The sequence below is a fragment of the Mastigoproctus giganteus genome, chromosome 4 (assembly GCF_048544385.1).
Source record: "Mastigoproctus giganteus isolate SK-2022 chromosome 4, ASM4854438v1, whole genome shotgun sequence".
NCBI classification, from domain to species: Eukaryota; Metazoa; Arthropoda; class Arachnida; order Uropygi; family Thelyphonidae; genus Mastigoproctus; species Mastigoproctus giganteus.
The window spans coordinates 193,816,733-193,960,911 of NC_143578.1; the positions used below are offsets into that span (position 1 = coordinate 193,816,733).

Genomic DNA, 144,179 nt, shown 5'->3' on the forward strand with positions numbered 1-144,179 from the left:
GTTCCTGTGAAGAAACGAGAGGTGGAAACTCATCGGTGTTTATCGACAAATTAGTGGCGCCTGTATTTTCTTCCACGTTGGGGGAATATGGGGAGGGGGTTCAAATCCCGTCTCGGGCTTGGATGAGAGTAGTGCAAAAACCGTGGGATGTGCATTATGGCCACAGAAACCGATGCGCAAAAAATAACAAAAAAAAAAAAGAAAAAAAGTGGAATATGGAGCGGAAAAGAATCGCTTGCTCCAAGTGCTGTTTGTCCTAGGTTTCCCTTGGTAATCAGTGTACCGTTAAAAAAAAAAAAATTGCAAAATTGCATTCAGTATTATATATATATGTGTGTGTATTTTTTTAACATTTTCTGTTAAATATGAGTAAGACAAGTGTGTAGAGCTAAATTGAATACTTGACTTTTGTTTAGTAGCTCCGCGTTTAAAAGGCTACGTGTAAACGTTATGATCTGTTGCAATAATTTCAGTTTCTTCGTCAAAAGTGCAACTGTGACACACTTATGGCAGTGACAAAATCACAGGTCGTGATTTAATGACCAATCGCTATAATTCACATTTCTTATTTTAGCCAGTGCCAGAGTAGTAGTGGTTAGTGTTAGCTTGTTGTGCTGTAAAGTGAATTAGAAATATGTTATCTTTATGCCGGATTAACAGTGCACTTTCCTTATGTAAACATTTTAAATTTTGCACTGGAATTCTCCACATGTGTCGGTTTCATGCGGTGAAGGAGAATGCTTTGATAGGACTTGGACTATATGCAAATCGGAAATCTATAACAGTTCTAGTGAATAAATTTAAAATACTCCATCGTGCGCGATGTGTTAGTGACAATGGAAACTATAGGAATAATGACGATTCCAGGAAATCATTTTTTATAAAAAGTTGGAAAAAGATGGGGCTGTGTACATTACTGGGGTTAGCAGTGGGGGTTGGAGTTTCTGGTATGGTCGGATTTGATGACAAAAGTAAATTCATTTTATCAGAATTATCATATTTAACTAGCTTCAGTCTCCCTCATATCAAAGCTGCCCAAGTATTTGATCCTGGTAGGGGAAGTGTATCCCCGCCTTCAGCAAGTAAAATTCATAATTTCATCGCCGATGTCGTAGAAAAAACTTCTCCAGCAGTTGTGTATATAGAAATCAAAGCAAGGTGAAAGTAATATATTGGTAATTTGTAGTGGTTCTTGGTATGTGTTAAAAATTAGATGTTTTCAGGGAAGTTTTACAAAATTTAATGTCTAGTCCAGCCAAAATAATTCTGATAAATGTTGAGACCATTAGGTGTTCCCCAAGAGATGTTTCTTGTATCTATATATATTATTATTTATTCTTTTTTTATTTTTCTTTAAATTCTGGATGTTTTGTAAATTTTACTTACTTTCTTTTCTTTCAGTAGTTTAACCTTGTAGTATAGGACAACATATAAATTCATCATACAATACTGAGATACACAAATATCACTTTTCTAGGTGCAGAACAACAACCACAACAACAATGGCAACCTATCAAGTCTGATTAATCATGTTGGTGAATAAATGGTCATCTTATAGAGATGACCATTAATAAATGGTCATCTCTATAAGTAAGGACCAGGGTATGTCTGCCAGGGGCAAAGGTTGATGAGTTGTAGAGCGGGTATCATCTTTTAAGGGTACAAAAGGTGATATAGTTGTACACGTTGGCACTAATGATATTAAGAGTAAGAGACCGGCGGAATTACTTAACAAGTATAGGTCACTGTTGAAAAAAAGCCGTGATTTAGGGTTGAATTTGAAAGTGTCTGCAATTCTGCCCAGACACGATAGGAGGGATTATATGATGAGAGCCCTGTTGATCAATTCGGCCCTGGAACGATTGTGCAAGACTCAAGGGGTAGAATTTTTTTCAGCCTGGTCTGTACTTGTTAACAGGAGAGACTGCTTCTACAGGGATGGGATACACTTAAATAGAAAGGGTGCAAGAATGTTTGCTGATGCTATCGAGGCAGTGTTAGGTGGGTCGGAAAACTGCTAGATTGGGGGGATACAAGGACTAATAGATTAACAGTAGCCACTGGCAGAGGTGAAAGTGATTCTTGCACTGCTTCTATTGGAATGAGCTGCAGCCTGGAAAATAAGATGCAGGATATTTCAGAGACTGCTGGGAATCATTGGGGTACAAATAAACACATAGGTTGTGTTAGGGTAGCTAAGAAAAAGAACAGGTGCATGTATACTTGCGTGTACACCAATGCTAGAAGTTTGGTAAATAAATTTGATGAATTTGAGGTATTGCTCAAAACATCAAAGGCAGATATTGTGGGGATTTCAGAGACGTGGTGTCACACAGATATAAGGAATGCAGAACTGGAATTTGGGGAGTACAATGTCTACAGAAAGGATAGACAGGATAGGAAGGAAGGAGGGATTATGCTATTAGTTAAGAAATACATAAAATCCAAGGAAGAGAAACCAGTTGACATTGCTGGACAGTGCAGTGTCGAGTCAGTTTGGTGTGACATAAGCATTGGGAGATCAAAATTGAGAGTAGGAGTGTGCTATAGGCCTAATGACTCTGATGAGTATAATAAGAAACTGTACAGGGAAATAGAGTGGGCCAGTAAATTAGAGAGTCTTATAATGGGGGATTTTAATTTCCCAGATATTGGCTGGAATTTGGGGCTGGTCACTCACACACTAGCAAGGCTTTTGTGGATTTATTGGTTCTACATCAGCATGTTCGGGAGGCAACTAGAGGGAGTAATACTCTTGATTTTATTATCAGTAGTGATTCTTCATGCATTAAGAATCTGCAGGTAAATGAACCACTAGGTGGCAGTGATCACAGTGTGCTGAAGTGGGATTTACTCAAAGAGGTAACTACCATTAGGGGTAAAGGGAAGGGTTATTGCTTTCGTAAAGGCGACTACGATGGACTGAGACAGTATTTAAATTCTATACAGTGGGACCAACTGATGATGTTACTAACAGCAAATTCAAAATGGGAAGCATTCAAAGAACTTATCTTGGAAGCTACTAGGCTTTAAATACCAACTAAGAAATATTGTTCAAGGTTTAGGCCTAAATGGATGTCAGATTAACTAATGAGACATATGGCAGAGAAGAAAAATGCATGGGATACATACAAATTAACACGTGACACAGAAGCCTATGATAGATACAAGTTGATCTGTAACCAAGTTACAAAGTTGGTTAGGCAGGCGAAGGCAGATTACGAGAAATCTTTGGCAAGGGATGCAAAGAAAAACAGCAAAGAGTTCTTTACTTATGTAAACTCTAGAAGGAAGGGGATGAATCAGATTGGTCCACTTGATATCGATGGGTCAACTGTTGATGATCCTGCGCAGGTAGCTAATAAACTGAATGAATATTTTGCATCGACATTCACACATGAGGAGTTATTCAGCGAGGGGAATGCCAGAGGTGTATCCAACTCTGGCAGTAAGCTAGAGAATCTTGTAATAACTGAGAGTAAAGTGGAGGAGAAATTGTTGAAGATAAATACAAGAAAGGCACCTGGGGTGGATGGGATCTATCCAGTTATATTAAAGGAGGCAGCAAAGGAAGTAAGCAAACCCTTAGCCATAATTATGAGAGCTTCCTTGGACTCAGGGGAAGTACCCATGGACTGGAGATGTGCAAATGTGACCCCAATTTATAAAGGATGATCAAAGGGCGACACAAGTAATTATAGACCTGTTAGTTTAACTTCTGTTCCTGGAAAATTAATGGAGGCACTGGTTAAAGAAGCACTGCAGGATCATCTAGACAAGACTTCAGTTATAGCTCAGACACAGCATGGTTTTGTTAAGGGGAAGTCTTGCCTGACCAATTTGATTGGATACTATGATGCAGTCACAAAAGAACTGGATGCAGGGAATAACTTTGATATTATATACTTGGATCTTAGAAAGGCTTTTGATACTGTTGCACATGGAAGACTGCTGCACAAATTGGAGCAGTGTGGCATTGGAGGCAAATTGCTGCTATGGATAAAGGGGTGGTTGAGGGGGAGAAGACAGAGAGTGGTAATCAATGGACACTGCTCATCGTGGACTAATGTTATTAGTGGAGGCCCTCAGGGTTCAGTATTGGGTCCATTATTGTTTTCTGTATTTATAAATGATATTGATGATGGTATATCAAGCTTAATGTCGAAGTTTGCAGACGATACGAAGGTTGGCAGGGTTGTCAAGGACACTACTGACACTATGCTACTGCAACAGGATCTGGAAAGGTTGAGCAGATGGGCTGAGAGGTGGCAAATGAAGTTTAACATTGACAAATGTAAAGTTCTACATATGGGAAACAGCAACCCCAGAGCAACGTATCAACTCTGTGGTACTACACTGAGAGTGGTAGAGAATGAAAGGGACCTGGGGATGGTTGTGCAGGCAGATATGAAGTTTTCTGGGCAGTGCAGACGGGCTGCAAGAGTAGCTCATGGTGTATTGTCAATGATATATAGGATTTTTTCTAGCAGGGATAAGGAGATGATGATTCCCTTGTATAAGGCAATGGTCAGACCACACCTAGAGTACTGTATACAGGTCTGGAGGCCTCATTTCAAGAAGGATGTAGAGATGCTGGAACGAGTACAGAGAAGGGCAACAAGATTAGTGAATGGAACCAAGGGGTGCTCTTACGAAGAAAGGCTTAAATTTTGCAAATTACAGTGTCTGGAGACTAGGCACCAGCGAGGTGATCTGATAGAGGTGTATAAAGCCTTGAATGGTTTGAGCATGCTCAATACTGATGGGATTCTTCCTCTTTCTCAGAATAATCAATCACCTGAGAGGGCATAAATTCAAATTGAGGAAAGACAGATGTAGGATAGAAGTGCGGAAATTTGCCTTTAGCCAGTGGGTGGTTGGTTGGTGGAACAGACTTCCATCCCTTGTTGTGGAAGTTGATAGCCTAAATAAGTTTAAGGCTCAGCTGGACAGGTATTTCAAATGAACAGAGGGGTGAAGTGGAAGTGGTTATTTTTTATTTATTTATTTATTTATTTTTTTTTTTTTTTGGCTGATGCTGCATTAGCTTGCTTTCTTGCATTAAATGCCTCTACTAATGCTAATGCTAAGTTCCATCATTGACCCTAGGGGCTCACATCTGGCTTGGCACACCCAGGGTCCTGAGCTGGATATCATCATTCTTCTCTTTCTTGATGATTCCTTTCTACTTCTCTCTCTCTCAGGGTAACTCGGGAATTTTTTTTGGCTGGTGCAGCATAAGGCTTCCTTTAACCATATGGCTAATAATAATAAGTATATAACCATATTGTATAATGTACTAAAGGTTATATTATACATTACGGTAGTAATAACTAATGTATTTAAAAAAAAAAAAAAAGTACAATATTAAAAACTGGAATAGATTTTGTTTTATGGAACTTATAATAAAATTCTTATTCCTGTGTCAATTCCTTGATAACAGGTAAATGCACAGAAATTCAAGTCCATGTTAACAAGGAATTCAAGTCCATGTATCTTCTACCTTCAGCTTATGCATGGTACTAAGTACTATAGTTTATGAAACCCCAAATGCTAAGTATCTTTATAGTGTTTGGAGTTTCATAAAAATGTAGTAGTAGTAGTGACATGTGATGCAAGAAAGCAAATGTATGAGCTTATGCAGCATCAGCCAAAAAAAAAAAAAAAAAAATCACACCATTCCCTCCAAATGCCTGTCCAGTTCCTCCTTAAATTTATTCAACCTATCAACTTCCACAACGACAGATGGAAGTTTGTTCCAGCAATTAACCACCCGCTGGCTAAAGGCAAATTTCCGCACATCTATTCTATATCTGTCCTTTCTTAATTTGAATTTATGCCCCCTTAGGTTCGTAATCTGAACAAGTGGAAGGATCCCATCAGAATTCAGCGTGCTGAACCCATTCAAGGCCTTATACACCTCAATCAGATCACCGTGCAGGTGCCTAGTCTCCAGCCACTGCAATTTGCAGAACTTAAGCCTCTCTTGATAAGAGGATCCCTTCATTCCCCTCACCAATCTTGTCGCCCTTCTCTGTACACGCTCAAGTAAATCTACATCCTTCCTAAAATGAGGCCTCCAGACTTGTACGCAGTACTCAAGGCGTGGCCTGACCATTGCCTTATACAGAGGGATAATCACCTCCTTTTCCCTGCTAGCAAAATTCCTATATATCATTGACAAAACCCCATGACCTGCCCTGGCAGCCTGTCTGCATTGCTCAGAAAACTTCATATTTGACTGCACAATTACTCCCAGGTCTTTCATTTTCTACCACCTTAAGTGTAGTACCACACAGTTGGTACGTTTCTCTGGGGTTACATCTGGGCAAAGTACATATGCAGTACTTTGCATTTGTCAAGGTTAAACTTCAGTTGCCACTTCTTAGCTCATCTGCCCAAATTATCTAGATCCTGTTGCAGTAGCACACTGCCATTACTGTCATTAACAACCCTGCCAACCTTTGTATCATCTGCAAACTTCGACACTAAGCCTGATATACCTTCATCAATATCATTGATAAATATACAAAACAACAGTGGACCCAACACCGAACCCTGTGAGACTCCACTAATAACATTAGTCCAAGAAGAGCAGCACCCATTGATTACCACCCTCTGTCTTCTCGCACTTAACCATCCTTTTATCCATTGTAGCAACTTACCCTTAATACCATTCTGCTCCAATTTGTACAATAGTCTTCCATGCGCAACAGTGTCAAAAGCTTTCCTGAAATCCAAATATATGATATCAAAATTATTTTTTGCATCCAGTTCCTTTGTAACCACATCATAATATCCTATCAAATTTATCAGACGAGACTTTCCCTTAACAAACCCATGCTGTGTCTGAATTATTGCTGCAGTCTTGTCTAGATGATCCTGCAATGCATCTTAACCAGCAACTCCATTATTTTACCCGGTACAGAAGTTAAACTAACTGGTCTGTAATTACTCGTGTCACCCTTCGATCCCCCTTTGTGAATTGGGGATACATTTGCACATCTCCAGTGGGAACCTCCCCTGAGTCCAAGGATGCTCTCATAATTATGGCTAAGGGTTTGCTTAGTTGCTTTGCTGCCTCCTTTAATATAACTGGATAGATCCCATCCACCCCAGGTGCTTTTCTTACGTTTAACTTCAACAGTTTCTCTTCCACTTTGCTCTCAGTTATTACAAAATCATTAAGTATCCTGCTACAATTTGATAACCTTCTGCCATTTTCAAACCTTAATAATTCCTCATATGTGAATGTAGATGCAAAATACTCGTTCAGTTTGTTTGCTATCTGAGCAGGATCATCAACAGTCAAACCATCGATGTCAAGTGGACCAATCAGATTCATCCCAATGTACCACAAACAGTTTAAAAAAAAAAGAAGTGCAATGTAGCATGTGAACATCTCTTGAACGAAGATTTGCATAAAATAAAATGATTTTCGGTGTATGTAATTTTTACCAAATAAATTAATACTATAGAGTGGTGTAATATAATTTAACTAGATCTGAATTTGTTCTGTTAAGAGTAAGGTGCAGTTTTGCACCGTACTCTTAACAGTTGCAGACTGTTGTGGTTTTTTACACCTTATGCTTTTGTTAATATGTTTTGGCACATTAGGAATATATTAAACTATAAAAATGATACTGAATAACTTTCATGGAATATTTTTAATTTTTGTTTTCCAAAAGCATTATGTAAAAACAAAAAGATTATAAAACATTCTAATATTTATGAATTTTATTATTGTTATTAAATTCATAAATTTTATAATAATATGGTGCTTATGCTGCACAAGCCAAAAAAAAAAAAAATTCCCACGAGCGAGAGAGAGAGAGAGAGAGAGAGAGAGAGAGAGAGAGAGAGAGAGAGAGAGAGAGAGAGAGAGAGAGAGAGAGAGAGAGAGAGAGAGAGAGAAATAGAAGGGAATCACCAAGAAAGCGGAGAATGATGTGATGATATCCAGCTTGGGGGACCCTGGGTTTGCTAAGCCCATACTCGCCAGATGTGACCCCCCTGGGGTTATTGAAACTTAAAAGATTAAATATTACAGCATTATAGTTAGTTTAAAATGAAAAGAAAGCAGAAATAGGTTTAATAAGGGAAAAAAAAATTAAATTGAAAAATTAATTATACAAAAAAAGAATGTTTCAGCAGGTTATGAATTTGTAAGATACTATCACAGAGATGTTAAAAAGTTACTGAAATGCTCTTGACTGTGACTAAAGTAAAGCCAGCACAAGTGGGAAATTTAAACGTTGGGCTGTCTGAAGGGCTGCACTGTTATAGTTGAATTAATATATCATTAAATATATAATGATATCATTATATCATTACATAATGAGACTGTTGCAATAAAATAAATATAATGAAATATTTCATACCTTAAAACTTATTCCCTTCAAAATAATTCTCTTGGGCATGCAATGTTATCCATATGTTTGTTCCAAGCACAGAAATATTTCTGGCAGTCATCTTCTGTAAGCCCTTTTTAGCACTTCAGTTGTATTTTTTTTTTTTTTTTTTTTTTTTTTCAGTGGACTGAAAATGGGTTCCCTTAAGTAAACTTTTCAGTTTAGAGAAGAGAAAAAAGTCAACAGGGGCTAGTTCTATTCTTGTAGGTAAATACACAGATTGTTCATTTACCTACAAGAATACCGGACAATCCTAACCATACAGCCAACATGCTTCATCTTTTTCTCACAAACAACCCTTATAAGTACACGGTCTAGGTGTGTTAAGGCACCTCAGATCACAACTTGGTGATTGTCTCTTCTCCAATGGAGCCTTTATCTCATGGTTATTCCCAACCTCGTATTGTTTTGCATTACAAGAATGCAAAATGGAATGACCTGTAAGACTTCTTTTCTTCTTTTCCTTGGTCGGATTACTGCTTCAAAACTTCTGATGTCACTGTTTGCTCAGATCGTGTCAGTGAAATTATTCTTGCAGGAATGGAATCCATTATCCTGCACTCCACTTTAAAATCTCTTCCTTTATCTAAACCTGGGTTTTCCAATAAATGTGCTAAGGCTGTTCAAGAGAAGAACGTTGCATATTTTAATTGGCTTGATTCTAATTCTTCAGTTTCATTTTCTGCCTACATTAAAGCTCGCAACAATTGTAAAGCTGTTATTAATCAGCCCAAACTAGAGTTTGAAGAGGCTAAGAGTAGAAAACTTGCTTCTTGCTCTAATGGATGCCGAGCATTCTGGTCTCTTGCCAAAGATATTGGCCGCAACTTTGCCTATCTGTTTGTTATTTGGTTTTTAGAAGCATTAGCAACTAAGGCCATATTGCTCCGGGGATATGTGGTGGTCATTCCCTGACCTTTCCGCATTCTCCGTATTTGGTGGGCATGGGCTCTAACCCCGGTCTAATCAAGAAGTGTGTGCTACATACTGCTGCTCCTGCCCACCTGGCTACGAAGGCGCCTATTTGTTTTCTGCTCCCACCTCTGTCCAAACCAGATGGTTCTATTGTTACTTCAGCCAAGGATAAAGCTGACCTGCTAGCATCCCATTTTTCTTCCAACTCGTGTATAATGATCTTGGGAAAACACCTCCCACCATTCTCAACACGCTCCATTCAATGCCTCCTTTGGTCTTCCGTCAAAAGGATGTAAGAAGAATTTCGACGAATCTTGATGCTAAGAAAGCTCCAGGTCCCGAGGGTATTTCTCCACTTGTTCTCAAAATCTCTGCTCCCGAACTTATTCCTGTCTTTTCCGCCTTTTTTCACTTTCTTATTCCAAAGGTGGTTTTCCTTCTGCTGGAAATTTGCTCATATCCAGCCAGTTCCTAAAAAGGGTGACAAATCCTGCATCTAAACAAGCTTCCATCTTATGGTTTGCCAACTGTTTTTTGTAATTGGTTATCCAATCTTTTCTCTGATCGCTCACTGAGGGTGATGGTAGATGTCCCTCTGTCTTCTGACTTCTTCACTAATGCCAGTGTCCCCCAAGGTTCAGTTCTTTCCCCCACTCTTTTCCTCTTGTATATTATTGACCTTCTTCCATTGACTGGAAATCCTATCCATAGTTTTGCCGATGATAGCACATTGCATTCTACTTTCCATTTTGAGAAACCTTGCTCTGCTCAATCAGCTTCAACTTCTCGAAAATCTGCTACCAATTCCTTAAATGCCGATCTCCAGGTAATTCTCCAGTGGGGCAAAGACAACTTAATTGATTTCAATCCTTCTAAAACTCAGTCTTGTCTTATATCTAGCAAAATGGATTCTTCTGCTCCTATACTTATCTTTGCTGACACTCTGATTTCTAGGAAAAATTATATCTCTTTTGGGGATTACCCTGACTTCTAATCTCTCTTGGCACAAGTACATTACGAATATTGCTTCCTCTGCATCTAAAAAACTTGGTTTTCTCTTTTGCTTTCGGCGTTACTTTTCTTCCAAACATCTGTTCACTCTTTACACATCACAAATCCGCCCTACCATGGAATATTGTTCCCGTATCTGGGGTGGTGCACCCAAAACCTCTCTCAGGCTTCTTGATTCCATTCAGAAGAGGTTAGGTTAATTAATGATTCATCTCTAACAAAGTCTCTCCATTCGCTGTCTCATAGACGTACTGTTTCTGCTACATGCCTCTTCCACAGATATTTCCATGGGCATTGTTCTTCTGAATTGGCTTCTATAATTCTCGCTCTCTCTTTCAAATCAATCCGAACACGTGCCGCCACCAGCCAACATCCATTTGCTGTCCAACTTCACACTCACAGAACCAACTTTTCATCTTTCTTGTTTATTCATCCAACTGCCATTTTCTGGAACAACCTTCCTTCATACGGATTTCCTGAAAATTACAGTCTACAGAAGTTCAAGTCCAGTGTCAACAAATATCTTCTTTCATCTTCTCAACCTCCAACCCAAGCACAGTACTAAGTAATATAGGTTCTACTACCTCCCGTGCTTGGGGTTTACATAAAAAAAAAAAAAGAAACTGGTAAATAGAATGCATTGTGTGCTGGAGCATTGTCTTGATGGAGCATCCAACCATCCTTCCACAGTTCATGTCTTTTCCTTCAAATTTTTTCAAACAGCCTTGATAGAACTTCAGCGTAATATGTTTGATTGACAGTCTTATTTAGTGGAATGCATTCAGCCATAATATTTCCTTTAATATCAAAGAAAACAAAAAGCATGGTTTTCATTTTTGATTTTGACATTCTTGCTTTTTTGGTCTGGGGATTGTTTTTTCTTCCATTGCTGACTGTTCCAGTATGACCCAGAAACTAAAAGTTTCTGGGTCGTACTGGAACAGTCAGCAATGGAAGACATTGGTCGTTCATCATCTTCCACATTCTCTCTCTTCCTTTTAAAATTTTTTTATGCCATTCAAACATGGAAGCTCTTGACGTGGTATCTTCATAAACTTGATATAATAACTCAACTCTCAGTTGGTGTTTTCTTTAGTTTTGTTTAAAATTTGCAAATGATTCATTGTTTGATTCCTTTTTCTGTCATTTTTCCAGCAAACTACAAAAACTATATTTCTGCAGAACATATAACTTACCCAGATTGGGAGAACAGATAATGGAAGACACTTTTCAGTTTAGAGAAGAGAAAAAAGTCAATAGGGGCTAGTTCTATTCTTGTAGGTGAATGCACAGATTGTTCATTTACCTACAAGAATACCAGACAATCCTAACCATACTGCCAACACATTTGATCTTTTTCTCACAAACAACCCTTCTAAGTACATGGTCGAAGTGAGAGGTCCTTTTGGCACCTCAGATCACAACTTGCCAGGCTTATAATTCCTTGGTATTCTAGACACAAAAACTAATCTTTTGGGAATGTATAAAACAATTAAAAACAAACTACCTGAAAAAAAAAAAAACAGAACTTCAATACGATTCCAGCTTAATGACGTTTGGTGATGTTATGGCTAACATCACCAAACTTCATACATCACCAGTGGTAAGATTATATGTAGCAGTTTACAGACCATCATTACACCTCAGAAAACAAAGATTACTATTAAACTATGCAGCTAATCAAAATACCACCATAGGAAGTTTACTGAGCCTGCCCTGTCATAAAGACAGCTTTCAAATTTGTTAAAAAGGATATAATAAAGTTAGTCTATAAAGTATGTGGATACTACTTACAACTGATGTAAATTTTTCCTTTAAAAACAGATGCCTTAAAGCCTTTTTACTATTGTTTAAAAAAGCTATAATTTAGGTAGTGGCATAGTATTTAGGGTTAGGTGCCACCTGTGGTTTCCCACATCTCCACCTTATGTACTCTGTGATGGAATGCAGAACTACTGCATAAGCCAGAAAAAAGTGTACTGTCTGGTTTATGCAGAATTGTGTTATGTTCTGTCGTTGTGGCTCTGGCTACTTGGCTGCAGGGCCCCTAGTGGAACCCTATGTTGCCCACCACCACCACTGGGAGGTGAGCCAGGCTGCCTTCATACTCTGGCTGATCTCTGCCTGGGTCACCTGAGCTTTCTGGACGGAGACTAAACAAAAAAAAAAGGGAAGAGAGTGGGGAAGATAGTAGAAGTGGTGGAGTCAAAGTAGACAAAAGGAGGAGGATGAGGAAAGAAGGCATCCTCCAGCAGAAAGAAGAGGTGGGAAGGGAGAAGTAGGAATCACCACTGGTCTGGGAGCCCACCGAAGGCCAGGGAAAGGAAGACAGCTTACAGACCAAGGGAGGTCTGCAAAGTTGGGAAGGTGCAACGGGAAGTGTCTGAGTTTGATTTATATCAGTTCAGTGCCATCATTCCAACGTGGAAGATGTCCAGTTAGGTGTTCATTCAGTTCTGATAGTGGCCGGTGATGAGGGAAGAGCAGGTACGAGGAGAGATCATAGCAGTTACAGGAACATCTGGTGTGGATGTCTATGTTGTGGGATCAGACATGGAGAGATGACACCAACGCCTTTTGACGACTGCTGAGGCATACCTGCTGAAAGCTAAAAACGCTTCTGTCGATTTTAACAGGTTGCTTTCTGGGCTGAGTGTGAGTAAATTTATATTCAGTAACAGTTGATTACTGTTACAGTAGCAGTAACAGTAGGTCCAGGTAGATGTTACACGAGTGCATTATGTGGTACCAGTCCTACAGTTCTCCACAAACATAATGGGCATTGTTTACAAGCCCAAAGTCACACTTTTTGAATGACCCATGTCCTGTCAGAAGAAAGGTGGTGTGTAAATTAGCGAAGAACCAGCCAAGTCTTTGTTTGTTGAGGTAGGAGACACTAGGTAGAAATAGCTTGGTAGTACTGCCTTTGGGGGAATCATCCCAATGGATTTGCTAGAGAGAAACAAGTTTCCTGCCAAGTATACCGGAGTTCTTGTTTTGGATCTGCATCGACAATAGTTTTTATCCCCAGGAATTCAGTTTTTGTTCTTTCTGATGGCATGTGAAGGCTGCTTGGAGGTCAAGGGGGATACAACCTGTTAATACTTGTAGTGCTGCTGTTGAGGTCGTTCTACAAGCCTGAGTCATTTTTAATAACATCAACCGTTGTATCTGCAGAATAACGTTCCTAGTGTTGATGATGGACAAACGATAGAACCATACGGCAGTGTCGTATTTTACGAACAGTACAAAAACAGTTGAATAAAGAATGTGGAATGCAGGTCCCTATAATTTAAGTAATAATTTCTGGAGTTTTTTTATATATGATCACATATTGTTATAAAGTAGTAGTAGAGGCATGTGATGCAAGATAACGTAGCATCAGTCAAAAAAAAAAAAAAAAAAAAGACCCATTTCACATCCTTTCCCCCTAAACATTTGTCCAGTTCCTCCTTGAATTTATTTAAACTATCAACTTCCACAACGACAGATGGAAGTTTGTTCCAGCAATCAACTACCCACTGGCTAAAGGCAAATTTCTGCATATCTATTCAATAACTGACTTTCCTCAATTTGAATTTATGCAAGAGGAAGAATCCCATCACAATTGAGTCTGCTCAACCCATTCAAGGCCTTATACACCTCAATCAGATCACCTTACATGTGCCTAGTCTCCAGACGTTGCAATTTGCAGAACTTAAGCCTTTCTTGGTAAGACCACCCCTTCGCTCCCCTCACCAACTTGTTGCCCTTCTCGGTACTTGCTCAAGCAACCTTACAACCTTCCTAAAATGAAGCCTCCACACATGTATGCAGTACTCAAGTCGTGGCACAACCATTGTCTTATACAAAGGGATAATCACCTCCTTTTCTCTACTAGCAAAATTAATGTATCATTGACAATACCCCATGACCTGCTTTGGCAGCCTGTCTGCACTGTTCAGAAAATTTCATATCTGACTGCCCAATTACTCCCGGGTTTTTTTCATTTTCTACCACCCTAAGTGTAGTACCACACGGTATGTTTCTCTGGGATTACTTCTACCCATATGCAGGAAACCCCCATATAACACGGTATCTCTACAATACGGTTTCACTCTAACATGGTTGATAAATTGCAGCAAACCTCACATAACCAGCTATTTTTGAGCTTTTGTGGGGGTGGTGACCCTACTATTATGTTGGATGTAATTTTTCAACATTTCCATTCTTTTTTGTGATTCCCTTCCTGCTGTTGACTCGCTAGTCGGTATGCAAAAATGACTTTGAAGCTTGCAGCTCATGACTTTTAAGATTTTTGTAAGGTTATTTTGGTTTTTATTTGATCGTTTATAAATTTTTCCAGGTATGTATTACTAAACTTTGTTCTTAAGAACTGTATTGGAATAATTTCTTTGTTGTGAATTAAATTCCAGTCCTAAATTATGCCTAAGGAAAGTAAAAAAGCACCATTCAATAGAAACTTTATTTCTCTATAATCAAAAATACAAATTTTGGATAGTCTTAAAGGGGAAAGGTATCATGCGTTGCAAAAAGTTTAAATTTAAATGAAGCAACAATCCAGACCATAAAAAAAATGAACAGAAAATTAGAACTGCTGTTGATGAAGGATCTTTAATTTCCCCATATATGATGCTCGTTCCCAAGTGCCAATAATTGAGAAAATGGAAAAAGCACTCGGTAGTATTTGTATTGATGATAGCAGTAAAAAACGGATCCCATTAGATGGCAATGTAATTAAACAAAAGACTAAAAATTTATAACCATTTGAAAGAAAATGGAAATCTTCTATTAACCTGGTGTTTGTTGCCAGTAAAGGGTTGAGCGATTTAAAAACGGCTTCTCATTACATAACATAAGAATTCAAGGGGAAAGTGCATCAACTGATAATGAAGCTGCCAAGACTGGGAAATTTCAAAAATAATTTTTTGATAAATTGCATAAATTGATAAATTCTTGAAGAGCACGGATACACGCCACATCAAGTTTTCAATGCCGATGACACAGAAAGATGGTGTATTTTTGTTAGCTTTTGGAACATAACACCCCCCCCCTTTTGTACTGTCACAACTGCTGCTATAAAGCCCCCACTGCACCAAACCAAACAGGCATAGCAAATACAGAGACCCAATTAAGAAATAAAACATAGAGTTTAGGGGAACTGCAGTTACTCTAAACTCCTTATTCTTAATTGCATGTCTGTATTTGCCTGTTAGGTTTGGTGCAGTGGGGGTTTAGCAGAATGAACAGGCTAAACCAAAATGCAGATATGCAACATAATATCTTCTTACTAAAATTGAAAAGAAAACAACTTGAATAACAAATTATAACATTAACAAAAAAAAAAAAAAATAAATAACTGAAAAGACAGAAAATGAAATTAACAAACTATATAAGAATAGGTGTAACCTAATCAAAACATGAGAAATGTAATAAAGCACAAAAGAACATAAGGAAACACAAATAAACATACTGTTCATATCGCAGTTCACTAAAATGAAATTAAATGTAGTGTGATCAAATAAGTATTTGCAAAAATTAAATACTGTTATATCACGTTAAATGAATTTTTGCAAACTTTAACAAGTAATATTGAAGAGTTGCCAACCACTACCTTTATGCCAGCAAAAATTAAAAACTAAAAATACAGGATAGATGAGCCACTCACCCAGGCAAACACATAGGCGTAGTTTCCTTCATAAAGACTGGCCCAGATGCTACCAGAGATGAGTAAGGAAGGATTTCAAGTAGTGAGGGGTTTCCTTGTTTGTTTCTGGTGGCAGTTTTATCATTCTTTATGTGCTTCTGTGTTTGCCCCTGGGTGCATGTAGGCCTTTGCTCATCTATTTTCTATTTTTTATTTTATTTATTTTTATTTGGTAGTTTAAATTTTGTTGGCATGAAGGGGCAGCTGACACCTCTTCAGCATTAACTTGTTCAGTTGCAGTTTTCAAAAAATCCTTTACCGTGGTATGATAATGTTTAATTGTGTAAATTATTATTTCAGCATACCACATTTAATCTCATTTTAGTGAACTCTGACATGCATAGTACACAGTCCGTTTGTATTTGCTGGGGTTTCCCACATTTCACATTTTTCAATCTTTGATGTGGTTTCTTCTCTTCTAATATGGTTTGTTAATTAATTGTTTTTTTTTTTTTTTTTTTATGTTTTGAGTTTATTTAAGTTGTATTTTTAAACTTAAAAACTTTATAAGGATGTACTTAATTTATTGTCTTGCTTTGTAATTTTAGTTAGTAGCTGATATGTTGCATATTGGCATTTTAGTTTGGCCTGTCAATTGGCTTCGGTCAGCATGGAAATTTACAACTTGTATTTTCAGTTGTTTGAATTGCTTTTATTTTTAATGGGCTGTGATAGAAATGTGAGTGTTTTGGGAATTTCAACAGGGTTGATGCCTCCCTGAAGAAGTGGTCACTGTGGGGCCCCCAATTTCCTTGTGTTTTTCTTCTTAAGTTAGTGTTTGTATTTGCCCATTGGGTTTGGTGTTGTGGGGATTTCCTTGCTTGTTTTGAGCAGCAGTTGCACCATTCTTTATGTTGGAGACTGCCTCTGTGCTTGCCTGGGGAGTGTAGGCCTCTGCTTATCTTTTCTGTATTTTTATTTTTAATATTGTTTATTTTTATTTGGTAGTTTGATTTTTAATTTTTGTCAGAAAGAAGGTGGCAGTTGACACCTCTTTATCATTAATTGTTGCAGTTTTAAATAGTTCCTTTAACATGGTATAACAGTGTATAATTGTGTAAATCACTGTAATAAATTGTCATGTCATACTTGGCATTTAACAATTCCTGATAGCAGTGCTGAGCATGAAAAGATATACATCGAGGTGGGAAAAGCAAAATGCGAGTTCAGATTCTTTCTTTCTTGTGAAGCTTTACAAGTGCACTTAACAGCTATAACTCAACATTTACAAAAAAGGGCATTCTAGAACAATAGCTTTCTTGAAATAGCCATAATCAGTTGATGTGTAACAGTCTAAACAGAAACCCACAAAAAAAAAAAAAAAAAATCCTAGATGAGGTAATATTTAAAAGCTTACTGTACTGGCAAACAATCATGTGGTTGTATTTTAATACAAAATGTGTATGTGAAATTTAATTTCTAGTTCAGTATTCACTTTAAAAATCCACCTTTCTTCTTAAAAATATGCTTTCTTCCTGTTTTTTTGCAAAAAGGTTTTCTGATGTTTTTACCAAAAAAGTCAGAATTTGGTAGCTGTGTGAGTATGTAATTTATAGTTTATTGATATTTTTCAGTACAGTTATACAGGAACCATTAAACATTCTATCTCTACTAAAGTCTTATTTCATCTTCTTGTTTTTTTTTTGTTTTTTTTTATAAATGCTACAATATAAATGTTCTGAACTTCATTTTATGTTCTGGCTGAAAGACATTTGGCAGATGTAGGTCTATGTATAATGCTAAAAAGGTAGGCCATGTTGCTTTGGAATGCATATTTAAATAAATGAAGTTTGGCATATTTATTATTGATTGCCAAAAAAAGCATTTTTTCATTATTGAAAAAGGTTCTCAAAATCAATAGCTCTCAATCAATTCTGAGAATAGTGAATCTAAAGTCATGCTGAATTCTACAGCCTCTACACGTCCTTATCTTCTGTTATCTTGCTGTTATTGACAAGAAATGTTTTAAAGTTCACCTTTGACGAGAGGAATTGTTGCTGATTTTGTTATGATTGTTCTTATTACAGCAGTTTTTTCTAAAAGAAAACTGTAATATACTTAATAAAGTTATATAAAACAGCTTATATAAAATACAAATATTTATATATAAAATACAAATATTTCTTGAATATTTGTATAATGATTTTTTTCATGTAATCTGTGATTTTTGTGTACCTTTTCTAGAAGAGTTTGTTTTTTATATAATATTTGTTTTTATATTGTAGAATGTTTTGTGATATGGGAAATAGTAACAGTAATAATAATAGAGGCATGTGATGCAAGAAAGCAAGTGTATGAGCATATGTAGCATCAGCCAAAAAAAAAAATTCACACAACCATTCCATCTAAAAGTTTGTCCAGTTCATCCTTGAATTTGTTTATGCTATCAACTTCCACAACAACAGATGAAAGTTTGTTCCAGCAATTAATCACCTGCTGGCTAAAGGTAAATTTCCACACATCTATTCTACAGCTGTCTTTCAATTTGAATTTATGCTCCCTTAGGTTCGTAATCTCAGCAAATGGAAGAATAACTATCAGAATTCAGCGTGCTCAACCCATTCAAGGCCTTATACACCTCAATCAGATCACCTCGCAGGTGCCTAGTCTCCAGCTGCTGCAATTTACAGAACTTAAGCCTCTCTTGGTAAGAGGACCCCTTCGTTCCCCTCACTAATCTTGTTGCCCTTCTCTGTACATGCTCAAGCAAATCTACATCCATACTAAAATGAGGCCTCCAGACCGGAACGCAGTACTCAAGGCGTGGCCTGACCATTGCCTTATACAATGGGATAATCACCTCCTTTTCCCTGCTAGCAAAATTCCTGTATATCATTGACAAAACCCCATTACCTGCTCTGGCAGCCTGTCTGCATTGCTCAGAAAACTTCATATCTGACTGCACAATTACTCCCAGGTGTTTTTCATTTTCTACCACCCTTAGTGTAGTACCACACAGTTGGTATGTTCCTCTGGGGTTACTTCTATCCATATGCAGTACTTTGCATTTGTCAATGTTAAACTTCAGTTGCCACTTCTCAGCCCATCTACCCAAATTTTCTAGATCCTGTTGCAGTAGCACACTGCCATTACTGTCATTAACAACCCTGGCGACCTTTTTATCATCTGCAAACTTCGACACTAAGCCTGATATACCTTCATCAATATCATTGACAAATATACAAAACAACAGTGGGCCCAACACTGAACCCTGTGGGACACCACTAGTAACATTAGTCCACGAAGAGCAGCATCCATTGATTATCACTCTCTGTCTTCTCCCAGTTAACCACCCTTTTATACATTGTAACAACTTTCTCTTAATTCCATTCTGCTCTAATTTGTACAGTAGTCTTCCATGCACAACAGTGTCAAAAGCTTTCCTGAAATCCGAGTATATGATATCAAAATAATTTTTTGCATCCAGTTCTTTTGTAACCACATCATAGTATCCAATCAAATTTGTCAGACAAGATTTTCCCTTAACAAACCTATGCTGTGTCTGAATTATTGCTGCTATCTTGTCTAGATGATCCTGCAATGCATCTTTAACCAGTGACTCCATTATTTTACCTGGAACAGAATTTAAATTAACTGGTCTGTAATGATTTGTGTCACCCTTCTATCTGATTCATTGTAAAGCAGGCAGTGTGTGGATGAGTGTTATCATGCTGCAGGCACTTGCTTGAGGACAGGAAACCACATTTATTTTGAATTGCTGGCTTTAAAAAGTTTTAAGCACATCACAGCATGCCTCCAGGTAATGTTCCAAAATCATTCCTTTATGATCCCAGAATAAAGCAAGCAACACTTTCTTAGCTGATGCTTAGGTATGCCTTTTTTTTTCAGTGAAGGCAACTTTGTGTGACACTACTGCAAATTTGCATGTTTGATGTGTAACATACACCCAGGATATATCTCTGGTTGCTATGTATTCTAAGAATGAGTCTCTTGTTTGCCATCCATGAAGCACCAAATACACATTGTCATTCCTTCGATTTGTTAAATGCTGAGAAATCCATTGAGTACACACTATTCAAAAGTGTAACTCCTCGCTAATGATAGCATGCACCAAACCAGCACTGATCTTGCATTCTGTGGCAATCTCCTCACGTGTTCTTCTTCCCCTGCCACTATGACTTCTGCTGTTGTAACATGATGTACTTGCCCTGGTCTAAGGCTCTGGTATCAATCGTTCCATGCATTTCTGAAAGCATTTTCTCTCTAAAGAGCATTTCAGTGGCAGATTGTATTTTTGTTTTAATAACAGTTTTCTTGATTTGTATATCAGGGTAGCTCTTTGCCATACAATAAGTAGGGAGAGGCCCAGAAAGGAAAGCCACCTTTTCAGAGTAATTGGCATTACTCTGACACTTGTTTTGAACTTCCAGTCATCCTTTTATCCTTCATGAACTTGAGGATCTTATTCTGCAGTTGCCAACCCCTTTCTGTTTATTGGGAGACTTCAGTGGATACCATCCATTGTGGGGTCTACTAATGCAGACAGACAAGGACAGCTCATTGAAATGCTTATTGACAGAAATTCTAACCATATTAAATACTGGCTCACCAACTTGCATCCATCTTCTAACAGGAACAACCTCTGCAATAGATCTTTCTATTTGCTCTCGGATCCTCTTTTATAGTATTGAGTGGACAGCTCTGGACAATCCACTCAACAGTCACCACTACCTGTTATATGCTGTGAAAGCCTTGTGGATTAACTCAAGGCTTGAAGCACTCTGTAAGGCTTTTGGGGGGGAAAGTTTTATCAGCTTGGCCCACACTTGTAGGTAGAAGGAATCTGTTTTGTAGTGATGGGATACATTTAAACAAAGGTGGTGCAACGGTTTTTGCCAGTATCATTGAGGATACCTTAAAGGTTCAGGGAAGCTGCTAGTTTCAGGGGACAAGGGTAATATAGATATGCGTTTATATGATAATTTTGGTCAAAGTAATGCTTGCACTTACCTGAAGAGTTCTTGTTTGTTACCACAACAGATCATATTAGAAAGATGGTCTGAGAGCAGAAACGTTTCAAATGAGTGGGTAGCTAATGCCATGGAAGCAAGCTTAAATAACTTCAAGGGGTGTGTCAGGATAGTTAACTATACAAACACTAAGTATAAATTGTTTATACAGTAATGTCAGAAGTATCGTCAATAAAATGAATAAATTCGAACTGCTGTTTAGGCAAAGTAATGCTGACATAATAGGGCTTACAGAAACATGGTGCCACTCGGAAATTGGGATGATGATGAGTTTCAGTATGATATGTACAATGTATATAGGAAGGATAGGGCAGATAGAAGGGGTGATGGGGTCATGCTTCTTATCAAAAGCAGCCTGAGCATGACAAAAGCTGTCCTGGATTCAGATATTTTGCATGCTAGTATAGAATCTGTATGGTGTGAGATAGTTGGGAACAAAGAGAGTAGGATTAATCTACAGGCCTGGTGATTGTGAAGATTATGATGAGATCCTGTACATGCAAATGGAATGGACAAGTAAGAGTGAATGTCTTATTATGGGCGATTTTAATTTTCCTCTAAGTGATTGGAGTAAATGGGAAGGAAACTCGACATGGGGGACAAAATTTTTAAATCAACTAGATGACTGTTATTTGTATCAACATGTCAATGAAAATACTAATACTAGGGAAAAGAATATACTAGACCTTATCATCACCAATGAACCAGATGACATGATAGGGCTGGCAGTACAGGAACCAGTAGCAGGAAATGATCACAGAGTTCTATGGTGGATGATGAAGAGAGAGGTAGCAGTAGTTAAAGGCAAAGGAATGGGTTATAATTTCAGGAAAGGAAATTAAGACAGCTTAAGTTACATGGCCTCTATTAACTGGCTCACTGAGATATCCAGTATTAACTGGATATCTCACAGTGAGCAAATACAATTGAATTATCACAGAAGCCTTGAATGTGTATATACCATTAAAAATTTAGTAATTTTTAGTGGTATATACACATTAGAGTAATTTAGTTGTAAAGCAAATGAGATATACTTAACAAGTGATGTTCACTCAAGTAATTAAGTACTTTAGACAAAATGATAGTTTTTTTAATCCATTTTTCTGTTTCTTCCACCGATGTAAAATGTCTTCTGTACACCTACATCAAATGCTGTTATGATGTACCTTTACTCTCTAAATTGCATACTTCTGGTTTCAGACAAAAGCTTGCTTAAAATTGACAAACATTTGGAGTGAATGGAAGGGGCAAATGGTAAGGGGTTTTTTTTTTTGGCTGATGCTATATAAGCTTGTTTTCTTGCATCATATGCCTCTACTAATGCTAATATCATATGAAAAATTTAGTCAAACTGCATTATTTGCTGACCATTTAAACAGTTGTGGAAAGCAAATTTTTTTTCCATTTCCAGCCTACAATTATTTTTCATTAATTTGAATCTGTTTCTGTTTGTGACACCTTAGAAATAAAATATAATTATGTTTCTATCATTGTTTGCTCCGACCCTTTAAATACCTGATATTAATGGCTGCTAGTTACTATGTCTTACTAATCGAATATTAATAATACAAGAGCCTCTCATTGAGATGAGTAACTTAAAAAGAATCTCTTGCTGTTTTTAATATTAGACCTTAAATGCATCAATTACTCTTCCCCCCCCCCCCCCCAGCTACCAGTTTCCAGTGGTGGCATGTAATCAGGTTGAAGGTTTATGCATCCACCAGTTTTTTTTTTTTTTTTTTAACCAAATTAAGCTAGCATATAATTATTAATTAGTGTGCTCTACTATCATCTGCTACAATTAATTACCGTGTACTCTACTATAATCTGTAGAAGTAAATAGCAATTCTGTAGAAGTAAATAGCAATATTATTTACTTCTACAGAAGTAAACATGTTGGCGTAGCACATACAATGATGTGATTTTGCAGTCTTGCATTGTTGGTGTAGCTGGTTGCAGTTAGTCTTGCAACTAAGCTTGGAGACTGTTCAGTATTTCCGTGCACACACACAAACATTTTAGCTGGGCTGCAAGAATGTTTGTAACTCAGTAGCTTAGTGAATGCTTTGTTAGACAGGTCTCATATTTTTGTGGCTTTGCATGGATGAGAAGACAAGTACAGAATTATGTAATTATAGCAGCTTCATGAATGTAGTTAGTTTAAAATTTAAAAAGTTTTAACCTTTATATAAGAATATCTCTTTGCACCCACAAATAGTTTTATTTGCCCTCTTTGAAAATAGTTTTTTTTATTTAAAGAAAATGCTGATATAAACACAGTTATAATATAAGTTAATAATAATACTAATACACTGAGGGGCTGAGACATATGGTTGCAAAAAAGAATGAAACAGTCATTGTGAAACTGATTGTTTCAACAGTTATTAATGAAAATATTTTTAAATAATGAAACTGTTTTGAAAACCAAGTGTGAGGGGAGAGGGAAGTTGAGCACTTTACACATTAAATGATGTAAACAGCAAAATTGTGCACATGATCCAAATCAGAAAAAATATGTTAATGGTTTAATCAAGGTGCCCATCTAGGAACATCTTAATGACTTGTTTTTCAGTGGTTTCTGCTAGTAAAATGGTTCCCTCAAGATATTGAAAGTTGCCATAGGAGGAAGCAACTTTATTTGAGAATGACAAAAATCATAAGGGCTCTGCAATATTGCCAATGCTGAACATAAATCTTTGTGGACTAAGGTTCCAAATGTTATTATTATTAATATTATATAGTATCTGTGTCATTCGATAAAAATATTAAGTGCGTATTATTATTATTAAATATGGTAATATTATTCTAGACATCCTTTGACCAACCGAATTATGCCAATATCCAATGGGTCAGGTTTCCTAGTTGCTTCAGATGGTTTGATATTAACTAATGCCCATGTGGTAGCCCAGAAAGCCCAAGTAACAGTCAAGCTCTTTGATGGTCGAGAGTTTGAAGGAATTGTAGAAGATATAGATCAAGAAACTGATCTTGCTACAGTTCGAATTAATGCTGTAAGTCACTTATTTATTTATTATTATTTTTTTTTAAATTACTTGATATAGAGCTTTAATAGAAATATGGAATAGTTATATAGTTCTGCAACATTTAAAAACTCAAATAGTATAAATACGTTGGCCAGTTCAGCACAGGAAAATAAAAGAATTATATGTGAAGTTTTGCTTGTTAAAAAAGAAAAAAGGAAAAATTGCAAATTAAGTAATATGTTTCATTATCAAATAACATATATTAGTGGTTGAAAACATTTATGCTATATCCAAGAAGTGTTTACCAAAAGTTCACAATATGACATTCGTGTGATGAGCAGCAGCTGGAATAAGGGCCTAACATCTTCCCTGGGACCAACAGAATATATACCAAAAATTTGGCAGCCATCTGAAATTTCCTTCTCAATTAACAATAAATTTTCAATATTTTTTTGTTTCTTTTTTTTTGTTTTTACTTTTTCTGTATTGTTTTGCATATGCAGAGTGGAGAAATCAGTATTAAAAAAATTTTGCTCAAGTCTTGAAAATACCTGCTATATCTTATATTCTATAAAATATGCTATGTAGGCCTAAAATGGGATAAATAAAAAACATCTACTGTACTTTTTTAATATATCTTATACTTAAAAGCATGTTATATTATAAAATCTTTACAAAACAGTTTTTAAAACAATAAGAATTGATAAATTTTTAGTTATTGAAAAAATATTAAATCACATTGATCAGCAAAATACATAAAATCACTTGATTCACATTTTACATTTCTTTTTCACCTATCCCACATCTGGGGCATCTCTTGTCACAGTCAACCAATAGTTGCAGAGTTCCATTTGCCTTGGTATGCTTCTCCATCGCCGAAATGTCCTGATGAAACCTCTCACCATGCTCATAACTTAATGCACCACAGTTGTCTTGGGAAAAATCCAAATGGGAATGAAGAAAGTGTATTTTTAATGGCATGTTGCAGCCTAATTTATGGTATGACAACAGAAGGTTTAACACAAGTTGTTTATAGTTATCGGCTTTGTCATTTCCCAGAAAGTTTGTTGCTACAAGTTTGAAAGCATCCCAGGCTGCTTTCTCGTCACCATGGAGGATCTGGTCAAAGTATTCATCCTTGAGAAGGTCCCTTATCTCTTGGGCCAATGAACTTGCCTTCCTTTATTTCAGCCTCACTAAGTCTTGGAAATTTTTCCTTGATGTATTTGAAAGCTAGTCAGTCTTGATCCATGGCTTTAACAAATTGTTTCATAAGTCCCAATTTTATGTGGGAGGGGAGAATTTTGTTTGACTCAACTAATGGGCTGTAATGGACATTTTTTATCTGTGGATGGAGTGATTGCCTTGAAGGCCAGTCTTTTCTTGTATAATGAGAAGACCATGTTCTACTGTCTCATTCACAAATAAAACAGCAAAACTTTATATTTCCCTGCTGCATTCTTGTTAGGAATGCAGCAGGGAAATAACTTTTAAGTCATTGCAAATCTGCCATTGGTACTCCTTATAGTTGATGGATTCAATAAGAAGTGTCATGTTATCGTATGATTCTTTCATATGAACTGCATGGCCTATTCAGATTGGTGGTAGTATTTGCCATTATATAGTAGCACTGCTTTAAACCCAATTTAGAATAATCTGGGAAGAGTGTCCAGTCTTGAGGATTGTGGTCAATATTAAGTGAGTCCATTAAACCATTGATGTCAGTGCAGGCAAGAAGGTTATTTTTCACATTAAAAAATGGGTTAAATTCTTTTAGCGGCACCAGTATACAGACACTTCAACATTATCTTGAAGGAGAATCCACTGTTGCAATCTTGAGCCTAAAAGTTCTGCCTTAATTTTTGTTAAATCAAGATCTCTGATAAGATCGTTTAATTCATTTTGTTAAGTTTCGTGTGGCTCTGTAGAGGTGAAATTGAAAATAAAATCAAGATCTGTTGATGTGGGGGGGGGAGTTCACGTGATTTATCTCTGCCATCACCTGACTCTTCATCACATTCTAAAACATTCAGCTAGTGGCTCATGAATGGGAAGTCCTTCTCCATGAGGTACTGGTTGAATAGCAGATGGTACATTCAGGTAGCTTAAGGTCCACTGTTTCTTCTAGAAAATCCCCTGCCGAAGAGCAAACCCATACAAAAATAACAGTCCATTATACGATCTGAAAGTTCTCTCCATATCATAGGCACAGCAAAAGGCATTGAGTGGTCTTTGTAATTTAACTAGCTGCAGAGATCAGAAGCTCAAATATTGCAGCAAATATGAGGTGCTATATATCAGGTGATATGGAAGCTTTTGTCTTGATCCCCAACCTTGCAGCCAAAATAACAGTTGTATACTTTTTTAATTAGAGTAATGGGACACTTCTGTGATGCAAATGTCACTTCACTACAAACCTAACAAAAAATATCTGCACTATTTACATGCTTACGCAGCATGCTAAATTTTTAAGTTTTTGCTCAGTCAAAAACAACAAGTGTAACACGGGCAGATACCTATCTCAGACTGACTGGCACATCTAGATAGGAAATAGTGTGACAGCATCAATGGCTGCAGTGTTTCCACCCAAACTGTACCTCAAGTCCAAATTTCCCTAAAATTCAAGCAAAAACATGCTGAAAGTGACATGTATAGCATCATAAAAACTGAAACTAATAATCCATTTTAACTGTCATATTGGTATTTACAACATTAATATTAGTTGAAATTGACTAATTTTATTATCAAAACATTTTAGCTGTTGACCAGTGCAATTCTGAACTTGAAAATTACATTTGAACTAGAAGGGAGCTAGAAGAATTACATTCGAAATATACATTCATTTATACTTATAAATAACCTGAGATGCAGATAAAAATAAAAAAATTAACTGATTCTTTTTTGTCTTATTTTAATAAGATTCAGGAAGGCTCACCAAATTGTTTTAATAAAAAAATCCAGATATGAAATTTCATGAATGAAATCCATTCACTAAGTTACATGTGAACAGACTTGCTTAAGATCATAGGTGCTCTACACATTTGCAAACATGCTTAAAATTTTTCACTGAGTGACACTTAATGAGCATAAAGTGTAGGATTGTTTATTTGCCATTTTTCTCCAACAAGTTTTCTACTAATTGAAATATAAATTTTAGATTAAATTTAAAATATATAAATATATCTGTGTAAAGAAATAAATATACAGTCGGACCTCTCTTTAACAAACTTCCATATAGCGAAATTTTCTATGTAGCGAACTTTTTTGATTTCCCCTTGGTCATTATGTTGAAAATAGTTTCCTTTTCTAATTTCGAGAGACCTGGGTATGCATTGTTCACACCTCTGGCCTTTAGGCAATAGAGCTGATGCTGTAGAAAGCACGAATTAAGAGCTAAAAGGATTAAGCATTAATCCCTTTAGTTTTTAATAGCTAAAATTTCACGAATTAAAGCCTTTAATTTCACGAATTAAAGCTAAAACATTTTACAATTTAATGGTGCCTGTAAAACCCTGCAGGAGGAAACTAGCCAACCAGGGTGCGGGATAGAAAAACATAGAAGTTTGGGAAAGGCCTTTGCCCAGCAGTGGGTCAGCAATGGCTAAAAAGAAGTAAAACCTATACAACTTATACAGTAATATGCCGAGAAGTCCCACTGGTCAGCTGTGCATAGCTGAAAGATTAAGGCATATTCCCGACACGGGCATTGGCTCTGGTCAACCTATTTTCTACTGTAAGCATTCTATTAAGAGAATTAGGAGAGAGTGATTTTCCTTTATCTCAAAATTCATCTGTTGTTTTGAAGAAATGAGTCATCCACACTTTCACTAAATTTCACCTGTCTCTGTTTACATGGTAGCTACAGTGGTCCGTAATTTCAGCTTAGTGTTAATTGCTGTGCAAGTAACCTTACAGTGTCTAAGAGGAAATCCTTGAGTGTAGTGTGAAAAAGTGGAAATGCTTAATAGTGTAGATCGTGACGTTAAAAAAAAAAAAAAGAAAGAAATCGCTTTAAAATTTGATGTCCCTGCCAGTAGTGTGTCAACCATTCTGAAAAATCCTGTTTCGATTCTCAAACTGTTTCAGGAAATGGGACCCAGTAGGGAGCGTGCGAAATTATGCCTTTGGGAAGATGTGGATGAAGTTGATTTGAGACCAAAACATGTCGATATCAGGGCTATTAATAAAAGAAAAGGTTATGGAGTACACATCTTTTCTCGGGCACAAAACATTCCAAGCCAGTTCTGGTTGGCTGCACAAATTTAAAGAGCGTCATGGCTTACTCGAAAAAGTTATTTCTGATGAAAGTGGAGAGTTGCAATCAAAGAAGACTATACCCATTGGAAAGAAACAGCTTTGAAAAAAATTACGGAGGACTACGAGTCCAAAAACATATTCAACGTTGATGAAACATGTCTATTTTTTAAATGTTTGCCAAACAAGACACTGACTTTTAAAGGTGATAAATGTTTAGGTGGTAAAAATAATGAGAGAATTACACTCTTGGTTGCAAATATGGCTGGTAATGAAAAACTTAAGCTTTTGGTAATAGGCAAAAGTAAACAACCACAATGTTTCAAAGGAGTGAAGTCATTAAAGTTGGACTACAACTAAAACCTTGAATGACAAGTGAAATTTTTGAGCAGTGGTATTTAAATTTCGATAGAAAGATTACAAAAGAAAACAGAAAAAAAAAAGAGTTGATTGTCGACAACTGCCCTGCCCACTTTCACTCGGTAATTTCGAAACTTACAAGTGTGAAGTTTGTTTTCTTCCTTCTGAATAATTCGTCTTAACTGCAGCCAATGGACCAAGGCATTATCAAGAATTTGAAAATGCACACTGAAAAAAATTGTGGATTATGTTATAAATTTGTGGATGTGTATATCAGAGTTGGCGAAAGTGTGGAGTCAAGATGTGACGGAAATGATTAAGAATTGTTTTGCAAAAGTAGGTTTTGCTAAAATGCTAATTAACAGAGATGAGAGGGATGAACTACTAGAAGACATTGAGCAATCTTGGGAAGAGTTCTAAGTGAGGTTTGATCGGTGGAGAAATTGTTCTTGATGAATTTTTAGGAGTTGATAATGATGTCATAGTAGCTGAATATCCGAGTGACTCCAACATTTTGGAGTGTATTTAAAGAACTAGTGATAATGTTGTCGATGAGTTGGATGAAAATGAAGGCAATATTAAACCTTCCAAACAAATGTTTGCAGCATTTGAAACTTTGCGTCCGAGGCATTCAGTGGGAAGAAAATGTAACAGAAAATATATTTGAGTGTTTAAAGTTTAAACAAATGCGAATATTTTTATGAACGGTGTACAGTAGAATCCAGTGTACAACAAAAAAAATAACCAAATATTTTATGACATAATTCTTAAAAGTGTACAAATAATTGTGGGCATCATGTAAATAGTCATTTCTTAATATGTACGTATTAATAAATTATTTTAAAATATTAGAAAATTTATTCATTCCCACTTCTTTCCCATCTGTTACTATATTTCTGAATTTACAGTACTTTTTTCTTTTTTTATAACGAATAAAAGGTCATATTTCTTTATAACGAAATTTCTGTATAACAAATTTTTTCAAGGGAATGATCAATTTCGTTATATAGAGGTCCGACTGTATTATTGTATTTAAAATATAAATTTTAACTAAATATAATAGTGAGCTAGACTGAGCATTACTTATTAAACCAGAATAATTACAGTGCAGTTGTAACATTTAAAAAAATTTCGTTATCTTTGTAGTAAAAAAGGCCCATATACTGTTTCAACAGTGACACTTTGGTAAAAAGGTTTGGGGAAATGGGTTTCTGATATGGTAGCAGTGGACCACACCTTAGATCCACAAGCTATGAGATGGACACATTGTCAATCATCAAGTTTCTGATGGATTTAGTACTCCATAGAGAAATTGAAAAAGCATTGAGAGTAACATTATGTTGCTATCCTTTAAAATATCAGCCGCACACAGCTCGACTGTAAAAAGCACACTGATTATACACTCTTGGCGTCTCTGAAATCACGGATAATCTGGATTGGTTGTTAAAGCACATTTTGGTCTCTCAAGCAGCATCACAGTTGCTTTGTTTAGATTCACAAATAGCACCATCTTCATTAAGAAAATGTAACAGTGCATTATGTATGAACTTTGGGGATATCATTTACCATTTACCAATAGAATATAGTGGCTTCAGCTTCCATCAATGAATTAGGAAATTTTTTAAAAAACTTTCTTACTCAGGGATATAGTTGGCAGTGGTGTGGCTTTTCATCTTCCCCATCCCCACTTTCCATGAGTTGTTTCACATTATTAATCTTGCAAAACAGGTAAACTGGTCTATGTACACACTTGTTTGCAAACATGTTGTTGTCGTTATGTGTAATAGGATATTTTTCAGAGATTGAATTCTGGATTCCTCATTCATGTGTTTCATAAGGTTCTTTGTTATTCTTGTGGGATATTTCTTATTTTGGGAGGGAATTTTTGTAATTTTCATCTAATATTGTAAATCTTATTTGTGTGTTGTGAAACTGATTTTCTTAGTAAGTTTTTATGATGTAATTTTATAGTATGTCATAATACTAGAAAATCCAGCATGGTGTGCAGGCAAATTTGTTTATAGAGTATGTAACTGAATTGTTCCCTGGATCTGTTGGGAAATGATCATTAATTTGGCCAGTGAGTAGATATTGGAAAAGTCTTTTGCTGTTAGACCTTTTGGGAAACTGTTAAGTTACATATAACCAGCAATCACATATACAGTAGCAGGTTTAGTTCAAATTGTTAGACAATCAGAATATCAGAAATCAAAATGCTGAACACCTACATAGTCAGAATGCTATGCAGTTCAAAATGGCAACTACCACAAAATACAAACATTATTAAAATTCTGAAATGTTCAGAACACCAAATTGTTAAAACAATGACTGTTCATAATGCAATCTGGTCAAAACCGGTTTGACTGTGTTAGCATTTTGAAACCTTTGAGTTTAGACACTTCTAGATGTGTTGGTGTTGGTGTGAGGTGTCAGCATTTTGAATTTTTGTGATCTGTCCCATTCAGGATTTTAGATATGTTGGTGTTCTAGCAACGTTGGAATTATGATTTTAAGCAATTTGATTGTATCTCTAAAATGGTAGCTATAAAACTTGAAATAAATGACACAAACACAGTGGTTAATTCCAATATATGCAGTTTATTGCAAATCAAGGGCAAACTGGACCACCAAGATACCAGAACATTTCCCTCTAAGCAGCAAGACCTTTAGAATATATACTCTCTCAAATTTTAAACTTTATTTTTTTATTATTCTTAAATTTATGAAATAATCCTGGTAACAATCCAGGTCTTTGAGACTGTCACAGACATTCTCTCAGGAATCAAATTTAGATATGACAAGCTGGGCTTGTTACCTGGGAGTGTAAAGTGCTGATGGAACTGATATTCAGGTGACAATCGAGTCAAGTGGACTGAATTTTGGTGAAGTCCAGTTCTGTGACGACTACATCCTCACTTTCACAATGGTGGGACTATAATTAACGCTGGATATTAGTCCCATGTACAGATTCTGAAATACAGCACCTAGTGTACTGGAGGTGACCAACGTAAGCAAGGGTCAAAGTGTGGCATCCACACTACACAAAGAAATGCTGCTCCTGTGTTACCAGACGATACTAGGTTATAGATGATGCTCAACCGGTACAATACTACCCCTTTGCTTATTGGAGGCTTGAAGTAGTAGAACACATGTTTAATTTCCAGACCAAATCTCTGGCTATCCCTCTATCTCTTCCATCATGCAGAATGATTAATATCTTTTGAGGTTATGATGGACATCATGCCGAGATCCAATCTTCCTTATGTTTCAAGGGTACAGTTCTAAAACAGTGATTGCAGACTGGCCATTAGATAGTCCAGCGGACCAAACCTGTTGGTAACTCTTAGGAGGCTTACAAATCAGCTAGTGTATAATCTCACTGTCTCTACTCTGCCAGATAGTGACTGGAGGGAGTCCGAGTAGTGTTTGTGCTATATGCAAATATTTCATTAATTCATACAACTTGACCTCACCGCCTTTTCTTACTATTGACTATATCATAAATTGTCAAATTAATAGAACAAACATATCTGCGAAAAGAACTAAGCCTACCAAACTTTCTTGGTGATTCCCTTCTACTCTCTCTCTCAGGGTAATTCAGAATTTTTTTTTTTTTTTTTTTTTTTTTTTTGGCTGGTGCAGGCTTCCTTGCACCATATAGCTAATAATAATAATAATAATAACAACACACTTCCTCATTCATTTCACAAATACACATGGTCTCAGTTGCAATTTCAGTGATGTCCATTTCCACTTTTAGTTTGCCAAGCCCCACATACTTTTTCTAACAGAATCCCAATTATCGATTGATTCAACCACTACTCATCTCAGTTGTCCAAATTATTCGCTGTACGATTCCTTTCGCATCAAAGGTGGTACTTGTGCATATGTCTGCTCTGATATTCTCTATCAGTAATTTGGAATCTCCTCTTTTCGATATTCTCTGAATTAAAATCTCTCTACCCTAGTCTGTCAAATTCATCTCTTGCCTCTATCATTCTCCCAACTGCACTAATCACTTGAAACTATTTGACTTCCTCTCTATGAAACTTGACTTTCTCCAGTCCAGCTTTTCATAACACTGAGATAATTTTCTTTGTTGATGTTAATGTTCACAACTCTAGCTGGTTTTCCATTTTATAATCATATATACCAAGCTGATTGAGATGCTGAGGATTTGCAATTACTAATGATCTTGCAGAGATTGTTCATTTACCTACCAGAATACCAGACAATCCTAACCACACAGTCAACACTCTTGATCTTTTTCTCACAAAAACCCTTTTGAGTACACAGTCCAGATGAGTGTCCTCTGGGCATCTCTGAACACAACTTGGTAGTTGTCTCTTCTCTGCTTAACCCTTTCTCTTGTTGCCATTCTCAACCTCGTGTTCTTTGGCATTACAAGAATGCAAAATGGGATGATCTGTGAGATTTCTATTCTTTTCCTTAGTTGGATTATTGTTTTAAGTCTGGTGACATCAATGTTTGCTCAGATTTTGTCAGTGATATTATTCTTGTAGGAATGAAATCCTTGATTCTAAACTCCATCTTAAAATCTCATCTTTTGTCTAAACTTTGGTTTTCTAAGAGATGTGCTAAGGCTTTTCAAGATAAGAATGTTCCATATCGCGATTGGATTGTATCCAAACCTCCAGGTTCATTTTATACCTGCACCAAAGCTTGCAACAATTGTAAAGCAGCTATTAATTGGTCCAAACTAGATTTTGAACAGGCTAAGAGTAGAAAACTTGCTTCTTCTTCAATTGATAGTCGAGCATTCTGGTCTCTTGGCAAAGCTATTGGCTGCATCTTTTGCCTATCTCTATTTCCGCCTCTGTCAAAACCAGATGGCTCCATTAGATAAAGCTGACATGCTAGCATCCTACTTTTATTCCAACTCATGTATTGATAATCTTTGTTAACCACTCCCTACCATTCCCAGCACACTCCATTCAGTGCCTCCTGTGTCTTCTGTCCAAAGAATTTTGAACAGTCTTGATGCCAAGGAAGCACAGGCCATGATGGTATTTCTCCACTTGTTCTCAAAACCTGTGTTCCTGAGCTTACTCCTGCCTTGTCACCTTTTCAAACTTTCTTATTCCACTGGTGTTTTCCCTTTGTGCATATCCAGCCATTTCCTAAAAAGGGTGACAACTCCCTCCTATCCAATTATTGTCCCATTGCACTTACTCTATTCTTTCTAAATTAATGGAGAAATCCATTAACCATCGACTCTTAAACTATCTAAAAACCTTCGATCTGATCAATGATCACCAGTGTGGATTCTGTCAGTGTAGATTCACTGGTTTCGGTTGATTTCAGTCCTTTTAAAACTCAGTTCTGTCTTATATCTCAACAAAAAGGATTCTTCTGCTCCTATAGTTATCTTCAATGACACTCTGATTTCTAGACAAGGACGCATATCTCTAACAGGGATTACCCTGGCTTGTAGTAGTAGTAGTGGCATGTGATGCAAGAAAGCAAGTGTATGAGCTTATGCAGCATCAGCCAAAAAAAAAAAAAAAATCACGCCATTGCCTCCAAATACCTGTCCATATTCCTTCAACTTCCATAAAATGTAAGTTGAAGGAATATTTCCTGAAAGCTACATTCTACAGAAATTCAAGTCTACAGCAGCAACAAGTATCTTCTTTCATCTTTTCAGCCTTCAATCCATGCATGGTACTAAGTATTATAGGTTCTAATACCTCTCATGCTTGGGGTTTCATAAAATAAATAAATATATATATATATATATATAGAGGGAAAAAAAATACTGCCCCTATAATTGGTTTTTAATTTTGGTTATTGACTTCATTCTTGTGGTAATCTGTCATTAAAGAGATGGTAGATGATATGAGTATTAATAGTGGCATATGATGCAAGGAAGCACACTTATATGACATCCATCATAAAAATAACTATCCCCATAATTTGTCCATCCCCTGTATTAATTTGTCTAATCCTTGAATTTATTCAAATACCCACCACCACAATCAATAACTTTTGGCTGAAAAAAAAAAAATTTTGTGCAGCTATCCTGCAACCATCCTTTTTAAATTTGTCCCCTTATATGTGTTGTCTGAGAAAGTAAGAATGCTGTTGGCATTTAGTTTATTCAGTCCATTTAAATCCTTAAACAGATCAATTAGGTCTCCTAATTGATCTGGAAACTAGGCATCCTGCAGTTTACAGAACTAAAGTCTTTCTTTGTAAGAGTACTTACTCTTTTGTGCCTCTTACTAATCTTTTGCTCTTCTGAATCCATTCCAAAAAAAAAAAAAATAGCCTACTGCTAGTAGAAAATTGATTCTTGCATTTAATATGGAATGACTATTACAGATTTCAAAACTATGACTTATCTCATATACTGTTCAGATGAGGAATCCTTATTCATAAATCACTTTAAAAAAATTTTTTTAGTAAAATCTTCTAAATAATAAGTCCATAAATTCTTCCATCAGGTAGCTTCCTGCTCGCACTACACTTCCATATTATATTTTTTAATACAAAATTATATTATTAAATATTGTACAGTTTACTGCAGCTAACATAATACATTCATTTCACTGTGTAACAGTGTGGCCTTATACTTTGTAGATATTGTAATCCAGATTCTAAATATTGTAGACATGTGGAGGACAACTTAAAAAAAGTTGAACTGTCTAGTACGTAATAATAATAAATACAAGCTAAAAAAAAATTCTTTATAAATAACTCATTTAAGTACTGTCTTAAATTTTCATCTGAATTTTTTGTTTTAGAAAAACTTGCCAGTTCTGACTTTGGGAGAATCAAATTCTGTACGTCCAGGTGAATTTGTTGTTGCTGTTGGTAATCCTCTAACATTGAGCCATACTATTACAGCCGGTGTGATTAGCTCTGTACATAGAGCCAGCCAGGAGTTAGGACTTCGTAGAAAAATGGAATATATCCAAACTGATGCTGCCATCAATGTAGGGAATTCTGGTGGACCTCTAGTTAACTTGGTATGTACTTTGTAGTCCATTCACATAAAGGTTGTAATAATGTATTATATAAACAGTATTACAATAATTACATTAATATAACTAAGTTACTGAAATTATCAAGTTATTCTTATGGGGGGAGGTGGGAAGATAGGAGCGGAAAAGAACTTACATTTGACCATTAATTACATTATAATTGTAAAAATCAGGAGGATTGGAATGAGGTACTCTTGATTCTTACCAAAATTACAGAAAAGGAATTGTTGTGAATAACTTAAAGCCGTTTACAGTAAGGAAAGCATAGTGAATAATCTGAGAAAATATCAGAAACTTTTTTGATGTTTTATTAGGTTATTTTGGTTATTACAAAATTTTTTTGTGTATTAATATTAAATATGCACAATGCCAATGATTGAGCACCATTATCAACATCTAGGTCCAGGGAAATGACATGTGGATTGCCATGATTTGCCAGAGTCAGCCAATGGCATCCTATAGTTTTAGTGGTGGATGTGTAGTGAAAAAAGCAAACTATCATTTTCATGGTAGATAGGAACAAGAATTTTTCTTGACAAATGTGATGAACACACATATTCTTGATTTGCTACTCAATACTAACACAATGTAACAACAGTACAGCAAAAATTCAATTAGTTTAGAAAATTTCAGTAAAACTTATTAAACTGCAATTAGACTAACAGGGAGAAGAGATAATCTGAATTATAGAATCTAATTTTAAGTATATAAATATTTCCTGGTCATAGTTCATAAAACAGAGCAGTCCTTGAGGCTGTCACAGACATTCTCTCAGGTATGACAAGCTGGGCTTGCTACCTGGGAGTCTAAAATGCTGATGGAACTGATATTCGAGTTTCACTCATGTCAGGTGGACCCAATTTCCGTGACAGCCAAATTCTCCGCTTGCATCTTCGTAATGGTGGAGCTGTTAGTAACCCTGCGTATATCCCCCCATGTGCAAGTCCTGAAGTACGGTACCCAGTATACTGGAGGTGACCAGCCAGGTGTGAACCAACGTAAGCAAGGGTCGAGGTGTGGCATCCACACCATATAGAGAAATGCCACAACTGTGTTACCAGACAATACTAGGGGGTAGATGACGCTCTTGCAACATGCTCCATCTATCTCTTATATAATGCAGTAGGATTGATCTTTTGAGGTTTTATGATGGACATTATGGCAAGATCCAATCAAAATTTCAAGCGCACAGCTCTAAAATGGTGTTTGCAGGCCAGCTACTAAATAGTCGACTGGACCGAACCTATTGGTAATTCTCTAGAAAGTTTCGAAATCAACTAGTGTATAATCTTGCTACCTCTACTCTGTCGGATAGTGACTGGAGGGAGTCCGAGTAGCAGGTATGTGAGAGGCATTGTTGAAAGCTACGTCAAGGAGCTGGGTATGTTCTTGCTGAGTCTATGCCATATCCAAAAATTTCATTACTTCATATGTCCTCCCCAACTTTTCTTACTACTGAATACATTATGAACTATCAAACTAATAGAACAAACTTATCTGCAAAAAGAACTAAACCTCCCAAACACTTCCTTGTTCATTTCGCATATATATATATATGTGGTCTCAGTTCCAGTCTCAATGATGTCCATTTCTACTTAGTCTGCCAAACCCGATGTACTTTTAACTTTATATCAGTTTTTCATATATGCATGGAGACTTGGAGAAAAAAAAAAAAAAGGTAATACAAATTTATTTTGTAGTGAGTATTTCATACCTTATTATTCATGGGCTATTATCACTACTTATTTAATTTCAAATTTGAATTATTTGTAATTGATTTTAGTTTACTGCCTTAATATTATTGAAAAATACTTCTAGGATGGCGAGGTTATAGGCATTAATACAATGAAAGTGACAGAAGGGATATCATTTGCGATACCATCAGATTTTGCAAAGGATTTCCTAAAAAGAACTGCAACACTTCATAAAGCAGGTGAGTAAATGCTTATTCAGAATTTATTTTTAGCTAACAAGCAAGTTAATTATGAGGGCTGATTTTTTAAAAAAAAAAAAAAAAAAAGATTGAGACTCATTTTACTACACAATGTTGTAGAATGATTATTAACAAAAACTATATGTACGTTTAAACCTATCAGATATCTTCAACATAATCTGCTGCACTAGATCAACTGTATTTAGATGATATAAGTGATTAAAAGATGGAACCAGCACAGAACATGACCCCATCCCAGGATATCTGTCAACGTCAGTAACTGATGTGATTCTTGGTACAGGATCTGCTATTATCCTTGAAGACAGGCAAATTACAATCAGAAAATGAATGAGGCCTTGGGTATAAATTTATGGGAGCACAAAGCAGTTTGAAAGAACGTATAGGAATGACAAATGTTTATTCATGTTGGGTCTCTTGACTCCTTACTCCTAAACAAAGATAAATTAGATTTGACAAAACACCAATCAGCTTTAGAAAAATGAATTTTTAAGCAGAATAATGAATCATGAATTTTGATTCAGAATAATGAATTTTTAAGCAGAAGAATGGAGAATCCTGGAATTGCCACTGCAACACTGAATCAAAACAGCAAAGTTTGCAGCACAAGCATATCAAATTTCCACCTCTAAAGAAGACATGGTTCATGAAATCTGCAGGCAAGCATATAATCATCACCTTTTCAATGTGAAAGAAATTATTTACATTCATACTATGGAAAAATGCTGTACTTGGTCTCTAAACAATATTATAGTGGAATTCTAAAGAAAGTGGAACAGAAAAGACCATATTTGAAAATGTCCTGATGGCTGCTGCAGCACAGCCTCACACATTCTCAATTTTTGAGGAAACACTACATGAGTTAAACATGAGCCAACAAAAAATATTTTTTGCCATACCTCAGCAATGAAAATATGTGATTCTGGAGGAAATAAATGTGCCGATTCCAAACATCACCATAAAAAGTCTATCACATCTACATCAAAAGATATACCAACATTTAATGTTAAAATAAAGGGATATATATGCATAATTCAAGTTTGTAATACAAGTGTAAAAAAATATACGTTTCCTATAACTCATTTAACTTTGGAAAATATATCATAAATCATAGTGAAATAGTTATATTTCAATAATATATAATCAGCACACCTGTAATTGTCCTTAAAAACAGAACAATTTACTACTAAGGGATTTTCTCTTGTATTCCTGCTTACTCTCTCTCTCACAGGGAGCCAGCAGTAATCTCCCATCGTTACAGGATCCCAACAACCTTGGTACCACTTTTTCATTGTGAAAATATCTTGATGAAACTGCTCCCCTTGTTCATCACTCACATCTCCCAGATCTTGGGGGAAAATTCAAGATGGGAATGAAGAAAATGAATTTTCAACAACATTCGACAGCCCATGTTTTTGTAGCACTTGAGTAAATCAGACACCAAGATTTCATAGTTTTCTTCTTTCCTATTACCCAAAAAACCATGTACTACCACCTTAAATGATCACCAAGCTGCCAATTCAACCTTCTTTAACTGGGTTTCAAACACATCGTCTTACAGGAGTTTCCTAATTTGGGATCCTACGGAAGTGCCTTCCTTAAGTTTGGCATATGTTAAATTAGGAAACACACTTCTCAGGTATGGCAATCTGTTACATTCTTTATCTAGTCCCTTCATGAAATTTTCATCAATCCAAATTTGATGTGTTGGGGTGGAAGAAGAGCCTTATTTGATTGCACTAAAGAATACATTTTACATTACATTTTCCTGGTATGAACTCATCCCAATGTTGCACAACATAATGCTCTTCTGTTACATGGCTGTCCCACAAACAAAAAATAACATTTTGTGAAATCCCCTGCAAACCAATAACCTTAAGATCACAGCATAATTATGTTCCAACCGTAATCCTGGTATTTTATAGCATGTAGAATCTTAGACATCCTTTCATGACTTTAAGTCCAATTGAATGAAACAGAAACTTTGTTTCAAGGATAGATGTACAATCCTGAGAACATATCACGATCAGTTAATATTTGGTAAACCTTGGCACAGCCTACAAAAATCCTCACAGAAACGCTAAGTGTGCTCTCTTCAAATTTTAAATTGTTGCATTGGAATTTGAACCTAAGAACTATAGGTAGAAGTCTGATTATATTTATCACAAGAAAACCGAGGCCAGAATCAATTGCTAAAATTAAGAGAATTAGCTTATATCTGTTAAAATAAATCAGTGTGTCATACATTACTGGCTAGATTATGCGAAATTGGCATATTTTGGTAAAACATAACTCCCTCTATATTTAATTTAATAACTGTGATGTAATGTGAAACTGTCATGGTGATTTTCGAAATCTATGGTTAAAAACAGCATTTAAGTTCTTGGAGGTAAAAATTGCATTGGCTAGTGTTATCATCCTATTGCTCTGACTAGCTGTCTGTCTAAAATCCTGGAGAGAATGGATAATTTGTTTAATATTGTATTTAGACTCAAATGACCTTCTCTCCAACATTCAGTTCACCTTCTGAAGGAACTGGTCCTCTCTGGACCATCTTATTAGACTGGAAAACATCCAGGATGCTTTACTCAAATGTGAACATCTTGTGCCTGTATTCTTTGATATGAAGAAAGTGCAGATGACACAGCTTGGAGATTTGGCATCTTAAAAGATTTGCATAGCCTCACTCTTGGAGGGCATCTCCTCATTTTTATTAAAAACTTTTTAGCTAATCGGTCTTTCCAATTCATAATAACTGCAATGTAATACACCAACCGTTTGTGACTGAAAAATTTTTTTAAGATAAAATAAGACAGGATAAAATTTTGTTGTAAAAATAAAATACACTGACAACTGTAGAGTTAAAAGCAATAAAATGATAGATAAAATTAAAATATATGAAATATTACAAATTAAAAGTGATAAAACAACCGTAGCTTTCAAAGGCAACTGCCTCCTTTATTAACAGTAAAACTTGACTGCCACGGCATATCCTTAAATAACATCAGCAGGATCGCAGCTCACAGCATGGGCATTATCCTCCACACATGCATGGAGACCAGAAATGGCTTGGGAGTGTGACAGGCAGAACCATTCATCCCCTCCAAGAATTACGGTTTCAAAGAGGGAATGAATATGGACTCCTCTATCTCTGTTCATGGTAATATGTTCCTAGGAACAAATTTTCAAGCTCTCGAGCCATTTCTGGTTCCAGTCTGGGCAGACTGGGTCAAAAATTCTTACTGGAGAAAACAAATAGAATGTATCGGAGGTCAGAGTGTAATATTGAAAATCACCCCTGCATCCGGCCCACCAGGGTTTCCCTGGTAAGGTCTTATGGCCAGTCTGCCCCCTGGTTCCAATACCTAGGCAAATGATCAATGATGACAGCATTGCCTGGAGAAATTTGGTGGTTCTCTTCCCAGAAGTGTTCAGTGATGTGAATAATGCTATCAATAGAGATAGGACAATATGTATTCATCCCCTCTTTGATGCCGTAATTCTTGGACAAGATGAATGGGTTCTGGTCTCCATGTGTGGAGGATAATGCCCATGCTCCTACAGTAACATGCTTAGCTGTTTTCCTGCTGATGTTATTTAAAGATGTGCTGTGACAGTCATGTTATACTGTTGATAAAGGAGACTTAGCCCTTGAAAGCTACTGTTTTTATCACTTTTAATTTGTAATATTTCGTATATTTTAATTTTATCTATTATTTCATATATTTTACTTTTACAACGAAATTTTATCATGTCTTATTATTATATTAATTATTATTTTAATAAAGTTTCAGTCATAGACGGGTGGTGTTATTCCATTGCAGTTATTATGTGTCAGAACTTTCCCAATCCCACAGGCCTATTTGAAGAATCGGTCTTTCCAAGTTCGTGTAGGATCGTCACTGTCTTGTCCCTTTTGCCAAGAGGAGGGAGTACTGCAAGGATCAATATTAAGTATCACTCTTTTCTCCATCAAAGTGTAAATTCTATCACAGAACAACTTCCTCCATCTGTAAACAGTGCCCTCTGTGTTGATGACTTTGGAATATTTTCTCAGTCCTGCAACATGAGGGTTATTGAAAGACAACTACAAGCCATTTATCACCTTAATTCTTGGACACTTGCTAATGGATTCAGGTTCTCGCTGCAGAAGACCATTTGTGTACACTTTTGTCATAAGCATTGTCTTCAGCCTGAACCTAAATTAAGGTTTGGACAAAATGCTAGTCCAGTAGTGTCAGAGACAAAATTCTTGGAACTTGTATTTGATAAAAAGTTGACCCTTTCTGGAATATATCTGTGAGCTCCGTACAAAGTGTACAAGAGGACTAAATATTCTTAATTTTCGCTCATCTATGTGTTGGGGGGAGACGGATATACCTTACTACGCATCTACCATGCCCTTGTACAGTCCAAACTAGACTACAGGTCCGAGGTCAGCCAGAGACAGTGTACAGTGTACTTCGATGGCTGGATCCTATCTATCATCAAGCTATCCATATCATTACTTTTTTTTTATATGAAAACTCCAAACACGAGAGTTATTAGAACCTATAGTACTTAGTACCATGCTTGGGTTTGAGGTTGAGAAGACGAAAGAAGATATTTGTTGACTTTAGACTTGAACTTCGGTGGACTGTAATTTTCAGGAAATACGTACAAAGGAAGGTTGTTCCAGAAAACAGCAGTTGAATGAATAAACGAGGAAGATGAAAAGTTGGTTCTGTGAGTTTGAAGTTGGACAGTAAATGGATGTTGGCTGATCGCGGCACGTGTTCGGACTGTTTTGAAAGAGAGAGTGGGAATTATAGAAGCCAATTCAGAAGAACAGTGCCCATGGAAGTATCTGTAGAAAAGGCATGCAGCAGAAACAGTACGTCTATGAGACAGCAAGTGGACAGACTCTGTTAGAGATAAATCATTAATTAACCTAACTGCTCTCTTCTGAATGGAATCAAGAAGCCTGAGAGAGGTTTTGGTGGCACCACCCCAGATGTGGGAACAATATTCCATGGCAGGGCGGATTTGCAATTTGTACAGAATGACCAGCTGTTTGGAAGAAAAGTAATGCCGAGAGCAAAAGAGAAAACCAAGTTTTTTAGATGCAGAAGAAGAAGAAGCAATATTTGTAATGTGCTTGTGCCAACAGAGATTAGAAGTCAGGGTAATCACCAAAAGTGATATATCATTTTGCCTAGAAATCCGAGTGTCACCAAAGATAAGCATAGGAGCAGAAGAATCCTTTTTGTGAGATATAAGCCAAGACAGAGTTTTAGAAGGATTGAAATCAACTAAGTTGTCTTTGCCCACTGGAGGATTACCTGGAGATTGGCATTTAACAAACTGGTAGGAGATATTTGAGAAGTTGAAGCTGATTGACCAGAGCAAGGTTTCTCAAAATGGAAAGTAGAATGCAATGTGCTATCATCGGCAAAACTATGGATAGGATTTCCAGTCAATAGAAGAAGGTCATTAATATACAAGAGGAAAAGAGTAGGAGAAAGAACTGAACCTTGGGGGACACCAGCATTAGGGGAGAAGTTAGAAGACAGAGAGCCATCTATCATCACCCTCAGTGAACGATCAGAGAAAAGACTGGATAACCAATTACAAAAAACAGTTGGCAAACCATAAGATGGAAGCTTGTTTAGGAGACCTTTATGCCAAACACGATCGAAAGCCTTTGAGATGTCAGGAGCAACTGCTTGTGTTTCACCAAACTTTTCCATTGAATTTGTCCATAAATGGGTAACATAAGCCAGAATATCACCAGTGGATCGACACTGACTGAATACATACTGGCGATTGTTGATCAGGTGGAAAGTTTCTAGGTAGTTTAAGAGTTGGCAGTTAATTGATTTCTCCATTACTTTAGAAAGAGTAGAAGTAATTGCAATGGGATGATAATTGGATGGGAGGGATTTGTCACCCTTTTTAGGAACTGGCTGGATATGAGCAAATTTCCAAGCAGAAGGAAAAACACCTTTGGAATAAGAAAGTGAAAAAAGGCGGAAAAGAACAGGAGTAAGTTCAGGAGCACATGTTTTGAGGACAAGTGGGGAACAACCATCAGGACCTGGAGCTTTCTTATCATCAGCTTGGGGGGAGACAAAGACCAATAGATTGACAGTAGCCACTGGCAGAGGTGAAAGAGATTCTTGCACTGCTTCTATTAGAATGAGCAGAAGCCTGAAAAACAAGATGCATGGTATTTCAGAGACTGCTGGGAGCCATTGTGGTACAAGTAAACACATGGGTTGTGTTAGGGTAGCTAAGAATAGAAACAGGTGCAGGTATACTTGCGTGTACACCAATGCTAGGAGTTTAGTAAATAAATTTGATGAATTTGAGGTATTGCTCAAAACATCGAAGGCAGATATTGTTGGGATATCAGAGACGTGGTGTCACACAGATATAAGGGATGCGGAACTGCAATTTGGGGAGTACAACGTCTACAGAAAGGATAGACAGGATAGGAAGGGGGGAGGTGTTATGCTATTAGTTAAGAAACACATAAAAACCAAGGAAGTGAAGCCAGTCGACATCGCTGGACAGTGCAGTGTTGAGTCAGTTTGGTGTGACATAAGCATTGGGAGATCAAAATTGAGAGTAGGAGTGTGCTATAGGCCTAATGACTCTGATGAGTATAATAAGGAACTGTACAGGGAAATAGAGTGGGCCAGTAAATCAGAGTGTCTTATAATGGGAGATTTTAATTTCCCAGATATTGACTGGAATTTGGGGGCTGGATACTCACACACTAGCAGGGCTTTTGTGGATTTATTGGATGATTGTTTTCTACATCAGCATGTTCGGGAGGCAACTAGAGGGAGTAATACTCTTGATTTGATTATCAGCAGTGATTCTTCATGCATTAAGAATCTGCAGATAAACGAACCACTAGGTGGCAGTGATCACAGTGTGCTGAAGTGGGATTTACTCAAAGAGGTAACTACCATTAGGGGTAAAGGGAAGGGTTATTGCTTCCGTAAAGGCGACTACGATGGACTGAGACAGTATTTAAATTCTATACAGTGGGACCAACTGATGATGTTACCAACAGCAAATTCAAAATGGGAAGCATTCAAAGAACTTATCTTGGAAGCTACTAGGCTTTACATACCAACTAAGAAATATTGTTCAAGGTTTAGGCCAAAATGGATGTCAGATGAACTAATGAGGCATATGGCAGAGAAGAAAAATGCATGGGATACTTACAAATTAACACATGACACAGAAGCCTATGATAGATACAAGTTGATATGCAACCAAGTTACAAAGGAGGTTAGGCAGGCAAAGGCAGATTACGAGAAATCCTTGGCAAGGGATGCAAAGAAAAACAGCAAAGAGTTCTTTACTTATGTAAACTCTAGAAGGAAAGGGATGAATCAGATTGGTCCACTTGATATTGATGGGTCAAGTGTTGATGATCCTGCTCAGGTGGCTAACAAACTAAATGAATATTTTGCATCGACATTCACACATGAGGAGTTATTCAGCGAGGGGAATGCCAGAGGTGTATTCAACTCTAGCAGTAAGTTACAGAATCTTGAAATAACTGGGAGTAAAGTGGAGGAGAAACTGTTGAAGATAAACACAAGAAAGGCACCCGGGGTGGATGGGATCTATCCAGTTATATTAAAGGAGGCAGCAAAGGAAGTAAGCAAACCCTTAGCCATAATTATGAGAGCTTCCTTGGACTCAGGGGAGGTACCCATAGACTGGAAATGTGCAAATGTGACCCCAATTCACAAAGGAGGATCAAAGGCTGACACAAGTAATTATAGACCTGTGAGCTTGACTTCTGTTCCAGGAAAATTAATGGAGGCACTGGTTAAAGACGCACTGCAGGATCATTTAGACAAGACTTCAGTTATAGCTCAGACACAGCATGGTTTTGTTAAGGGGAAGTCTTGCCTGACCAACTTGATTGGATACTATGATGCAGTCACAAAAGAACTGGATGCAGGGAATAACTTTGATATTATATACTTGGATCTTAGAAAGGCTTTTGATACTGTTGCACATGGAAGACTGCTACACAAATTGGAGCAGTGTGACATTGGAGGCAAATTGCTGCTATGGATAAAGGGGTGGTTGAGGGGGAGAAGACAGAGAGTGGTAATCAATGGACACTGCTCATCGTGGACTGATGTTATTAGTGGAGTCCCTCAGGGCTCAGTGTTGGGTCCATTATTGTTTTCTGTATTTATAAATGATATTGATGATGGTATATCGGGATTAATGTCCAAGTTTGCAGACGATACAAAGGTTGGCAGGGTTGTCAAGGACACTACTGACACTATGCTTCTGCAACAGGATCTGGAAAGGTTGAGCAGATGGGCTGAGAGGTGGCAAATGAAGTTTAACATTGACAAATGTAAAGTACTACACATGGGAAACAGCAACCCCAGAGCAACGTATCAACTCTATGGTACAACACTGACAGTGGTAGAGAATGAAAGGGACTTGGGGGTGGTTGTGCAGGCAGATATGAAGTTCCCTGAGCAGTGCAGACGGGCTGCAAGAGTAGCTCATGGAGTATTGTCAATGATATACAGGAATTTTTCCAGCAGGGATAAGGAGGTGATTATTCCATTGTATAAGGCGATGGTCAGGCCACACCTAGAGTACTGTATACAGGTCTGGAGGCCTCATTTCAAGAAGGATGTAGAGCTGCTGGAACGAGTACAGAGAAGGGCAACAAGATTAGTGAATGGAACAAAGGGGTGCTCTTACGAAGAAAGGCTTAAGTTTTGCAAATTACAGTGTCTGGAGACTAGGCACCAGCGAGGTGATCTGATAGAGGTGTATAAAGCCTTGAATGGTTTAAGCATGCTCAATGCTGATGGGATTCTTCCTCTAGCTCAGAATAATCACCTGAGAGGGCATAAATTCAAATTGAGGAAAGACAGATGTAGGATAGACGTGCGGAAATTTGCCTTTAGCCAGCGAGTGGTTGGTTGGTGGAACAGACTTCCATCCCTTGTGGTGGAGGTTGATAGCCTAAATAAGTTTAAGGCTCAGCTGGACAGGTATTTTGAACGAACAGAGGGGTGAAGTGGAAGTGGTTTTTTTTTTTTTTTTTTTGGCTGATGCTGCATAAGCTTGCTTTCTTGCATCAAATGCCTCTACTAATGCTAATGCTAATCAAGATTTGTCAAAATCCTTCTGACATCCTTTTGACGGAAGACCACAGGAGGCATTGAATTTAGTGTGTTGGAAATGGTGGGAGGTATTTAACCAAGATCATTAATATAGGAGTTGGAAGAAAAATGGAATGCTAGCAGGTCAGCTTTATCCTTGGCTGAAGTGAAAACAGAACCAACTGGTTTTAACAGGTGGGAGCAGAGATGGGCAAAAGTTGTGGCCAATAGCTTTTGCAAGAGACCAGAATGCTCGGCTACCATTAGGGCAAGAAGCAAGTTTTCTACTCTTAGCCTGTTCAAAATCTAGTTTAGACTGATTAATAAGTGCTTTACAATTGTTGCGAGCTTTGATGTAGGCAGAAAATGAAACTGAAGATTTGGAAACAAGCCAATTATGATATGCAACGTTCTTCTCTTAGCACATTTATTGGAAAACCAAGGTTTAGATAAGGACGAGATTTTAAAGTGGAGTGTGGGATAAAGGATTCCATTCCTACAAGAATAATTTCACTGACACGATCTGAGCAAACATTGACATCAGAAGTTTTGAAACAGTAATCTGAGCAAGGAAAAGAAATCTCACAGGTCATCCCATTTTGCATTCTTGTAATGCCAAACAACATGAGGTTGGGAATAGTCATGAGATAAAGGCTCCATTGGAGAAGAGACGATCACCAAGTTATGATCTGAGGTGCCTAAATGACCACTCACTTTGACCGTGTACTTAGAAAGGTTGTTTGTGAGAAAAAGATCAAGTGTGTTGGCTGTATGGTTAGGATTGTCCGGTATTCTTGTAGATAAATGAACAATCTGTGCAAGGTCATTAGTAATTGCAAAAGCCTCAGCATCTCAACCAGCTGCGTTGGTGTGGCTAGAAAACGGAAGCCAGCTATAGTTGTGAACATTAAACTCACCAAGGAAAATTACCTCACTGTTAGGAAAGTTGGAGTGGAGAAAGTCAAGTTGCAGAGAGGAAGTCAAAGAGCTCCAAGTGATTAGTGGAGTTGCGAGAATGGTAGAGACAACAGATGAATTTGACACAATGAGGTAGAGAGATTTTAAGCCAGAGAAGATCAAAGAGAAGGTTCCAAATTACCAAGTCTCTGACAGGGAATATCGGAACGGACATATGCACGAGTACCGCCTTTGAGGCGGAAGAAATCATACAGTGAATAATTTGGGCAACTGAGATGAGCAGTGGTTGAATCAACTGATAACTGAGATTCTGTCAGAAAAAGTACATGAGGTTTGGCAGACTGAAAGTGAAAATGGACATCGTTGAGATTAGAATCGAGACCACGTATATTTGTGAAATGAACTAGGAGGTGCTTGAGAGGTGTAGATCCTTTCGCAGATAAGCTTACTCTATTAGTTTGACAATTTATGGTGTATTCAATAATAAGAAAAAGTGGGCGGGGACATGCTGTATGAAGTAATGAAATTTTTGGCTATGGCATACACATGGTAAGAATATACCCAGATCCTTGACATAACGTGGCCTTGACAATGCTCCCTGCATACACACTACTCGGACTCCCTCCAGTCACTATCTGACAGAGTAGAGGTAGCAAGATTATACACTAGCTGATCCAGAAGCATCCTAAAGAGTTGCCAATAGGTTTAGTCCGGTGTACTAACTAGCGGCTGGCCTGCGAATATTGTTTTAGAGCTGTACCTTCGAAATGTAAGGAAGTTTGGATCTTACCATGATGTTCATCATAACCTCAAAAGTCATCAGTCATACTGCATGATAGAAGAGATGGGGAAGGGTTGACCGGAACTTAGCTCTGGAGACTAAACATGGGTTCCACCACTTCAAGCCTCCAATAAGCAAAGTGGTTTTATTTCACCGGTTGATGAGAGTCATCTACCACCTAGTGTTGTCTGGTAACACAGAGGGTTGGCATTCCTCCATGTGGTGTGGATGCCACACCTCGACCCCTGCTTAAGTTGGTTCACACCTGGGTGGTTACCCACAGTGTGCATGTGCATGGAGGTTATACCCAGGGTTACTAACAGTCCCACATTGTGAAGGTGCAAGCAGAGGATTTGGCTGTCACAGACCGTCCGGACTTTGCTGAAATTGAGTCCACTTAACTTGAATGTCACCCGAATATTAGTTCCATCAGTGTTTTAGACTCCCAGGTAGCAAGTACAGCTTGTCCGGCCTATCTGAGAGAATGTCTGTGACAACCTCAAGAACCGAAGCATTTCAAACATCTCCTGTCCAGAGCCAATACGTAGAAGCAATTGAATCCCCGTGATACGTGGAAGCAATTGAATCACCGTTACCAGTTTGATGTAAGTAGTTGTCACTAAAGTACACACTTTAAAACTGAAATCTCCGCCAGACCATCCTATGTGAACATCGGTTTTTGAGCCACTTTAGGGAAATTTGTACAGTGCCCATCAGACTGCCAATTATCCTTTCGGTATTTGTGTTCAAGATCTACTCAGAGAGTTTAATATCATGGTAGACAAGGCTGCCCAAACACCAAGGGAAATCCTTCCACGTGTATATTCCATCAATCATGCGACTTTTCCCTTAAGAACTGGATAAAGTCTGATACTCCATCTGTCTACCTGCAGCTCTGTTCAGCACCCAGAGCTGAACACTCAGACTTTCTGCCAGTTTACACAGACAGCTTGACGTCAGAATCGATCTGCTGCTGTTTTCAGACACCACTATATCCAAGCAGATTCTCCCTGAATGCAGCATATTTACTGTAGAGCTGCACTCTATAGAGTTAGCCTTGGATCACATTAGTGCTTGCCAGTACCAATGGTTCATTTTATATTCCAGTTCTTTGAACGTCTTACAAACTTTATCATCGGTGGGATATTTTTTTGTTAGTTGTTGTTGGCGCATCAGCTTCTGTGGCCATAATGCACCTCCCACAAGTTTTTACACTACTCTGATCCAAGCCTTAGGCGGGATTCGAACCCGCAACCTTTGGGTTGCCAGGCAGGTACTTTACCCACCCAGCTAGCCCGGTCGGCTTGCTGGGATATAATCTTCATCCAGTTTTGTCTCAATTACATCAGAAGATTGACTCTTTCTGAATGTGAATATGATATTTGATTCTGGATTTTCAGCCACATAGGGATTAGGGAAAATGATTTGACTGACACTGCAGCCCACTAAATATTGCTGTCCATCAGTTGCCTATACATAAAATAATACACAGAAGGTACACTCACAATGGCAGGATTCATGGAATAGACAGACTACAAATTACATTAGATAAAGCCTGTAATTGAACCGTGGCAGTCTATCTAGTCTGCGCAGGAATTCTAGCAAGCAAGTTGTTCTTATTCGACTCCACCTAGGACACAGTCATTTTACACATTCCTTCCTGCTGAGGGCAGATGATCCTCCTATGTGTGTCTTGTGACACTGTGTTAACTATAAAACATGTTTTAATTGACTACTAATTTTATCTGGGCATAAAATGTGTTACCACTTTTACCCATCTGACTGAGCCTTATACACTCAGTCAGATTTTATTGGACAGTGAATGTGTCAGAGGGTTTTAAATTTTTGCAAGTTGAAAGTTGATATTTACCAATATATAGTGTTGAGCATTTATTTTTAGCTGCTGTATTGTATTGTATTGCCTTTTACTGCATTTTTATGTACACTGGTGTGCAAAACTTAAGGACCAAGAATATTTCTAAAGATTACAACCACAAAATCAAATGAAACAGCCTGTGGCGATTTTCATAACTGTGGCCGTTCAGTAAAAAGCTGGTGCACATGCAAAAATCTGAATCGTGATGAGAGGGCTCACATAAACAGATAAAAGCAGCAGTTCAGCAGTTATGTGCAAATTACCGAATGGTGAGCATGATTGTTACATATGTTCGATTGGTTTTATACAGTGCTACAGACAACGAAATGGCCAGTAGACTACATCTGGATGACTTTACCCAGGGTTGAATAATTGGAAAGCTCGAGGAAGGTCGAAGTGCGAGGAGTGTGGCTGCAGAGTTCGGTATTGCCCATAGCATTGTCTCGCGTTAGTGGTTGGCCTTCAGAACAATAGGTACAGCTGTTTGAAGAACCAGTGGTGGTCGTCCACGAAAAACAACACCCAATGATGACTGCTATATACTCCTACAGACCAAGAGGAACCGACACCAGACAGCGGGATCCATTGGAAACCAGCTGCACAGGACACAGGATATTGCAGTTTACTGTGGCCAGGTGACTCCACAAAGGTGGATTGTTTGCCCGACGGCCAGTACGCTGTGTCCCTTTAACACCTGCCCATCGGAGGCATCGTTTACAGTGGTGCATCGAACACAAGAACTGGACAGCAGTGCAATGGGGTAAGGTGCTCTTTACTGATGAGAGTAGATTCAGTCTCAGCAGTGATTCTGGACATCAGCTAACCTGGCGAGAGGTTGGCACACGGTATCACCCTGCAAACATCAGTGAAAGGGATCAATATGGCGGTCGAAGTGTTCTCGTCTGGGGAGGCGTTATCTTGGATGGACGCACACAATTCCAGATACTGGAAGGCGGTATTATAACCGGTGCATGCTACTGTACTGAGGTAATCCTTCCCGAGGTGCCATTGGCCCCAAGTTCATGTTTATGGATGATAACGCCACACCCCATCGCACTGCAGCTGTTGATATGCTTTTGGAAAGTGAGGACATTGTTCGTGTGGATTGGCCTGCCCATTTCCACAGATCTAAATCCCATCGAACACATATGGGACACTCTGGGGATATGCCTAGCGGCATGTCCACACCCACCAGAAAGTGTTCACCAGCTGAAGATGGCGCTGACAGAGGAATGGATGATGCTACCGCAAGAACTTAAGAACAACATTGTTCTAAGTATGGACTGGTGGTACAAAGCCTGTATTGACATTAGGGGTGGCCATATCTCCTACTGAGGACCACCTCTTCCCTTTGTTCCATCTTTAGCAGTGATGCATCTGTATCATGGCAGCCAGTGCTATGTTGCCATTTTTGAATAAAGTCCCTCTGTACTGTTTTGTTTCTGTTGTTATGTCGGTGTTATTTCCTTCATCATTTCTGTGCCTCACGAGGTTCCTTTGGTATGCTTTTCCCATATCCAGGCCACTCGTATGAGAAGCTACAGGTGAAAACCTGACTGGTCCTTAAGTTTTGCACACCAGTGTATTTATCTTTTTTTGACATAACCTTTATGGAAGGTTACATATTCTTTTATTCATTTGTATTTTTGTGGTGTGGTTGTGGTTCACTATAGCCTTATGCACCAGTAAAATCCAAAACCTGAGAAACCTGTGTAAACTTGCTATTGCTCAGGTGTGAGTAGTCTGGAACTCAGCATGCACAAAAATGTGTCATATGCAAATGGTCATGCAGTATACCATGTATGGTTCCTACTGATATTCTCGATGTCTCTGCCGTTGCCTTACTATTATATGACAATCTTCTGTCACAATTACAATAGCAGTGTATATGGTTTCTGTGGTAACAGCAGTGGTTTGAGCTGCAGGACTGCTCATTTTTGTCATTGAATTACATCAATCTTTAAAAATTCTAAATCACCTGCAAGCTGTGGTGTGTGGAAGCATAGATTCACCAGAAACCTCTTAACATTTCATATGCTTCAGCTGTTTTCTTGAGATAGAAACAAAATTTAAGAGCAGTATACTGTTCCTCACATGTTGCATCCATTGTTACGCAGGCAAAACTGAACAAACAAACTTGACCGACTGCCACAGTCACACTGTGTTCACGAGATGCAAACAAACAAAAGTGCACAAACAAACTTGACTGACTGCCACAGTTACATTGTGAACGGTTGCCATATGATGCAGCTTAGTTTGGTCTTAAGTTCTGCAACTCAGCTAGAAATAGCAAGTAAGCTTGTTCATGAAAAATTGTCATTCTTTATTGAACAGCCCTTGTATATTTCTTGTTTATACTCTGGCACAACCACCAAGTCAGTAGAGTTTACAATAAATCATTAGTACAAACATTAATCGTATTTAATAGTCAAAAGCTTGAACCCGGTCCACTCAAAGGCCAGGCTTTGATCCTCTTGCCTTTCCTTATTGGTGATAATCTAGATTGAAAGTCAATAATCTAACTAATCCTTTTTACATTCAACAACCTTTAGCTGATCCTTGGCACTTAAAATAATTACATATATTCAACCATGACATTGTTTGTAAAGCTAATTCTCTCTTTTTCTACTTCTCTCAAACTACACATTCTCTACAGTTAAGCTAGTATGCATGTAATGAGCAACAATGTGTTTCAACAACGGGATGGTGGAGGTTTGCTTGATTTCATCAAGCAGGCAACATATATTTACAATTAACAATAAATAAGTATTGTAAGTATTACATTGTCTTTGTCTGAATGTGAAGATTATCACAGTTCACATTCTTTAACATGTTTCTGATATCTTGAAACAAGCATCGAGCCAAAACATGACATATAAGAAATAATTACTTTAATAAACAGTATTAAAAACTTTGGAAATTAATTCCTACTACATAGCCATTATTGCCACTGATCGTATGCTACATTGTAGATCAGTAACCAGAGACTATTATACAATTCTTCATCAGAAATTATGCCTGAATGGCCAGATGTCAGAAGTAGGTGTGCTTGTGCTACATGACAATGCAAAGTCTGTACAGCTTGTTTTCACTGATTACAAGTGGGAAATACTACCTCTTTTCTTGATGCTGCTTTAATCAGTCTTTTGAATGGAGTTTTGTATGGAGTTTTAATGTCTTCCTTGTATAACCACAGCCATAATGTGTTATCTCTAACTTTGGTTTCCTTAAGGTGAAGTGAAAATTTAACAACCCTTGTGAAATAAAACAATGCAAAACCCTTCTAATGATTTTTTCCAGTTCATTTTTTTACAGTTGATTCAACAGTAATTTTTTTTTTAATTACTGTTGAATTCACACCTAATTCAACAGTAATTGTTTTAGACTCACCTTTATCAAGTCTTTCCAAAACATCCAACTTAGTTTTCATAGAAATGGCAAATTTTGTTTCTTTTCTCACCTGTAATTCATTAATTTACATAATATCTGATTAAATTATATACTGTAATTAAAATAGCAATTTTACTGAAGCATGCAGGGTTTGGAATAAACATACAACTGACCTCTTGGGTAGCATATAACTCAACAGGCAGGCATGGTGTACTATACTGGCCATAAGCATACTGGACCGGTGCCCATGGTACACTGCAGTGTGGGCATCAGATAGTGTTTTAAAGAGGGCATCGGTTAATCCAGCGAGATGGTTAAACAGACCTCAATTAAGAGGGCATCTACTGTATGTTAGTAATACACATACAAGATCTGTTCAAGAAGTATCCAGATTATGTTTGTTGTACAGTCATACCCCGACTTACGCGAACTCGGAGTTACGCGGTTCTTGATTTTTTTCGTTTGGCAACGCTGCCGCCCACTATCTTCAAGGTAGCTTTTCATATGTTATCGATATACGGTGCGACGGCGGAGAATGAAAGCGAAAGATGAACAAAATTCAACTTTTCTGCTTTTATGTTTTTTATATCTGTGAAGGGGAAACACATTTCACCATAATAACGTAAAAACCAACACAATTCCAGCTATCGGTATAATCGCAAATGCAATTAGATCGAGTTTACTACCAGTTTATAACAGATTTCACTAGCAGAAACGAAACTGGATTTTTATTGTTTTATGGTAGTAACCCCTAAAAATGTGAGGTGTTAATAGTGTATCTCTGCCTTTATGGTGTTGTTTATTCAGTTGCTACATGCGCGCAGCTTTGTTTATGCGTATCAAGCGTGCCTCCTCGTTTTGTAATTGTGCTTTATTCCCTAGTAAAATACTTAATTAAAAGGTGTGAAAAGGAAGCGTCCTGGTGAAGACACTGCAGATTCAGAGAGAAAAAGAAAAGCAATTATCGATAAACAGAGGCGGACTGGGTCAAAAATTCTTACCGGGGAAAATTTATAGTGGCCTCATACTATGGTTTATGGCCAAAATCACACTGGCCCACTGCAGTTTCCCCGGTAAGTCGGCCTCTGTCGATAGAGAAAAAATATGAAATTGTGAAACGCTTTGAGCGAAATGAAAGACCATGTGATATTGCACGTGCTACAGGCCTAAACGAAGCAACGGCGAAAAGCACATGACAATTGCAAACTTGACTGACAGGTTGAAAATTGAAAAGGGCTCAATTGTAAAGGGCTTAAAAATTTTAGAAAACATACTTCAAAGAAGAACGCGTTATAGCTACAAAGCAAGGAATAAAAAAATTATTAGCTTGCTACGACGAAATTCTGCGTGAAAAAAAGAAGGCGCTGTGTCGTCAGACGAATTTGTTAGATTTTATGAAGCCATCGACATAACTTTTTTACGTAAATCATTTGTTTTTTAATACATATTTTGTATTAATATGTATAAAGAACTGCAATTTTATTAATATTTTTCTTCTAAACCAGTGTTTTTGTTAGTCCTTGGTCCCAATTAAGCAAAATTTATATGTATTTATATGCAAAGTTGTACCCCGACTTACGCGAATTCAACTTACGCAATTTTCGTCGGACCCACCTATCGCGTAACTTCGGGGTATTACTGTATAAGGTTGAGCTAACGGGGTGCACTGCAACAAAGCATAACCTGCTTAGAGATGTCTCATCCTTGCCTCCATGTAGTAAGTTGTTTGCTCACTTATGGCAATCTATTATTGTCACCCAATAACGAGGATGTTTTCATGCCTTTGTTATCTAGCTGACAGATGTGCATGTGTGAAATTTTTATTTAAAATCAGAGAAACCACAAGTAATATTTGAACTTAAAGTACAATATGGAGACTCTGCATTGAGTCATACACAAATCTTTGACTGGTGCTGTCATTTCAAAGAGAGTAAGGGGTATGTCACAAGTGATTCATGATCTGGGCAGCCCTTAACTTCAAATGGTGAAATCACTGAAGAAACTTGTATTTTTATCTCCAGTGGGTCATGCCATTCCATTTTAATCAAAACTTTGAACATGAAATATATTTCTGCACAGTTCAGTTCATGCTGTGACTGTGAGCACTGCCAGATTTGTACAAACATGTGACTAACTATGAGACATTTTGTAACATGTCATAACTGGAGATGAAATGTGAGTTTATGGGTATGATCTTGAAATGGGGAGGAAGTAGTCATCCAAGTGGAAGACATCTCCCAGACTCAAAAAAAACACACACAGCACGACAAAGGCCATGTTGCTGGCTTTTTTAACTGTGAGTGTTTTTTAGCATGAATATTCTCCAGAGGGACAAACAGTTAATGAAGAGCTTCATGTTGAAGTTCTGGGATGCCTCCATGATATAATTTGAAGAAAAAGTGGAACTCCAGACTGGTTGCTTTGCTACAATAATGCACCAGTGCATTTGTCACCACTAGTACAGAGTTTTTGACCAAACGTGGAATTGAAGCCCAGCAACTCCCATTCATTAGATATGGCTCCTTATGACTTTTTCTTTTATTTATTTATTTTTTTTTTTGGCACCTTGAAAGAATATCATTTTGATAACACACAGAGTAATGTGATGGCCTAGCTTTCAGCAATTTCAAACTGAGCTATCAAAATTGCTTTCAAGAGTGGGAAAATCTTGAGGTTAAGTGTAAACTGAGGACACTATTTCATACTCAGCCTGTAGATATGTTTATTTTCACCATTGTTGCAGTCGTGATACCCTTTGAACAGATTGTACATTATAACAATATTTAGTAACAAAATGTTTTTTGTATTTTAAGAAAAAAATTTTTTTTTCTGTAATTAGCATTATAGGCTATAAATTGTACAACTATAGTAAATTATTCCCTGTTTTTTCTACTGCATGGCATGCTTTCTAAAATTATAATACTAAAAAAAAAAAAAAAAAGATAGCCATATATCATTTACCTTTTTATTCCCATAGGAGAGCAGTTTCTCCAATAAAGTAACTTCTTAGCAAAATGAAAGCTTGATTGTGTGCCCCACCCCCCCTCCAATAGCATACTCAGCATTTTATATCAGCATAACTACTTAGGTTACAAAAGTTTTTTTCTAAATGATTATTATCCTTATGAGTCTGCTTTTCTTTAGTTTCACAGTGCTTATTAGTATTATTGGTTAGGAGAAGAAAAAAAAATGCTTGTGCTATAGGCTTTTGAGTATGAGATCAGCAGATCATATGAATAACATTGCATGCTTGCTTTTTTTTTTTTAAATGTGTGCATGCTAACTCCAACAGGTTTGACTTTTGAAAATCATATTATTATGATAACCTTTTTCCATATGTATTTGACAGTAAGCCTGTGCAATCAGTTAAATTAGAGGGAATGAAATGTATTATATTGAAAGTGACTTTGCATTTGTTTATTTAATTCATTCTGTCCAGTTAGTTCACTTTTATAATAAAATTTGCAAATAACTTTTGGCCCTCCCAGAAAAGCTATTACAGTTAGTCTCTGATTTTCATTGGGAATGTGTTCTTCGAACAGCAAGCCATATTGTAAAGTGCTGGTTAAACATGCTTTTTTACATTTATACAGTTAATTGTACTAAATTTTTTTGATACCAAAAATCAATTAGTGTAGTATCTATAATGAGAGTCCATATTTTTCAAGTGTTTATTTAGTCACCATTTTAATTTAATATAACCGAAATCAGAAAGAAAATATTTTCTTTGTAAACCACAAATTTTTTTATATATGTATGGTTGTCTGCTAAATTAATTTATCAGACACCAGACCACCATATCAACTGCTAACAGTACATATATATATATATTTTTTTTTTCCCCCTTATAGTTTAGCTAATGCATAATTTACTCTCAGCTATGAGCAAAAGAAATAGTGAAGTGAAAAGTGATCATATAAAAAAGAGTCAAAGTTATTTCCTTAGAAGAAAAACTAGAAATAATAAAAAGGCATGAACACAGTGATAGTAGAATAAAAATAAGAGGGGACCATGGGCTGGGTGAATCAAAAATAAGAGCAATTTTGAGCAAAGCAAATGAGTACAAAGAAAAAGGTAAGGTTGTGCCAAGGTTCCAAATGTATGCAAACAGCTCAAAATAGAACCCTTACAATGATTGAAGAGTGACTTATCTATATGGATTGAAAATTGTAACCAAAAATGAATCCTGCTAAGTACTGATATTATTAAATCAAAAAGCACTGTCTCTTTTCGTCTTTGAAAGAAAAAGCCACAGAAGATGAAAAAGGGGACAATGAAGAATTTGGTGCTAGTTCTGGATGGTTTGAGAGGTTTAAAAAAAAACCATCTTGCATAATGTTCGAATCACAGGTGAAGCTGCAAGCGCAGATGTAGAAGCAGCTCAAAAATATCCAGACACTGAAGGAAATTGTGGAAGAAGGAGGTTATAGTGATCAACAAATATTTAACGTTGATGAAACCGGATTGTTCTGGAAGCAAATGCCTTCTAAGACTTCCTTGGCTAAAACAAAAATCACAACCTGGTTATAAAGTTGCCAAAGGTAGGCTTACACTTTTATTAAGGGGTAATGCTGAGGGAGATTTAAAATTAAAGCCCATGCTAGTTTATTGTGCAGAGAATCCTAGGGCTCTTAAAGGCTTAAATCAAGGATCACTCCCTGTAATTTGGTGATCTAACAAGAAAGCGTGGATAACTAAAGCTCTATTCAAAGAATGGTTCACAGGCTATTTTTGCCCAACAGTTGAAAATTATTGCAGAAAAAAATAATCTTTATTTTAAAGCTTTATTAATTTTGGACAATGCTCATGGTCATCCCATTGCTCTTGATTCCTTGTGTGAAAATATCAAAGTGATATTTTATTACCTGAGGAGGACTTTTAAACATGCAATTCAAGCAACATCTGGAGAGAATGCAATATCATTGATAGAATTCTGGAAAAAGTATAGCATCAAAGATGCCATTGAAAACTTTCATCAGTCATGGCTTGAACTTAACATCAAGCAAAATAAGAGCCATGTGGAAGCATCTTCTTCCTCACTGTGCAAAATAATTTAAAGGCTTTCCAAAAGAAATGGAAGGCATTGTTGAAGAAATAACTCGCATCAGAAAGAACCTTGGTTTTAATGTGTTAGACAAACCAAAATGTTCAAGAATTAGCTGAATCTCATTCCGAAGAACTGAGCAATAGTGATCGTCTAAATTTAGATACCAAACAAGTGAACAAAGCTGCTTATGATTGTCAAGGTGATGCAACTCCTAACCACAAGAAAGAGGTCACTTGCAAAGGAGTTCGATGAGATTTTTCGTACTATTGATGTAGAATGCAGCAGTCAAATTTGTCAAAAAGTGGAAGAAGCTTAATTCCTTATCAACAAATGTATGATAAGAGGAAGGAGAATACACATACTAAATTTTTTTTTAAAAAGTAGAATATTTTCCTTTGTTTAATTTGTTTTTTAATTATAATTTGTTGAAAAAATTTTAAAAAATGCAGTACTATATATTTTTGAGAATAAATAAAGTCACTGAACCAAACCAATTACATTATTTTCCATAGGTTATTAAGTTCGACTAGTGCAGCACTTTTGCAAGACACATTAAGCGCACTAATCTAGGGATTACTGTATGTTATAAAGGCGAGATATATTCTCATGGACATGCCAGTTTATAAACTTCACTTTAACTCATTAAAAACAAAAATTATGCAAATCTATATTTAAAAAATAGGAAAGCAACAAAAATACACTCATTAGCATTAGTAGAGGAATATGATGCAAGAAAGCAGAGGCCGCCTCTGTAGCCAGGTGAGCAGGAGCAGCAGTGCGTAGCACACGCTTCTTGATTAGACCGGGGTTCGATCCCGTGACCACCAAATACGGAGGATGCGGAAAGGTCAGGGAATGATCACCGCATATCCCCGGAGCAATATGGCCTTAGTTGCTAATGCTCCTAAAAACCAAATAACAAACAACAATGAGCAAGAAAGCAAGCTTATGCAGCATCAGCCAAAAAAAAATTCTCCCATTTCACCCCCCGTTTGTTCCAAATACCTGTCCAGCTCAGCCTTAATTTTATTTAGGTTATCAACTTCCACAGCAAAGGATGGAAGTCTGTTCCACCAACCAACTACCCTCTGGGTAAAGGCAAACTTCTGCACATCTATCCTAGATCTGTCTTTCCTTAATTTGAATTTATGCCCTCTCAGGTGATTATTCTGAACAAGAGGAAGAATCCCATCAGCATTGAGCATGCTCAAACCATTCAAGGCTTTATACACCTCAATCAGATCACCTTGCAGGTGCCTAGGCTCCAGACAATGTAATTTGCAAAATTTAAGTCTTTCTTTGTAAGAGCAACCCTTTGTTCCATTCACTAATCTTATTGCCCTTCTCTGTACTCGTTCCAACAGCTCTACATCCTTCTTAAAATGAGGCCTCCAGACCTGTATACAGTACTCAAAGTGTGCCCTGATCATTGCCTTATACAAGAGGATAATCACCTCCTTATCTCTGCTAGAAAAATTCCTGTATATCGTTGACAAGACACCATGAGCTACTCTTGCAGACCATCTGCACTGCTCAGAAAACTTAATATCTGCTTGCACAATTACCCCCAGGTCCTTTTTGTTCTCTACCACTGTCAGTGAAGTACCACAGAGTTGATATGTTACTCTGGGGTTACTGCTTCCCATATGTAGTACTTTACATTTGTCACCTCTCAGCCCATCTCAACTTTTCTAGATCCTGTTGCAGCAGCGTACTGTCATTAGTGTACTTAACAACCCTACCAACCTTCGTATTGTCTGCAAACTTGGACATTAAGCCTGACATACCATCATCAATATCATTTATAAATACAGAAAACAACAATGGATCCAACACTGAACCCTGAGGGACTCCACTAATAACATTAGTCCACGATGAGCAGTGTCCATTGATTACCACTCTTTGTATTCTCCCACTCAACCATCCCTTTATCCATGGCAGCAATTTGCCTCCAATGCCACACTGCTCCAATTTGTGCAGCAGTCTTCCATGTGCAACAGTATCAAAAGCCTTTCTAAGATCCAAATATATGATATCAAAGTTATTCCCTGCATCCAGTTCCTTTGTGACCACATCATAGTATCCAATCAAATTGGTCAGGCAAGACTTTTCTTTAACAAACTCATGCTGTGTCTGAACTATAACTGAAGTCTTGTCTAGATGATCCTGCAGTGCTTCTTTAACCAGTGCCTCCATTAATTTTCCTGGAACAGAAGTTAAACTAACATCTCTATAATTACCTGTGTCGCCTTTTGATCCTCCTTTGTGAATTGGGGTCACATTTGCACATCTCCAGTCCATGGGTACCTCCCCTGAGTCCAAAGAAGCTCTCATAATTATGGCTAAGGGTTTGCTTATTTCCTTTGCTGCCTCTTTTAATATAACTGGATAGATCCCATCCACCTCGGGTGCCTTTTTTATGTTTATCTTCAACAATTTCTCCTCCACTTTCCTCTCAGTTATTACAAGATCATCTAGCTCACTGCCAGAGTTTAATTCACCTCTGGAATTCCCATTCCTGATACCTACCTCATGTGTGAATGTAGATGCAAAATACTAATTTAGTTTGTTAGCCACCTGAGCAGGATCATCAACAGTTGAACCATCAATGTCCAGTGTACCAATCTGATTCATCCTTTTCCTTCTAGAGTTTACATAGGTAATGAAATCTTTGCTGTTTTTCTTTACATCCTTTGCCAAAGATTTCTCATAATCTGCCTTTGCCTGCCTAATCTCCTTTATGACTTGATTACAGACCAGCTTATATCTATCACAGGCTTCCATGTCACCCATTAATTTATATGTATCCCATGCGTTTTTCGTCTCTGCCATATGCCTCATTAGTTCATCTGACATCCGTTTAGGCCTAAACCTTGAACAATATTTCTTAGTTGGTATGTAAAGCCTAGTAGCTTCCAAGATAAATTCTTTGAATGCTTCCCATTTTGAATTTGCTGTTAGTAACATCATCAGTTGGTCTCACTGTATAGAATTTGTACTGTATTGCATTGTACTGTAAATATATATTATTTACATACTGATATAGTCATGTCAAACTATTTACATTTTAAGAAGCAAAGAACAAAAGTTTGAACAGAATTTTGCTCCTTTTCTTGATACAGTTCATTATAGTAGTGCAAAATTAACTGGACTTGATCCTTGACTGAATTTACCACCCTGCTCCATTTTTGGATCATCTTCAACAAGAATGGCCATTCCTTTCTCAAACAAGCTGAATGTTAGTCACCCTTTTTATAGTGAGCTGTTATAGTGTGGGTTGCATTTCCTCTTCCTCCTGCACTCTTATCCTTTGTTGCTCCAACTCAATCAGATCCTCACTGTTCAGCTCAACATAATGCAATTCCAAGAAGCAGACATTACTTGTCTGCTTCATCAAAAGCCAATCTCATTTGCTGATTACACAATCCGTAATTGTCTTTCTAAGGTATTAACAAGTTCCTGGACACTGACTGCATTCTGACCATATCCAGCACACCATCGTAACTTCTTTCATGATGCTGTAGTGTTGTCTATGAAGTTAATATTGTAATCCCTCCAGAACTTCTGAATTAATGGCTTTGTTCTTGCAGTTTGTTTTGGTGATCAGTTACTGCATAGTCTACCAGCTTTGAATGTTGCTGTTACCCCTTAATTCATTGATTGCAACAAAGGGGTAATATTTTAGCATGAAAACAACTTGTATGTTGTCACTCTGGTCTTCAATGTTAACAGGATGGCTGGGCTCATTATCAAAAAAAGGCAAGATCCTATTGTTGAGATTTTTGTTCTTTGCAAAACTTCTTGATGAAGAGAGAGAAGCAAAAGTTTAAATTTAGAATTTAAAAATTTTTTCTTTATAGTGTGGAAATAATTGACATAAGACAAGAGTTATCATTCCATTTTATAATCCTTCACAAATATCCATGCTTTTATGTTCTGCTGTATGTGTGTTTGAACTATTTTGTTGATTTTGATTTAAATAAATCATGTTAGTGATTTAAAAAAAAAAACCCAAAACATTTTATTTTTTTCAGAGAAAGGATGGTTTGGCCGGAAAGTCCCTTCTACCAGACCTTACCTTGGCATCACAATGTTGACTCTTACACCTGGTCTCATTCAAGAACTACAACAACGGCATCCAGACTTTCCTAATGTTCAATATGGTGTACTGATATGGAAAGTAACTCCTGGGTCACCAGCTGATGTGTAAGTAAAATTCTGTTATTCTGTAGGAGCTATAGAAATCCTCTCCCTCTTTTCTTCCCCCATTTGTTAGAGGGGAAACCAAACAATATTTATATCCACAGCCTGACTGGTTTGGTTCTTAATCCATCAGTCATGGTACCTGTTCTGATGGATCCTGGTTTTATTTTCTATTTTAAACTCTATTTGGAATATATATAGCTAACTTTTCACTTTCAAAAAGCTGGAGATCAGGTAATTGTAAGCAAGAAGAAAATAGGATATTTCTGGTCCAAAACAATACCAGAAATATCCTATTTTTTCAAAAAAAAAAAAAAAAATTTTTTTTTTTTGAAAAAATGAGTTCACAATAAAAGAAAACAGGAGGTTTTTCTGAAGTCCACACACTGCTCTACAAGTTAAATTTCATTAATATTCTATATTTGTACTTTTCAATTTGGCAAGTTTGAAAAGTGCTCATGTGGCTTTTCTCAGCACTTCTAGCCTCTTCTTTAAATAAGTTTGTCAGACGTTGCCGCTGTTCTCCCAAAGACACCTACCTTGTACACATGTGCTTCAAAATCTTTTTTTTACTTCACTAATATGTATCAGTTGAAGTTGTTTAAATCTATTTTTCCTTTTGGCACTCTCTAGATAGTAGTAAATTTCCACCAAATATTCATCTATCACAGGAAGGTATATGCCTCCCTCTTTGGCACACAAATCAATGAGATGACAAAAACAGCCTATTACCACCACGAGCTCACTATCCTCTTTTAATACACTTACTACTCCAGTGTCTAAGTCTAACATAACAGGCACATTATCAACACTAAGTGCAAGACAGTTCTTTAAAGGAGTCCCACCAGCCTTCAGGTTGTTCACAAGAAGATGCTCAATACTGGCACTGAGAGGAAGCTGCTTTCAACCTCAATTTTCTTTTTTAAATTATGAATGGTCACCACAAATGAGATAAAGCTTGGAATTGCACTCATTATTGCCATCCTAGCAATTAAAATTGGTGCACAATTCAGATCCATCTACTTCTTGTTTCTGTGCAATTTCACTATCTGGAAGTGTATTTCTGAATAATCAGCTAAACACAGAGGAAGACTATTCTGTAACAAGAGATGCACATAAACATTCTACATATATGACATCATCACTCTGAAATACTACATCTATACATTTCTTTCTATGCACTGCACACTGTTCTTATGCTTTTTGTTTGCAAATGTCTGATTACATTGCATTTCCCACTGCTTGAAATTGAAAGATCACATTACTGTATGCAGATGTATATGCAAATGTATTACTTTTCAGATTTGATAATACATGAAAAATCTCACATACCTCTCTTCTGAAATTTCACACATTTCTTTGAGATCTTACTGAAAAACATTGTTAACATGTTTACTGCTACCTCACACAAACATGCAGTTTCAGATTTTCAATCCACTTCGTGAGGAATCACAGAGGGTTTTTTTCCCCCAATTTTATAGAAGAAAATCTGGATATTTTTGTCAAGTTATGACTGAATTAAGTATGTCTTAATTCAGTTATAGTGAGAAGGAAGCCCACAAATGTCTCTGCCCTTTTCAATTCCAGGTTAAAAAAGTCAATGAAAAAAGTCAGCAACCAAAGTAATTTTAGCTTGGCACCACACAAGTATGATGAAGTGGTCGCACATTACAGACAACAAAGCCCACATTTCTGTTTTGCAACAGAAGCAACTGATGGCCAATTTGTTAACAAAAATAAGCAGAATTTCAATTGTAACAGTTTATTTAATCCATTTTAATGTTTGACTATGAAGTTAAAATAGGAAAAAAGTGTTGCTTGACCAACAATTACTCTAATAATGCTAGGTTTGAATGTGAAAATTGCTAGTTGTCAAGAGAATGGAAATGCCACCAACTTTATCTAACAATCCCTTTTTTATGTACAGTAGTAACAATTGAAACACATTGTTAATCCAAATACTTTATTAGGATTATTGTAGGTACATATTTCTTGTAAAAATAAAAACATTTCAAAACATAAAAATGAACTGAATGTTTTTCAAAAATGTCCTTTTGTTTGGAAGTCTGTAATCATGTTTTGTTTTTTTTTTAACAAATCAATATCTGGGACACTGATTAACCGAACCTCAGCTACTTGGCTTAGGAAGAATTCACAACTATACAGGATGAGTTTTTTTTTTTTTTTTTTTATTATTATTATTTAAGTAAGACCAAGCTTTCTGACATAATTATAGTTAAGCTCCCAGCATAACTGGTAGTATTAGCTAACACAAAAAGTTCTCACTGTTCTTTGAAGTCCTTTGTATTGATCTCAAGCAAACAAACAGTATCTGTATAAGTATTCTTCTCCAATCATTGATTAAGCAGTGGCCAGCTGAAAGATAAACAAAGCATAATTAAGCAACAGGACTTGTTCTGCATATGTATTTTTGTTATGGAATGCCTATACACAAAGCAGATTGGAAGGTGTCTCTGTGATGAGCAACTCTGCATAGCCAGTGACACACTTTTATTAGTAGAGACATATGATGCAAGAAAGCATTATGGATTCCTGAGATTTTCACCTATATAGGTGAAAACGTTACCACCCCATATGTAACAATTCCAGATTGTGATGCAGGTAGTTTATTATAATATAGGTATGTCTATACTAAGAAAATAATCCTTCCTCATTTATATTCCTGAATATGAGGATGGACACAGAATTGGAAAATAATTAAATGTACAATTATACATTATAGATATTCAGTCTAATAGAATGGATCAACATTTTAAAAGTTCTGAAAATATTTAATGCTTGAAAGGATCAAACATTTCTTCTTACTGGTCTGTGCAACAAGGATAATTTCTTGCTATTGTGGAAGTTACCTTATTTCCTAAGATCATCTTTGAAGGCAAAGAGGAACAATGCAGTGGCAGCAATCTTTTTTTTTTTTTTTTTTGTGGATGCTAACATCTCAACACAGGCCTGCCTGCCTGTGTCTGCTGCATTATAACTGGTTACGTGTGATAAACTATTTGTTATAGGTATCTATTTAGGAGGGTACCCCTGAAGTGACAGGCTAACCCATAATGTGTTTATTGCAGTATGCTACCTACATAAAGATTCTTTGATATATGGCAGATCTCCTTGGGGATGTTGTAACTTTTAAGAACAGAACTCCCCTACTTGAAATATCAACCAAGATGAATCAGGCTTTGGCTACTGTATATTTTGGGGTGACAACTGATAGTTCACAAGTCCTCTACAGTTTTAAATTGGCAAGAACAAAAGGGAGCTGTCAGGCATTTGAATTTGCCAGCCAGGCCACAATCTTTAAATGTGATGGAGAATATATGGAACTATCTTGAACAGAAAGTGAAAACACAACAACACCAACAACAGCATCCATGAAATCTGGATGATTATGAGCTCAATTGTTTTCAGAATGGCCTAATATTGATGTAAAAGGGGTCTAGTCGAATTCATGAAGTGATTTGTGCCAAAGGAGGAGTTGTACATTATTAATTGAAAAATTACTCTGGTAACTAATTTTTTATCCTGTGTGTACATAATATATTAATTCAACCTTATTTTAGTTTAGAACAAACACTGGAATATGATATAGCACACATCTATAGCCGAGTGGTCAAGAGCAGGAGTGCAATGACTCATGCTCTGAGTAGACCAGCGTTCAAGCCCCTGACTGCTAAATACAAGCTGCAGTTTACTTCTTTTTTTTTTTTTTTTATTGCAGACACAAGCACTACTTTTCTCTAGAAGTGACATTACCCTAAGAAGACAATGATCCCAAACCAGTAAGATCACTTCAGCAACACTAAGGCAATTAGTAAATAGATATTTGGCTCCTATTGTGCAAATCCCCCCCCCCCAGTTATTTAGCATTCCCTGGCCCAGAAGAGGTACCAGTGAGAAAATGTGGCAATAAGTTTTAAGCATTATTAGAACTGTTAAAATGTAAATTATGTCTAACACTACTGTGGAATAAACTCTGAAGTAAATTGTGTGAAAAATACAGGAATTTACAATGGCTTAAAAATACAGTGTGGTATTTTTATTCCCTTTGTGTAAAATGCCCTTCGACATCCACATCATATTCCTGCATATAAAATTCAGTGTGTGTGTGAAATTCTAGTTTTAAATGATAATCAAAATATATAAAGTAATTGGATTTCTTACAATTTTGTTTCTTCCCAGGAATGGTATCAAGCCAGGCGATGTTATCATTGATATTTCAGGGAATACTGTCAAATCATCAGCAGATGTTTACAAAGCAATGGAAACAGGAAAACCTCTTTTAATAAGAGTGTGTAGAAAAAATGACATTATTAATCTTACAGTCCAGCCACAAGATATACCTGTTCATTAATTCTAATTTGTAAAGTACGAAGAATGTGTATGTTGATGCTGTGGCAGAGAGGGCTATTTTAAATAAGCCCATAAAAAAAAAAAAAAAAGACAGCAGGGTATTCATACATTTAATTATGTTAAGTGTATCTGTTGAGAAACTTGCATATTTTTATAAACTTATTATATTTTGGTTGTATTAACTATGTCAACTGAGTTTCTGAATAATTCCAAATTCTGTGTTTGCATTTCATTGGCTTCATTTTCAATCCCTCCAACAGAACCTTATTTTTATAAAATAATTTTTGTGCTTGATATCTGATATCCCATATTTAGAAATAATACAAAATAATTACAACAGACCAGTCCAGCTGATAGGATGGGCTTACAACCTATTTAAAATAAAATACAAGGTAGGATCAAAAAGGTTCTAGGATTAAATATATTGGAAATATCTGTATTGATTGAATAAAAAATTAAAAATTTGTTTTGTAACTTAAAATGTCTGGCATTTTGATTACAGTATTTAATTTATCAGAATACCTTTTTTTTTTTTTTGAAAAGATTATAAAAATTTGCCTCAGAGTAGAAATGATTTATTAAAAAAAGTTTACATTTTTTAATAAATGGTGTGTCAAAGATGGATGCAATGTCATTGAGGATGATGCAAGGTGTGAAAGACCCTCCACATCAACAAATAAACTTCTCATGTTAGAAGCATTATTCAGACAGATCAGTTATAAATGTTTAAAGAAAAGTCTGCACATAATCTGTGATCATGATCCAGAATTCTAAAACTGATAGTTGCAAAAGATGAAGTGTGTTTTCTTTATGATCACAGGCAAAATATTGATCCTTTGGATGGGTCTTCCACACAGAAAAAAATTTAAACTGACAGTTCTAATGCTACAGTTATGCTAGACTTATTATTTTGGGACTATAGAGGCATAAATTCATTATGAATTTATTACACTAGGAGGTCATACTTTTAAGAGTTGTTGTTTTTATCCATTCAGTCGCAGCCGACTTATGGAGACTTTATGGACGAGCTGACTCCATGCTGTCCGGTCTTCAACAGCTTCTTTCAAGTCCTTGATGGTGTCGAGCCAGCGTGTTCTTTACCAGCCTCTTCTCCTCATTTCACTGAACTTTCCTAGCATTGCAAAATTCTTGAGCTCATTCATCAAGTTTTCTGGTGAAAAATACTGGAATAGGTCACCATGTCTTTCTCCAGCAGTGGCACTATTGTATGGCTGTATGAGCCTTTGCTAATTAAAACTCAGTCTTTAAAAATCTATAACTTTTCTGATAAGGTGATATTTTGTCCCACAATTAGGTACAACTAATCAATGTGACAAACCCCCTCCACCTAATGCATCTATAACTTGTAGAATTTAAAAAGCTGCTCTTCAAACCTTCAAATACCAGTGCTATGCTTTAGCATAGGCTTTAAGAGTACTGCTATTTAAAAATCATCATGTGCTTGAGAGATACAATCACTTGGAAGAGACCTGATCTGCAGGCAAGGAAATATTGGGAATTACTCCATGACAATGCTACTGTGTTATATCCTCCTCCTTATTCATCACATGACCTTGTGATTTTTATTTATTCTGGTTCAATCCAACAACTAAATAACACATTAAAGGGATAGTAATTCTAGTGAACCAAACTTACAGCATTTTTAAAAAATTAAACTGAGAATCTTTTAAAACAGGACTTTCAGAAAACTTTCTTACAGTTACATAACTGATAAGTAAAAATGTATAATTAGGCAAGGTTATTATTTTTAAAAATTCAAGATGTCATTATCTGCAAATATAATTTTTTAAATAAAAATTCAGTCCTGGCTCTTTTTTTTGATCTTACCTTATACAGTTAAGCATACATGTATAATTATAGGTAATTATGCAACAAGAACACATGCACAAATCACAGGTAACAATTCATTTGTTTACTCTAAAAAAATTAAATTCAGTAAATAACTTTATTCTCTTGTTTAATCAATTGGCTTAGCAGTCATGTGAAATCACATATACAAATTATTGTCAACTTTGAAGCACATTTCTAAAAAAAAAAAAAAAGGGGGGGGGGGAAATACTAATCCACTGTGAAGTATGATCTCAGTGCAATACAGCTGGACTCCCATTATCCAAGGGTGAGATTAAAATTGCCTTAGATAACAGAAATGCTGAATAATAGAAACCCAAACCTTTTCAGCAAATATTTATAAGGGAAGTAAGATTAATTTATTACTATATAGTATTTATTACACAGCAATAAAAGTATGTATAAAGTAATTTTAAAAAGCTTTTATTAAGCAAAATACAGTACAGTAGTATGTGCATTATAATGCACACATTTATTTGGTGTTATGTGCCAAAATAAGGATTAAAAAAAAAAATATATATATATATATATATATTTGGCATGTTACGAATTCTGAACATTATAGGGCTATAGATGTTTGAATTAAAAAAAAAACAAAAAAAAAAACCTACAGAGTTTTAAATGTTAAAAATAATAAAAAATTTAAAAAATAAGATTAAGCAGAGTATCCAGTAAAATGTCTGTTATTTGTTACCATTAGCAACTCCACAGTCATATTTTATAATTCAGACCTGAAAATACATATTTTTGAAACCCTGTATAAAGTCAGAGTTATTTTTGACCTTTTCACAGTAATTGAGCTGATTAGTTGGGCAAGCCATAGCTTTCATGAACCCACTCATGTGATTGCTTTAGGATTCATTTTTATCAAGATGGTCCCATATTGTGTCCTTAACCATGGGGGCACCACGATACTGCCCACCATCATCATTAGCCATTTTCAATCCACTGCAGGATGAAGGTCTTTCCAGTTCGTTACTGCCCACCACAAGAAGTTAAATTCACCAGTCTATTGTTTTCCATCACCCTCTTTGGGTTCTCTCTTATGGATTAACAAACATTTCCCCAGTCTGATCTCATTAACATCACTAATGGCATCTTTCAAGATGGGTTTATGACTATAAAACTTCATTGTACATGAAGGGCACAGTCCCATTCTGTATGTAGTGTTAAGCAACCTAAGTTTGCTACTTATTGCAGTCTCATAGTATGGAGGCACTCTGCCGTGATTTGCTTTAGTATTGCACTACTATGAACAAAACATGCTAATCCAGTATCCAGATGCATGTTTCCATACTTTTTGGGAGCTCATCAGTGAGTAGGTAGGCACATTGAAGACCTAAACAACACAGTGACAGAAAATATCCACAATAGTGAGTTGTGAGAAGGTGCAGTAAGTAAAATGAAGTCAAATGGGTTTATGGCTAAAGTCATATGCTACATACTAGAATATCATTCTCATTGTTGAGGCACTCTGTCAGAAGTTGTCTTGGTATTGCATTATTCTTAAAAAAAAAGAAATAAATGCATTGCCCCTGTGGAGGGGCAATGCATTGATATCTCATATTATATGCATTGATATCTCATATTATGGAGCTTCCATAATATGAGATATCAATGTAATAAGTAGCAAACTTAGTTAATTCTACATACAGAATGAGATTAGGGCTTTCATGTATAATGACATTATATAGCATAAAGCTTTAACCATAAACCCAACTGGCCTCATTTCATTTACTGTACCTTCTTGCATCTCACATATTGTAGGTATTTTCTGTCACTGGCCGGCCCACCCACCGATGAGATCCCAAAAAGGAATGAAACCTGGACCCGAGTAGTGGCACACTGCTTGAAATAAAATAACAGTATACTTTCCACTAGAGCAGGGTGTTGTAATTGGAATAGCCCAATACCAAGGAAACTTAGTGAGCTTGATGCTATTATCTTTGTGTGCAATTCCCTTACACTCTCATGCCACCTTTCTTTTTAGTAAATCACTAGATTTACTTAAAAAGCCCCCACATTGGAGTGTAAGACTCCCTCAGCCCCAGCAACTTTTCTAACAAATGCTTCTCAGTTATCATATCACTAATTTTATAGCAAACTCTTCACCATTTCCTCTCAGTTCAGATGCACCTTCAATTTTAAAGGTTGAAAGTGCTTGTTCAGCTTATCTGTGATTCTATCATTGCCATTTTGTAGGCAGGCCTATCTGATTTACTTTCTTCTTTATTCTATTCATATCTGAATAGAACTTGTCCCTTCCCACACTCATAGTCCTCTCTGCCCGAGATTTCTTGTGCTCAGCTTCTGCCCATTTATATCAGTGGCTTTTTGTCACAAATATGCTTATAACTGTCATGTGAAACTGTCTCAATAGTCATCAGATCCCTTCAGAGACTGGAGTAATACTCTATAAGGTCTATTTAATGGGGCTGGAGTTAGTTGAACTGAGGTGGAGGAAGCAAGTTTTTTTTTTTTTTTTTCAGCCTGGTTTATTCTGGTTATTGTTGCTATTTAGACAAGTTATATTTTGGATTTTTATCACTTTCCACTACTATCCATCCCTTACAGTTACTTAATTTTTTTTCCTATTACAAAATAAATCTTGTAACAAACCAACAACACAGAAGAAATAAAATATAATAAAAAAAAACTTGCAAGATAAAAGTGATAAGAATACACAGTTTCTATTTATACTCTGGGACAACCACCTAAGTGTCAGGGGATTTCACAAGATAGAATACAAGAACATCATACTTTATTCAGTGGTCATGTGGACTTGGACCATGGCACTCAAAGAATGAGCGCTTTTGTACCCTCATGCTTGGCCGCTCTACTATGGAGGCCAGCTAAACCTGGTATTCCTGAGTGTTGCCCTCCCAAGTACCAACCAGTGCACTCAGCCTAGTATGATAGTTGGCTGCATAAAAAAAAAAAAAAAAAAAGTTCTTATTTATACTCTGGTATGACCACTTTACAATAAATCATAAATACATAAATCATAAATTGTTAATTGTATTTAACAGTCACTAGCTTGACCCACTGTCCACTCAGATACAATTTGTGGTCCACACAGGTTTATCTTGTGTTTCCTGTCATGTGTTCCATCTGCAATATAATGATACACACACTGGCCAAAAAAATACAAACTTTTGTAATAACTGCCACGCCACAGAGAGAAGATATACAAACTATGACGAAATGTTGCTTTGTTGAGTATATAGACTACACGGGCTATCTGACTGCAGTAATTTGAAGCCAGAATGGAAAACATGGTTATCAGACTTTGAAAAAGGTCTTATCATGGGTGCACATTTAGCAGGGCCAAGATTCAAGAAATGAGTGATCAAGCCCAGAACTGCTCTATTTCAACTCTTAACATTTGCAAGGAATTGAAGAAATTGGTAGTGGCAGTTGCCTGCCTATTTGGGAGCCACTTTTTTTCTCCTTTTCTCTAAAAAAAAAATTCACTTGAAGTGGTGCCGAGAAGATCATGATTGGATAGTGGAACAATGAAAGAAAGTCATAGTCAGACAAATCATGATACAGGTAACTCTTGGAAAACACGGTAGTTTGGTTCCTACTAAATCTCATGTAATGTGAAATCATGTTATGCGGGACTAAGAACCAGTACAAAAAGGGAATTATGTTCCAGAAGCTAACAAAAATATGCCACTTTTTTTTATAATAGTAGTAACTTAAATAGTAAAACTGAACAAACATCTTACCTTACAAACTGTGATACTTATGTCAGATAATGTACATTCATTTAATTTTCTTCCTCTTCATCGCTGCTAAGCATAATCTCTTCTGCAGCATCTAGATTTCGTGTTTTCTCTCTCTCTCTCTCTCACACACAATCTGCACTATTCGAAGTCACAATTTTTTATGGTCTCAAACAAACAAGCACAAGTTCAATAGCACAGAACCTAGAGATCTCCCAACAAAATAAGGTGGACCCCTGCTTAGATATAAAGCACAAATTTCACTTTATTACTTTACCAATTAACAAAGTTAAATGATACGTGAAAATCAGAAGAATATTTCCAGTTAGCAAAATAAAAATAAATTTACGCTTAGGTACTAGTTTAATTAATATATACTGTAATATGTACATACTAACTAATTTATATCTCTGTTCACTGACTTTTTGGTTGGTTGTAAAATTTAAAACAGTAAAAATGATAAGCAATTAATAACAAAGAACACGGCACGCACGAGTTGCAACAAACACGATACGGAGTAAAGAGTTTCTGAAAATTTATTTATGTTTTTTATATGATTGAATATTTCATGGAAGGGGAAAACACATTTCACCATAATAATGTGAAAACCCACAGAATTCCAGCTATAGCAAATGCAAGAAGATAAGAGTTTAGTACCCCTTTATAATTGATTACACTAACAGAAAAGACCACTAAACTGAAAACTGCAAATTGTTTTTGTTTTATGGTTGTGACCTCCAGAAATGTGCTTTAGAAAAATATCACAAAGGCAATAACGACTAGTGAGTCAACAGCGGGGATTCGCAAAAAAAAATGGAAACGTTGAAAAATTACATCCAACATAATAACAGGGTTTTTTCCCAGCACAAAAATACCATGTATGAGAGATTTCCAGCAATTCTCAAACCGTGTTAGAGCGAAACCATGTTTTGCGAGGATTGCCACAATTTATCAATCATGTTAGAGTGAAACCGTGTTATACTGGGGTTGCCTGTACTTTGTTTTGCACTAATGGTAGGCAGAGAGTGTAGTGAGAACCTCATGAAGCAATGGACCCTGCTTGCCTTGTTAAGACAACACAAACATCTGGAGTTGGTATCATGGGATGGGAAATGATCTGTTGGCACTGACTAGATCCGTTGATACTGGTGGAAGGTTGAATGTCATCCAGGGAGTAGCTGAATTTTGTATCAGTTCTATTGCAACCTTCAATGTTACACTTTTATCCCAAAAATGATGACTACTTTATGGATGACAATGCAGGGATGCATCATGCAAGAATGGTTTGGAGAACACAACATGAATTTCCACCATCTTCCTTGGATTTCTCTTCAGCATATCCCACACATTCTCAATAAGATTGAGATCATGTGAATGTTCTCAATCTTATTGAGAATGTGTGGGATATGATGAAAAGAAATATCTGACAATGAAGTCTTCTTCCTTCAACTTTGTTGCAGCTATGCAATATTTTGCTTGAAGAATGGTTACAATTAGATCAAAAAACATTAAAACCCTTACAGAATCCATGCTGTGCCACACACACTTGCTGTTATTTGAAACAAAAGTGGCCTGATTTGATACTGAATAAAAGTTTGTATTTTTTGGGCCACTGACACTTAATTTTATTAAATTTGATGAAAGGGCACAAAAACTCTGAAAGTTTGTGTGTATTTTGATTTTATTGCTTTTATTCTTTAACTATATTCTTAATGCTATTATCCAATAAGTTTATTTTATCAGAGAGATTTTTATTTGTATAATTAAGGTTTTATTTCTTCAGGTATTACAATATTTATTTTGTGGTATTCTTATTCCTAACACAAATGGTGTTTTTGCCTGTATGAAAAAGATGTTCACAGCTGGTAACTCTGAACACCTTTTTCATTACATTTTTCATGCATGTGGTAACTTTAGATCAAAAACATTAAAACTCTTACAGAATCCATGAAGGAAAGTTGCATGCACATACTCTCAAGCCTGAGAGAGTGCTACTTCAGTCCCTTAATCCTTAGATGTCATCTATGGCATTAATAAAGCATCAACCACAAAAAAAAAACCTCTTAGAACTTGCCCATCCCCTCCATAATTTGTCTAGTTCTTCCTTGAATATATTAAAATTACCTACTTTCAAAACAGAAGTTTGTTCCAATGATCAACACCTGCTGGCTGCAAGAAAACCTCCACATCTCTTCTGCAACTATCCATCAATTTTAATTTATGCCCCCTCATGCGTGCACTGAGCTTGCTCAATCCATTTAAAGCCTTAAACACCTCAATCAAGATCACCTTGCAGGTATCTAGACTATGTTCTGCAATTTCTTGGTAAAAGCACTCTTTTGTTCCTTTCACCAATCTCATTCATCTCTGCTCCCATTCCATTTCGTACATCCTACCTAAAATGAGGCCTCCAGCCCTGTATGCAGTTACTGACAATGTGGCCTAAATATTGCCTTATACAATGGGATAAGGTTTCTTATCCCTGCTAGCAAAGTTCCTGTATACCATTGATAAAGCTCCACAAGCTGTCCTGGCAGGACTGTCTACATTGCTCAGAGAACTTTGTATCTGAGCGAACAATTACTCCTGGTCTTTTTCACTTTCTGCTACCCTGAGTGTAGTATCACACAGTTGGTTCAATAAAGAATGATCATTTTTCATTAACAACCATGCTGCTTGCTATTTCTAACTGAGCTGCAGAATTTAAGACCAAACCAATCTGCATCACATAGCAACTGCACTGTTGGCTCATATGCACGGTGTGACCTTGGCAGTTGGTAAAGTTTATGCCCTTTCAGTTTTTGCCTATGTAACAATGGACATGACATGCAAGGAACACTATGCAGCTCTCAAATTTTTTCTGTCTCAAGAAAACATCAGCTGAACAGTATGAAATGTGAAAAGAGGCTTATGGTGAATCTCTGCTTCCATATAGCACAGCTCGCAGGTGGTTTAGAATGTTTAAAGTTAGATGTGATTCAATCACAAAAATCGGTGTTCCTAGAGCTCCACTCACTGCTGTCACCACAGAAACCAATAAATATTGTTTCTGTAATTGTGAGAGAAGACTGTCATATAACAGTAAGGAAACTGGCAGAGATGTTGAGAATATTAGTAGGAAGCATGCACGGTATTCTCCATGACCATTTGCATATGACACATATTCGTGCACACTTGATTCCAAGACTACTCATACTCATGAACAGAAGTTCACATGGAGGTTTGTCAGGAGCTGCAATAGACAGTTACTGAAGATGATGAAGTTGTGCACAAGATGATAATGGCAGATGAGGCATGGCTTCATCATTTTTACTGAGAGAGTAAGCAACAAAGCTCTGTTTGGAAGTCTACATCATTGCCAACACTGAAAAAAAAAAGCACAAAAGTTGTGGCTTCTGCAAGAATGGTTTACCAGCACGTTGTGCCATGACATATGACGGTTACACTACACATGTTGTGGAATCATATTTGTTGCAAATAACCACAATTGCACACAGCTGCAAGGATGCTGCATCACAACAATGTAAGACCTCATACTGTCAGAGTACTTAGCTAGAATTAATCGAATGTGTTCCTCATCCACCCTACTGTCATGACCTTGCAACCTGCAATTTTTTTTATTCCAAAATTAAAGAGGGAACTGCAAAGAAAACATTTCCCTTCATCAGACATGATTCTCAAATGTGTGTCAAAAAATGGCTTCTTCACATGTTTTTGAAGAATGGAAGAAATGTTGGAGTAAGTGCATTTCACCAAATGGGGACTACTTTGAAAAGGACTATCAAAATATGGATGATTAATAAAGGTATATTATGAAAAAAAAAATTTATGATCATTCTTTATTGAAAAGCCCTCATACATTAATCTGGGATTACTGTTACCCATATGCAGTACCTTACATTTGTCAATGTTAAACTTCAACTGCCATTTCTCAGCCTAATTTTTCTAGATCTTGTTGCAGTAGCTTACCCTGATTACTGTTATTAACTACTCTACCAACCTTTGTATCATCTGGAAACCTACAGTGACATACAAAAAAGCTGCATCACTTGTAAATTTTGCAAATGTGTTTTGCACTGCATTGTGGGTTGCAGAAATGTTCGAAATGCATTTGTTAGATGGGATATATATCTCTATGAATAAAATCCAATAAAAAGACTCCACCTGATATACCTAATTGCCATAAATATCTTCCCAAAGGGTAAAATGCATAATTAATGGAAATATGAGAAATCATGCAAGTGGCAATCATGACAACCAAACATGCATTTACGTGCACAAACTGATATGACAAGTTAACGCAATAGTATTATGTACTGTAAGTCAGCATAATAAGTCCTCAACATTTTGTTCGAGCTGCAATTACAGCCTTGCAATGATCTGGCAAAGATTTAATCAACTTCTGGATACATGGTTGCCCAATTTTGTGGTACCACACCCTTCCAATGCTCTTTTGCAGCTGACTCTTACTTGTTGGCTTCTTCAGCAATTTCCAATAGGGTTCAAATCTGAACTGTTGCTGGGCCAGTCCAACACTAATGCCAGCATTTCTGAGGTATGACTGCACCTTAAGGAAGAAAAACAAAGGAAAACACTGGTGTAAGTATGTTTTAAGCCTTGTAAGACAAACTCATCATTAAATCTGAATAGCATAAAACTTACCAATTTTGCTGTGTGTGTGGCAAAATGCTGAGTCCTGTTGAAAACTGCAGTTTGACGTCTGTGTGGTGATCCCTAATAATGGGTTTCAGGCACTCCTCCAAGTGTAGATTTCTGCATTCACCATTCTGTTAATAAACTTAATTTGCCCCACCCCTTTGCTTGTTATGCATCCCCAGATCATCTAACTGGGGGGGGGGGGGGAAAGACTTTACATTCGGTGTTATGCAGTCAGGATGATATGCTGTTGTTTGGTTTTTAGGAGCATTAGCAACTAAGGCCATATTGCTCCGGGGATATGCGGTGGTCATTTCCTGACCTTTCCGCATCCTCCGTATTTGGTGTTCACGGGCTCGAACCCCGATCTAATCAAGAAGCGTGTGCTATGCACTGCTGCTCCTGCCTATGGAGGCACCGGATGGTATGCCTCCTATTTTCATCTTCTGACATATCGCTCCCGATCCAAACCATGGAGGTTGAATTTCGATTCATCAGAAAAGATGATGATGTCCCACTTTTGTCCATGAAACATGCATTTTAGCCCAAGCAGGGCTCTTCTTCCTCATTTTTTGGGACAACAAAGGCTTCTTCTTCGGCCGATAGGCATGCAGACCACATTCTGAAAGCCATCTTTGGATAGTTCGTGCACTTGTTTCAACATTAGAAGCCATCTCAAAGTCCAGTTTTAGGTCAGGAAGGCATAGCCGTTTCAAAAATCGATCTTGGGAAGGCCTAGTCACTCTCTGACGGCCTGATCCAGGTCTTCTCTTCACATCACTGGTTGCCCGCTTTAATTTCAGCACCTGGGATACTTTTGACTGGGGGCAGCCTATTTTATCCGTGATAGCATACATAAAAAGCCCTTCCTGGGACAGAGCAACAGCTACACTTTTTTTTTCTTGGTGTCAACTGAACATATGGAGTCGTGCTTACACCTCTGCAAAACAGGATACTAATGAGCGTGTATACCCTTCCAACACTGTTTTTATAGAAACGGCTGATGCAATACCTTTGCTTTGCGACAAACAAAATGACTAATCAAACAATATCTTATACGTTTCACTACAAATGTTACTTTTTTTTTTTTCTAAGGTGATGCAGTTTTTTTGACCACCACTGTAGGTAGTTTCATCAATATAATTAATAAATATAGAAAACAACAATGGGCCCAGCACTGAACCCTAGAGGACTTCATTAATAACATTACAATACAGGCCTGGAGGCCTCATTTCAGGAAGGATGTAGAGCTGCTGGAAAGAGTACAGAGAAGGGCAACTAGATTGGTGAATGGGACAAAGGGGTTCTCTTACGAAGAAAGGCTTAAGTTTTGCAAATTACAGTGTCTGGAAACTAGGCACCAGCGGGGTGATCTGATAGAGGTGTACAAAGCCTTGAATGGTTTGAGCATGCTCAATGCTGATGGGATTCTTCCTCTAGCTCAGAAAAATCACCTGAGGGGGCATAAATTCAAATTGAGGAAAGACAGATGTAGGATAGATGTGCGGAAATTTGCCTTTAGCCAGCGGGTGGTTGGTGGGTGGAACAGACTTCCATCCCTTGTCGTGGAAGTTGATAGCCTAAATAAGTTTAAGGCTCAGCTGGACAGGTATTTCGAACGAACAGAGGGGTGAAGTGGAAGTGGTTATTTTTATTTATTTATGTTACTTTTTTTTTTTTTTTTTTTTTTTTGGCTGATGCTGCATAAGCTTGCTTTCTTGCATCAAATGCCTCTACTAATGCTAATGCTACTCCATGAAGAGGAGAGTCAATTAATAAACAGTCTTCTCCCACACAACCATCCCATTATCCAGAGCAGTGACTTGCCCATCCCACCTATACTAAAATTTTTACCAAGGGATGTGCAACCTGCGAGTCATGTGTATGGACCACTCCTTAGTATTGTGTTGCTGTTGGCCATATGGGCAGTCCGAAATGTTATGCATTGCTCAAGTTTAAAACTAGCATGCCGCAAAATATAGTACATTTTTGACTTTGGAAAATATCCATTTTTAGTAATCAATTTTTCTGTATTGCTTTCTTATGATGTTTAACACACCTCCTTCAGTACTTCACAATATTATTATAACCATATAATAAGAATGTTATATTCTAATCTGAACAATATATAATTGGTGGTAAGTGGTAAGGAATATCATGCCTAGAAAAAGTTTTCCTCCATAGATCTTGTAGAGTCCCTTAAGTTTACAGTTCATCAACAAGATTCCTATCATGAAATCACTTCTGTGATGTTGGGCAGAATTGGAAACACAATGAAATTTTGGCCATACTCCTGTTTTTCCAGCATGACCTTCAATTTGCAACCAAAAACTCAGTTCCATGTTGCTTTATATCATTACTTCCCACACAGATAACCATTGTGTAGTTTTACTTTACCATAACAACAACCATTATGCTTCCAAGACTGTTGTAGAAAAAAGGAATACTAATATCTTATTCGAAGCTCCTTGAAGCTCTTGGAACAGAGAAGTTTTTCCTGATTTATTTTCTGATTTATTAGCTTAAATTGTCATATTAACTTATTTTCTAGAGTAGCTTTATATTCCTAGTTACGATACTTAGTTTAAAGTTTAACTTAGACAGAGATTTTGTAGGTATTACTTAGTATCGGTAACGGTATCAAATCCACGTGTTACAAATTGAAGGAGAGGTCTTTTTTTTTTTAACCAAATTTAGTCGATTTATTAACCAATTGTTATATCAAATTATCTTCTATAAGTAGATTATAGACCTAGTCAAGATCCTTAGTTTATTCTAAATTGAGATAGCGAGATTTGGAAGCTAATCAATACTTACGAGTCCGTAGAAGTACCGTTCGAGAATTCCCGCCATTTTTACACGATAGCATAAGCTTAGTGTAGTATAGTGCATAATATAATATTGTCAATTAATCAGTAAATCTATTAATCTTGATAAACATTATTGTCAATTAAATTGTATTTTTAACTCTATATATATATAAAACGACTTAATCGTAACAAATAATTAATACATAACTATAGTGGTACACGTGATACGGAAGTTGTATAAAGGGAACTCGTAGAAAACACTAGATACCGAAAAAAAAAAATATAACAACTGTTTTGGGATATAACTTAAGGATTTAATTTTTGTTTTGAAATTTTATTGAATTAAATCGGAATCATGACTCTGACAAGAGCAGCAAAGCAAAAGGCTCAAGCTAATGGGAGTGCTGTGGTTCAGGGGAGAACTGAGGGGGTCAGTTGCCCTCTGAATCACAGTCTTTTAAAATGCACTGTTTGCTTGATGTTTGCGGAGCAGTCGGGTACGGGACATGATACTGCCAAGGGGGATGTCTTTGTGTGTGCACGATGTAAGGAGTGCAAGGAAATCAGGCGACAACTCAGCGTTGTTATGGGCCTTTATGAGAGCTTGAAGGACAGGGTGGATGCCCTCGAAGGAAATAAATTGAGGGGCCCATCAAGCTCTCAGCTGCCCACATCAACGCCAGAGCTTGCACTTGGTCATCAGGCAACACAGAGGCAGCCCCCTAGGCAGAATGCGCTGGTCCCACAGGAACTAGTAGTTGTTGGTGACTCTATTGTCAGGGAAACGGGGAACATGCTTTGTAAAAAGGATAGGTGGAATAGGACCAGGGTATGTCTGCCAGGGGCAAAGGTTGATGACGTTGTAGAGCGGATATCATCTTTTAAGGGCACAAAAGGTGATATAGTTGTACACGTTGGCACTAATGATATTAAGAGTAGGAGACCAGCGGAATTACTTAGCAAGTACAGGTCACTGTTGAAAAAAAGCCGTGAATTAGGGTTGAATTTGAAAGTGTCTGCAATTCTGCCCAGACACGATAGGAGGGAGTATATGATGAGAGCCTTGTCGATCAATTCGGTCCTGGAGGGATTGTGCAAGGCTCAAGGGGTAGAATTTTTTTTCAGCCTGGACTGTACTTGTTAACAGGAGAGATTGCTTCTACAGGGATGGGATACACTTAAATAGAAAGGGTGCAAGAATTTTTGCTGATGCTGTCGAGGCAGTGTTAGGTGGGTCGGAAAACTGCTAGTTGGGGGGGGATACAAGGACTAATAGATTAACAGTAGCCACTGGCAGAGGTGGAAGTGATTCTTGCACTGCTTCTATTGAAATGAGCAGAAGCCTGAAAAACAAGATGCAGGATATTTCAGAGACTGCTGGGAGTCATTGCGGTACAAGTAAACACATGGGTTGTGTTAGGGTAGCTAAGAATAGAAACAGGTGCATGTATACCTGCGTGTACACCAATGCTAGGAGTTTGGTAAATAAATTTGATGAATTTGAGGTATTGCTCAAAACATCAAAGGCAGATATTGTTGGGATATCAGAGACGTGGTGTCACACAGATATAAGTAATGCGGAACTGGAATTTGGGGAATACAATGTGTATAGAAAGGATAGACAGGACAGGAGGGGAGGAGGGGTTATGCTATTAGTTAAGAAACACAAAGCCCAAGGAAGTGAAGCCAGTCGACATCGATGGACAGGGCAGTGTCGAGTCAGTTTGGTGTGACATAAGCATAGGGAAATCAAAATTGAGAGTAGGAGTGTGCTATAGGCCTAATGACTCTGATGAGTATAATAAGATATTGTACAGGGAAATAGAGTGGGCCAGTAAATCAGAGAGTCTTATAATGGGGGATTTTAATTTCCCAGATATTGACTGGAATTTGTGGATTGGTCACTCGCACACTAGCAAGGCTTTTGTGGATTTATTGGATGATTGTTTTCTACATCAGCATGTTCGTGAGGCAACAAGAGGGAGCAATACTCTTGATCTGATTATCAGTAGTGATTCTTCATGCATTAAGAATCTGCAGATAAATGAACCACTAGGTGGCAGTGATCACAGTGTGTTGAAGTGGGATTTACTCAAGGAGGTAACTACCATCAGAGGTAAAGGGAAGGGTTTTTGCTTTCGTAAAGGCGACTATGATGGTCTGAGACAGTATTTAAATTCTATACAGTGGGACCAACTGATGATGTTACCAACAGCAAACTCAAAATGGGAAGCATTCAAGGAACTAATCTTGGAGGCTACCAGGCTTTACATACCAACTAATAAATATTGTTCAAGGTTTAGGCCTAAATGGTTGTCAGATGAACTAATGAGACATGTGGCAGAGAAGAAAAATGCATGGGATACATACAAATTAATGGGTGACATGGAAGCCTATGATAGATATAAGTTGGTCTGTAACCAAGTCACAAAGGAGATTAGGCAGACTACAAAAAATCCTTGGCAAAGGATGCAAAGAAAAACAGAAAAGAGTTCTTTACATATTTAAACTCAAGAAGGAAAGGGATGAATCAGATTGGTCCACTGGATATTGATGGTTCAACAGTTGAGGATCCTGCTCAGGTGGCTAACAATCTAAACGAGTATTTTGCATCTACATTCACGCATGAATAGTTATTCAGGAAGGAGAATGATGTAGGTAAAGTAAACATTGGCAGTGAGCTGGATGATTTTGTAATAACTGAGAGGAAAGTGGAGGAGAGATTGTTGAGGATAAACATAAAAAAGGCACCTGGGGTGGATGGAATCTATCCAGTTATATTAAAGGAGGCAGCAAAGGAAGTAACCAAACCCTTAGCCATAATTATGAAAGCTTCTTTGGACTCAGGGGAGGTACCCATAGACTGGAGATGTGCAAATGTAACCCCAATTCACAAAGGAGGATCAAAGGCTGACACAAGTAATTATAGACCTGTTAGTTTAACTTCTGTTCCAGGTAAATTAATGGAGGCACTGGTTAAAGAAGCACTGCAGGATCATCTAGACAAGAATTCAGTTATAGCTCAGACGCAGCATGGTTTTGTTAAGGGCAGGTCTTGCCTGACCAATTTGATTGGATACTATGATGTAGTCACAAAAGAACTGGATGCAGGGAATAACTTTGATATTATATATTTGGATCTTAGAAAGGCTTTTGATACTGTTGCACATGGAAGACTGCTGCACAAATTGGAGCAGTGTGGCATTGGAGGAAAATTGCTGCTATGGATAAGGGGATGGTTGAGTGGCAGAAGACAGAGAGGGGTAATCAATGGACACTGCTCAACGTGGACTAATGTTATTAGTGGAGTTCCTCAGGGTTCAGTGTTGGGTCCGTTGTTGTTTTCGGTGTTTACGTATGATATTGATGATGGGATATCAAGTTTAATGTCCAAGTTTGCAGATGATACAAAGGTTGGCAGGGTTGTTAAGGACACTACTGACGCTATGCTGCTGCAACAGGATCTGGAAAGGTTGAACAGATGGGCTGAGAGGTGGCAAATGAAGTTTAACATTGACAAATGTAAAGTACTACATATGGGAAACAGTAACCCCAGAGCAACGTATCAACTCTGCGGTACTACACTGACAGTGGTGGAGAATGAAAAGGACCTGGGGGTAATTGTGCAGGCAGATATGAAGTTCTCTGAGCAGTGCAGACGAGCTGCAAGAGTAGCTCATGGTGTCTTGTCAATGATATACAGGAATTTTTCTAGCAGGGATAAGGAGGTGATTATTCCCTTGTATAAGGCAATGGTTAGGCCACATCTTGAGTACTGTATACAGGTCTAGAGGCCTCATTTCAAGAAGGATGTAGAGCTGCTGGAACAGGTACAGAGAAGGGCAACAAGATTAGTGAATGGAACAAAGGGTTGCTCTTACGAAGAAAGGCTTAAGTTTTGCAAATTACAGAGTCTGGAGACTAGGCACCGGCGAGGTGATCTGATAGAGGTGTATAAGGCTTTGAATGGTTTGAGCATGCTCAATGCCAATGGGATTCTTCATCCTGCTCAGAATAATCACCTCAGAGGGCATAAATTCAAATTGAGGAAGGAGAGATGTCGGATAGATGTGCGGAAATTTGCCTTTGGCCAGCGGGTGGTTGGTTGGTGGAACCGACTTCCATCACTTGTTGTTGAAGTTGATAGTCTAAACAAATTTAAAGCTCAACTGGACAGGTATTTCAAACGAACGGAGGGGTGAAATGGGAGTGGTGTGTGTTTTTTTTTTTTTTTTCCTTTGGCTGATGCTGAATAAGCTTGCTATCTTGCATCATATGCCTCTACTAATGCTAATCACTACAAAACATATGTAGAAAATTAATGCTACAATTAGAGTTGTATTTGACAAGGTGCGATTCTGCTACCTAAGTAGCAAGATATCCCCCCCTCACAAAATTATTTTGAATATTAGGATATCTTGATCCTCAGACAGCAGAATTTCACCTTGCCTATTAATAATATAACCTTTATTTGCCATGCACTGGCATTAGTTCTACAAACTCATAACTGATTAGTAACATCACCTAGTAGATATACTGTTTAAATTCCATCTGTCTTTATTACAGCTGTGTTTCCAGCTCTTACAACTCAATTCTCTGCCAAGATTACCTCACTTGGAACCAATGGTCAGTGCATAATGACCTGAGTCTGTAGCTTGAGCTTTAAGGAGAACATTACCTGACACAGTGCTGGACATTTGAATAACTGGCAAGCTCCCACATTTACTTTATCACATTCTGTGGCATCTACTCATCTCAGAGAAAGTATTGTTGTCCAGCAGTATTCCAAATTTCAACTTATTCGCTCCTTGCATCAGCAAACATGAACAGATCATGCCATTTGCACGAGTCATGATCTTACTGGTTATACATGCTACACAATACAGTAGACTCTCGAAAAAACTGCACCTTCGGGGATTCAAGGTGCCGTTATTTCGATATTTCTGTTATCTAGAAAGTTTTATTTTTAATGTATTTAATGCAGAAATAATGAGGCCAAAAAAAAATTCTGCCCAGACACGATAGGAGGGAGTATATGATGAGAGCTTTGTCGATCAATTCGGCCCTGAAAAGATTGTGCAAGGCTCAAGGGGTAGAATTTTTTTCAGCCTGGTCTGTATTTGTTAACAGGAGAAACTGCTTCTACAGGGATGGGATACACTTAAATAGAAAGGGTGCAAGAATATTTGCTGATGCTATAGAGGCAGTGTTAGGTGGGTTGGAAAACTGCTAGCTTGGGGGGGGGATACAAGGACTAATAGATTAACAGTAGCCACTGGCAGAGGTGAAAGTGATTCTTGCACTGCTTCTATTGGAATGAGCAGAAGCCTGGAAAACAAGATGCAGGATATTTCAGAGACTGCTGGGAGGCATTGTGGTACAAGTAAACACATGGGTTGTGTTAGGGTAGCTAAGAATAGGAATAGGTGCATGTACACCAATGCTAGGAGTTTGGTAAATAAATTTGAGGTATTGCTCAAAGCGTCAAAGGTGGATATTGTTGGGATATCAGAGACATGGTGTCACACAGATATAAGGTGTCTATCCTTTCTGTACAATGTGTACAGAAAGGATAGACAGGATAGGAAGGGAGGAGGCATTATACTATTAGTTAAGAAACACAAAATCCAAGGAAGTGAAGCCAGTCAACATCGCTGGACAGTGCAGTGTCAAGTCAGTTTGGTGTGACATAAGCATTGGGAGATCAAAATTGAGAGTAGGAGTGTGCTATAGGCCTAATGACTCTGATGAGTATAATAAGAAAGTATACAGGAAAATAAGAGTGGGCCAGTAAATCAGAGTCTTATAATGGAGGATTTTAATTTCCCAGATATTGACTGGAATTTTCTGGATTGGTCACTCACACACTAGCAAGGCTTTTGTGGATTTATTGGATGATTGTTTTCTACATCAGCATGTTCGGGAGGCAACTAGAGGGAGTAATACTCTTGATTTGATTATCAGTAATGATTCTTCATGCATTAAGAATCTGCAGATAAAGGAACCACTAGGTGGCAGTGATCACAGTGTGCTGAAATGGAATTTACTCAAAGAGGTAATTACCATCAGGGGTAAAGGGAAGGGTTATTGCTTTCGTAAAGGCGACTACGATGGTCTGAGACAGTATTTAAATTCTATACAATGGGACCAACTGATGTTACCAACAGCAAATTCAAAATGGGAAGCATTCAAAGGACTTATCTTGGAAGTTACTAGTCTTTACATACCAACTAAGAAATATTGTTCAAGGTTTGCCTAAATGGATGTCAGATGAACTAATGAGACATATGGCAGAGAAGAAAAATGCATTGGATACATATAAATTAACAAGTGACACAGAAGCCTATGATAGATATAAGTTGATCTGTAACCAAGTTACAAAGGAGGTTAGGCAGACGAAGGTAGATTACGAGAAATCTTTGGAAAGGGATGCAAAGAAAAACAGCAAAGAGTTCTATACTTATGTAAACTCCAGAAGGAAGGGGATGAATCAGATTGGTCCACTTCATATCGATGGTTCAACTGTTGCTGATCCTGCTCAAGTAGCTAACAAACTAAATCAATATTTTGCATCGACATTCACACACGAGGAGTTATTCAGCGAGGGGAATGTCAGAGGTGTATTCAACTCTGGCAGTAAGCTAGATAATCTTGTAATAAGTGAAAGTAAAGTGGAGGAGAAATTTTTGAAGATAAATACAAGAAAGGCACCTGGGGTGGATGGAATCTATCCAGTTATATTAAAGGAGGCAGCAAAGGAAGTAACCAAACCCTTAGCCATAATTATGAAAGCTTCTTTGGACTCAGGGGAGGTACCCACAGACTGGAGATGTGCAAATGTGGCCCCAATTCACAAAGGAGGATCAAAGGCTGACAAGTAATTATAGAACTGTGAGTTTAACTTCTGTTCCAGGAAAATTAATGGAGGTACTGGTTAAAGAACCACTGCAGGATCATCTAGAAAAGACTTCAGTTATAGCTCGGACACAGCATGGTTTTGTTAAGGGAAAGCCTTGCCTGACCAATTTGATTGGATACTATGATGCAGTCACAAAAGAACTGGATGCAGGGAATAACTTTGATATTATATACTTGGATCTTAGAATCTTAGATAGGCTTTTAATACTGTTGCACATGGAAGACTGCTGCACAAATTGGAGCAGTGTGGCATTGGAGGCAAATTGCTGCTATGGATAAGGGGGTGGTTGAGGGGGAGAAGACAGAGCAGTAATCAATGGACACTGCTCATCGTGGACTAATGTTATTAGTGGAGCCCCTCAGGGTTCAGTGTTGGGTCCATTATTGTTTTCTGTATTTATAAATAATATTGATGATGGTATATCAAGCTTAATGTCCAAGTTTGCAGACAATACAAAGGTTGGCAGCGTTGTTAAGGACACTACTGATGCTATGCTGCTGCTGCCACAACAGGATCTGGAAAGGTTGAGCAGATGGGCTGAGAGGTGGCAAATGAAGTTTAACATTACATTTGTCAAAGTACTACATATGAAAAACAGTAACCCCACAGCACCATATCAACTCTGTGGTACTACACTGACAGTGGTAGAGAATGAAAAGGACCTGGGGGTAATTGTGCAGGCAGATATGAAGTTCTATGAGCAGTGCAGATGGGCTGCAAGAGTAGCTCATGGTGTCTTGTCAATGATATACAGCAATTTTTCTAGCAGGGATAAGGAGGTGATTATTCCCTTGTATAAGGCAATAGTCAGGCCACACCTTGAGTACTGTATACAGGTCTGGAGGCCTCATTTCAAGAAGGATGTAGAGCTGTTGGAACGAGTACAGAGAAGGGCAACAAGATTAATGAATGGAACAAAGGGTTGCTCTTACGAAGAAAGGCTTAAGTTTTGAAATTACAGTGTCTGGAGACTAGGCACCAGCGAGGTGATCTGATTGAGGTGTATAAAGCCTTGAATGGTTTGAGCATGCAATGCTGATGGGATTCTTCCTCTTGTTCAGAATAATCACCTGATAGGGCATAAATTCAAATTGAGGAAAGACAGATGTAGGATAGATGTGTGGAAATTTGCCTTTAGCCAGCGGGTAGTTGGTTTGTGGAACAGACTTCCATCCCTTGTTGTGGAAGTTGATAGCCTAAATAAATTTAAGGAGCTGGACAGGTATTTCGAATGAACCGAGGGGTGAAGTGGGTTTTTTTTTTTGGCTGATGCTTCATAAGCTTGCTTTCTTGCATCATATGCCTCTACTAATGCTAATAAGAAATAGAGAGATTAAGAATGCAAATTTTATTAACTGCACATAAAAAAAAACAAAAAAAAAAAAAACACATGTTGACAATTCAAGATTATATTCTGTGCAGTAGCACGGTGGTATCATCACCGTACTCCCCACACCAGGTGGAAGAGGCCTGTTGATGACACGGGGAACTTTTATAGGCTTTTTTCACTCTGTGGCTGAGTTAGTGGGTCTCTGGAGTAGATAGCAAGGTTCCCTATCAGATAGCAAGGCTGTCTGATATCCACGAAAACTGAAGAAAATGTGGACGGGGTAAGGACATTGATTAGAAGTTAGCATTAGTTGAGGCAAAAACTTCCTATTTCACCCATCCAGTCACTCCAAATGTTTGTCTAGTTCAGCCTTAAAATTTATTTAAATTATCAACTTCCACAACAACAGATGGAAGTCTGTTCCAGCAATCAACTACCCGTTGGCTAAAGGCAAACTTCCGCACATCTATTCTACAACTGTCTTTCCTCAAATTTGATTCTATGCCCCCTCAGGTTCTTAGTCTGAGCAAGTGGAAGTATCCATTCACCACTGAGACTGCTCAAATCAGAACCCTTTTGTTGCCCTTCTTTGTACTCTTTCCATCAACTCTACATCCTTCCTAAAATGACACCATACAGTACTCAAGGTGTGGACTGACCATTGCCTTATACAAAGGGATAATCACCTTGTCTCTGCTAGCAAAATTCCTATATATCATTGACAAAACTCCATGACCTGCTCTGGCAGCTTGACTGCACAATTACCCTCAGGTCTTTTTCATTCTCCACCTCCCTGAGTGTACTACCACAGAGTTAGTAAGTTTCTCTTGGGTTACTGCTACCCATATGCAGTACACTGCATTTGTCAATGTTAAACTTCAGTTGCCACTTCTCAGCCCATCTGCCCAACTTTTCTAGATGCTGTTGCAGTAGCATACTGTATTTAATGTCATTAACAACCCTGCCAACCTTTGTATCATCTGCAAGCTTGGACATTAAGCCTGATATACCTTCATCGATAAATACACAAAACAACAAATGGGCCCAGCACTGAACCCTGGAGGCCTCCACTAATAATGTTAGTCCATGTACAGCAGTGTCCATTTATTACCACTCTCTGCTGTCTCCCACTCAACCATCCCTTTATCCATTGCAGCAACTTGCCCTTAATGCCATACTGCTCCAATTTTTACAGCAGTCTTCCATGTGCAACAGTATCAAAAGCTTTCCTGCAATCCAAGTATATGATAGCAAAATTATTTTTTGCATCCAGTTCCTTTGTGACCACATCACAGTATCCAATCAAATTGGTCAGACAAGACTTCCCCTTAAAAAACCCATGCTGTGTCTGAACTATTGTTGCTGTCTTGTCTAGGGGATCCTGTATCACCTCTTTATCCAGTGACTATTATTTTCCCTGGAACAGAAGTTAAACTAACAGGTCTATAATTATTTGTGTCACCCTTTGAACCCCCTTTGTGAATTGGGGATACATTTGCACATCTTCAGTCCATGGGGACTTCCCCTGATTCTAAGGATGCTCTCATAATTATGGTTAAGCGTTTGCTTACTACCCTTACTGCCTCCATTATAACTGGATAGATTCAGTCTGCCCAGGTACCTTTTTTTTTATGTTTAACGTCAACAATTTCTCTTCCACTTTGCTCTCAGTTATCACAAAATCACTTAGCTCTCTGTTAGAGTTTGATATACTTCTGGAATTTCCCCTCCTTGAATAACTCCTTATGTGTGAATGTAGATGCAAAATACTCATTCAGTTTATCAGCTACTTGAGCAGGATCATCAATAGTCAAATCATCTATGTTAAGTGGACCAATCTGATTCATCCCCTTTCTTTCTAGAGTTTACATAAGTAAAGAACTCTTTGCGTCCTTTGCCAAAGATTTCTCGTAATCTACCTTCGCCTGCCTAACCTCCTTTGTGACTTTGATTACAGACTAGCTTATATTTGTTGTAGGCTTCTGTGTCGCCTAATAATTTATATGCATCCCATACATTTTTCTTCTCTGCCATGAGCCTCATTAATTCATCCGACATCCATTTAGGCCTGAACCTTGAACAGTATTTCTTAGTTGGTATGAAAAGCCTAGTAGCCTCCAAAGATTAAGTCCCTGAAGGCTTCCCATTTAGAATTCACTATTGGAAACATCATCAGTTGATCACACTCTATAGAATTTAAAAACTGTCTGAGACCTTACAAAAACCCTTCTCTTTACCCTTGATGGTAGTTACATCTTTAAGTAAATCCCACATCAATATACTGATCACTGTCAACTAGTGGTTCCTTTACCTGCAAGTTCTTAATGCAAACATCATCACTGCTGATAATCAGGTCAAGGGTATTACTCCCTCTGGTTACCCCTCGAACACGTTGCTGTAGAAAACACTCCTCCAATAAGTCCACAAAAAGTCTTGCTAGCGTGTGAGTGACCAATCCACAAGTTCCAGTCAATATCTGGAAAGTTAAAATTCCCCATTACAAGACATTCTGATTTACTGGCCCATTCTATTTCTCTGCACAATTCGTACTCATCGGAGTCATTAGGCATATAACATACCCCTACTCTCATTTTCCCTTTCCCAGTGTTTATGTTGGACCAAACAGACTCAACATTGCACTGTCCACCCATGTCAACCGGATGCACTTCCTTAGATTTTATGTGTTTCTTAACTAACAGCATAACCCCTCCTCCCTTCCTACCCTGTCTGTCCACATTGTACTCCCCAAATTCCAATCTGCACTGCTATATCTGTGTGACACCATGTCTCTGATATCACAACAATATCTGCTTTTGATGTCTTGATCAGCACTTGAAATTCATCCATTTTATTTACTATACTTCTAGCATTAGTGTACATGCAAGTATACATGCACTTGTTCTTACTCTTAGTTACCCTAACACGGCCCATGTATTTACTTGTTCCATGATGACTCCCAGAAGTGATTGTCATTTAAGCATTAGAATGATTGCATCAGCTCAATATGGAGAAACAGTTGGCTAAATTTTTAGTTAATTTGTCTATGAGAAAAAAGTATGTCAAGAAGGTGCCAAACGTTTTGAATGGAGATTAGATGAGAAAACTCCAAGTTTGTGATGATATTTTGAAAAAAAAAACTGAGGAAGATTGAGACTGAGTGCTGTAATTACAGTGAAAGTTGGCTATTTCAGTATGACCTAGAAACTACAATATAGTCAATGCAATGGAACACAAAACAATCCTCAGACCAAAAAAAGCAAGAGTGTCAAAATCAGAAATGAAAACCATGCTTCTTGTTTTCTTCAATATTAAAGGAATTATTATGGCTAAATATGTTCCACCAAATCAAAATTGCTACATTGAAGTTCTAACAAGGCTGTGTAAAAATATTTGAAGGAAGAGACCTGAAACGTGGAAGGACAGTTGGATGCTCTAGCATAATTCTCTGTGTTTGCCAGTTTTGGGCCAAAAAACAAATGTTTGTGAGAGTGAGAGTGAGTGAGGGAGTGAGAGAGAACATGCACCCTACTTTCCAGATCTAGCAACTTGTGATTTTCTCTTCTGTAAAGTGTACTTAAGGGAATCCATTTTCAGTCCATTCAGAAAAAAATAACTGAAGTGTTAAAAGGATTTAGAGAAGATGACTTCCAGATCTTCCAAATCTATGAAGCTGTGTGCAAGCCCAATGCAATTATTTTGAAGGGAGATAAGGAGATAACTTGTAAGGTACAAAATATTTTATTATATTACAACAGTTGCTATTTAATAGAAACTCCTTGTATATTCCATTAAAAAAATAAAGCATAAAGCAGATGCTGAGATGGATGAATCCAGAGGTGGCCAGTCTAACGTAGCAGAAAAATATTGCATGGGAAAGTTACACAGCAATGAACAGTACTGAAGCCTACAACAGCTACAAGTTGAGCTGTAGTGGTAGTACTACTACTACAGTAAAGGTTAGGGTGGCCAAGGCTGAGTATGAGAAATCACTGGTTAAGAGAGCAAAGAATGGGGAAAAGAAGTTTTTTCATGTAAGTGAATACAAAGATGAAAACAGATCAGATTAGACCCTCGTGTAATGGGTGTGGAAAAGTTATAGATAACTAGCTAATGTTGCTGATGTATTTAATATGTACTTCTCATCAATCTTTATTGACAAACAACCCTTCATGGTGAGGCTCTGTGAGTAAAGCTGCAACACATGAAATTAGTGATTTAGAAATTACAGATGATTGTTTATTACAAAAACTTGAGCCCAAATGCAAGTAATGCTCCTGGAATTGATGACATATATATACAAAGTAATTTTGAGGGAAGTGGCCAGTGAGTGTATGAACCATTGAGGTTAATTATCAGAACATCATCATTGGACAGTGAGAGAGATCCCGTTGGATCGAAGAAGTGCCAACCAATCACCAATACAGAAAGGCAGTTCTTAGAGTGAAGCTGGTAACTACAGACCAGTTAGTCTGACTTCAGTGGCAGGAAAAACCTTGGAGGTAATGATTAACCCTGTATTAATTTCAGGAAAATGTGAAATTTCTCTGTATTCACGAAAATTTGAAAAATCAGCAAAAAATGATTAAATAATTCAAAATTGTTCATTTTTTAAATGAAACCTATAATTTCAACCTTTTCTGAATGCAACTGTAAAAAATCCATGTTCTACCTTAAAAATATATTTTTCATTAATTTTTGAAAATTAAAACTCATTCAGAAAAAAGCAACAAGTGTTAAAAGGGCTTAGAGAAGATGACTTCCAGATTTGTTTCTGCTTGGAAGAAATGTACAGAACTGTGTGCAGGCCCAAGGCAATTATTTTGGAGGGAATAACTTGTAAGGTACAAAATTAGACCTGCTGGAGAGCAAATACAAATTTAAAAACTGTCCGCTTCAACCTATGCTTTGATTTGAGGAGCACTTCACTAAAACAGCAGCACTCATTGCATGAAGCATGAAGTGTGCACGTAAACAGTTTGATTCCAGATGATGCAATGTTATGAAGCCAGATCATTACCAATTCAAGTAAAGCACATGGCCGTAAAGTGAAATTGCCATCAATATCCCATTGTGACAAGTGTCAATCCACATATTTGTATAATTAGGTTTAACTTGATCGTTCATTTTTACGAATTGTGTGATAAATAACAGCTATTTCTAAAATTTTATGTGAACAATACAAAGAAACCATTTTCAATAACAACTATTAAAAGTTTCACCTGTGTGGATGGAGTAGATGAAGCACAAAACACTTGGTTGCATGGGTCAAACTGACTCTGCGTAACTGTTTCTGGGTTAAGAGAGCAAGGCAGAGATATTTAGATACAAATGGCATTCTGAAGGACACACCACATAGTTCTGTTAAATGAAAATCATGTTTAACTAACCTAGTTAGCTATTTACATTTATTTCCTATTATAATTATTTTCTACATGAACCGAATGTAGGAAATAATTTCAACATTGTTTATTTCGATTTCTGCAAGGCATTTGACTCAGTCCCTTTAAGATGGCTGCAGAGCAGGAAGTGAGGGTTGTAATTAATGGATATTCTTCAGATTGGTGTAATGTTAGAAGTGAAGTCCCCTAAGTATCAGTTCTTGGGCTACTGTTGTTACTGATTTTTCAAAAACAACATTGATGCAGGGATAAGGGCATGATGTCAAAATTGGAGGAGTCATTAATGATCAATGCCAAACAGCTCTCCTTCAGAATGACTTGAAGAGGCTTCAAGGATGGTCAGAAAAGTTGTAGCTTTGTTTTAATGGAGCAGAAGGCAAGGTCTTACACTTTGGGAATACCAACCCCAAAATAACTTACATATGGTGGGACTGGATTAAAAACAGTAGAAGAAGAATGTATTCTGCCTATCTCATAAAACTATACAAATTTTATGAGATAGGCAGATATAAAGTTCTCTGAGCAGTGTAAATAGGTGGCAAGAAAAGCCTATGGTGTCCTATTGATGATTTGTTGAACAAAAGCCTGTAGAGATAGGCAAGTCAAAATCCCACTGTGTAAGGCAATTGTAAGAACACTCTTTGAACACTGCATTCAAGTATGGAGCCCTAACTGGGGGGGGGGGGGGGGACTGAGCTTTTTGAAAGGATACAACAGTGGGTAACCTGCATGCTGAAATCAGTAAAAGGGTGATCATATGAGGAAAGACTTCAACAGAGTTTGCAACCAGAGATCTGTTATGTTGTCGTTATTTGGTTTTTAGGAGCATTAGCAACTAAGGCCATATTTCTCCGGGAATATGCAGTGGTCATTCCCTGACCTTTCCGCATCCTCCATATTTGGTGGTGACAGGCTCGAATCCCGGTCTAGTATTAGTAACGGCCGCATGGTGCAAGAAAGCCTATGGCTTATGCTGCACCAGCCAAAAAAAATAAAAAATAAAATAATCCGAACAAAACAATGATAAAAACAAAAAATAAATAAAATGAATAACTAAATAATAATAAATAAAAAATATATATATAAATAAAATAAAATATAAATAAAAAGGAAATTAAACCTATCATCCTATGCGCTTCCCTTACCCGAAGGTACTATCCAGATGACCTTTGAATTTCCCCAAACTGTCGGCCTCTACCACCCATGAAGGCAACCTATTCCAGTAATTTATAACTCGCTGGCTAAAATAAAACTTCCTGCAGTCCAATCTAAACATTTCCCCCCGTAACTTGAATTTATGTCCCCTAGTTCTAGCATCATTTATAATCTTGAAAATTTTGTCCTCATTCATTTTACTGATGCCTCTCAGAGCCTTAAACACCTCAATCAAATCTCCTCTAAGGTGTCTAGTTTCCAAACTCTGCAACCCACATATTCGAAGTCTTTCTTCATAAGGACGCCCTTTTGCCGATCTCACCAGGCGAGTTACCCTTCTTTGCACCCTTTCAAGAAACTCAATGTCTTTCTTTAGGTGCAGTCTCCATACTTGAACACAGTATTCCAAGTGTGGTCTAACATAAGCCTTATATAATGGGATTATCACGTCCCTATCTCTACTTGCAAAAGTTCGATAGATCATCGATAGGACACCATGGGCCTTCCTTGCAACCTGTTTACAATGCTCAGAGAATTTCATGTCTGACCGTATCGTAACACCCAAGTCCCTTTCCTCCAGTACTGGGTTTAGTTGAACTCCACCAAGTGAATAAGTTATTTTGGGATTACTGTTTCCCAGGTGTAATACCTTACACTTTGTTGGATTAAAGCACAGCTGCCATTTTTCTGACCATTCTTGAAGTCTATCTAGGTCTCTCTGAAGAAGCTCAGCTTGACAGTGATCATTAACTACTCTACCAATTTTAACGTCATCTGCAAATTTAGTCTAATCAAGAAGCGTGTGCTACGCACTGCTGCTCCTTCCTACCTGGCTACGGAGGCGCCACCCAGAGATCTGAATGAGGTTTATAAGGTTCTGAGGGAATAATAAAATGAATGAAGATGAAATTTTCACCATTATAAAGGATTCTAGAACTATGAGCTATAACAATATTAAAAAATTATTACAGTGACGAAAATTTTTAATATCACTACTATATTTTATTTTTCCTTTTCTCCTAAATGTCATAATTTTTGCTACGGTGGAACTGCAATAAAGAAACAAAGTTGGTAACCAACCTTAGGGCAGTTCATTACTTCCGAGCTTGTCAAGAGAACTCAAATCCATCCATGGTTTTAATTCCATAATTCAGGGGTTTCAAACTGTGGGTCGCGGGCAATTTAAAGGGGTAGTGTGGATGGCAAAACTTTCTAAAAATTTGGCTCAGCAAAGTTTTTTTTTTTTTTTTTAGGAGCATTAGCAACTAATGCCATATTGCTCCGGGATATGCGGTGGTCATTCCCTGACCTTTCCGCATCCTCCGTATTTGGTGGTGACGGGCTTGAACCCCGGTCTAGCTCAGGCAAAGTAGTCTAGCTCGAATGTTTCAATATTATTAAGCTTACAGATCAGTTTACCACCTGATTTCTTTTCTTAGCACAGTTGGACTGCCAAGAATATTGAATTCTTTAAAAGTTTTTATTTAAAATATTCATGTAATGTTTGTATCATTATTTGTATTACAGAATGTTATTTTGAAATAAACTCTTTTTTATACTCACATATCTATTTGTTACCATATACTGTATTTAAGTTTTATCAGTTATGTCAAAAGTGCCGGTTACCACTCGGACAAAGCTCTTATTTCTGCAAAGTATAACTGACGTCTATTGATCATGTGACAAAGTATTCCTCGATATTGGTGATCCATTTACAATGACCATTGATATGCGGATTCGGTTTGTCTCGGAAATATTCACTTGTATCCAGCATCTCTGCTGGCGAGACATGTAGTAGTACATCCATACTAAGTAATCTGGAGGTATCTGTAGAAATTTATATCTTTCGGCAACCTGATTGGCAGGATGGATTAAGCAATGCTATTTTAATTTATTCCAGTTACTATTATTATTAGTCATATGGTGCACCAGCAAAAAAAAAAAAAAAAAAAAAAAAAAAAAAAAAAAAATTCTGAATTACCCCAAGAGAGAAAACAAGAGCCAGAAGTAGAAGGGAATCACCAAGAAAGAGAAGAATGGTGATATCCAGCTCAGATCCCTGGGTGTGCCACGCCCATACTCACCAGATGTAAGCCCCCGGGGATGAATTCACATAAATTATGAGAAATACATGAAAGGTGGGATTATTATCACAGCATGTTTCAGATTTTGCTGGTCCACCAGACAATAAATGGCCTTAAGTGACAATAATTAAACACAATACAAAGGATACCGAAATAGTGCTAACAAATTCTCTGAGTAACCAACAATTTTGGTGTGAACTTTTTTGTATGCTGTTTATTTTATATTTGAGATAGCTATTATTTTATTGCATAGAATAATAGCTACATGAAACTTGACTTCTTTCATCTAGCTGTTTTATTCCATAAAATAATAGTCCAAGACTATGTTCCGTAACGTGCGTCCTAAAACAGAGCCTTGTGGACAGCCTCTGTTGACTTTTCTGGTGAGTATTTTATATGGAGCATTCACCATGATGAGTCCACTGGAGAGGTAGATTTGGATTACTTCGTAGAGGTTGCTTGCAGCATCTCCAGTCCCCCGGAGCTGAGCCAGGACGCTCAGCCACCAAAGGGTATCAAACGCCCCAGCAAAGTCAATAGAGATAGCCAGGAAGTATTTGTTTTCTGTGGCAGCTGCATGTGCAAGGAGATTCTTCAGGGCATCCACAGTCGACATTCCCGGTCTGAAGCCGTACTGGTTTGGGGACATTAGGTTTCCCTGTAGGTAGTGAGCCTGTATTCTGGTTAACAGGAGTCATTCCAAGAGTTTACTGCAGACTGTTAGTAAGGCTATTGGTCTGTAAAAAGTCTGTTGGTCTGGTGGTTTTGTCGGGTTTTTAATTATGAGTTTAATATTTGCTTTTTTCCAGTCCTTCGGGAAGGTCCCAGTTTGGAGACAGATTGAAGAGGTTCAGTAGCATATCGGGGGCTATCTCCACCACCTTCCTGATAATTTCCGGCTCCAAGAGGTCCGGACATTTCTTACTTTTAATAAGGTGCGCAGCTGCTTGCAATTCCTCTATTGTGAAATCCGGTTCCCGGTTTTTTGTTCGGTAGTCGTCATTCTCTGTGCACATCTTGATTTGTTGGGGTGTCTGCATGAGGATGGAAGGTTGTGGCCAAAATATTGTTGACAGATGCCTCCCAAGAATTGGTAACATCTCCCTGTGGTGGTTGAAATTACCTCTTCCCCTGGGGAGTTTATTAGTGGTTACTTTGTAGACTATCCCCCAGGGGTTTTGCCAGTAGTTGCGACCATATTTTCCCACGAGGATTGTCTATTCCTGTGTACTCGCTAGGTGTACTGGTTTCCTTGTAGATTTCCCGCAGTGTGTTCACTTCAGAGGCAGGCCAGGAGCGTCTGACTCTCTGGAATGCTTTTCGTTTGCCCTGGACTTCTGTCTGGAACTCCAGACTCCACCATGGTACAGCACCTGAGGGAGGTTTTCTTCGTTTTAGGGCAGCATTCGCTGCTTTAGTGATGATCGCTGTGACTGTTTTTTGGAGTTGGTCAGGGTCTTTGTTTGTTTGAATTGCAGCTTGCTGTGTATCTTTTTCTGCTATTAATAGCAGTGGTTTTCAACCTTTTTTTAATAACGGCACTCCTAAGTAATTTATTTTGTTTTGCGGCACCCCTAAGTAATTTTCTGCCTGTTAGATCCGATTCTCTCTCTGTGTATATTTATAAAATATATGTTAGTTATTACAATAATAATTATAAAAATTACATTTCATAATACAAATTATATATATATATATATATATATATATATATATATATAAAAAAAAAAAAAAAAAAAAAAAAAAAAAAATTGTATTCTTTATATAGATGTACTCAGTAAACATCAATTATAGATCACTACAAAACTAAAAAGATACTGTACACCTTTTTATAATGAAATAAGCATATAAATTTTAAAAAAATAATAAGTTTAAGTAATTTAAACCCAAATTATGTGGCACCCTTGGAATGTTGTTGCGGCACCCTGGTTGAAAACCACTGTATTAGTGTTTGAACTGGTTCCAGTTCGCAGTACATGTCTGTGTAGCATTTTTCTCCCAGGATATTGTCTCTGATGAGTTGGAAGGTCAGGACCCTGTGGTCGGATGTTGTCCAGGCATCCTGAACCATCCAGTCTGTTATATTGCCAGCAATATTCCTAGTGGATAGGGAGACATCGATGGTTGCAGTAAGTCAGTATAGTTGATAAGGTTGGTTTGGCACTGTTGGTTTGGCACATGCAGTTCACGTCCGCTCGTATTATTAGTTTCTGGTCGGGGGAGGATATTTGTTACATGTTCTAGGTAAGTTGTAGCCATCGTTATGTCCTCTCCAGGGCGGCAATAGGGCTACGACGTAGAAAGCTCCCAGTGCTGAGATAAGATGTGCACAGACTGCCCAGGCCGTGCAGAGGTGAGTGATTCTGGTAACTGTTATATCTGGGTTTCTGACCACAATAGCGGCCCAGGGGGTTTCATTTTCAGGCTGTATGATCTTGTATTGTAGGGGGTATCCCCTTACTTTATTGGCGGCTGCGTATGGTTCTTGGAGTATGATGATATCTATATTTTCATCGTCGGCTTTCATCCTGACCTGATCGGCCACTGCCCTGGCTCTATGAGTGTTTGGCTGGAAGAATGATTACTTTAGTGTTGAATTGTTTATGGTTTGGTGCCATAATCTGTTCTGTATTGGGTCAAGCTTGTATTTTTGGTAGATGGGACACATGCTATCTCGGAGGGAATGTGAGGCATCCATTTTCTGACTTTTGCAGTTAGCACAAACGAGGTCTGTGCTCTTATTTTGGCAGTCGGTGAAGTTGTGGCCCTTGCCAGCGCAGTAGCCGCAGGTTCGCACAGCCTGGGAGCATGTGTGCGAACTTGTAGCATTTGATGATAGCCACCGATTTGGGGTAGCCACCGATTCCACGTTCGTGGAATCGGTGGCTACCCCAATGTATATAAACTCTAGTCTGATTTATAAGTATTTGCCAAACTACCGGACTCAGTTCTATAGACCAGTTGACTGTGCTCGAGGACTTGGTCTTGATGGTGTGCTTGGGTGTCAAATGATCATTTATATTTTGATCTGGCAAATGTTTGGGCAGATTTCGGTCAAACAATTCTCTTGCGACCCCCTCGGGTTTAATATCCTTATTTAGGTCATATATAAGGATGGAGGGCCCTTCCTTCTTGGGGGTTCAGCTCTGAGCCCCAGGGTTGCGATCTTGAGGTTGGCTATTATTTGGTTTATTTCCTCTGTGGTCTCTGTTTCGATGACTACCCCTGGATTCCTTGTCTTTCGTACCGATTTTATTTTCGTGGTCCTTAGGTCATCAATTATTGCCTGCTTAATGCCTTCACTAGAAGGTTTGTCCTCTTTATTAAGGGGTCTCAACACTACAAAGTTAGGTGGCCGAGTGGTGGATTTCTCCTTGGCTTGTATTGGTTGTGTGGTCACACTGAGCCGGTGTTCTCAGCGCATCTGCATAGGAGGGAGCGTGCTGTGGCTATTTCCGATTCTAAGTATGTTTGGAATAAAACGGACTCCATTTCATTCTATAAAGTAACAATTTTGCCTCTGAGGCCTGCAGAGATTGTTTTTCTCCCTAAATAGGTCCTTTAGGGCTGTCTTGAAAACGCGTGCTTGATCCAAGGAGGTCCCTCCGGGAGTGCAGGGTCTAGAGGGGAATCCTTCGGCTTGGTTTAATCTTGTTTTCCTGGTTGTAGGAAGCCGGAATCATCACGAGCGTTCTTTGGTTGGCTCTGGCTTCTAGTTGCTCTGTCCGATTTAGAGACTATTTGATTTTTTTTTTTTTTTTTTTTCTTTTAGCCAAAAAGGTGTCAGTTTAACATCTTGAGTATGATCTGGTATTCAGGGTTAACTTGTTCGCAGTCAGAATCAAGTTGTAGTACCTCAGGCTAGTCACTGTCTTTTTCGTGTGGTTCTCCCACCATGTTTGTATCCATTTCGGATTTTCGAGGTTATCCGGATTAGTGGGTTCTAGAAGCGTTAATTTATTAGAGGGCTCTGAGAGCTGTTGGAGGATATAAACCACTAATCAGTGGGTATATTGCGAACTGGAGGATGTGTTTGAACCAAACGTCATGTCGGGGAAACAGGTTTGGTGCAATGTTAACGCCAGGCCGCACACTCTGCCAACTGCACCACCACCACCTTAAAAACAGTTTTTTTAAGGTGGCGGTAACTGCACCCGGGAGTTATAGCACTACGAGGTTCTCGACGGCCCGCCAGAGTTCCAATCTCTTATGGTTCCTGAAGAAGCACCTGGCTGGCAAGCAATTTGCATCCAACTATGACGTGCAGTAAGCTGCTGTTACCCGGCTAAAGGATAGGTGTCTACAGAATTATAATCATGTATTTTAAGAATCGTAACTACGAGTACACGATTGTTATCATTCATATTACTAACAACATATCATAATATCGCCCGAATCCCCTTAAAAATTGGAAGACAAGGCAAACAGGAATTGAGATTTGCGTTTAAAATTATAAATAACTCACGTCGAAACACCTTTATTACATTTAAAATTCCAACTCTCGATACTCGGAACATATCGATATTCGAAATAATTTAGGAACTGCATTTGGTAGTGTTATCATTAAATAACCTCCTTCTTGTGGAAGAAGGAGAAACTATTTATCCTTGAATTCCTCTAAAACACAATTGTCAAATAGCCCAGAGAGTTAACAGAACATTAGACTAATTGGGGAAATAAAGTTTTGAATAAGGATAATATCAAAAGTAACGAGAACTTTGTTTTTAAAATAAAAGCTACGCAGAACAAAGAGGATACTGGCCATAAGTAGGCCTTATTGATAAAGGCCAATTTTCGCCAAAACTGACAGCCGCCCACATAAACGATTCAAGGATCTACACTGACTTCAAAAACTCATCTGCAATAGTCTGTTTCCTCTCTTTTCTTCAACTAAGCCAACCCTTCGTGGTGTATGCCTCAACTACAGTCCGCAACAGTATAAACAGGTAATATATAAATATAAGATTATAATCTTCCGAAATTTAAGTTTATCCTAACAAGGATCTCTCCTGAAATGACCACTGATGATGAGTCCCATTTTTCTGATCATACAAATTTAAAATAACATTAACACTGCCTGATATTTATTCAATATTTTTATTGATTATTAAGCAAGATGATCTTGAAATATTTTTAAATCCGAACATATATTTCCAAAGGGATCATCTTGATACCCTTATGGCTTAAAATAAAGTAATAAAATGGATAAAACCTTAACAACTACTGTATAGTATAGTAAGAATCGTAACAATGTAAGCAATAATACTATACAATAAAAAGATCGGAAACCTAAAAGGTTGAGGTTATCCATAACATTATCTATGTTCGACTTTATACGACTGATCGTCGCCGGACTTGGGCATCTTCAACTTCCTCCCTCTCACAGCTGATATTGCACCCCCCCCCCTCCTTCCGTGATTTTCTAGGGCGTCCTCGTCATCTCTTCCCTTTTTTTATCCACTAAATTTTAGGCTATCTCTCTTCATTCATGCGTAGAATGATGTCCAAACCATCTCAGCCTTCTATTTTCAATTCGCTCTATAATCTGCGTGCAAACGCTTTCTAATTTCCTCGTTCGTAAGCCTCTCAAGTTTGGAAACTCTAGCACTTCGACGAAGGTAGTCCATCTCTAGGGCCTTGAGTTTCTTTTTGTCACCCTCTTTCAGTGTTCACATCTGTAGCAAAGTACCGATTCCATTAATGATTGTCCGATGTGTGGTTGTTTTTTTTTTTTTTGTTCCAAGAGAGATATTTCATTCACCAGATAGTACTGAGCAATGAATCTTCCTACTTTGGTGGATTCATTGTCCATAACATTAATACAGTTGTTATTATTAGAGTGGAAAGTATAGTTTGTAAACTCAATGATTTTCGATTGCATTTATAATCTTTCATATTATGATATATTGTTCACTGAGACTTCGTTATGTATTGAAAGAAAATATTCAGTTTTAATAGAACATGAAAAAACGGTGTAAATTTCCTAACAGAGTTAAACATTTTCTTAAGCTAATTTTTCCAAAATTTGAAATAAATACAAACTAAACTCAACCTTAATTTCTGCTCACATTCCTATATCATCTGACATTATAATCCAATATTACAATCAAATAAAATATTCTAACAATAGATTTGCAATCGAAAAGTTAACTGGAATATGGTACGGAATCATGTAAAATTGGCTATCTTTTTATACCTCTAATGATGTCTAACAATTGACAAAGTGGCAAAATATGCATATCTCATGGGTATAATTCAAGAATTTGCAGTAGCAATAAAAATGTTTCCCTGTTGGTTTCCAAAAACTTAATAATATTAATCATAAAAACAAAAGACACATAGCAAAATACATTATAATCATTTTAAGGAAATGGAAAAAAAAGTTAAAAAAAAACTATTGAAAATTTTACGGGACTGCATAAAGAATACTAAAATCGAGCTTTAACTCAAGCAAAATTTAAATGGATTTTGGTGCCACTATAGACAGCTTACTACCCATGACGGCGGTAAAAAATGTAAATTCATATAATAATAGTCCTTCTAAAAAGGGTTTCGGGCTGAACGCCTCAGATTACAGGAAACGGTCCTTCTTTAAAATATATGAATCAAATGACGGAAGTAATTTACAACATACATTTTATTTATGGAAAATTTACTCGTTCTTTAAGTGGTATACTGACTACGGCAGATTATCTCACAAGCCGCTTTATGCTATGATTTACGGATCTGATTTGATTCCAAATTGTTTTTTTTTTTTTTTGGAAGCATTCCTTTGTAGCGCTATCTGATCAGCTCTTACGCCGTAGCCGAGGGGTCATGCGACGGGTGCCTAAGTACACGTGCCTTGAGTGACCCGGGTTGAAGCCCGTGACTGCTGAATACGGTGCTGTTTCTTGTATTCCCTCTACCTTGTGAACTCCTCTGACCGTGTAATAAATAAATAAAATTTTTTTATTTATTTATTTATTAATAATATATGCTTACACAGTAAGCATATATTCATAGTAACATTTCGTAGTAACTGAATATATGCTTACTGTGTAATAAATAAATAAAATTTATTATATCTTAACCATTCTTTTAATACAGGTACAATACCGGTCGGATAACAGCTTAAAATCATTAGCAGTTTTGTTTTTTTTTTTTTTTTTTATCTTAAACCTAATTCAGAAAGAGCACCATGGTTTTATACACGGTAAGGACACTTCCAAATCGCTTAAAATTTGACTTGGACCTCGAAAATGGCTTTGGATAATGGATTTCAACAAGATGTTACATTTTTGACATTTCTAAAGCTTTTGATTCTGTCAATCATAAGAATTCATTAGAAAAATTGGAGTATTACGGAGTATAAGGACTTATATTAAGCTGATTAAGAAATCTGAAATTAAAACAAAAAGGTTAGGCATTAAACTAGCGCTATTTAACTTTATATAGCGTGAATGAGGAGTACCTCAAGAATCGTTCTTGGGGCCATTATTATTAATGGACAGGGTGTCCCAAAAAGGTGTAACCAATTTTAAATGTTTGTAACAAATGTAATTTTAATGATAGAAACACAAAACCTGCGCTAAATGTGAGAAAAACAGTTGAAGTTTTTACTGACATTCAACATGTGCACCACTTGTCACACGAACAATATCTAATTGGTAATAAAGTTCATTCCATGTTTTTTCAAGGATGTCACACTTAATTATGGTAATTGCATTTGTAATCCTGCGCTTTAAGTCTGCGATGTCTGCAACAGTGGTCTTGTAGACTGTGTCTTTGATGAATCCCCATAAGAAGAAATCATAAGGGACTAAATCTGGTGAACGTGGTGGCCACGCAATGGGACCATCACGCCCAATCCAATGGCCAGGAAACTTGTCATCAAGAGACCTCCTCGCACTCAAAGCCCAATGTGGTGGCGCTCCATTCTATTAGAAAATAACCCCCATTTGGCTGTTCATCCAATTGCAGATACACAAAGCTCAAGCAGTCCTGGTAATTATCCGCTCTCACAGTCACTTCTTGAAAGAAAAAAAAGAGTCCAATAACACAATACACATTCACCTTTGGGCTATCTCGCTGATACTCCTGCGCGCAGTGTGGGTTTTCAGTACCCCAAATTCTGACACTTTGCTTATTCACCTTTCCCGAAACATGAAATGTAACACTCGTCCATGAAACAAATCCGTATCATTACACGTTCATCTTGTTCCATTTTCTCCAACATGTTTGTATTGCTCATTTAAAATTGGTTACACCTTTTTGTTCGTGTGACAAGTGGTGCACATGTTGAATGTCAGTAAAAACGAACTGTTTTTCTCACATTTAGCGCAGGTTTTGTGTTTCTATCATTAAAATTACCTTTGTTACAAACATTTAAAGTTGGTTATACCTTTTTGGGACACCCTGTATTTTCAATCTACCTAAATGACATAGTAACTGAAATAAAGCGCCGTCAAATAAAAAATACTAACCAATGCAGTAAAAATCTATACTTCTATCCATTCTATGAATGTTTGCCTATTTCTGAATATATGCTTACTGTTATTGGCCAATTGTTACAGTTAAAAGTACTGTTAAATTTTAGTTTTACGGTTACTGTATTATTAAATTTAAATCCTCTTAAATGTACCGTAGTAACATTTATTTAGTCACCAGAGAAAAGTTTCCGGCATCCTCTACTCCCTCCTTCAAACCCATGCACGGTACTAAGTACTATAGGTTTTCACACATTTTCGTGTTTGGAATTTTCATAAAAAAAAAAAAATAATAAATAAATAAATAAATAAATAATAAATGCTCGGGAACACTTTGATTCCTAGGAAAAATACGTTCTGTGATTTAGGAGCGACCTTCCATTATATAGGTAGTACAAAGGGTACTAGGAAAGTTTTGCAATACAGCTTTGTTTATTTAATTTTTCAAAGTAATTTCCTCTACATTCAATACACCTCTCCATCCTCCAAAAACCAATCTTTAAACCAGTTCTGCCAAGTTTCACTAGGGAGTAAAGCACACTCGTTGTCCCAAGCCCGTAGAAGGTCCTCATCACTGGAAAACCGCCTCCCTTTTAGCTTCATTTTCACATGCGGGAACAGTGCAAAGTCGCAGGGAGCAAGGTCTGGCCTGTAGGGAGGGTGCTCGAGAAGTTTCAGTCCTGTCGTGGTCAAATATTCGGTGCAGGCTTTGGCGCGGTGAGCTGGAGCATTATCGTGATGGAGGTACCAGGTGTCCATTCTTGACTTTGGCCGCAGGTTCTTCATAGATCCAATGACTTTAGGCAGGCATTGTTCAGTATACCACTTAGCTGTGACTGTCTTCTGCGTGTCCAAAACGACACGTTCCACAATTCCACTCGATTTGAAAAATACAGCTATCATTTTCTTCTTTACAGATCGGGATTTTCTGACAATTACGGGTGTGTCGTCATCATCAAAGACCCAAACTTTGTTTTGAGCCTTGGTCGGCAGATCGTAATAGTACAGCCAAGTCTCGTCACCTGTCACGATGTTGTTCACATACCGAGATTGTCCCTTATCAAACTTTTTTAACATCTCCCGGCACCAAGTCACACGTCGTGTCACCTGCTCTTCAGTCAGTTGATGCGGCACCCAGAGAGAACAACGTTTCTTCACGTGCAAATGATCTTGCAGAATCGAACGAATTGCTGGTGCATTTAGGCCCAAAGTATCCTCTATCTGTTGGTAGGTCACTCGCCTGTTTTCGTCAAGCATTTTCCTCACAGCAGTAACGTTTTCCTCCGTAACTGACGTTCGTGGCCTTCCCGGCCTCTCAGAATCCTCCAGAGTGAAATTTCCCCTTTGGAATTCTCTATACCACCTGAATATCGTTGTACGATGTGGACAATCATCATCTAGTGCAAGAGTCATTTCTTCTAAGCACTGGTCTATGGTTAAACCACGCACAAAATTATACCGCAAAACTGTCCTTATCTCATTTCGTGACCACGATGCCATCGCCAGCACTTTACACTCTCACTACTAATGAATAACTGAGCCCATCGACTTGGCGCGGCGGCTACTATGCACGTATGAACATGTCTCAACATGCAGCAACAAGCAGCTTCCTGTGATTCATTGTTGCGTCATATTGCAAAACTTTCCTAGTACCCTTTGTATAGAAGCCACATTAATGGGATCCAAAAGCAGGCTAGGAGGCAGCTCGGCTTAATTAAAAAAGGTACCGCTAGAATTTTAATAATCTAATATTTCCAATTAAAATATATAAAATGACAATATTGCCCATTCTAGAGTACAATTCACCCCTTTGGAATCTCGATGAAGTGGGCCAGCAAATAAATTTTTCATAGAGAAAATACAGCACATCTTTACCAGATACCGCTGTTATAAACAAAATTTAACTTTTACCCATATTAGTTACAAAAACAGAATGCCACAAATTTGGTCTGATGAACTTGGACCGTAGAATAAGTTTAAACCTTCGAATTTTATATAAAATCATAAACGTATATTATGATAACGCAGCTTTATCTATAAATTTTCATTGTTCCAAGAATAAATAGAACAGGCCTATTTAAATTAAATTAGGTTAAATCCAATTACTTATACTATCAATTTTTAATAGGATTATGAAATTGTCTAACTGGTTGGACCTGGATCTATTGGTTCAAAAACTTTTGGTAATTTACTTTCTATATTTGTATGATATACTGTATTCTTGTACTGTATTATGTAAATAGTGGTTTTGCTTTAATATGCTGTATTTATACAGGGTGTCTCAAAAATATTGGTTCAAACGTTTAGGGGAGGTAGGTAACATCTAAAAGGAATGTGAATCGCATAGGAGCCCATAACCGGAAACGTCACCGTAAGTCGGTACACGGCGCTGTTCATCAGTTCGCGAGAGGGAAAATTTCTGGTTTACTCATTCAAGCAGTAGTCGCCGCACGAAGAGCATGCATTGATATACGAACTGTAAGCTGGCAGACATGTACCTAATGTATGGATTAGCAGAGGGCCCACACGGTGTGCGCCCCCATGTGGCACAACATTGCTTCGCAATAAATGTGTGGGCAGGTATGGTCGGTGACTGCTTAGTCGACCCATACCTGTTACCATCCCGTATGAACTCAGCTAAATATTGAATCTTTCTTGAACAAATTCTGCCAGGGTTACTTGACGATGTTCCAGCAAATGTGAGACGCAACATTTGGTTTCAACTTGACGGGACGCCTGCCCATTATGGAAGGTGTGTTCGTGACCATTTGAAGGCGTTTTGGGCGTCGATGGATTAGCCGTGGTGGATCCGTTGCCTGGCCCCCACGCTCACCTGATTTATCGGAGCCTTGATTTCTTTCTGTGGGGGGGCCTCAAATCTATCGTGTATGAATCGCCTGTGGAGACTGAAATGGATCTCGTGGCGAGACTCGTCTGCGCTGCTGCTACTTTCAAAGAAACTCCAGGTGTGTTCGACCGTGTCCGCCAATCCATGCTGCGCCGGTGTCACGCATGCATCGCGTCTCATGGTGGAACCTTCGAGCATCTGTTGTAACATCATGAAATGCATCCGTCTCGTACTCCATTGTTAATATTATGTCAAATAAATGTTTGCCACTAATTACTGCCCTGTGTCATTTCTGCTGCTTGTGCCTCTGCTACTACTTTCCCGTGACGTTTCCGGTTATGGGTTCCTATGCGATTCACATTCCTTTAGATGTTACCTACCTCACCTAAACGTTTGTACCAATATTTTTGAGACACCCTGTATGTTATGTTCTTTGATTAAATGTTGTAATTTAAGTACTGTACTAGTAAAAGTACTTTTGTACTGCCTGATTTGTATATGTTCTGCAGGGTTAAAGTTTAATAAATAAATATTCTGTTTATAATCTGAACTGTATGAAGGGGAAAGCAGTTCAACGATTTCTGCTACTGTTTAAGCAGAGTGGTTAAGTATCGCTTTTTTAGATGGCGCTTGCACAAACAGTTCTAGTTCTTGAAATAGTGGAGAAACTACGATGTGCCACCGCGGGGGGAGGGGACGAAGAGTTAGGACCGTAAGGTGACCGGACAGTTTGTTCTGGGGTGGGATGGAGTAAATAAATTTTTCTGTTTATACTCCAGCACGACAACCAAGTCAGTAGAGTTTACAATAAATCGTCAATACAAATATTTATCGTATTTAGTAGTCACGGGCTTGAACGCCGGTCCACTCAAGGAACGCGTGCTATGCACTCTCACTCCTGACCACTCGGCTACGAGTATATAACAGATACTATTTACTGTTTTTTTTTTTTTTTTGTTTTTTTTTTTTTCCTCCCATATACAAACCTTTCCAGATTATCAGAATCTACAAATATGTTTGGAGGTCGCCGGTTAGCATCTAGCTAATTTAGTAATGGTCAACAAGCATAAACGAAAAATATGTACAGTGTATTCGCTTTAAAAATGCTCAGAGAGACCAAAATGCCAGTTCGCCTACAGTCAGAGTCGACAAACTTATTTACATTTTGTCCAGCACGTATCCATAGCTGTAAAACAACACAACTATAACTATTTGTTAGGTTCCTGGAAAGCTGCCGTAGCCTAGTGGTCAGGCGCGCGGGTGCATAAGTACACGTGCCTTGAGTGACCGGGGTTGAAGCCCGTGACTGCTGAATACGGTGCTGTTTCTTGTATTCTGTGTATCTTGTAAACTCCTCTGACCGTTTGGTCGTCCCGGAGTATAAACAGAAAATTTATTTATTTATTATTAGGGTTAATTAAAATGTATGAAGGTACCTTTTCTTTTAAAACACTTGTTAGTTCCCTTTAGATAAAATTTATTACTATACAAGCAATTAATTTTATCTAAAATTAACTACGGAGACATCGTCAAGGTGCCGCATCAGCAGTTTTTATTGGACAACCTGGAACAAGTTCAAGTAAAACTTCACCATTTTCTGTTTTAGAGTTCGTATTACTTTCATTGCTCCAACTAAGTTATGTTATGCATGAAATTAGGGCTTCCTACCACCAACGCTTGTATAATTTGCTGTGGTATTTTTTATGCACAGAATTATTAATCTTTACTCAAATATTTCGAGAATACCTGCTATTCGAAACATCTTATTATATTGTCATCCGCATAGATTTATTTATTATATTAATGAATTAAAAACTAATATGCCTTTACATTACACGATTAAAAAAAAAATAACGAACTTCTCACATTAAAAATTAGTAGAATGGTTCCAGTTTAGCAATTTTTTCTAAAACATCTTACAAAGATGATGGTTTTCTAAAAAATTGCTAAATGCCCCTTGTAAAGTGATTTTTTCTAAAACAATCATCTTTGCAAGGGGCGTTCAAAGAGCTCTGAAAACTTAGGTATAAATATGGAAGGGCGTGGGGTTACAAATATTTGAATATATGACAAAGTTTTTGTAATATACAAAAAAGTTGTGGAAACTCACTACGAAATTCGTATTCTTAGGGTGATATAAAGTGAAGAAAATATCATTGCGGCAAAAAAAAAAAAAAAAAAAAAATTAGGCAAATATTACTAATTGATAAAATAATAGCAACCGTTGGAATAACTGTGGAATTTGTATCAAGCCTTCAGGCAACCTGTAGGGGATGGTTATTGGGCATTAGTGATATTCCACAACTGAATACTCCGCATATGTAGTCCATAGAGCGCAGTGCCTTCCAATGGAAGGCACTGCGCTCTATGCCATCGTAGGGGGCGGTTCTGTTTTTAAGACGATGCTGTAGTTTTGCTGTTATAAGGATTTAATTCTTTGAGAAATTGATAAATATGAGGAAAAATTAATATTACTCTTAGGATGGCTACTAAAGACTCTGGAGCAATATGGGGGGGGAAAAAAGAAATTACAAATAAAATGTCGGAATTGAAAGAAGCCTGCACTGGAAGAGTAGGCAAATGTTCAACAGCGCGCGTCACTTCCGAGAGCCGATAATTACCTTAGTGTATCTAAACAAGACAGATCTGCTTGTTCTGAAAGTTTTGCTCAACAGTGAAAAAATATTGTTAAAGTCAAATGATGCAAGGAAGTGGACTTTTTCTGCACAAGCCAATAATTATAATAATAATTATTAAACAAACAAATAAAATTAAATAGATAATAATAAATAAAACAGAGTATTCATACTATTCCCATAAGTCAACCACCCAAATCCACTTCCAATTTAGCCGGACTCAACTGTCTCTACCATTTTGGGCGGCAATTATTCCAGACAACTCGCTACGCATAGGTGAACTTCATGAGATCCAATCTTCTGCCATTTTATATTTGTGCCCGCTGATTGTGTCCCACTTCACATAGGAGCAGACCTTTCTCATTCATTTTACTCAAACCCTTCTGCACTTTTAAAACCACAACCAGATCTCTCCTTAGATGTCTAGTTGTCAAATCTTCCAGTCCACACTTTCTTACAGGTGCGATCGCAGCTCAGATCCATCTTCTGGCGTTCGAAATTGTTAGGTCATATCTTTGCGAACAGATGGCATTGTTCAGTTGAGTTATCATCATCATCATCATCAGACATTTTCAATCCACTGCATGATGAAGGCCTCTCCAGCAACTTTCCAGTTCCTTCTGTTTTGAGCACTGGCCATCCATTTACTACTCAAAAACTCTGAATTTCATCTATCCATCTCCGCCTTTGTCTTCCAGGTTTTCTTCTAGCTCCTCTTGGGTACCATTCTGTTATTTTCTTAGTCCATCTGTCATCATGTCTTCGAGCTATGTGTCCTGCCCAAGACCATTTTAGTTCTTTAGTTTTGATAAGAATGTCCTTTACTTGAGTTTGCTGCCTAATCCATGTGTTTCTCTTCTTATCTAACAGTCTGATTCCCAATATAATTCGTTCCATTCTTCGCTGTGTAGTTCTTAGCTTCTCTTCCATTCTTTTGGTGAGTGCCCAAGTTTCACTTCCATAAGTCATGGTGGGGAGTATACATTGGTTCATTATTTTACGTTTCAGACAAACTGGGATATTGCTCTTCAGTATGTGACTATATTTCCTGAATGCTATCCATCCAAAATTTATTCTTCTCTTGACTTCCAGCCATTTATCATTATTACAGCTAATAACTTGTCCCAGATAAGTATATGACTCCACCTTTTCAATTACTGCTCCTTCAATCATTATTTCCCTTTCCGTGGCATACTTGTTCATCATTACTTTTGTTTTAGCCATATTCATCTTTAGTCCAAAATCCTTACTAACTGTGCATAACTGATTAAGATTTTCCTCTAATTCTTTGGGATCGTGGCTTATGACCACAATGTCATCTGCAAATCGTAAATGGTTTAGGTACTCTCCGTTCACATTGACTCCTTTCTGCGACCAGTCTAATCTTCTGAAAGCTTCCTCAAGGGCAGCAGTAAACAGCTTCGGAGATATTGTGTCTCCTTGTCGAACTCCTTTCTCGATTTTAAATTTGCTACTGTCTTTGTCTAGTCTAATAAAGGATGTAGCACTCTCATATATTTTCTTCAAAATCATAATATATGGAGTATCTATGCCTTGTCTTTCCAGTGCCCGAAACATTGCCTTATGCTGTATGGAGTCAAATGCCTTTTCATAATCCACAAATGCCAGGCATAATGGTGTTTTATATTCATTTGCTTTCTCCATTAGCTGTGATATTACGTGAAGGTGATCCATAGTTGAGAATCCTGTCCTAAAGCCAGCTTGCTCTTTCGGTTGATTCTCATCAAGTATTCTTTCTAATCTGTTAGTAATGACCCTTGTGAACAACTTGTAGATATGGGATAACAAGCTAATTGGTCTATAATTTCCAATTTATCTCCTTTCTTATGCAGCAAAACTATGATTGCATTATTCCACTGCTTAGGTGTCACACCTTTTCTAATGCACTTTGTGAAGAGCCTTGCCAGTTTGTGTTGTCTCTTCCTCCCAATTTTAACAACTCTACAGTAACTTCATCTTCCCCCGGGGCTTTCCGATTCTTCATTTTCTTCAATGCATGTTCTACCTCATCAGGAAGAATATCGGGTATGTCGTATGTGTTGCTACTTTGCAATCCATGTTCCCCACTGCTGGTATCATTCCCTCGCTCCTTGTATAATTCTCTATAGTAGTCTTCTGCTATTTGAATTATGCCTTCTCTGCTGTTTATAAGTACACCATCGCTATTCTTCAGTTTCAGTATCATTTGTCTTTCTGTATTACTGCTCATGGCTGCTGATTTAAATCCTTTGTTTTCCCTTAATGCTTGTTCTACTTTTCTTGTGTTAAATCTTCTTATGTCCTCTCTGAGTCTCTTTCTAATGGCTTTGCATAACTCAGTATACTCAATTTTCTCCCTGTCAGTGTTTTTCTTGTTCTTCATTTGTCGTCTTTGGTTCATCATGACAAGTGTTTCTTGACTAATTTTTTCTTCTTTGGATTTCTGTTTCCCTATAGGTTTCTTGGGCTTTATCACTTTCAGAAAGTTGTAATATTCCTCGTCGATATCTTGGTCCTGAGCAGTCTGCAGAAGCTCAAACTTGTTCTTAAGTTCCAGTACATACTGCTTTTTTTCCTCCTCTGTTATTTCAAAGACCTTTGTATTATTTACTCGAGTCAGTTTTTTCCTTTCCTTTCCTACATCTATATCAAGTGTACATCTTACCATTCTGTGATCACTTCCAACATTTACCTTATTCAGGACGGTAACATCATTCACAATATATCTTCTGTTAGTGAGGATGAAGTCGATTTCATTAGTTGTTAATCCATTTGGACTCTTCCATGTCCACTTTCTGTTCACCCTTTTCTTGAAAAAAAGGGTTCATTACTGACAGTCCTTGAGATTCTGCAAATTCCACAAGTCTCTCACCTCTTTTATTTCTTTCACCAATTCCAAAATTTCCTATAGTTCCTCTTTCTGCGCTGTTTTGCCTTTTTCCAACCTTAGCATTGAAGTCCCCCATAATAATAGTGTAGTGGGTTTTCTGCTCATCTAGAAGACTCTCAATTTCAGTGTACATTTCTTCAACCTCTTCATCATCATGGCTCGATGTTGGTGCATAAATCATTATAATCTTTAGCTTTTACCTCTTAGAAATCTTGAATATTAGTCTTGACACCCTTGGTGATGTACTTTTGAATTCCAAAATGTTGTTTTTAAAATCTTTATGGACCAGAAACCCAACTCCACCTTCACTCCTTTCACTGTTTCCATTGGTGTACAGCAGATTTCCACTTGATAAACTTATAAGTGATTCATTACACAAGTTGAGTTATATACCGAACCAAACTAAAATATATTGCACTGCCTGCACGCAATGATAAATTAAATCTGCATAATTTTTGAGTAGAGTGGATTCGTTATGAGTTGATTAACACGGTATTTCTCTATGAATAAACAGAAAGATGGATTAAATAGTTTTTTGTTTTTTTAACAACATTTCTCCCACCCACTGCATTAAAAGAGAAGACAGCGCTTTTCTTCATAGGCATTATACGAAACGATTAATCTCTTAAGCTTCTTGTGTGATTCATTTGTCGCATTCGTAAGCAAAGTTTAAAAAATACGAGTTATGCGATTTCGAATAAATCATACTTTTATAAACGAAATATGCGTTTTCCGAAAACTCTCTACTAATGATTAAGCCGTATTACCGGGAATCTCAGGAAAACAGACAGCCCTTATACAATACACGAAACTCACTAAAACCAGAGGAGCAATCTGAGATATGAGCGCACTCAGCGGGATTGCTTAATGGCAGTAATTCACATGCCCAGCCATTACATTTTCAGCCGGCTATTAAGATCACACTGCCTCCATTGTCTCCGTGGTGATATACGCGCCTTTGCTGCCTAATTGCATTTAATCCTTGTCATTGTATCAGCTCTTCACATAACACTGCATCACGGAAGAGCCGAGAAATAAAACGATGAAGAAACTGGTTAATTTCACAGAATCCCATCATCTCAGTGATCCGGAACTCCAGTCATCACCTGCAACCTTGCTGGAGTAATATTTTCCAAGGAAAGCAACTGTCGCAAGGAGTTTACCGACACTTACCCCCAGCATGTAGCATCACCCTTCATCTCGTATATATAATTGCTGGAGAAGGGCCACCGCAGCACATTCTCAGGTCGGACGGGGTGTCCGGTAAAGCCCTAGCTCACACACCTGTCTGGAAGTTAATGGCACTTTAACTGGTCAAATGTTCTAGCAGACGATAAATCTTCAGCAAATGAAGATGTCTGCTCCTTACTAGGATCGTCAGAAACCCTCCTACAACTTCATTTGTACTAAGTGCAGTTGGAGAACGCCCCTCAGGTCCCGAGGCCTGTCAAACGTTGATGGTCATTAGTTTCTGCCATTTGAAGGCTGTGTAAACTGGGGACCGGTCGTTCTTGGCTGCAGCCAGGTCTTCCTGGAAGTCCAGAACAAAGAGAGAGAGAGAGAGAGAGAGAGAGAGAGAGAGATATAAAAAGGCTACCAGCAGGGCAAGATAACAGAGTCATCTACATGGCTCGTAAAGTCATCACATTTCATCAGTCAAAACACCATGAGGGCAGCAGAATCGGGGGAAACGCCGTCCTCAATTCTCTAGCCTCCTAATTGCCGTCATAAAGCTATCATGTCTGTTAGGGGGCGCCATTATGAGCACCATAATGCCAGCATTAATTAGGCACTGGTCAACAACGACCACTGGGCATGACCAACAAAAGGAGTTGAGTCGACTACACAACCTCTGTGCCGGCCAGAATTCCTCCACCAGGAATTCGTTCCACCGCTCACAGGCCGCCTTTCACACGCTCGCGTTCCGCTAGGGTCAGGTGCGTTGCTGCCACACTACACGTGATGTCGTTCGCAAAATCCGTACCAAATGTGAGAATGAAAAATCACATTTTAGCACTCCCCTCCCCGTCACTCCTCCGCACCTAGGTGTAGGAACGCGTTTAATCCGTGACACTCATTACATGTGATTGTACGTGGCTCTTAAGTAGAACCACGCTGCTCGCTCACCGTGAGCGATACGGAACGTATCATCCTACCGAACCGCCCATTTTGTGGCGGACAGTAACTAAATTGTGAGCGTCAAGAGGAATTCTCCCAAGTCACGTCTGATCCGGAGACAATGAAGTCATCACTCACCCTCCACCTGGCCTACGCCAGAACTTTTATTTCTTATCAATAATAACGGCAAAATATTTAATTCCGCGCTGCCATCGGTATAACACTTGCTCAGTTGCTTTTCTTAAAGGCAGTAACAGTCGATGAAGACAGATACTGGTGACCAAAGGTCCATTTTCTTAATTACCGTTTTAATTAGCAAACACCGTTATTCGTTTGTCTTTATGGTTCTATTCGTGAGTGATTATTTGCACACTGAACAAAGTGAAAATATGTTAATATTTTAGGGATCAGTTGTCATTGACTTGCAACAGCTTGCAGACGGAAGAATTCAAATTCGTGATCTTTTATATCAGCTAAGATGGTGGGCTTCACACTTCTGTACCTTTTAAAAATGCCATCCTTTAATAAATCTTCATCAGTTACCCATACCGTCAATACAGCAGACTCTCGATTTACCGGGATCGGATTAACCGGGACACTTAAAAACTCCAAATTAAAAAAAATCAAAATTCAAGTAATGACTAGAATAGGTATAAACATATATTTTACAAGTCGTAAATAAGCGACAAGAAGTGGCGTTATAAGTCGTCATTGGGAGATTAATGTGCCTATTATCTTGCAACCCCACATCCCCAGCTAAAAAAAAAAAAAATGTTTAGTTTTTTTTTTTTTTTTTTTTTTAGTGAGACGCGTCGATTGTGGTGTTCCGTTGCACCATAAAAAGACAAATTTTGTTTCGTCATTTATGTCAGGGATGTCGAAATTTTTTTTTCTAGTAAATTTTTTTTTTTTTTTTTTTTTTATAGAAATGGCGAAAATGATGGGTAAACGCAAAAGAGTTGCGCTTTCAATTAAACAAAAACTTGAAATTATTCAAAAGTTTGAAAACGGTGCATCCGTTAAATCTTTGATTAACCATTATAATGTCGGTGAACAAACCATACGCGACATTAAAAAAATAAAGGGAAGCATCGTATTGGACACGAGTAGTACGTGGTAAGTTTTTTCGATTTTTATCTATCGCCATATTTTTTTTATTTTACGTAGGTTGTTGTACATTTTTCGATACAGTAAGAACTATCCTCGAATGTTCTGAACTATCGAACCTCGAATGGCGCAGAACTATCCTCGAATGGCGCAGAACTATCCTCGAATGTTCTGTTCGTTCAGCCAGGTGTGTGTGTGTGTGTGTGTGTGTGCGCGCGCGCGCACTTCAGTTTAGTATGGACGGTTTTCCTCCGAATAGTTATGTTCACTTAAAATAAATGGGTGCTAAGTCAAAGTTGATCTAACCTAGCGTATACCACGGAATACGATTTAAAAAGTATTGCCTTGAATACGAATATTTTTAAACTAAAAGAATATCAGTGATACATCACCATATTTTTTCGTAGTAGTAAAAAACTTCAGAGCAGTATACTACAGTAAACGGCATCGATTGAATTGTATCTCATATTGTGGCTACCTTCACAATGGAGTTACTTAGACCGGGGTTCGAGCCCGTCACCACCAAATACGGAGGATGCGGAAAAGTCAGGGAATGACCACCGCATATCCCCGGAGCAATATGGCCTTAGTTGCTAAAGCCCTAAAAACCAAATAACAAACAACAACGAGTTACCATGTATTGCACTACCTCGAATAAGTAATGCTTCACAAGTAATACTTCACAACTGGGTTGGCACGATTGTAACACTGGGGTACCTACTCGCACACCGACGATAGGCCAAGAAGCCTTGAAACGGTGCCGCCTGGGTGATGGTATCCTCCGAAAATAAGTAACAATAGCCTTCTCCATTGGTGAAGCGTTACTTACTCGAGGTAGTGCCATGTATTGCATGGCACTACCTCGTTGCGAAGGTAGTCACAATATTAGATACAATTAAATCGATGCCATTTACACTACTTCTGTAGTTTTTTACTACTACGGAAAAATATGGTGATATATCATTGATATTCTTATAGTGAATTACCAATCCTAGCCTATTACGCCTTGTGCATTTTTTCTTTTTAAAATGAATATTAAACTTAGTACTAACTCCTAACATTTACCAACACACATTCTCAAATATCTTTTAATAAAATTGAATTTCAACAATATTTTTATTACCAGATCAGAGATATGAGTAATATAATGGTCAAATATAAGGTTCCAATTTAACGTTCAGTAGTTAACTCAATCAGCAAATTCCCATGTCCCAGTGACAAGCTTTTGAGTGTGAGTGAGTGTAAATGCCAAAATCCGAAATCCAGTAAATCCTAGGATTTACCAGTTTGCATTGACAAAAGCCCGAAATAAACTTTATTTTATTTTCAAATTTTACCACTCTGATAACGTAAATCCTTACATTTGCAGGTTCGTTTTGGCAAAACGATGATGGCGATTTGTAAAACCAACAATTGAAAATAAGTAATGTTATTTACTTTATTTTTTTTAGCAAAGTTTTCTTCACAAATTCTAGTGTAGAAACAGGAACACAGAAACCCTCTGACCGTGTAGTTGGCCGTCCCAAAATATAAACATACAAAGGGTACTAGGAAAGTTTTGCAATACAGCTTTGTTTATTTAATTTTTTCAAAGTAATTTCCTCTACATTCAATACACCTCTCCATCCTCCGAAACCAATCTTTAAACCAGTTCTGCCAAGTTTCAATAGGGAGTAAAGCACACTCGTTGTCCCAAGCCCGTAGAAGGTCCTCATCACTGGACAACCGCCTCCCTTTTAGCTTCATTTTCACATGCGGGAACAGTGCAAAGTTGCAGGGAGCAAGGTCTGGCCTGTAGGGAGGTTGCTCGAGAAGTTTCAGTCCTGTCGTGGTCAAATATTCGGTGCAGGCTTTGGCGTGGTGAGCTGGAGCATTATCGTGATGAAGGTACCAGGTGTCCATTCTTGACTTTGGCCGCAGGTTCTTTATAGATCCAATGACTTTAGGCAGGCATTGTTCAGTATACCACTTAGCTGTGACTGTCTTCTGCGTGTCCAAAACGACACGTTCCACAATTCCACTCGATTTGAAAAATACAGCTATCGTTTTCTTCTTTACAGATCGGGATTTTCTGACAATTACGGGTGTGTCGTCATCATCAAAGACCCAAACTTTGTTTTGAGCCTTGGTCGGCAGATCGTAATAGTACAGCAAAGTCTCGTCACCTGTCACGATGTTGTTCACATACCGAGATTGTCCCTTATCAAACTTTTTTAACATCTCCCGGCACCAAGTCACACGTCGTGTCATCTGCTCTTCAGTCAGTTGATGCGGCACCCAGAGAGAACAAAGTTTCTTCACGTGCAAATGATCTTGCAGAATCGAACGAATTGCTGGTGCATTTAGGCCCAAAGTATCCTCTATCTGTTGGTAGGTCATTCGCCTGTTTTCGTCAAGCATTTTCCTCACAGCAGTAACGTTTTCCTCCGTAACTGACGTTCGTGGCCTTCCCGGTCTCTCCGAATCCTCCAGAGTGAAATTTCCCCTTTGGAATTCTCTATACCACCTGAATATCGTTGTACGATGTGGACAATCATCATCTAGTGCAAGAGTCATTTCTTCTAAGCACTGGTCTATGGTTAAACCACGCACGAAATTATACCGCAAAACTGTCCTTATCTCATTTCGTGCCCACGATGCCATCGCAAGCACTTTACACTCTCACTACTAATGAATAATCGAGCCCATCGACTTGGCGCGGCGGCTACTATGCACGTATGAACATGTCTCAACATGCAGCAACAAGCAGCTTCCTGTAATTCATTGTTGCGTCATATTGCAAAACTTTCCTAGTACCCTTTGTATTTATTTATAAGCCACAAAAAGATATGCTGAATACCTTATTCACTTTATTCGGAATATAGTGAATGAGACAACTTTGCAGGATAGCAGATATCTCCCTACAGAGCTTGTTTAAAATCGACAAAGTCAATGAATCAGGAAATTATCACTGCTTCCCTTTTTGAACTATTCAATCTCTTTTCCGATTTTTAAACAAGGGCATAGGGGAATATATCTGCTAGCCCGCAAAGTTGTCTAGGTAACATATTCACTATATTCAGAGCACCTAATATACAATATACTTCAGTCATGATGGAAAATTCACAAATGCGATTATCAAACGGGTGTTGACCAAGGCGAATGTTTGGTTCGGTCAGCATTCATGTATAGAATGTAATATAGGGGATATCCTTTTGCAATATCAGTTAGTCATTTGCGCAGATGCATCAATTACTTAACGGTCAGTGGTTTTCAACCTTTTTTTTTTTTAATAACGGCACCCCTAAGTAATTTTTTATTTTGCAGCACCCCTACTCAATTTTCTGCCTATTAGATCCGATTCTCTCTGTGTATGTATGTATATATATATATATATATATATATATATATATATATTATACGATATTTATTACAATAATATAATTATAAAAACTACATTTCATAATACAAGTTTTATATATATATATATATATATATATATATATATACACATATACACACACACACACACACACACAGTATATAATTTTATTCTTTATATAGAGGTACTAAGTAAACATCAATTATAGATCACCACAAAATTAAAAGATACTGTACACCTTTTTATAATGAAATAAATATATAAATTAAAAAAATAATAAGTTTAAGTAACTTAAACCCAAATTACGTGGCACCCCTGGAATGTTGATGCGGCACTCTAAGGTGCCGCGGCACCCCGGTTGAAAACCACTCAATGAGTTAAGTCTTAACTGATTCATCTGCAAAGGCCAATATCGTGAACGAACATATATTCAAGAACGGTTTCGATAATGTATAACAGATTGTCCGCTACAATGTCCTCCGGGGAACTACACATGCCTTCTCTAGGACCCATACGGTGGTCAACGGACCGGCGCCAATTCACACAAAGATTCTAAGCGCTCGGAGGGTATATAAACTGTTTCTTTTCTGAACACACAAAAACATCCATTTTCGACTATCACTAATGTGCAGCCGGGAGAAACCCCTGGTGCCGTTTGACACCAAACACTAATGCGCAGCCCATTTCACAAAACTATCTGTTCAGCCATGAAAAAAATAAAAATAACATAAAACGATGTACAAAAGAATGAATAGTTTCGTGATTCCGTTTTATTTTGAAGGGCAAAATAACTAAATGTTTGAGCTGCTTCTCACTTCGAAGAATCAGCCGGTTGTCCAATTTTATTTTATTTATTTTTCGGTCAGCTTAAGGCAAAAGGATGCCAACTACTGCTCTACGCCACAATGTGCATCATCCAAATTAATTGACATTTATAATGAAATTGCAAATGAGTACCTATCGTCATATATAATTTAGTTTCGTGCACTTTTGGGATTTTGTCATGCTAGGCAGAAACACTTGCTCAATGATTAACGTTCTTAGAATGGTCTCTTCCACTCACTTTAACAACAAATATCAGGACAGGCGATGTTTTCGGGGCAACCTGTGTCCACTGTTTCTGGCTAACACCTGGCAGGTAGCGACCACCGCAGAGAAACCAATGTTGAATAACCATATCTAGCGAGTTCCCCTCTGGCCGATGGGTTCATTATTGCAGCCAATATACGGGGTGCGTTGCATATATGAGTACTGTACTGTATATCGGCCTATTGTCTTCTTCATGTCAGTCTGTCCGTCCGTCTTCATGTAACAGCCTCTCCTCCCCCATCCCAGTGGACGGATTTTCATGAAATTTTATATTTGGGTCTTTTAGAACTATTTGTTCAGCCATCCCAAATTTCACTGAAACTGAATTAATGGAAATATGGCATTTAATTTTTTTTCCCCATACAATTTGGAATATGGAAAAAAAAATTGTAAGATTAAATGTAGTTTTAATGAAAGTACTATTAACTTTGCACAGTCAGGGCACGCTTCCCGTGTATTGTTATGCAAGGCTCGCGAACGTATTGTTTTGCTTGTGTAGAGATACATTATAAGTCTTTATATATATATATATATATATATATATATATATATATATATATATATATATATAGAGAGAGAGAGAGAGAGAGAGAGAAAAGACTTAAAAAGTATACTGAAGACGAGTAATAAATATTTCACACTTCAAATAAATTGAACGGCTAAGTTTAGAGAACGTAAACTATAGAATTTAAGTGTTCTATAAAGTTATAATATTAATAATCGATTGATAAGGAGTAATTATATTTAATAACCACAGAAAAAGAATAAAAATACAATGAATTTAAGAGAAAAAAAATTAACGCACTGCTTATGTTAACTAACTTGTTTTAAGTTACACGTTCGAAATGTTTAAGATTGAAAATAATTTCATTATAAAAAGTCCATTATAATGTAGCTCTACCGAACTGCAGGATTCCTTTAAGTACAAACTTCTACTTCGAGCCCGTGCTGCATAGACTAAATCTTAGCACGGGGAGGTCTGCTTTCACGATAGGCAAAATTCTGCCTTCTCAGCCTTTTCACGCCCATACCAGTCGGCATCTTTGTACAAACCTTGAAGATGCAGAAAATCTTCCGGATTGGGGCTTCGAGGACAGCGCGGTTAAGGCACAAAATTACACAGTTCTTGGCAGCAGGTGAGGAGTGAAGAAAGAGAGGATTACGTTTCTCGGCAAGGGCTACTTATGACACGTGCAAGCGGGCGACAAGATATCTTTCGCTGGCTTTGTCGTCTTTATTTCGTCTCGTATTAGGTTTAGCCAGACTTAACGGAACAAAATAAACCATTGAAAACCCAATCCTGTGTTCCCACCTCTAAGACAGTAAAGAAAGAAATGACTGCTTAAGACGTTTAACTCGGAATTGAAGACAAGTGAAAATGTCAGACGGCATGCTTTAAAGAGTTAGTTATCCGGTTATCGGTGACAGGCTAAAGATCAGAGCAGCTAACACGCCCCAGCGTGTACTTGTTAACGTCTGTAGTTAGCTGGTACTGAAAACACAAAGGGAGAGGGGGGTTTGTGTTTTAGGCGCATCGGCGACTTAGTTCATATTGCACTGTATATAGTATATACAGTGCAATATATACAGTGCACTATAGTCTATAAACTGCGTGTTCTATGTCCTGTTTGCTGCAGAAACAACCGATTATCTGGAAGGGGGAAAAGAAAACATACAATCCTCGCCTGAGACCAACTAACTCAACCACCTTGTGAAAAGGCCCATAAAAATTCCTCGCGTCACCAACGGGATTCGAACTCAGGTCTTTTTTTTTTTTTTTTTTTTTTTCCCCTGGTGCGGAGAGGGGAGATTATACCAACTAGCAGGCCGCCGTAGCCTAGTGGTCAGGCGCGCGGGTGCATAAGCACACGTACCTTGAGTGACCGGGGTTCAAGCCGTGACTGCTGAATACGGTGCTGTTTCTTGTATTCTGTCTATCTTGTGAACTCCTCTGACCATTTGGTCGTCCCGGAGTATAAACAGAAAATTTATTTATCTGTACCACGCACGAGGTAAAGGGAGAAGTGAAAAGAAACTATAATCATGGATGGATGACTTAAGAATAACTACAATATGCGTGTTATAGCACAACCGTATATTTATTTATTACAGTATAATGTTTAGTGGTTGCGATATTTCACGTATTTCAGAATTTGGCGGGAAGACACGGACACTGCTCTAAATTAGCTTTAAAATATTTTGCCATAATTTTAATTTTTAAAATTAGTATCAGTCATATAATGCAAGGAAGCCAGACTTTTTTCTACACCAGCCAAAAAAAGAGGAAAAAATAATAATAAAATAAAATAAGAAAATACAAATTATGCGCTTCCTTGCTCACGTGGGTAAACATCCAGTTGACCTTTGAATTTATTCAAAGTGTCAGCCTCAACTACCTGGGAAGTCAAGTTGTTCCAGTAATCAACGGTTCGCTGACTTAAAGAAAAAACTTCATACAATGAAGGCTAAACGTCTTACCCAGTAATCAGAATTTATGGTCCCTAGTTCTGGAATTTATAACATTTTATTTTTCGTATTAAGCAGTTCCTGCCAAAATATGGCAACACCGCTGTTCAATCTACAGATAATTTAGATAACTACAATGTACTTCCTCCCCTATTTTTACTCAAATGCAGAGTGGACAGAGGGTCTTCCAGCCTTCATTCATTTTACCAACTCCTCTCAGAGCCTTATAACCCTCAATCAAATCCCCTCTAAGGCGCATGGTTCTCCAGCTCTGTAACCCGCACAATCGAAATCTTTCCTCCTACGGTCGCCCTTTTACCGATCTCACCATGCGAACTGCCAGTCTTTAGACCCTTTCAAGAAGCTCAATGTCTTTTTTCAGATTGTCTCCATACTTGGACACAGAATTACATATGCGGTCTTACAATCAGTTTATACAATGACATTATAACCCCCTTGTCTCTACAGGATATTATTCGATAAATCACCGACAGGAAACCATGGTTTTTAATGGCTGCCTGGTTTACACTGCTCAGAGAACCTCGTATCTGCTCATACTCTAACTCCCAGATCCCTTTCTTCCTCTATTGTTTTTAATTCAGCCCCACCAAGTGTTTAGGCTGTTTTGGGGTTACTATTCCCCATTTTGCTGCATTAAAACATAGCTGCCACTTTTCTGACCACCCTTGAAGCCTATTCAAGTTATTCTGAAGGAGCACTGCTTGGTATTGATTATTAACGATTCTTCCAACCTTTACATGGTCTGTAATTTTGACATAACATCCTCTACCCTTCGTCGATATCCTGTATGAAAATCAAACAACAGTGGTCGAAGAACTGATTCTTGGGGGGGGGGGAATCCTACTTCTGATGTTACACCAATCTGAAGAATACCCATTAATCACAACACTCTGCCTTCTGCCCGGCAGTCATCCCGAGATCCATCTTAGAATCTTTTCAGTAATGCCAACGTGTTCCAGCTTATACAGTAACCTTTCATAAGGAACTGAGTCAAAGCTTTGCTAAAATCCAAATAAGTTGTTGAAATTGTTCCCTACATCCAGCTCATGAATAACAACGTCAAAAAAGCTTACCAAAGACTCAAAATAAAAATAAATTATTTAGCTTAGAGAATTCTGCTAGCGCTATAATCCTATTAGTTCTTCTCCATTCCGACGTAGTTAGTTACACGGACGTCAGTACACACACACATTACGAGATCGAACCCATACACCTTTTTTTTGAGGGGGGGGGGGATGATAACATTTTCCTTTTACAAGAAAATCTGATGGCGTCAAGGCTAGCGTTTTAAAATTCGCACATACGGAAAATACTGTACTTCTGTAATCTCTAAATAAGAACAGTTGTCCGCTCTGATCTATGCATTGAAGTCCACAAGTGCCTACAATCAATCGCATTTTACCCTTTTCCAATCTGGTCTTCTGCCCCACCGTCATATATTCTTCACATGCAAGCGCTGGATAAACAGGATAATAGGCAACCCATTTGTCATCTTCAGAGTTGTATTATACACTAACGTAAACGTCAAAAAAAAAAAAAAAAAATCTTGTGCTACTTGCATATTTCACAACCAGGGGAACCTTTTTTGTATTTTATAGGGGTCTTTTTTAATATATATATATTTTTTTTATTTTGCACCAATGCAACTAAGACTGAGAAATGTAAGTGTACGATGTCTGTAAACTGCATGTATCCTGTGATCAGTTTGTTTGTTTTGCTGGATGAAAATCATTCAACCTTTGCCTGAGACAAGCCAAGGTGTGAAAAAAAAAAGGCCACAAAAATTCCTTTGATATTGACAGAGTCAAACCCAACGTGGAGGACCATTATATTAGGTTATGCATTTATACATGGAGAAAGTCACTCGGACTTTCTCCCATGAGGCCGTAATGTTGACAATGGACTTCTTGGTATTATATCCATTCCAGAATTTGTGGCTAAAGTTCGTCAGATCAGCCAAAGAATCCTTATTTTTTGGCATGAAAAGGACTTATATTCGAGACTTCGATGTTAAAAGGATGATACATTGTCAAAACAAGCAAGGGTAACAGTGTATTAATTGATAGTTCTTCGTAATTGACATTTGGTTCCTCCTAAAAGCAATATCCTGTTGATTTTTGTTGCTTATAATACTTCTTTGACGAGAGAGAGAAAGTGCTTATAACTTTAAAATTTTAAAGTTATAAACGAAGTTATGTTTTACTTATACACCGTTATATTTTTATATCAAAATGACGTAATTCGAAACGACTTAATCGGAGACTTGTATATTATGTAGAAATAAATATCATCACCTCACTCTCAATACAAATAGGATGGTCGATTGGCGAAGGGGCAAAGCAGGCGGATCAGCCTCTTAGAGTCCAGACAATGAAGGGTATACCCGGAATTATGTGCCCACAATGGGGAAAGACAAGTCAGTCTGATAAAGCTGACTGCTTCTGAGGAGGAGGGTCTGCTGGCCCTCCACGCCCCTGAACACAACCATACTTCTACTTTTATCACCAGTCTTAGGGACTCAAAATTCTCCCAGATGGCACTGATATTTTTCAATACCGTTATTCTTATGGCAACTTTATTTGCGCCTGTGTTAAGGAGCGAGCACGAGTAGCAGACGACTAAGAGAATTAAGGCCACTTTGCCGCTCGGTTGCCTTGTCTGCCTTTGATGCCACTTCATCGCAGTCAGCGTTTGCAGTGGTGCAGGGAGAGATAGTGTTGCCTGGAGTTAAGAATGGTATCGCGTCGTCTTTAGTGACGAATCATGTTTGTTTGGGGCCAGTGATATGCCTATGCTTGTCTAGCGACAGGCCAGGAGGGACCAAGGTAACCAAGACTGCTCCAGGGTGCAGCATATCGGGCCAACGCAAGGAATCATGGTTCGGAGAACCATCAGATGTAAAGCCACTCGCTTCTGGTCGTTATTGAAGGCAAGACATTATGCTGAAACCATTCTAAGCCCAGTTCTTCTGCCCTTCCTACGCTTCTTTCCAAACTATTTTCCAGACGGGCAATGCCCCGTCTGGAAATCTTCACAACTCACGCCACCCAATTTATTGAGCGCCCTACAAAGCAGCGACTCGCCATCCTTCCACGCTAGAACCTGCCCAAAGTCTCTTCAAAACTGTTCACATATAAGGTGTTCGACACCTTTAAACAGTACAATGTTGCTATGAGAGGATAAAATATGCCACGAAACTACTCTTCAACAACCTCCTGGTGTTCGGTCAATTCCACATGAATCGTAAATCTCTGACTGGCGAAGAACTAAATGTTGTGTTTCAACTTCTCGGAGGTAGCTACCAAGTCTCCTCGAGATTGGACATTGCTGCATTAATTACTGCGCATTTGTTAATCAAAGTAACCAATTTCAGTTCAGTGTTAATCAACTAATGCAATATAATAAATAAATAAATTTTCAGTTTATGCTCCGGGACAACCACACGGTCAAAGGAGTTCACAAGATCAAAAGAAAAAGGAAAAAGAAAAAAAAGAAAAAAAAAACCGTATTCAGCAGCCAGGGTTTGAACCCCAGTCACTCAGAGCATATGTACTTATGTGCCCTATCGCCTTACCATTCGCCTAATAATATCATTATTATGGTGCATATAGTAGGTTATTATCATACAATAAATCACGTTCTAAACACCCGAATGTGCAGGCAGCAGCATATAATGAGCTGTTCCAGTTTCGTGCGTGGCGTATCATCCATGAAAATTGTCTGTAGGCAATGCTTTCAACTGATAATTCAAGGGTGTAAGACCTGCTTGCGTGTGCAAACTCAAGTTTCCAACAGGAGTCCTGTTTGTTGAAAAAAAAAAAAAAAAAAAAAACTTCATCAGGAATGGATTCCCAAACCTGTATAGTCTTAGGGCAGAGAACAATCAACATACGATTATTTAATATAGCACCACCGTGAATAACACAGTCACTCAAATACTGTTCCGTTATCCTCACACCGGGTAGAAAAGACCTCGGTTCGAATCCCGTCAATGATGCGAGGAATTTTTATGAGTATTTTTTGCAACGTGGCTGAGTTAGTCGGTCTCAGGAGAGGGTAGCATGGTTTTTTCCTGCTGGCAAATGGATTTTTTTTTTTTTTTTTTTTTTGTCCAGCAAAAAAGAACACACGCAGTTTATAGACAGACAATATTATATACGGTGCAATGTGACCTAAGCTACTGATGTGCCTAAAGCCCAACAACAATAGCTTAATGCAACACCTTCACCGATGTGTTCCACTGAGCAATTATCTGATCAGTCCCTATTTGCTGCTGCCTGCCTCTGCTTCTTCGAACAAAAAGTACCCACGTTCTTCAAAGATGTCCTATTATTGAAGTTCATACTCGTATAAGGGTACGAGCATGGATAATAGAACACTATGCATGGGACGTTCTCCATATCAAACGCTGGTGTGTAGGTCAATGAGTAATACAGTACAGTAGTCTGTAACTACAAGCTGTACTAATTTCTCGAATTATTTTCGGTAGAGCACCCGATTGAAAAGCGCCTGAATATTTTTAGAGGACTTGGGATGTTTGTTCTTTGGGTCTGATTGAAAATAATAACTCCTCCGGACTGGTATGATCGTGTCACTTTGTAGAGTCTCTTCGAAGGTGTATTACAGATTTCAAGGATGAATAATGGATAGTCGGTTGGGAATCAGCAGCTCTTTGGAGAGCTTATTTGTCAATCGCCTAGGATGAGAATCTTGGTTTAACTATCTTGAACCCCCCCCCCCCTCCATTCCCGCAGCTCTTATTTTATTTTTACCTCTAACAAAATGGATTTTTTTTTTTACAAAAATGTAAGCCACTTATAAAATTAAAACTTGATTATTGTCAAATTTGCAATCGCACACATTTAGTTCAGCAAATATTTCTCCTGCTACATATGGGGTTCTAAACATTAATAGGCGCTCTCCTAATAATTTCATTTAGAAAACATAAGGATCATGATATAGTCCAAATTATATTTCTTTTCAATATATAACCCACTAAGAAAATCTGCTCAACTCTTCGCAGAGAATCTAAATGTGTAGATTAAAATATAAATTACCAATTTTGAAATACAGTCTAATTTCTTCAATGCAACTGATTATACACAATACTGTACAAGTTATCCTTTTCCCAGAGAGAAAGGTGAAGTATATGTGGAAGATACAGTACCATAAAAATAAAATAGATTGTTTTTCCCCCTCAAGAATATATAATTTGTACGACGTAAACTACCCTTCAAAAATGTATGCGCACACCCCAGTTTTCATAATGCATTTTTTGGGTGTAAGCTATGAAAACAGCTAAACTAATGACTCACATCGGTATTATAGGGAAGTGTTAAGCCACAGAAATTAGTTATTCTTGTCATGGTACTCAGATTCGTGCAACTGCTGACAGCCTACTCCATCAAAAATAGACCATAAGTTATATTATCATGAAATGGAAGCTTGACGGTACGTAGCACTACGGCCATGCAACACACAAAAAGACAACGGAGGCTCACTCCAGGCGATCACAGGGTACTCGGAAGGTAGTACGACACATACCTGCAAACATCAACAGGGTTGAGGTCAATACGAACACATTACGTACGGAGCTCCATAGCCTCGGCATAAGCCAAACATCAACTGCAATCAGCAGTCTCGCCCTGCTTGGTGCAAAGAACATCGTAATTGGTCCACAGAGCAGTGGATATCAGTTCTATGGAGTGACGAATCTCACTACACCTGATTCCGATCAGATGGGCAGGTGGGGAGGGCCTGGAGAATATCTGCTGCAGGAGTCCATTGTGCCAACAAAGAAGTTAAAAAGGAGATGAGGCTATGGTGCGGCGCTGTTCTTATGGTATGGCCTAGGCACTTTGGTGGCTAAGCGGGGAACCATGAACGCCGAAGCCTACCAATTTTGATGTGCCTGTTCTTTAATACAAAACCATGTTTGTGTCAACAAGTTAACAAAAATAAAGTTGTTTATACGCTGGGATGACCCATAAGGTCAAAAATAATTTGAAAAGTTGCAGAGAATACAAGAACAGCACCATACTTAGGTCACAACGGCTTGAGCCACGGTCAACTCAATCGCGCGTATATTTGTACCATCGCGTTTAACCACTAGACTACAGCTCCCCATGCCATATCGCCAATACTATTTGAGAATGCATCATGCACATATATGTACAAAGTTGGAATGGCCGGTAGTTCAAGTAGGTCACTATTCTGCAGGAGGAATGAGGACTATACCCGCTGCAGTATCGTCTGTGGAAAGCCTTATCCAAGAGGCTCAAGTGTGTCATGGCCTCAGAGGTGGGGCGCCTCCGTATCCAGGTGGGAAGGAGCAGCAGTGCGTAGCACACGCTTCTTGATTAGACCGGGGTTCGAGCCCGTCACCACCAAATACGGAAAGGTCAGGGAATGACCGCCGCATATTTCCGGAGCAATATGGCCTTAGTTGTTAATGCTCCTAAAAACCAAAAAGACAACAGCCTCAGAAGGGGACCGCAAGCTATTGTAATGAGCGGCAATAGCGCCAGTGGAAATCGACATGTACCCGGATTCTTTTTGGAGGGCTGTATATTTTGGAAGTGTAAAGGCGAAAAGTTGCACACATTCGCTACACCGAAGTCGCAATGTCGAGCATCTTTGACAGTCAAATGTTCGGCACAACATAATTAAGGATCTCTGTACGCATTTTGAAAGGCCGCACTTAAATTTTCTTTTGGAAAGCCTACAGTCAAATACAAATGGATGGAAGTTTGTGTCGTTATTATAAACACATTCGCTACAGTTATACAGTAACGATTCACTAGACACATTTATGTGTTAGGCGAATCTTTACCTCAGTCTAATAAGGTAACGATTCGCCACGTACGAATCTTGAAACCAAAATACGAGAAATGATTGGCTTATTATCGATGAATCGTCGTTAATCTTGTTCAAGAATAGCAAACAGACAATTCTACGACAAACTTCTCGATGCCGGTGGAGCGTGTAAAAACTTGTTTCTACGAGGTAAAACTCCATCCACTTTGTACAATCAGCTCTAACGTTGCTTTGCTATGAGAAATGGTCAGTCCGAGAACCCAAATTTTCCGATTCTCGGGTGGTTTTCCAGATTTTCACATTTTCCTAAACATGACCGCAAAATGGGCAGTGTCGGATTCGGGAATTTCGACTTTACTGTAAATCAAAAACCTGAACTGTGTATCGCAGGAATCCGCGGGCTAAATCTGGCCAGCGACAGTTGTCTGCCCAACCCACAGAACGTTACTGGCATGGAAGAGATTTTACACTTGTGCTGCATTAATTTAGTTTGGCTAGTCAGAACCCTAAGCACTTTTTTTATAACTCTTTTTTTCACTTATAACTTTATTTAAGCACAACGATGATTGAAAAAGTAGAGTAATCTGAAAATAATTGCAAAACCAGCAAAAATATCTTCTAAATAAAGTCATCAATGTGAGGCGTAGAATGTTAAAGTGACTGGAAGGCAAATTAAACATTCTCGAGAAATTCTGGTGTGCATGTATGGACAAGATAGCGTACACACACGAAGGCGAGTCAGTCCTTCCCTAGTCTGCCACCCCCTTTTTTGCCCCTCTCCACCATTACTGCCCGCTATTGCAACTTGTTGCTGACCAGTGGCCTGCATCCACATCAGTGGCCACAAAAATTTGATTGAAAACTAATCTTAGCTTTTAGACGACGCGAAGCGATATTTCGCACTGCCAATGTAATCACTTTTGTCAAGCATGTTTTGATCTGGCGGATATTCCGAGTAATGAAGCTTGTGGTAGAATATGCTGTCCTTGCACTTCGAACTGCGTTGTGCTGAAAGAAGCATCCGATAATAAATAAAAAAAAAAAATAAATAAAAATAAGTGTTCAATCTGTAACCCAACTTTTTGTAAATCGTTAGCACCTCCATCGGATCTCCTCTTTACCTGATTGCCTCTGATGCGATTGCACACTATCAGCGGTACAACCTCCACTTTTCCCCCCTCCGCCGATGGTCCGTCCAACTTAATATGGCAGCATTAAAACATAAGGTGGCGAAGGCAGAAGTGGAAACCGATCGCTCTTTTAATTCAGTCGAGCGAAATCCACTAGAGTACATTTCCCGTGTGTCATCGGCTGGGTCATAAAGTCGGCGGTTGTTACGGATTTATAAACTGCTGGGCAAATCATAAGCTTACCGAGATAAAATCTAGCTCGACGTTAGTCACGAGCTCCCTCCTTACACCATCCCCCACCCCTGTGGCTGCCGGGATGAAAAACATTAGCTGGTGTCGCGATAATGGAGCGGCAGAAATGACGAGCTGTCAGTCGGTGTAGGCGTCACGTGCCTCCCTTCGGCTCCGCCTCATTGTGCCACCTTGGAAGGGCTGTTATGAGTTCATTTCAAGAGGTCCGATAAGGCGCGGCAGAAACCCATTATACAATTCATCCTCGGAGAGATAAGCGTTTACACGGCAATTTCCTCTCCCTAATGGAGTTTTATGACTTGATGGCAGGACTCCTGAGCCAGACATCATTCTTCTCCAATGCGTCTGATAAACCGGGCTTCGGTTGGAGCTGGCGACGGCCTAAGCCGGGCGGGCATTCCAGCCGGAAGGCAAGCGAGCGTGCAGCAGAAAGAGATGAGAAAAGCTGTCGTCAGTTTGATGGTTAAGGTTTTTCTCGCTTTTATTTCCTCTGTGACGCGAGGAAAAGAAATGGGTCAGAGCTGTAGAAAAGGCACAAAGAACTCAACACTCGATCACACACAAAATTGTGCTCACGGAAAGTAAAGTGGAAGTTGAAACATCAATTTTCCTCCTGCACTAAAGGATTTCCAGTAGTAATATAGCCCAGCTGTCTCGCTGTTACGTTTCTGCCGTCCATGTCCGTGCGCCTGGGACGTGACTGTAATATTTTAGAATAAAGCAAAGATCTGGGTCAGCCTTCCAGCGTTCACCTTTCATATCTGGGGCTTCTCTAGACGCGCGTGCCCCTGCAACTGAAGTACGGCAACGTGTTTTCCGGAAAACTCTGACATCTAATTTATAAAATCTTTTAACCGCACTGAACTTCAATACGACAAGCATTGAATCCGATAACCAAGGTGGTTCGCAAATCTCTACAGTTGTGTCCACCACTACCACCCTCTCTGACCTCAGCGAACATTTTTCCAGAAGAGCCGAAACTGTTTATATGGGGAGTGTTGCGAAATTAATCTGTTGGAAACTATTACAAAAATAAAATTGATTAAAGTAGTCTTCTTTCTCCAGTTCTTAAAAGGTTTGTTGAGTATCGATGATCAGCAACATATCAGTTAGCCAACCAAGGAAGTTGCTGGGTTAATTAAATAGGAGTGACATTCATGTTCAACATTAACAAGTGCTAAACTATCTCCGATTGGCATCAAGGAGGTACACCTTCCGTCCTGATGAGACGGTCTAACTATAAAAATTCTGAGATATGCCTTGGATAGTCGAAAAGAATGCCTCAAAGGGGGGGGGGTTCCATTATAATGCACGTTTCAGGATACGCACCCTTCAAGCTTGTGTTGCTAAGGAGATTCCCATAAACCTTTTTCTAATGCCTCAGATCCTATGATGAGCTTGTTCTTTGGACTCTGCACAGTTGCTGCGATGAAGCTCCCAATCCCACAAAACTAAATATCTAAAGACAAGAGATGATAAAAAAAAAAAAAAATATCGGTATTTGAGGACTTTATCTACTGCTCATTTATCAGATAACGATAATTAACTGCCTTACTATGCCGCGTGGTATCTGTGCAGTGTTGGTTCGCAACTCCATCGACTACATTAGCAATGAAAAGAACGTTCTCCTGGCAATTTATTGGAGCACTCAGTTGTCTCCTAAAAGAACTTTTTTTTTTTTTTTTTATTAATGACGCCACTGTAGCCAACATCACCCATTCAGCACGAAAATGGCCTACCTGTAGGAATTAACAGGCGAATCACTTTGACTACTCCAGCATGAGGGAGAATGGACAACGTTACCACGAGATGTCAGCTGGTTCAGTAAGGGAAATGTCTGCCAGCATCGAATAAGCTTTTATAGAACCGTAATATCTACTTAAGGCAAGACTCTATATCTCTGAATATCTGTCTTTTTCTGCTAATGGTGCACCATTAACGCGTGTACTCTGCAGATGCGAGTCTGCATTCTTAAGAAAATCCCACTCTGTACAGACTATCAAGACCGAGCCGTAATTTTCCGCATAAAGATTACTAATCAAACTCATTCTAGGATAATCGAGATACTTCAAAGCTAACGATGAATGAATGAACAAGACTTCGAGGCGAGGAATTTTAGGGCTCAGAACGTCGTATAAAAAAAAAAAAAAAAAAAGGTCGAATATAGCGAGCATTGAAAGAAGAGGAAGGAAATTGGAACAGTGGCCGCTTGTATCAGAGTGGCCTTATCGTATGTACAATGCTATCATTAATAGGTAGATGTCAACCAGGGGACTTTAGTGCGAGAGAGAGATTGATGGAAACACTTCTCCACAGCAATCAGGAAACGACAGTAAATTTCTCAAGGGAGTGCACTCACACAATCACAGCCCGTCCACACCGCCTTACTTCGTAGCTAGCTATTTTTCTCCTTTCTTATCGCACACCTTATCTCGCGGGGTCACTTTAGCGGCATGAAAGCCTTAAACATTATTGACTCCCATCAAATAAGAAAAGAAAAAAAAAAAAAAAAAATCTATTGGAGACATAACTAGCTCTGGCGTCACGATTGATGTGTGTATTAAGCTGAAGCACAAACGCCTACTGTCACGCGGATACAACGAATTTATATTTATTCATTTGATTTATTTGCAACTTTGATGCATGCTCTCCCGTCTAGAGCCGAAGCTGTAGAGGGAAGCGTCCTTGCTTTCAACTGCGCAATAACGAACCGACGGGGCTGTTTCAGTAGAAACGCTTCCGTTACTATTTGAATTTCGATGTTTTCTTATTTAAGATTAATCTTCGTGTTCGATTCTACGTTTCGTTCCAACTAAAAACCAATTTTGGTTAAGAAAAAGGCTGCGCTATCAAGCTGAATCACAAAAAGTATTTTGACAAGACATAAATATCTTAGTTTAACTTGTTCCGCGTGTTATAACTTCGAGAACTGTCGGCCACCTAGCCGCCGTATTATATTATACGGCCTACTATTTAGCGGCTATCGAGGGGGCATAACTGCATCAATCGGCCCCCACCACAAAAGTAAATCACTTCCCCTCGATTCTGGAAGGGGAAGAAGTAAATGAAAGTTTTAAAAAGGTAATAGATCTTTCGCGACTCCGCTTGGAGTGCGGATCCACCACAGCTGCAGCGCCCCCTGCTGCGAGCTCAACTGCAGTCGCTTTATCCTATTCAAAACTTAATGTTATCCGCTGATTTCGTTCACCTGGTTCACAGTGCGTATGGTGGCTTCTACACCATGCTTTACAATGTCATTTTATGAAGAAAAACACGAATAGCAATAAATACTCGGCATTTTCTACCAACACAGAGAACATGCAAAAATTTCCACGATAAATCTCTGCAGGAAGAGAGCGGGAGGACCAAGGGTATCGCGTGTTATTCAACACGATTATCCGGAGGCAGCACCGAAGTTCTGACGTGTTTAGATGAACGCTGGTAGCAGTCAATGTTCAAGGACACAGTCTGGTTTTCGCGTGTGGTAACTGAACAGCGTACAACTGTCTAACTTTAAAATAGCTCCATATGGAGCGAGGATCCAATAGAACACAGCGTGTACGAGAGGGTTATCAATAAGCGCGAAGGTCGTGAAATGTCAGCTGGCTCATTAATGGAAATATTTGGCTCGGATGATCAGCGAAGTGGTTTCTCCTCAACTTCAAGTGGTGCAAACAGCGAGCGTATGCGGAGTACTGTAAGAAGTGAAAGTGTAACAATGGTTGGTTTCCGCACAATTTTGTCTGAACGTGCACTCAGTTTTTGTCAACACGTCGATGTTATTGACAGAAGAGCATCGGAAACTCGAATTGCTTTATCGATAATCTATAAGCCTACAGAGAAAATTGTCAGAGAAGATGCGATCAAAAGACCAGAGAAACAGGCTAGCATACACTGCAATGATAGTGAATGGCACACACACACACCACACCTTACTAAACATGGAATTTCCGCGTTTGAACATTCGCCGAAATTGGAACCGTGTGACTCGTCACCTCCCCTATTTTTTAAAGAGGTTAAGGCTATCGAAAGACTACAGTTTCAAGTGTGCTGGATAATTGTAAAGAAAGCACCAAGAGTGTCAGAAAATGATTAAAAAAAAACGCGAGAACAAGTTGCATCTCAAGAACACCACTGATGAATACGCCTTAAAAAAAAAAAAAGATATACATTCACTTAAAATATCATTCTGATAACTTTTTAAATATATGCGTATTACATACTGGCAAATCAGTTTTTTTTTGCCTTTAAAATGTCAAGAAAATTAAATAAAATGGAAAAGGTGATATATTAACAAAAAAAAAAAAAAAAAAAAAACCAACTAGTTTTAGATATTTACTTTTTGAATAAACAATAATTGTCGTTCCTTGCTTAGCAAGAAAGAAACGACAATTGGGTGTCCGTTAGGTCTTTATTTGAAAAACTCTTTTTGACGTTATTAGGACAACACATACTTGAGAGACTGCATCACTAGTCCGCCCTCAATGCCAACCAAACTATAATTTTCTGCTTCAGGGACAGAGAAATTTTACACAGTTTGGAATCCTATGTATTATTTAGTACTCGACTCAACATGATTGATATCAATTATCCAACCCGTTGTCCGACCACACACACTGTAAATCTGACCGAGTTCAGCCTTTGATAAAGGCAAGAACGTCATTTCTGGCCTTCTTCCTCCTCCCAAAGATTAGATACTTTTTTTTTTTTTCCATTTTTTAACAAGCATGGCTTTTTACTGTTCTGAAGTAACCTGCAATAAGTTTTCTACTTTGAATAAATGCCAGTATTCGATTATGCAAGTCAAACTTTCTTCCGTATTCGGTTCGGAGAATGTCTCGCAATTCAGACTGATGCAGCATCTCCCCTTTCACAGTTATTCACTACCCACAATCTCGAAGTTGTCACAATAATAAATGCACGCATTCAGCCATGTTCTCCGCGTTATCGTAGGTTGTGGAGGGATTGCTAGGCCAGGGGCTTCTCTTTTCAAACATCCAATAAGAGATGGCGCTTTCTGACGTCTGATGCAGCCAGTCAACATTTGGATATTTGCTCGTATTTTCTCAGAAACTCAGCATAAAGCATGAGCAAAACATAACAGTGTACCACTCTGCAAAACAGTGCTTTGATTGGGACAGCCGCCCTATAGCACAGCACAACTAAAAATAAGTCTTCATGTTGAACTTTGTGGCTACAGAAGAAACAAAAACCTGTCAAACTGCTAAGTTCTATACAGAGAGGGTGTTATAAGTTACTTTTCGCTTTTAAAATTGAATAATAACGTTATTTATTTTTTTTCTGTTGCTGTCACAATCTTTAAACTAAGGATTCTCAGCTCTGCGATACCGTGACCCCTAAAAGGTAAATGAATTTGTGCGCCCTCCATAAATAAAACTGTTGATTTCATTTGGGTTAGAGTTAGGAAAGAAATAAATATGCCATTTACTCTTAATAATTAAATATTAAGCTTATATACAGAACCACACAACTTTATAAAATAAAAAAAAAAACTGCTGCATGGGAAATACACACGCAAAAAAAAAAAAAATAAAATAAAAAAAAAAGATTCTAATTAGTCATTTTTTTTTCCCTACGTACTTAGTAGCATGACTCTTATCCGCATAAAACACAGCCAGAACAATTGGAACTACCATTCAGCATTAAAACCAACAATTTAGCAAACAAAAATACTCGGAATATTCTAAACCAGGCCAAAAAGTAACAGAGCACGTTCTAACAGAACTACAAAATAAGGAGCAAGTTTCTGAACTTCCACAGAACACCCCTAAAGCCAACACCACCGGTTTCATCTGAAATGAAGTTGTCGCAAACTTCTGTTACAAGAATTTTAACTGACTCGGGATCTATTACAAAATAATCAAGGCCTAAATGGTGATGACTGTTACTCTACCGTGACAGCAGAATAAAAATCATTCTAACAAGATCATTTGGGTTGATGAAGCAATTTAACTCAACGGCAATGTTCCTGGGGTGGTTGTTTGGATGTGGGCGAGGATTCTGTTTAAGGAATGGTTGGATCATTCTTTTTTAAGGCGCTCTCACTTCAAAGCTGTTCCTTGCAGTGCTACGAAATATGCCTCAAAATACAAGGAAAGTCTACTTCATGCAGGATCGTTCCCAGCACACTAATCTCTCTTTACGAGAAAAATTTCTTAACTAAAAATTCTCCAATAATTAGATAAGAACCAGTGTTCGAGAATCTTCGAGGACCACTAAGTGGTCTCCCTGCAAAGAGTTTTTCCTGTGGGGATAATTAAAAGAAAACGCAGCGAATGAGGTCTCCGGACATCGTGAACATATTCACAGCCGAGGAATTTTAGAAAATTCCTCACGATGTCTGGAGATCCCAGTTTACGGCCTTTTTGAGGTGCATAAGGACACCAATACGAAAGAAAACAAAACTGATAAATATTTTTTGGTTACATTTTTGATCTTGTTTTTATTATCTATTTATTACCAACGAATGGTTATCCCTATTTGGTAATAAAGTCCCTGGGTATAAACTGATGAGTATATAAGAAAACAGCAGAAAAAAATTAATAAAATGTAAATTAATAATTTACAGATATGTTCATAAAGATCATTATAAATAATTATTTTTTAAAGTTATTCCTGTAAGATTAAGTTATAAAACTTAAGGGAATCGGAACCAAGACGGTTACCATTCTTGATTTCTCATACACTAGACAAGCGAGTCTTAATTGCACCAGGGGATATTTTTTTTTATTAGTACTTGCAACCGGTATGTCCTGTTCTCGCAGTATTTATTCCATCAACTCCTAATGTAGTGAACAGATTGGAGATATTCGTCGTAAACATGTTTCTTGGGCTAGCGCGCTTGTTTAGGCTATTTTTTTAATGGGAAGTGCAGGTTACCATGGTTCTCCCTACTGTCCTAGAGCCTGAGATTAAAGTCGAAATTTCAAAGGGGTCCATTCGCCCTACGACGAGGTGGGTAAGAGTGTGCACGTTTCTGTTGTCTGTAATAAGCTAACTCCAGGGAGGATCTCCAAGGCTGGCGAAGAGTAATGCTTGAAATTCATTATAGTTCAAGATAATTCAAAAACGATATCTGTTATCAGTGGAACTGCTGAAAGGCAAATGTTAATCCTGGAAAGTTACACAGAAAACATTGGATTGGGACCACCTCGTAAGACTCCATAAAAAATCTTCAATACAGAAGTTCGTGAAAATGTTCTGATGGGGACACTGGGTACGCAAATAGGGCGACGTTTGACACAGGTTAGGGAAAGCCTAGCAGCAAATCCATGTACGTTACTACGGAGGCTTGCACGACAACAGGGTATGTTACATCGCAACTGCCATGCAGTGGGCGTAAACTAAAACTTTCCACACTAAAGTGCATATCGTACGTAACTTTTAATAGAATAGAATCTTTAATTGCAGCAATGATAGACATACAATTAGTCCCGTCACGGCATGGTGGTGCCAGGGGTTAACAAAACATATTTACAAAAGAGATACACATGAGAAAAAAAGATAAATCAGATTATTAACAAAGCACAGTTTTACATTTTCAGTTCGACGAGGATACCCTTCCTGTATTTTTTATTATTGACCACTTCTTGGAGGTCCCCGTCGATGGCTTGCAGTGAGGGCAGCATTTGCTTTGGCAGGAATCTGTCGGTTAGTACTAACCGGTTAAGGTTTGCTAGCAGCTGTGCTGAAGACCGGAGATAAGGGGGAGGAATGCGCCAAGAGCAGTGATCCCAGAAGTTCGGCTCTGTAATTTTACCGGTGGCCATCTTGATGGTGAACAGCAGCCTTCTTTCTGCGATGTAGGACCGGAGCCTGCGTAGTTGAAGAGCTTCTGCTAACTGCGTTGATCTGAGAGCTGGGGGAAGGTGGAGTTTGCTGTTGGCCCATTTTAGAAGCCAGAATTCGGCAGAGAATATTCTTTTGATGTTGGATTCGGCGGCCGAGGCCCATATCTCTGAAGCATACAGTATTGTCGGGTAAAGGATTGATACGATGCATCTTTTTACCAGTTGTGGGTCGGTGGTGTGGAGCAGCTGTTGTTTGGCGACCCAGCGTAGTGAGTTCAGCCTCGACTGTATGAGGTTTATGTGATCGTTGAAAGATAGTTTAGAGTCGAACTATCTTTCAACTAGTTTCAACTGGTTTTGCTATCAGACTGGAAAATAAAGTCATTACTGTGGATGGCCACTGGAAACAGTGAAGGCTCGTAGATGTTATGGTACAAATACGTAGAACGCGAGATGCCCGCTTTCTGATAACCACCACTGACAACCCATAAGAGATGCAGTGCATGAATTCCTGACACCTCACTGAGGACAGTAAATGTTAAAGATTAGCGTCAGCAATACAGCGCAACAAATTACACTTAAAGTGCATCTATGGCTGAGTTATCCCTCTTGTTCGAAGATCGCATAATTTCCAAAAGAATACGGCCGCCACGCTCGCCAGATCTGTTGCCATTACACTTATTTTGGTGGGACTAATCAATGACAACGCCGACAAGAATTATCTATACACTCTGAAAGAACTGAAAAGCAAAGTATCCGACATAACTCCCAATACACTGCGGCGTTTTCGAACATACATCATCGTGTTCAGTTATGCTGTGATCATTTAACACTTTCTGTGACATATGAACATGTGATCAAGGAAATTTTCTCACGTAATGAACGGGATAATGTGGACGTATAGCATATCGTTGGAAAGCTAGGGAATTTAGAAACAGAAATATTAAAGGTTTTAAGATTTAAAAAAAAAAAAAAAAAAAACTTTCGGAAATGCGTTAATTCGAAAACGCATCTGGTTTCAAGTCACCTGGTGTTTTCAGATTAAATGTAGTCATCACAGACCAATACTTTCAGTAACCGATATATTAATAAAATAAAAACATTGTTATATTATTGAATCCATGAAAATTAAAACATTTTTAACGCCTGCCGATGACTTAAATGTAAAACATTAAATAAGCTAGCGGCAGGACACATTATGTACCTGATACATAACTTTTTTTTTTTTAAATAGCGGTGAAAATTTTTACCATTTTTTTCATGAAAAATATATACGGAACTTAGTTTGCGACAGTAGCATAATTAAACATAAGTGGGCCGCTTAGGGGCCCAAAATTCTGTAATTCCTCCCCCCATTCAGATTACTATTTGAAGGACAAGGTCAAAAGCTAACACTCTTGACATCAATGAAAAATCCGGTGGCTCGGATTTATGCTTCTTTAAAATAAAATGAATACGCTTACAGTTATGAGATAAAAACAGACTTATAATATATAACATACTTAAGACATAATACACTTACAGTAATGAGGCACGCTTGGGGCCCTCGTAACCGTAAATGTATGTCTGTAGAACCGTGCTTACAGGCCAACTTGCACTTGTGCGGGTTGAAAACCCCTATACCCTCTGCCTGAGATCGGCTAATTATAGCTTCAAATAAAAGACTTTAGAAATTCTAGCTGTTGAGGAAATCGAACCTAAACCTCTCCAAACGATGGGCAGACGGCGATATATCGTGCAGGCCAGGCTGATAAGGAGGACGAATTAATTTATGCTTCTTAATTAAAACTGTTTCTTACAAGTCCTTTTACAGATGCAGGTTGGAGATAATTTTCTGATAGTGTGTGCTTGTACGTTTTATGGTTTTCGCGAGAGTAGAATGCCCATAAAGTCAGATTGCATCCTAAAACGTTTCCACGAGCAAGCTGTTCAAAATTTTTAAAATATCAAAAGTGGAGATTTCAAAATTAGGACCACATACGTTTAAGAAGATTTTGCAAGATTAGGACACCCTCCCCCCGATCACCACATTACATTCATCATTTCAGCTCAAGATTCTTAAATAAATGATTAATTTTTAAGGCGTGTGAAAACATTTTATAGTGCGAGCTCAGAGTTGAGACATATTTTGGTGAGCGCCAAAAAACTTGACTTATTTTTAATGATCCAACTTAAAGAGTTTACTGTCATTATATATTTTGCAGTTGGACAGACAAGTTGAGTAGTCGAGACCCGCTAATTTTCGTAAAGTCGGTTAAATGCTAATAATTTAATTTTAATTTTTCCTTGTAGTGGACCTGCGATCTCATCATGGATTTTTCCCAAAAAGGATAGTATAGGCTCTTTTTGGAATATTATATTTTAAGGCAGAAGAATCTCTTACCTGGGGTTTTCTTCAGGAACGGCTGCATCCGGTGAGATGTAATTCTAAAGATGTTGAAATAGCATATATCTAGTAGGGGGACGAAGGAAAAAGCAAGCTCTTGTCCTAAATCTTTGCATGGGGAGTAATTATAAGTATAAAGGAAGATGATGTCCTGAAGCTTGATGGGAGCTTTTCGTTTATACCATCTTCAAAGGAGGGTGAATACATCTCGTAGGCCGTCTTTTATAGCCCGGGCACGTTCCATTGCCGTATTTCAAAAGTGTGATGGGGTGTTTGAGTAGTCGAAAGGAGAAGTAGGGAAGAAGGAAAAAAAGTTTTCCGCCCCACCGTATTACACTTATAGTTTGGGAATTTTGAAAATTGTAGATTTAGAACAGCTTACAGAATTTTTAGGGGAAAAAAAAGGGGGGGGAGAAAGGAGGAAAGCTTTCACTCGGAAATCCGGGTGCGTCACTACCCGTCCCCGTTAGTAGATGTCCTGGATTGGGGGGAAGGGTATTATGTTCTGTTATTAAAGTTGAACTTATAGGATGTTTGTTTTAGGTCCCATTCTTCAGATATTATTATTGGTCTATGTATGCTTGTTGATCTCATTGCTAGTGTCTCACTGGTTTCTAACTTAAATTGTGTCTTGTTTGTCTATTATTATCGTGTTTTCAAAGGAAGAGTAATGTATGTTCGTAATAGATTTTTTCATCGACTTCATAGAACGTTAACAATGTTTAATTTTTAGTATTTAAAAATTGCGCATTTTAAAGTTTGTGTTTTAATGTTAACTTTCGTTACTTAGCAAACTTTTACGAAAATTAGCGGGTCTCGACTACTCAAAGTCTGTCTAATAAAGTTTCAAGACTTCAGGACCTCCATAATTTTTTTTTTTTTACACTATGCATATATATTTTGCATGAGGATGTGTGTGCGCATGTTTGTTCGAAGAGATTTTTAAATACTGAAAATTAAACATTGTTAACGTTCTATGAAGTAGACGAAAAAAATCCATTTATTACGAACATACATTAATTCTTTGCTTTTTTTATTTTTGTTTAATAGAATTTCATATGGTGTGCCACGTTCTTCCTTTGTATTTACAACTGTGCTAGCATAAATTTAGAATCAAAACCCCTTGAAAATATTTCGTCACCCACGAAAGAATCACGGACTACTTCATAAATCTGTTATTACTTATACGGCGTATTAGCATCTACGGCCATATTGCGTCGCGTGTATTATGTCTGTATAAGTGCGCGTTCGCCGGCTGATTTGCCTGTTGTACGGGCTTGAAAAGCCCACGGAGGAAGGAACCCTACTCCCTCCGTGCATGTTAGTTGCGCAGTGTTACTTGCGTTGCAAAGGATATTCCATTCAAATATTTGAAAACTAAACCCTTTCCTTTTTCCAGACTTAGGACTGACAACAGGGCAGAAATAGACATGGTTAGTCAATGCCTGATTTGGATAGTTGGAGGGGGGGGGCGGAGCGCATATTCTTAAAAGCAGACACACGAACA

General features: G+C 37.9%; 1 protein-coding gene across 1 annotated transcript; it reads left to right on the forward strand.

Moving 5' to 3' along the window:
- The first annotated feature begins 606 nt into the window (after window positions 1–606).
- Window positions 607–67,398, forward strand: HtrA2 (HTRA2-related serine protease). The gene is made up of 6 exons (XM_090371961.1): window positions 607–1,158; window positions 23,845–24,046; window positions 35,401–35,625; window positions 37,459–37,573; window positions 62,784–62,955; window positions 67,153–67,398. Exons 1-6 carry the CDS (start codon window positions 635–637, stop codon window positions 67,322–67,324), a joined length of 1,410 nt encoding a protein of 469 aa, XP_090228087.1. The 5' UTR covers window positions 607–634; the 3' UTR covers window positions 67,325–67,398.
- Window positions 67,399–144,179: the final 76,781 nt, after the last annotated feature.

What these genes read in the sequence shown, in the direction of transcription:
- HtrA2 (XM_090371961.1), top strand. Translation starts at nt 635, where the DNA reads ATGTTATCTTTATGCCGGATTAACAGTGCACTTTCCTTATGTAAACAT. An exon ending in TATATAGAAATCAAAGCAAG is followed by an intron (nt 1,159 to 23,844) that starts GTGAAAGTAATA and finishes ATATTATTCTAG; the next exon opens with ACATCCTTTGACCAACCGAA. An exon ending in CCTGGGTCACCAGCTGATGT is followed by an intron (nt 62,956 to 67,152) that starts GTAAGTAAAATT and finishes GTTTCTTCCCAG; the next exon opens with GAATGGTATCAAGCCAGGCG.